General features: G+C 45.9%; 2 protein-coding genes across 2 annotated transcripts; one reads left to right on the top strand and one right to left on the bottom strand.

Moving 5' to 3' along the window:
• Positions 1-27,903: 27,903 nt before the first annotated feature.
• LOC120846705 (4-coumarate--CoA ligase 1-like) lies at positions 27,904-117,322 on the bottom strand. The gene is made up of 9 exons (XM_040218558.3): positions 117,200-117,322; positions 91,078-91,279; positions 90,887-90,990; positions 89,225-89,427; positions 67,572-67,740; positions 55,987-56,259; positions 49,039-49,183; positions 29,381-29,641; positions 27,904-28,040 (listed from the first exon to the last, which is right to left on the bottom strand). The coding sequence occupies exons 1-9, from the start codon at positions 117,320-117,322 to the stop codon at positions 27,904-27,906; spliced, it is 1,617 nt and encodes a 538-aa protein (XP_040074492.1).
• On the top strand, positions 39,306-43,624 carry LOC115317057. Its single transcript, XM_042287620.1, has 4 exons — positions 39,306-39,612; positions 39,918-40,116; positions 40,204-40,497; positions 42,545-43,624. The coding sequence occupies exons 1-4, from the start codon at positions 39,356-39,358 to the stop codon at positions 43,316-43,318; spliced, it is 1,524 nt and encodes a 507-aa protein (XP_042143554.1). The 5' UTR covers positions 39,306-39,355; the 3' UTR covers positions 43,319-43,624.
• Positions 117,323-144,179: the final 26,857 nt, after the last annotated feature.

Genomic DNA, 144,179 nt, shown 5'->3' on the forward strand with positions numbered 1-144,179 from the left:
ACGAAATGTTTTTGCTTACATTATATGAGCTCTTTCCATAGCAATAACAACTTGGATGACATCCCTTGGTTTCAAAGAGAAAAACTGGAAAAACCAGCGATCACTTGTTCGCACAAACTGAGTCGCACTCAGTACGTCTTTTTTTTCGTCGTTAGACGGTTTACAGAATATTGTGCACGATAGCTCCTCATCACTGATTAGTGCTGAACTATTATAAACCTACTGTGGGGATTGTGATCCCTCAACATTCTGTCGCGTCAGCGTTTTGGCGCGCCGTGGCGGCCGCGCTGGCGTAGCGAGAGGTGGCGCTGCTTACCACTGTGAGTGGCTTCCTCCTCTACCCCCCTTGGGGCGATTTCCGTAACGGACCCCCGCACAAAGGAGATCGACGTGTCGCTCCTTGATTGGCCACTTCGCCCCCGCCGTTATCTTAAAACCAGCGGACAGCAGTCTCGCTGGTCTTCTTCCTGGGATTCGGCGGCGGCGACAACGGGGACCCTTCCGGCGCACCGGTGAGCGTTTACCCCGTACTTTGTACTTTTGTGGACGACCGTTCGGCCGTGGGCGATCTCCACACCGACGGCGTTCACCAGCTTATAGTCGCTGTTTTGTTGTTATTTTGTTTCATTGTAAATAAACAGTTTATCACCGTTACCAACGTGACTGGTGTCTGTTTGCGCTCAACGAGCAGCATGCCACGCGAGTACGAACCCGCTTCGCGGTAGAGCGTCTCGCCGCGAACGTGGAACTCCCAAAGGCAGTGGCCCTAAGGAGAACCACAAATTGGCGCCCAACAAAAGGGCTGACGACCAGAATTCCGGTACGTCTGTGTGTGGCGACTGCTGCCGAGTGACGAGTCCTCGCGCAACCAGCGCTTACCGTGACGATGCAGACCGACTTCTCGGATTTGCTCACGCTGGCGACCGCGGCCGACGCATTCGCGCGGCCCCCACTTCAACGAGATGCGCCCTACGGCGCACCCCTGGAGCCGAGCGTGGTTCTGACGCCATTGCGAACGGGCGCCATCGCTCCCGGATCTTCCCTGAACACACGTGCTCCGCCACCGGCACAAAGCGAAGCCTACCGGTCTCCCCACGGAGAAACCGCTGCGGCGCCTCATCACACCTTGCTCGAAAACGCGGCACGTGTGATCGAGAGTCTGACAGGTGCGTTGCGAACGACAACACTCGCACCACAGGCCCAACGACCCCCGGTCCGAATTCCCGTCCCGACTTATCGGGGTTACGCAGACAAAGCGAGCGCTACGGACTTCCTTGACGATTTACGGAAGTACCAACGCGCGATGGGAATGTCCGATCGTGAAATACTTGAGCGCATTCTGCCAATCGCGCTCGTCGACGAAGCCGCCCGCTGGTTCCGACTTGTCGGTGACCAACCCGCCGGAACGCTCGATCAGTTCCGAGAGGCGTTCCGCCGCGAATTCCTTCCCGCCGACTACGAGAGAAGGATGCGGCGGGAACTCGAACAGCGAACTCAGCATCCGGACGAGTCCCTGCTGGAGTTCGTACGAGCCATGCAAGAGCTCTTCGAGCTCGCAGAACCCTCAGCTCCCAATGCAGAGCGAGTGGAACGCGTCATACGCCAAAGCCACCCGACTTTCGCTGCGTATCTTCGAGGCAGCCGTTTCCGCGATCTGAACGAGCTCGCCACCGAGGCCCGGCGCCTTCAGGGAGACATTCTCGCTGCCCGTGCGTACCGGCCTCCGCCTCCAGCGTCAGCGGCCCTCGAACCGCGCTGCGCGTGGAGCGGGGACACGCCATCTCGAACACCGAGGCGCTACGATTCCGCAAACTATGCGGAAGATCGGGACCGAGACACGTACGCAATCTCAGATCGTGCGCTCGACCCGTACTCCTACGGTAGACGAACAAGCCGGCCGACGCCGCAGTTCAGAACCACCGACTCGCGCCCCAACGAGGCAGCGAGGCAGGAGGAAACGAGGATCCCTCAATCTCAGCGAGCCAATGCACGCTACGACAGAGCCGGCGAAAACCAAAACGCACGGCGGAACCCCCAGCGAGGCGACGACAGAAGATGTTTTCGGTGCAATCGCCCCGGTCATCTCGCTCGCCAGTGCCCGGAGCGGCCGAACACGGAATCGCACCGTGCGGGAAACGAGCAAAGCCACCGGTAAACGGCCCTTGGACGGACGGACCGGTGGCTAACAAAGAATCAGAGGGTCCCATGGCCACTCTTTTGCCGACCGCCTACAGAATAGGCTTCCCGACCGGCACGCCGGCCCCGTTCATTTCTGTGACGATCGCCGGCAAGCCATTCAAGGCACTCCTCGACACCGGAGCAAGCGCTTCGATGTTCGGCGACGAAGTGTTGACTCACCTCCGACAGAATTCTGTCCGACTCCGAGAATGCAACACTGCCTTTCGCCTAGCCTGCGGAACCGCCCTTTCGGCTGGTACCGCGCGGCTGGTCGCGAGATGGGAGAATCGAGTAAGACGACAACGCTTCGTTCATCTCCCTGGCCTATCGGTGCCCATTATTTTGGGCAGAGACTTCCTTGCCAAAACAGGCATTGTAATCGACGTCAGCAGCGCAGGCTATCGGGAGGGCACGTTTGCACCCCTGAAACCCTTCTGCGAACCCCCGGCCGTACCGCCAACGCCACCATTGGCGCACGCGACGAGCCGTCGAGAGGAAGCGAAGGACTCCCTAAACCGGGTCATTGACCCCAAGACACCGAGTCCAGCGCCGATGGCAGCAAGCGCCGCCCCCATCGGGGAAATGACGCACCCACTGCTCACGCAATCATGCAGCGTGTCAGGGCGAGAAAAAGCCCGACTGTCGTCGTTGTTGCGCCGCTATGATGCAATGTTCACGGACCGACCGGGCTGCACAAACGAAGTGCGACATCGCATTGACACGGGCGACGAACTGCCAAGAAGGCAGAACGCGCGACCCGTAAGCTTGGCTAAACGAAAAGCCATCGACCGTGCCCTGGACGAAATGATCGACACCGGAGTTGTCCGGCGATCTAACAGCCCCTGGGCATTCCCCGTGGTGCTGGTCCCGAAGAAAGACGGCAGCTCACGTCTTTGCGTGGACTACCGCCGTCTCAACGACGTCACACGAAAGGACGCCTACCCGCTACCGAGCATCGACTCGATTCTGTCCAACTTGGGCAGTGCGCGGTACTTCACCACCCTGGACGCTAGCCGAGGCTACCTCCAGGTTCGGATGGAGCCAGGTGACGAGGCAAAAACAGCCTTCTGTTGTCACCGCGGGCTTTTCGAATTCACGCGAATGCCCTTCGGTCTGTGCGGAGCGCCTATGACGTTCCAGCGATTGATCGACCGAGTACTGGGAGAAGCCAAATGGAAACACGCAATGGCCTATCTCGACGACATTGTCGTGTACTCCAACACCTTCGAAGATCACCTACGTCATCTCGAGGATGTACTCGACCGGCTAAAAGCCGCGGGAATAACCCTGAACCCCGAAAAGGCCCAAATAGCCGAAACCCGCATCGCCTTGCTCGGGTTCGAACTGGATCGCGGGCGCCTTGCGCCACATCCCGACAAACTACAGGCAATCCTGGAGTTTCCTGCGCCAACCGACGTGAGCTCCCTCCGTCGCTACCTGGGAATGGTGAACTTCTATCGCCAATTCATCCCAAACTGCGCGACGCTTCAAGCACCACTGACACGCCTATTGCGAAAGTCCGTGAGTTGGAGCTGGGGTCCCGAGCAGGAAGCGGCCTTTCGCCGCACCTCCCGAGCGCTCGCGGACACAGCTGAACTCAAGCTACCCGACTTGAACAAGCCCTTTCTGATCCAAACAGATGCCAGCAATCTTGGCTTGGGCGCGGTCCTGCTCCAACAGCACGAAGGTGTACTCCGACCGGTGGCCTTCGCCAGCCGCTCGTTGACGCCAGCTGAAAGGAACTACAGCACATGCGAACAAGAGTGCTTGGCCATCGTCTTTGCACTCCGGCGCTTCGACATTTATGTCGACGGGACCACGTTCGTGATCGAAACAGATCACCAAAGCCTAATATGGCTCTCCCGACTTCGCGAACCCGCTGGTCGCTTGGCAAGATGGGCTTTGATGCTGCAAAAATACGACTACGTCGTGCGGTACCGGAAAGGCAGCACAAACGTGGTGGCGGACGCATTGTCACGAGCCCCCGTAGACTGCACACAGATTTCCGCAAAGACCCAGGCCGAGCCAACGACATCCACATTGTCAGGCGAAGCCGTGACTCAGTCCCAAAGGGAGGCAGCAGATCTGACCACCCCGGACGAGACGATCAACCACCTAGACGCAGTGAGCGCCGTGGGAATCGTGTTCAGCAAAGAAGAGCTTCTGAAAGCCCAGCAGAATGATCCATTTTGTCGAAAGGTGATCGACGGACTCGCGGAAGAGTCGGACGCCGTGGAGGCGGGCGGTGCAACCGCCGGGCGCAACACTACTGGTATTGTAGTAGGCGCCGAGTGCCGGGACGTATCTGGTATTGGTGCGGGCACGGAGGATTCATATCTGCTGAGCAATGATGGGCTCTTGCTGAGGTACATACCCTCCGAGAACGACTCCGACGAGGCGTTCAAGGTAGTGGTACCCCGCAGTCTGAGAAACGCAGTTTTGCGCTACTATCACGACTCGCACTTGGCCGGACACGCGAGCGGCTCCAAGACTTACTCAAAGTTATGTCGCATCGCCACCTGGCCGGGCATGAAACGGGACGTTTTCCGTTATGCCCGCACCTGCCACTCTTGCCAAAGCTTCAAACCAAGAGGCGGCAAACCCCCGGGCCTAATGCAACCGATTCCGAGCCAGCAATCATGGTCTCTGGCAGCCTGCGACGTGGTCGGCCCCCTACCGAGGAGCCCTAAAGGACACCAGTATCTGCTGGTTGTAACTGACCACTTCAGCAAATGGACGGAACTTTTTCCACTCCGTAAGCTGACAGCCCGAGCGATCACGGAGAAGCTCATGGAGGTTTTCACCCGTTTTGGGTTCCCCGAAGCTCTTTTGACTGATCGAGCGAGCTACTTCGTCGGGAAGGTATTCGTGGACGCGTGCAAGGCCCTTGGCATAAAGCACAGAACAACCACGCCGTACCACCCGCAGTCGAACATCACGGAGCGATGTAACAGAAACATCAAACCAATGCTGGCCGCCTTTGCGGAAAGGCACCGTGACTGGGACGCATATATCCCCGAGATCGGGTTCGCACTTCGGACCACTCTCAACCGTTCGACGGGCTTCACCCCCGCTTTCCTCACATTCGGGAGAGAGCTTCCGAACCCCATGGACCGTGTCCTAGGGGCGAGAGCCGGGGTGGACGACGCGCAGCCGACACAGACGGACCACGCGCGGCAGCTACAAACTCGGATGACGGAAGCCTTCTCAGAGGCGCGTCGCAATCTCGGGGTAGCGCGAGCGAAACAAAAAGCTCAGTACGACCGCTCGCATCGAGATCTCCGCTACAAAGTGGGCGATCTCGTCCTCAGACGCAACCATGTTCTGAGTGATGCCAGCAAAGGCTTCTCGGCTGCTTTGGCTCCGAAGTGGTGTGGCCCGTACCGAGTGCAGGAACTTCTCTCCCCACTCGTGTACAAGCTGACAAACTTGCAATCAAGAAAAGTCGGTGGGCCGGTACATGTGTGCGATCTGAAGCCCTACCATGAGAGGGAAAACGGGGCCAACGAGCAAACTCAGCCCCCGCAAAAACATGCACCCGCAGCGCGAGATAACGCCGACGATGAACAACAGGCGTCTCGCTACAATCTGCGTAGACGGAGGAACTATTATCCGAAGTTTTCGTAGAGGCAGCCCCATTAAGTGGCGAAATGTCACATTAAGGGAAGTGCAAAGCACAATACACCTGCTGCCTTCGCGAACGCGCCAGACACCATTGTTTACTGGCAAGCAGTGACCTACATACGTCACCTCAGCGTTCGCTCCCGGATGAACCCGTAAGGGAATCCCCCAAACACGGCTTCCGAGGGAAAGGGTACGCGTAACTGCCATTGGTCAGTTATTGCCACCTACGCTCACGTGGGCCACATGTCAACGCAAGAGCGCGGTGCGAGCGTCGTCACGAGCGGTCGGAGACCAAGTGGTCATTCTACCGCAGTACGTTCCGCACCTACGAAGAGGACCTCCAGCCTTTGCTTCGCGTCGTTCGGGAGCTGCTGTCTCCTGGCCACGGCAGTTCAGCGGTGTCCAGGGTCCAGAGCTGCGCGTGATTCGTCAGGCTGTCCCGCTACCCAGCCGGCCGCGGACCAAACCAGCAACCCGTCGTTTTCGTGGGCCGTCGGGATCGTCATCCGGTCAGGGACTGCCCGCTCATCATCTTCGGCACCCGCGCAGCGGTCGGAAAGTTCGCCGACCAGGGACCTGCTGTTCCCGTTCGTCCCGTGACAAGTCCCAAGGGCCCAGGGACCTGGCGCAGTTCGGCCAGCAGGTCTCGCAGGGCATGCACTACATCGGCAGCCGAGGGATAATCTACCAGGACCTGGCCGCCTGGAACGTACTCGTCGACGAACACGGCTGCTACAAGGTCGCCGACTTCGGCCTCTCCAGGAGCATTACGGACTCCGAGACGGACGTCTACCACCAAAAGTCCAAGGGCGCCCTTCAAGTACGACGTCTGAGCGTTCGGCGGAATGCTGCTGTGGGACATTCGTCAGTTTGGGCTCGACGCCCTACCCCGGCCTGGGTGTTCAGGAGGTGACCCGCCAAGTGCGCGCCAGTCACGGGTTGACGCAACCGATCGACTGCAGCTGGGAGCTGTACCGCTGGTGAGGGACCGCTGTACAAACTTTTGGACCATGGACCAATGAGCCGGGCCGTGGCGGCATTTTTCTTTTTTTTTTTTCTTATTTTAGTCTAGTAGTTGTGTGTTTGTGTTGGTCCACCCGTTTGCGGGTGACTATTGGCTAAGGAGGGGGGAGTGTGGGGATTGTGATCCCTCAACATTCTGTCGCGTCAGCGTTTTGGCGCGCCGTGGCGGCCGCGCTGGCGTAGCGAGAGGTGGCGCTGCTTACCACTGTGAGTGGCTTCCTCCTCTCCCCCCTTGGGGCGATTTCCGTAACGGACCCCCGCACAAAGGAGATCGACGTGTCGCTCCTTGATTGGCCACTTCGCCCCCGCCGTTATCTTAAAACCAGCGGACAGCAGTCTCGCTGGTCTTCTTCCTGGGATTCGGCGGCGGCGACAACGGGGACCCTTCCGGCGCACCGGTGAGCGTTTACCCCGTACTTTGTACTTTTGTGGACGACCGTTCGGCCGTGGGCGATCTCCACACCGACGGCGTTCACCAGCTTATAGTCGCTGTTTTGTTGTTATTTTGTTTCATTGTAAATAAACAGTTTATCACCGTTACCAACGTGACTGGTGTCTGTTTGCGCTCAACGAGCAGCATGCCACGCGAGTACGAACCCGCTTCGCGGTAGAGCGTCTCGCCGCGAACGTGGAACTCCCAAAGGCAGTGGCCCTAAGGAGAACCACACTACTTTATTGCACTTGACGTTTGAGCGCGACTCACCTAATTGTGATTGGCCAAGGGACTGCACACGACCGCGTGGGTCGTGCTTCAAAAATTTTAATTCTCGCTGTCTTGTAGTTTTGCCTTCGAAAACCAAACTTGCTCCACAGCCTTGCTCTATTTGTGCTGCCATGTGATCCATTAGAGCAGATATGGAACATGGTTAATAGCCATGGTTAATAGTGCATAAGAGCAACCGTCCATATTGTTTTCCCCTTTATTCAAATCAACTTGCCGGAACAGCTGGACGACCCAGAACTCCGTGCCCGATTTATGATGCAAAAACATCCACGCGCGACACACCTTCAAAACTTTGCCGCGGCACCGATTCTTGATCGGTATCCAAGCGCGCGAAGGCAGAGAGACGCAGCGCTTCGGCGTGCCAAGGAAGCTTTGATCACGCCGCGGTAAACTTGATTTCGACAAGTTGCGCCTTTTTCCTACGGCACTGCGCTTCCGTAAAACTTTTGACGTGTTCTCAACGGGAAGTCGCACGGCTTACACAGGGTTTTAAATAACTTTTTCGGCGAATACCGACGAACGAGTAAAACACGTAACTTCAGCACGCTGCCGCCAGCCTCCGGAACGCTCCAGAAAGGCAATTTTTCGACATGTAACATGACCGTCTGGTGGCCGCATTCGCGGAGCGGGGATGCGCGATGTGAAACGAACACACCACTGCCTAAGACAAGAACTTTATTTTATATATATATATATATATATATATAATGGGATTGAGTGAAAATTGACAAGTGCAGCCGTAGTAATATTGAGAACGAAGAGGGGAGAAGGTGATTATTGAATTTATTGCATTAAAGTTAGGGAAAGGGAAAGGGAAAGAGAGCTGGCGAAAAATTGGGCCAGGAGCGGGGATTGAACCCGCAACCTTCGCCTGACCGGGGCGACGCCTTAACTGATTAGACCATCCTGGCCGAAACCAGTGGCCAGGATGGTCTAATCGGTTAAGGCGTCGCCCCGGTCAGGCGAAGGTTGCGGGTTCAATCCCCGCTCCTGGCCCAATTTTTCGCCAGCTCTCTTTCCCTTTCCCTTTCCCTAACTTTAATGCAATAAATTCAATAATCACCTTCTCCCCTCTTCGTTCTCTCTCTCTCTCTCTCTCTATATATATATATATATATATATATATAGACTAAAGAAAAGATGACATGCTCTCTTAAATTTCAGCACGCGGGAGCGCCCATTATAATTATTCAACGAGCGCGGTTCAGTGTTTTTGACTTCTTCCGTTCTTCTTACGGCGCCGGAAAGCGAAAAGGTACGAACAGGAAGTGTTCGAAAGAAACCAGAGCAAACCAAACTCCCATGGCAATGAGCCCTTGTCCTGCACACGTCAATCGAGTCGAGTCTGATGCGAGGAAGCGTTGACCTCGTGCGACTGAGTGGGGAAAGCGGAAGCAACAAGGTGGAGCGCGTTTTCTGACACAACACGCGCTATCGCGTTAAGTTACGCATCTTTCATTCCTTCTGCACTTCGATTATCTCTCAAGGCGCATGCGAAAATGAGCTACTTACCTTTTAAGTGCGGTTGAATGGTGACAAGTGGTCGCGGCAACGAAGTCATGGAAGAGCTGCCGTCGGCGTGCTTAGGCAGGGGTGCCGACGGTGCGCCCAGTAAACATCACGTGACAGACGTCTTCGTCCGCGAGCTGAGTGCGCCGGCTTTCGGGTGGGCCTCCCTCCGCTGCGCCGATGGCGAAATGCCCCAAAGCAAAGAGATCTCGCCTCGACGGCGTCTCTCAACGCTTTCTTCTCTTCATTTTTTTTTTCTCTTTTTTTTTTTTTTAGTGTGTGTGATTTGCTTGCTGGGCTCCGTCACTCCTAAGCTGAAAGTGTAGAGGAAGCTAAGGGGTGCCCGGTGAACTAATCGCACGTCTGTCTTTAACCACGTGATCACGTTCCCTCCTGAACCAGGCGCAGAGAGCGAGGCAGGTGATAACTGGTCCGGTGGGCGCTTAGCTCGCTCGACACTGTCAGCTTAGGAGTGAAGGGAGTCCTCTTTCAAGGACGAGTCCTCTTCGCTTACAAAGAAGAGATTAGAAGAGATTGGTGATGGGTGTGGGGGCAGTGTGGGGAAAACGGGAGGGGAACTGTTCTCTCATCACCCTCTCTCGCCCTTTCCCAGGGAAAGAACGAGTTCTTGCACCAGGCCGAGCGACCTTGTAAGCATTCCGTTTTGAGGCCGTGGGTGCGTGCGCCTTCCGCCCCCCCCCCCCCCCCCCCCCCCCCCCATGCGGGGGAAGGGCGCTCAAATTCTGTCGTTTGTCTCTGTTGGTTTTTGCTTGCCGGGTATCCAAAAAACCAATGTGATAGAGATTTCTTAAACATGACAGCTCTAGAGCAAGAAGACAAAAAGAGTCTGGCAGACACGACGCTCCGAACGCAACTTGAAGCCTAATGTCAACATTAAAAAAGAATGATAAATCAAACGTCTCCCAACGAAAAAAAAAAGAGGCAATATGATTTTTAAGAAAATTGTCAGCCACTTTCCCGTTGCCTCGGAGCACCAGCGAGGCTAACTAGGTTATGCCTCAACATAAACAAAACAGCAAAACATGCGCAGAAAAAAAAAAAAGATATGAACGCAAATTTGTAGACTAAAATACCAACCACATGTGGGCGATCGTACAGGTGTAGCATCATTGTTCCATGACTTAACCTAATATGTTGAAGGTCTACAAATGACGGCATGATTACGTTACACACGCTCGCGTGCGCACTTGCTGTCTCTTAATTAAAAGCAGAATGCTTTGCCGTCACACTGAGAACCCGGCCATATGATCTGGGGATTCGCGTCATGGGCTTCTGATAAAGCTAGCTTTTTAAAGGCGGGGCAAAAGGGTGGAGTGCCAGTCGTGGGGCATTTGACACGGGCTTTTGACATCGGGTGCTTTCGTGCACCACCAGATCGTACAGAGGGCATGAACTTTCTGTAAAGCGGTCTCCCTTGTGGAACTTGGCAGTCCACTGTAATAAGCGTTCGTATGAGTTTTTCTTTTTTTTTTGCTAGATAAAATACCTGTTCCGGGCAAGTAGGTACCGAAAACAGAGGGGAGAATTTTCGAGGCATTCAAAATCAGTGTAAAGAAGGATGACGGTTGCATCAGTGCGTCGTCGCTCGTTTCAGCAGATAAGAAATTCAGATTCATTTGGGGTGAGGTATAATAATGTGTGTACATATGTTCGTGTTTTCCAAATAAAATTCAGTAGCCAGTAGCGCTCCGAGTGTGCACTCGTGCTTCTTTGTGCTCGCTTTTTTTTTCTTTGTGTTTTGCAGCTGACGTTATTTCCGGCTAAACTCTAAATCAAAAACAACGTTATCGTCTGCTATCAGTGCCTTGGTGGTGCCATGTTAGTGGCATTCGGCGTGTTATTGTGGCAGCAGTTGTGCCGTAAAGTCATAGAGCCGTCCTTGTATAACCACGTTTCAGAATATGTTCTTGTCCCGTCAATCGCAACGGGGTTCTTCACTGGACACGAAATGAAGTCCATAAACCCGTAGTTAGGGTACGAAGCTTTTCTCTCGGGGTCATAGAGTCAACTTAATAATCTGGAGCGAAAGGTCCCATGCATTTGGCCGCGACAGACCGGCGAGGCATTGACGCGGACATCGGCCGCCCCATTTGGCGGCCCCGATGAGCCCATATCGAGACATTTCTGAACGTAGCTTTCGGTCCCCAGAAACAAACATACAGTCCTCATATCAAGATCGGCAATGAAATTAAAGAAATTCTTCAGTAATCCTTTGCTCACGTGTTGTCATAAAATGATGTACTTTTATCCGAGTATCTGGAAAAAAGTGCTGAGGTTTCGCGAGGGTCATCGAAAAGCTTTTGTCCGGCAGAGCTCTTGTTCGGGATTCATGGATTCATCAGTGACGATGTTTACATCGCCCGCATGGATTATAGTCACGTGACCTTGTGACTATTGTATTGAGCGCTATTTCCACTGTGGTTACGTGGTGGCTCCAATCTGTTGTATGGTTACAGACGACCGACCGGCGGACCGTTACGGACGCGTAAAGTGCGCAGGGCTCGCCCATAAATGCTATCGCAAAGCAAGCTACGGTGTGAAACGACACAGCGCTCGTTTTGATGAAACCGTCGATGGGACAGCGCAGTGCCGACGAGACGATTTTGTCGATGAAGCATCATCCAACAAACCGATTGCCATAGCGAATGAGACACGTCGATAAAACCCATTTTGCGGATTGCTAGTTGGAGGGGTTAATAATCATTTGATATTCGTAATACCGAGGCAAGAGAGAGCGGGTGCACTACTGAAGGAATGCCCCCACTAAACAAGAGCTCACGCGTTGAAAGCATCCGCCACAGTAAATATATTCAAACCAACATGTCCGAAAAAAAAAAAAAAAGTACATTGGAGAGTGTTTACCATTTTACAGCGATAGCTCTTCGAATCTCTAAAACCCGCGAACGGTTCCACGTTGCCTTCACTACAAAAACAGATCTCAGCTTAATATTTGAATGATTAACTGCCGTAAAATACCAACCTTTGAAAGACTAATTGAAAATTATTCATTCAGTTATTAGCGCACCCTTCCCACGGATATTTATTTGTTCTATTTATTTATGAAATTGCCTACAGTGTGCAGAGGGCATTATTTAGGGATTAATTTCGTACATAAACTATCAAATTGTCACCGATAGAGAAACACAGCGTCCGACTACATAAAAGTCAAATTGTCAAATTGCAAAAAAAACCCAAAAAGAAACAGGAATAATAAAAAGGAACACGATGCATCAAGAGCACAGCACTCAAATGTCACGCCAATATGGCACTATACAGGTATCACTGGTGACCGGTATTCTCGGAGATCACTCCAATCACGAATCAATTTTTGGGGAAAAAAGAACAAATAGAAGATTATTCAAACAATTACAATCTGTTTCTAAAAGTGGTAGCTTACGTTAAAAGTACTTATGCTACTTTCGCGAGCACTCTGCTCGTGAAATAGATGCGGGTGGCTTCCAGCTTTTCTCCTGCACTTCAAAATACTACTACAACACCAAAATATATTTCCGCGCGAATGCTGCACGTGCCCGAGGCTTGTCCTTAAACAGCAAAGGCTACCGGCACGAAAGTGCAGCCTTCAGAGGTGTTTTCGCGGAATGACCGCTTGCGCTAGAAATTTCTGTTTCAAAGCGAGGATTTCGCGCTAGCCCGCGCGTGTCGCTGACTGGTTGGAGCTAGGAGCACGAGGAGCGCAAGCTCATTCTACAGAACGCGCTATGAACACCAGGAATACTTCGTCTCAACTCAGCATGGACCATTGTTGGTCACACGTGCTAAAAGCGCCAGCTAATTGTTTTGGATGACGCCTCGGCGGGCACACGAGCGCTCGCGGGTGCACAAGCACTGAAACAGCATCTGCGGTTCATTCGGAGGTGAAACTAAGTATAGCGCGTGATGCACGTTAACGACCTCAGGTTAGCGGTCGTGCTGCACTAGCTACTCGTGTCTCATGTACAGCGTGAACCAGTGTCGCAAATCTTGAAAGGCAGACCGACTTCACGCCGAATAATCTCTCACGAACAGTTTGACCTTTGAATCGAGTGTACACCAACTCATTGCGTGTAAACAAGCACGCGTTTGCACACAAGAGCTCCGCGCACGACGCGCTGCATGTACCCATTTTCCGAAGTGTGAAGCGTTCGGCCATGCTCCGTTCAACAGGCTGTACCACCGCCTAAGCGCGACGTCATAGATTTGGTGTAGGTGGGACTCTTGTTTAATTAACGATTCACTATGGCACATCGACTGTAATTTCGCCCTCATTTGCTTTGAAATAATGTTTTCATCCGAAATACTATCTATAGATTACGAATGACGAGTCACTGATCATTTATACGCCAGGTGAGCACGGGATGGCGGCCCCTCTCATTGGAAATGCACCGGTGATTTTGGCACGGGTGTTTATTTCAAATTTATAATATAAAAGCACTCCTGACCTGTCCTATCAAAAAGATGTTTGCTTTTTTTTTTTTTTTTGGCAGCAATGACAGCAGGGTTGCACAGAAGCACATATGCATGTAAGCACGCCCTTATTATAGGGAAAATTTAATCGAGAAAAGTAATTAAGGTAAATTAACGTAACGTTCTTTTGTATAAAAATAAAAAAAAAATTCTGCCATATAAGTGCACACGTCAGTACTTAAATGATTGTGTTGTTACCCATGAAGCGCGCGAGAAAGACCTTCTTGAGAAAAAAATGTGAAACAGATACTTTTATAAATATATTAATTAATTCATTTATGTATTTTCCGTGTTCACGAACATAACAAATAAATTATCGTTGTCCTATATATTTATGCATAATTGCGCATCGAATACCTACTATCAATGACACATTCATAGTGTCACTAAGGGCCGGTTGCACCAACGCCGCTTACCTTAACCCAAAGCGGCGCTTTTCTAAGCCGGCTTAGCGCCCTAAACCGAGCTTAGGTAAGCACGGGTTTAAATTCCGGTTGCACCAACGTTAAGCCGGCTTTACAGACGCTCCCCTAGCTAAACGCTGGATTTGCGTAGGGAATCTAGGGACAAACAGAGCAAACTAGGGAACGCTCAGAGCGACGAATACGATTGGCGGAGAGGAATCACGTGATGTAAACAAAAAGAAGAAAAAAGAAAAACTGCCGTAGTAGTCGTCGTCGGCGTCTGCTTTTCGCTGTATTTCTTCGGTGAGTAACAAATTAAAGGCCTCCAAATTCAATCATTTTTTTCGTTTAACTTTCAATAACAGAAGTCAAAGCTTCAAATAAACACGAATGCTCTTTACATCTTTGATTGTGTGTTTAATATCGGTTGATAACAGGATATTTTGACAGTGGTAGTAGTTTTCGTGCTCACATTTTGAGGCGAAGGAGCCATCGGGGGCCCCAAATCTCACCGAACGCGAGAAGGACACTCTACTCGCTACATCGCTGAAGACAAAACATAATGGATATAAGTAGGCAGGTAAGATGACTACTAAAACTAAGTCAAGCCTGAGACCGATGAAGTTCAAAACAGTGACGAACTCGCCACGGCAGCTGCGAAAATGCCCGGAAATCTTCGAATAGAAGTCGTCGAGAGGTCAGGTCAAGAGTCCTTGCATCGACGGTACTCGTTGCTATCAGCAAGGTGACAGAACTGCACTGTACCGTCGTTGAACATCCGCTGCAGCCTCAAACGGACTTCAGTTTCACACTGTCAAAATTCAGAAAAAAAAAAAAAAAAAAAACTCCCACTAGTACATCACATCGTGCCGATAAGAACGGTCGTCTCTTCGCATCACCTGCCCCAGCCTGCCCCGATACAGCAATGAACGAATCTAACATAGTAGTCGTTACGATTTGTCGTCACCACGAATGAAAGATATAAAGCAAAATATTCCTAAAAAATCGCGATCACCAAAAAAGTTACGGAGGACACAACAAGGCGCAACTTTCAGCTGAATTTTATTGAAAACGTGTTCCGGTATATAGTCTCAACCATCGTCACAATGACAACGAACGACAAAAGTAAAGGGAAAATACCATCACAGAGCACAACTCGGAAACAACAGTATCTCGTTCTCGGGAAACGAATGAAAGATATAAAGCAAAGTATATAAAAAAAATGCGATCACCAAAAAAGTTACAGTTATGGAACGATAGAGTTTTCTGAAGCCAAGATTCTATTCGCGAGATAAGGAAAATTCACTGAAGATCGTCTCAAAACTCAGAAAACGAAAGAAATTGAATTTTCGCTGTTTTATTACTTAAAAGCGCCGCAATCTAATGCAAACGGCAGAGGTGTCGACAATCAGCTGATCGCCGAGATCATGTACTGCCACTATTCAACGCGCTGATCAGATTGAAGGATACGCGCTGCAAGTGTAGATAAACAAGGTGGTAAATAACAATACGTTACAGCTATGCGAAAATAAGTAAGTACATACGAATAAGCTCGTTGACAGAAGAACCAACGGGAATACAGACGTGAGCCCCACAGCTCCGTAAATTTCTCGGTTAGGGCTAACACGCCCTGAAAGTGGAGAGCCAACTTGAAAACAGGGGTCGATAAACACTTCACACGACAATATTTTGCATCCTTGTCACAATCGAAAGTCATTTTGTCGAGACTTTCACGCTGATGTAGCCTAAAACACTTTGCACAACCAATTTCGTCCACCGCGTCGACCGTGACAAACCAGCCGCCATGTTTTTAATCCAGGATTAAGAAACAACCAGAAGCAAAGCGCCCAATGTTGAGAACTTAAGTTAAGCGTAGTTTAGTGCTAGGTTTAGCGATAAGCGAGTTTGGTGCAACCGAACGAAACCGAAACTAAGCTTAAGTTCCCGGCTAAGCTCCGCTTTGCGCTAAGCGACGTTGGTGCAACCGGCCCTAAATCTTAGCTCTGTGGAGATGCCAAAACGGTATTCGGTCATATATTCCGAAACCGTTCGTAAAATCAAAAACAGAATAAAAAAATAAAAAAAATATGGCAGCGCTACTCTTCCTAGGCCCCATCGTTCGCAAGGCATCCGTTCTAAAGTTCCGGGAAGCTTGCTCGTGGGCAAAACGATCTTGTTGCTTTCAAGGTTGGAGGTTTCGCGCGCAGAAAGTGATGTCAGGCGATAACAGGCCGGAAATTGATTGTAGAGGTCAAATTTGGGGTTTTTACGTGCCAAACCTACGACGGGCATCTGGCACGCCCCAGCGGAGGACTGAGGATTAATTTCGACCACCTGGGGATCTTTTGACGTGCAACCGAAAGCTCGGTTACACGGCGCCTTCTCCGCAATAAGCCTCCGTCATATTGCGGGCACCTCGGTCGGGATACGAACCCGGATTGTAGAGGTGAGCTCTTATTTCGTTCATCTCTAAGTTGACAATGCGGTGAAGCTAAGCGTTAGCCAACCTTCAGTGGCCTGACTCCTATCGCTTGATTTCGCTCGCCTCGCGTGTGTATGCGGAGAAGGGGTGATCACGTGGTGCGAGACTGACAGTCAAACGGTCTACCAAGCACGTAGTTTCCACCGCGCTGTCAGCTTACGGGGGATAAAGTCCCCGATCCATGACTAAAGGCTTTGTGTGGCAACTGAGGACAGCGTGTGCTTCCGAAGGCGGTAATCCAGGGAATCCGGACTCAACGGGCGCCTCGCTCGTTCCTGGCGCACCTTGCACCCAGCTTGCACTAATGCTCCATACAAACAAAAAAACAAAACAAAAAAAAAGAAGAAAGAAATATTAACGAACTTTAGTGTCCGCAGCATGCCCATTCCACACTATCTTTTTTGTGTTTATTTATTTGTTTTTTCGAAGTTTTTTTTAAAGTTTTTTCGTGAAAATATTTGCGTCGTAAAAGAGCTGGTTGGTCGGTGCTGGTTTGTTGTCGATTCGGTAACTAACAAACACAGGAGACCAAATTAAAGTTTACAATCTTTCCACATCATGACTTTCAGCTGGCTGGATTGGTACCAAGACCAAGATTATAAGTAAATTTGGCTGTCTCTAAAAGACAGATTTATTTATCTTCTAAATTCCTCTAAATTTATTTACTCTCTAATTTCCTCTGGGTCCTCTAAATTCCTCTAAATTTATTTACTCTCTAATTTCCTCTGGGTCCTCTAAATTTCCGCTTGCGACACTTCCCTTACTTCCGAAGCACTTCGATGGTGAAAAATTTTTTGTGAATCGGATTTCTTTAGCTCACGGATGCGGCAGGCTCTGCTTCTCGGGACGCGCTGACCCACGTCTTCTGTACAGCCCATTTAGGGCATTCGGACGGCACTCCAATGCGTGCTTAGAGTGCCATCGGACGTGGGCACTTGAACGCTCGGCAAGAGTACCATGGCACTCTAGACACAGGCTTTTTCAAAGGCCATGCTAGATGGAGGAAGCTACCACTACTTACAGAACAGACAGTTCGCTCATTCATTTTAACTGAGCTTCTGTCGTCCGTGTTTCGTACCTCGGGGGCATCGAACCTAAGAAGCTTAGCATACGTTTTAACATATCGTAGGGCGACATAGAGCAGTCTACGTTCTTCCCAAAATAATTGAGCTATCGCTTGCTGTGTAGAACCAACTGAACGTAAGGTGAACCCGTCAATGGCAGTTTAGATGTGGCTCTGTTGGACAGCGAAATAAGACTTCTGTAATACACACTAATGTATCTATAATTAAAGCCAGTGAGATCCGTACCACAAATATCGATATCCGGAATGCTACACGGTGCTTCCGCTGTACATTAGGAACTGTTTGATGAACAGCGGAAAAGAGCAGCGATCTTGAATGTTCCCTTATATCGAAAACCATCCTGTCAAGGGAGCTTCGGAGAGCGAGGTTAAAACAGTTAAAGGATGTAGCAAACTGTGCAGAGTTAAAGGTTTGACCCCCCAGAGCTTTTCTTGAACAGAGCAGAAGACTGATCGACTCCCGCGCTTCGGATAGTAAAATGTAAATATTGAAAAAAAAAGGTAGTAGTCAAGCCAAGTTTATTTAATGACTCAAAACAAAGACCGTATAACAAGTTTGGAAATCATCGCTAACAACTTTTCCAAACGCTCTGGCTCCGTCGTTTATTTTCTCCACGGCGGTGAAAATAAGGGAGCCCCTAGTGTCACGTACCATAAACCTGGCTTGCCGCCATGTATAGGTTTTTTGAACCTATACACGGTTTCGAAACGAACGCCGTGTTTGGGGCGACGCTTGATGAAATGGTCGTCACGTGGCGTATGCAATAGACCGCGCGAAGCCGACCTCTTCTGTCGCGGAGGGAGGTTTTCCTCTTCGCTTGCTTTTAATGCGAATATGGAAAAAATACTTTTTTTATACATATACCTGTTCCTACGATCAGTGAGGTCGGGCTCAGCAGTAACTTGAAACGACCCCCCAAAAATATAACAATGCCCCAAAAACATCCCTGGGCTACATAACAACCCTAGGCACGTATGTAACGAAACATAATCGCACACGCGCGTCAGCATCCGCTCATACACCCGTTTACACACTGATCTATATGTTTATTGTTTAATATATCTGTGTAGCAAAAGCATTAATTGCCTATTGCTTGGATAAAGGAGTGTCCCCCGCTCCAATGATCTTCCTGCCGCAGGTAATAATTAAGTTAATAAATACTGAAATATAAACCCGTCAAGGCAGGCTGTACCAACTCATTTATTAAAACATCCTTGCCCATCTACCACCCCCCCCCCCCCAAAAAAAAAAAAGAAGAAGAAAAAAAAAGAAAAAAAGAAAAGCGGATAGGAAAAAAAAAAGGTTTCCCCGAGAAAACGAAAAAAAATACCTGCGCCGAACAGCGTCGAACTTGCGCCGAACCCATAGCGGCGCCATCTATCGACAGCCCGTGATATCGCGAGGAGAAGCTAACTCTCGTTACAGTTACTCTCGAGGTCGAGGGAGGGTTAAGGGAGAGTATCATCGAAAGAAGCGGTCGGGAAAGAGTAACTTCCATGCAGATAGAGTTAAAGGAGAGTAAGTTAGGGCACTTACTCTCCCTTGACACCTTTTTTTTAGAGTGTATAATTAACACTGTCGCAAAGTAAATCCATCATATCGATCGGAAATACGATTTGACACATTCCATCTGAGCACATACTGTGCGCAGCGAATGCAATGCAGAGTCAGCGTGCAAAACGCCGCCACACTACGCTACCATAACATCTAAGCGATTTTCGCATAGCACCGAGCACGGAGAAGAGAAAACAGTTATTCATTCACATAAACCAAGCAAATTGTTTGTGGCCCGGACACTCCGTGCGTCCAATCTAGCTAATCTTATCAATAGACTCGACCATGCCATTTGTCTAAACAGATAAAAGACGTTGGCAAACATGATTTGACTGAATAAGAGAAGCTAACGCACGTGTTTTACCAACCGACGGTCGCGCGCCTTCAAAACCATTTCCAATTGTCACCACGCACCTTGAACACACTTTGGGGAGCAATGCATATTAACATCGCCGCCCGAGGTCTTCATTGAACGTGTAGTGCTGACCAAAATAAAATGCTAACCTGACTCAATCGCTCGCCGCAAAGGACGATTTCGAAGAGGCGGTACTGTAGGTCACTTGAGATTAAAAAAAAAAACAAAAAAAAACAAGCTATAGAAACGAGCGTCGTAAAAAAGGACCGACATTTTTATTCCTACCTCCGAACAGAAACGAGTGCCACCCACTGCATCACTCAGCGCAGAGGCCGGACTCGGCCACCGCGCGCATTATCACTGACGTCCGATGCTATGCACGTTGAGCTGACTGACCGCAGACATACAGTCAAGCGCGCGCGAGGGAGGGGTAAACTTCCTCCACCGGGAGAACACGACACATTTCGGGAATCATTTCACGCAGCGGATAACGCGGGCCTTTTCACACCTCGATACTGGCGCCATCTAGATGTTGCGCGTTTAACCACGTCACGAGCCGCGCGCCATCTGGTGGCTGAAACGGACGAATGAATAGAGGTACCGCGCCCTCTTAAGATTTTGAGCGCTCACGTCAAAATCATTTTTGTTTGAACAGATTCGTTGGAACCGGTGGGGCCTGGCTACAGGGTATGCTGTTCTTACAGTGACGCGGGTGGTCGCTCTTGTAATGAAGGTAATATATCCGATCTGGTGTCTTGCGATAAAGATTATTGTTAATTTCCCATCCTTTACTGCAAGGGTCACGCCTAAGAAGTTAATGTAGGTTTGAGAATAAGTTTGAGTGGAGGCGGATGTGTAAGTGGACAGAGTTGTAATTAACAGACACACGCACACACACTCACACATACAGATATATATACATATATATATATATATATATATATATATATATATATATATATATATATATATATATATATATATATATATATATATATATATATATATATATATATATATATATATATATATATATATATATATATATATATATATATATATATATATATATATATTGCCACGCGCCAAGTAGGCAGCGCGGCCGTAGCCTAACAGTTATCGCGCTTGCCTCCCACGCGAATGGCCAGGGTTCGATCCCTGGCCGCGGCTACGCATTTTTGTTTACACTGTAATGTGATGTTCTAGTGAAATCGAGAATCGTCTAGCTGATTCAAGGTTGGAATGTTCTACGCTTCGAACCTTCTACATCGAATGCTCCAGAAGCCAACGCGTGTACAAAAGCGGCTCCGCCTGGCAAGCAGGAGTCAGTTTCGCCCCAGCGTCCGACTCTGCTGCTACGCCGACTTCGACGCCCGCGACGCTTTGTTATTATCTTTTGTACCCTTTTATTTTTGGCACAAGTTCGCCACATTAAGCGTTTATTTCTTCCTTTTTATTTCCTCTTTTTTGGTCACCACCCGTGACATTTTGGTGGAGGTGCGGGGTACCGCATGTCCGTGCAGCGCAGCCCTCCGAGTTCCCGCGCTACAAGTCCGAACGTAAGCTCCCGAGGACCCAACGAAGACCAGATCGAGACTCGATCAAGTCGCCGAACCCAAGGGCTACACCCGGAATACGGACTTTTACCACCCAGGACCAGGCAGCCGACGATAGCCAACCAGTCGCAGACCCCCGCCGCTCCTGCCGTCGTCTACCTACCCGTCGCTCCTCGAACACCGGCTCCATTCCACGGCGAACAGTACGAAGACGTCGAAGATTGGATTGACCAGTATGAACGCGTTGCCCGCCACAATTGCTGGACAGACGAGCAGCGCCTCCACAATGCATATTTTTCGCTTGAGGGGACCGCCAAGCACTGGTACGAGAATCATGAGTCCTCCCTGACGTCGTGGGACATTTTCATGACCGATCTCAAGGCTACCTTCATCAACCACCACCGCCGAGAGAGAGTCGAGGACCTACTGCGAACCAGAACCCAGGGCCCCAACGAGAGTGTCACCGGCTTCGTAGAGGACGTCCTGCGCCTGAGCGCCCGCGCCGACCCTCGGGCTACAGAAGAAAAGAAGCTACGAATCCTCATGCGGGGCGTGAGAGAAAACATCTTTGGTGGCCTTATCCGCAGCCCTCCGACAACTGTCGAAGACTTTGTCGCCGAGGCGACGAACATCGAGCGTGCCCTGCAAGCTCGAGCCAGCCACTACCATCGACCACCCAGCCTCGCTGCCCTCGCTCCGTCTAGCTGCGAGCTTGCCTCCAGTATCCCGGGCATCCGCGAGGTCATTCGAGACGTTGTCCAGGAGGAGCTTCGGAAACTGCTGCCTGCTGCCAACCAGCCAGTTTGGCTGTCGATAGCCGAAGTGGTGCGCGAAGACGTTCAGCAGGCAATTCAACCGGCGGCTCCTGCCAGCGTAGCTGCACCCGAGGAGCCCACCCTGACCTACGCCGCAGTGGCCCGACGGCCACCGCCTCCTCCTCGCACCTATGTTGCGCCGCCCCGACGTCAGTCTCCTGCGCCGCAGCACGACCGACGCCGCGACGACCAGTTCCAGTACGCCAGCCAGGAACCCCGTACACCCCGGAAGACCGATGTGTGGCGAACGCCCGACCGACGCCCTCTGTGCTTCCACTGCGGGGAATCAGACCACACTTACCGCCGATGCCCATACCGACGACTTGGGCTGCGGGGGTTCCACCCGAACGACCCGCGACCCCGTTATGGCGAACGCCCTCGGGAAATCGACGAGTACCTGCGACGACCTCAGTCCCCCGAGCCTGCGTCCCGCCGGGAGTTCCGGTCGCCTTCGCCACGACGTCCAGCTTCGCCGATGCACCGACCCCAACGTGAAAGCCTGTCGCCCCTCGCTCCACGCCGGGGAAACTAGGCGCGGCAACCCCTGGAGGTGGAGTTGCCGAAGATGACCGACGCCAAGATCCTCCACGAACGTCGGAGGGCCCCCACTCGAACGCTACCACAGACCGAAACGACGCCCCGGCAGCGGTGTCCAATAACCTAAACGTCGTCATTGACGGGCACGACGCATCAGCACTCGGTGACACCGGAGCAGACTACTCGGTCTTGAGTGGGAGGCTCTCCAGCCGCCTTCGAAAAGTCACCACGCCGTGGGATGGACCACAAATACGAACCGCCGGAGGGCACCTCATCACAACAGTCGGGAGATGCACTGCTCGCGTCAAGATCCACGTTGAGACGTGCCCTGTGAAGTTTGTCGTTCTGCAAGACTGTTCAAGAGACGTTATCCTCGGAATGGACTTTCTCTGCGAGTATGGCGCCGTCATCGACCTCGGGGCAAACCAGCTGACGCTGCGAAACCCTGTTTTACCCCCGGTGGAGACCAACACGACGTCAACCACAATCAGAGTTATGGCCGACCAAGTGAACTTACCGCCGCGGTCGAGTGTTTTCGTCACCGTTATAACCGACGCAGCCATACACGGTGAAGCTCTTCTGGAAGGCAGCGTCCAACTGCTCCCTGAGAAAGGAATTGGCGTCGCACGAGGCGTAACGGATCTCCAAGAAGGACGTACAAATGTTCTTGTGACAAACTTCCGAGAGGAGCCGCAGCACCTAACGAAGGGTACCCCTGTGGGCCACATTGAGGAGCTTCAGGCGCCAGTCGTGGTCACCGCAATCTCCGAAGAAACCTCGTCGCAGAACAGCACGCCGCCCCCGCCGATCGACATTGACCCCGAGCTCCCAGCTCCTAAGCGACGGCAACTGGTTGATCTCCTCGCTGAATACCGGGACTGTTTTGCCACGTCGTCGAAAGTTCGCCAAACACCAATGGCGAAACATCGTGTTATTACCGACGATGACGCGCTCCCTATCCACCAGTCGCCGTATCGAGTCTCCTTAAAGGAAAGGAAGATGATTCAGGATCAAGTCCAAGAAATGCTCGACGACGGCATCATTCAACCCTCAAGAAGTCCATGGGCGTCCCCAGTCGTCCTTGTAAAGAAGAAGGACGGAACCCTACGGTTCTGCGTGGACTATCGTCGACTGAACGCTGGGACGAAGAAGGACGTCTATCCACTCCCCCGCATCGACGATACGTTAGACCGACCGCGCCACTCCCGATATTTTTCGTCGATGGATCTGAAGAGTGGCTACTGGCAGATTGAAGTCGACGAACGCGACCGGGAGAAAACTGCCTTCGTCACTCCCGACGGACTGTACGAATTCAAAGTGATGCCGTTCGGGCTTTGTACTGCGCCAGCCACCTTCCAGCGTGTCACGGACACCGTGCTGGCAGGTCTGAAATGACAGAGCTGCCTCGTCTACCTCGACGACGTCGTGGTATTTTCACAAGATTTCGACGAGCACCTAAAACAACTTCGAGCCGTGCTTCAAGCCATCAAGACCGCCGGCCTGTCGCTCAAGCCAACAAAGTGTCGATTCGCCTATGGTGAACTTGCGTTCCTTGGCCACGTCGTGAGCAACAAAGGTGTTCTCCCTGACCCTGAGAAGACCCGCGCCGTGGCTGCATTTACACCGCCGTCCGACAAGAAGGCCGTGAGAAGATTCCTCGGACTTTGTGCCTACTACAGACGATTTGTTCGGGACTTCGCCAAGCTGGCCGCACCGCTGACGCACCTCACGAAGGACGCCGTAAAGTTCGAATGGACAGACGAACACCAGCGGTCATTCGATGAGCTGAAACGAAGACTCCAGACGCCCCCGATTCTTGGCCATTTCGACCAGTTCGCTGATACAGAGATTCACACGGACGCCAGTAACACCGGACTTGGCGCGGTGCTTGTTCAAAGGCAGGACGGGGCAGAGCGAGTCATCGCATACGCGAGTCGGAGGCTGTCTACGGCGGAGAGGAACTACTCTACAACTGAAAAGGAGTGCCTTGCTGTCGTCTGGGCAATAACGAAGTTTCGCCCCTATCTGTATGGAAGTCCTTTTCGCGTGGTCACGGACCACCACTCGCTCTACTGGCTCGCGAATCTGAAAGACCCCTCCGGACGCCTCGCCGGGTGGAGCCTACGACTGCAGGGGTTCGACATGACCGTTGTGTACAAGTCCGGCCGGAAGCACCATGACGCCGACTGTCTGTCAAGAGCTCCTGTCGAGGCCGGTCCTGCCTGTATCGAAGACGACGACGATGAGTGTTTCCTCGGCGCTTTGGACGTCAGCGACATGGCAGCTCTCCAACGAGACGACCCTAAACTGCGAGCGCTCATCGAGCACTTAGAGGGACAAGCGAGTTTGGTTCCCCGTGCTTTCTTAAGAATCCTACATACATTCTCCATGCGGCGAGGGGTGCTGTACAAGGAGAACTTCGTCAACAACAACACAGCATGGCTGTTGGTTGTTCCTGCCAGCCTTCGAGACAAAATATTCCAAGGATGCCATGACGACCCAACGCTTGGACACCTTGGCTACAGCAGGACGCTCGCCAGGATTCGAGAAAAGTACTACTGGCCGAGGCTACCGAAGACCGTTCACCTATACATTCGATCATGCCACGAGTGTCAGCGACGCAAGAAACCGCCAACGAAGCCGTCAGGACCTCTGCATCCCATTTCTCCCCCGTCTATGCCGTTCCAGCAGATCGGAATGGATTTACTTGGCCCTTTCCCATCATCAAGTCGGGAAACCGCCGCATTATCGTCGCCACCGGTTATCTCACACGGTACGCCGAGACGAAAGCTTAAGCTTCCAGCAGGCACGGCTGTTGAAGTCGCCAAGCTTTTCATTGAGTCCATTATCCTCCGGCACGGCGCCCCTGAAGTCCCCATCACAGACCGTGGATCTTCGTTCATGGCCCAGCTGACGCAAGATATCTTTCGTCTCAGTGGCACCGGCCATCGTCGAACCACTGCATACCACCCGCAGACAAACGGGCTGACCGAGCGACTCAACAAGACAATCGCCGATATGATCTCTATGTACGTCGACCTAGAGCACAAGACGTGGGACAAGGTGTTGCCCTACGTCACGTTCGCCTACAATACGGCCGTTCAGGAGACCACTGGATTCACCCCTTTCCAGCTGGTACATGGTCGGAAGGTAACGACCATGCTGGACTCAATGCTGCCCCATGAGCCATCAGACAATGAGAGCGACGACGCCCAGGCGGTTGCTCAACGCGCCGAAGAAGCCCGCCAGCTCGCCCGACTCAACGTTCAAGACCAGCAACGCGTCGATGCGGACCGCTACAACCTTCGTCGCAGGGACGTTCACTTCCAGCCCGGAGACAGGGTGTGGGTGTGGACGCCCATCCGTCGCCGCGGCCTCAGTGAGAAACTGCTGAAACGGTCCTTTGGACCATACAAGGTACTTCGTCGCCTCGGCGAGCTGAACTGCGAGGTGATGCCCGACGGAACAAGAACATCATCACGCCGCCCACCACGACCTGAAGTCGTCCACGTCGTGCGCCTGAAGCCGTACTACGCTCGATAGGACTGTGGATCTTATGTGTTTCAAATGACTCTTTAGTTTGCCGTTCTTTTTATGTGCTTTGTTTTGTTTTGTGTTGCATCGGGGCGATGCACTTTTTAAGGGGGGAGTAATGCCGCGCGCCAAGTAGGCAGCGCGGCCGTAGCCTAACAGTTATCGCGCTTGCCTCCCACGCGAATGGCCAGGGTTCGATTCCTGGCCGCGGCTACGCATTTTTGTTTACACTGTAATGTGATGTTCTAGTGAAATCGAGAATCGTCCAGCTGATTTGAGGTTGGAATGTTCTACGCGTCGAACCTTCTACATCGAATGCTCCAGAAGCCAACGCGTGTACCAAATTGGCTCCGCCTGGCAAGCAGGAGTCAGTTTCGCCCCAGCGTCCGACTCTGCTGCTACGCCGACTTCGACGCCCGCGACGCTCTGTTATTATCTTTTGTACCCTTTTATTTTTGGTACAAGTTCGCCACATTAAATGTTTATTTCTTCCTTTTTTTTTCCTGTTTTTTGGTCACCACCCGTGACAATATATATATATATATATATATACATATATATATATGTATATATATATACATATATATATATATATATATATATATATATATATATATATATATATATATATATATATATATATCAGTGTGTCGAACCGAAAAAAATGCGGGTTCGGTTACGGTTCAGGTTCAGGTAAATTTATATTGTTCCGGTTCAGTTCCGGTTCGATTAATTCGACCCGCGAACCGGTTCGCGAACCGGTTCGAAAATTATAAATGACAAATTGCAACATCAAAATAAATTACAAATAAAACATCTGAAATCAGCACATACGAAACGGGATACATCGGAGTGTAGGGCTCAGGGATTTCTACCAGGAATGGTTTCTTTATGTGCACTCAAAGGTTACCTCACCGACGTTTACGCATTCGGACTTCGTCTAATTGGGTCCGACGCAGTAGCTGTAAAATCCGCGACCTCCTTACAAACCCACTTACAAGTAGAACTCGCTAACTATCCCGCCACCTCGGCGTGTAAGCAATTGAAGGAACAGTGGGGAGAAAATAGAGCTTTCTTTATTTGAACTAGCCTTCGGTAACTCAAATTAGACCCTTAAAGAAGTTTTCATTAAACAAGATACGGAATATGAAAAACACTTCACCGAACGCAACGCCAGAAGGACGTAATAGGATAAATATTAAAATAGCAGATTTCGGTGTCTCACAAATATGTTAGCTTCTAAGTGCCTATACGAAACCGGATGCATTATTATCAAACTCCACAGCCTTTTCTTTTCTCATTCCGATGGAAGCAAGCTTCAAGAACTCGCGCGTTCTAGAAACGTGTTATGAAATGAGCACACAGCAGCATTTAGGATTTACGAGATTGTAGGAAAACGAAATCCCGTGACGCGATTTTTTTTTTTTTTGCACAGCCTTCCAATTCTCTTTCTTCCGTGCAAGCCGCGACCAGCGCAATACTGGTTCCTATGTCAAGATTCATGGATGCAGCGTTTGTCAAGATTAATGGATGCAGCGTTTATATTCCCAAGACTGAGTGGAGAAGAAAAATATGTAAGCGAGGTGTGTGTCAGTTGACGGCACTTAAAAAACAAATGGCATTGATAGCACATTCATTGTCAACAGCGCGTGGCCGAACCGTTTTGACATGAGCCGGTAACCGTTATTTTTTTCCCGGTTCAGTTCCGGTTCAGGTTCATCGCGATAACGATATAACGGTTGGGGCTCGGGTTCAGTTCCGGAAAAAATACCGGTTCGGTTCCGGTTTTCGGTTCGGTTCGGTTCCGGTTCGACACCCTGATATATATATATATATATATATATATATATATATATATATATACATATACATAATATAAAGGTTTTAGATTAAAAAAGACTGCCTGCTTCGTCACAAATATCTGAACTTGTGCACTTTTTTTAAAATTCTTGTTTATTACAATCGCAATACGTAAAAACACCTTTATTGCAGGTTACATCTTGGTTTTCGTGTGGCTTGTGGAGCCTGCGAATCTCAACTATTTTTTCAACTTTTCTATTTCATGGGCAACCTTTGTTTTGAGGTCTTGTCTGAGGATCTTTCCGTTATCGGACTTGGGAAGAGACTTCATAAAGAAGACACCTCCGTGCAGCTGCTTGAACACTGCTACTTGACCTTTAAAACAGAAATCAAGGTAAGGCAAAGACGCATAATAGCCTAATCAATCTTCCGCAAGCTTGCCACTGCATTCATAGAACCGTATTTTGCGGACGGCAAGAAGCAGAAAGATGGAAACGTTTTGTGTTTACGTAGTTTTGAGGTAGTTTTGAGAGCTATAGGAAAAAGCATGCCACAAAACCAAGCACATCTGCTCCTGTCACACAATGTGCATTTTTGGGAGTAATTGAAACAACGTAATAACCCGAAGAATAGCTAAACTAAAATCGAGATTAAGTCGAGTGAAAATAAGGAGTGGGCTAACTTTCTTGTACAATCAAGAAAGTTGAAAAAAAAGTAACAATGCATTTTTTAGATTTAACTGTGACGCAGAGATGGCAGTACTTTAGAAAGCAAAGCAAAACAAAGATGACCTTATTTTGATTAGACACTGAGGGAAAGATGACAGTAATGTTCGCTTATCCCGCCATAGCTAAGTAGTCGCATTTTCGCCGAGGCCGTCATTGATCCGAACACCACAATTACTAAAAGTGGGCTTTCTTTCGGTGCTTCAAAAAAAAAAAAAAAAAAAAACAATAACAACATTAAATTAAGTTAAAAAAAAGGAAAAAAATGGATGGTTTGTCCTTTGGTGGTGGGGGTTTCTCTAGATATTACGGAAGTAACTGTAACATAGCAAAGTGTCCCGTTAGATAATAGCCAGCTCTAATATATGATTCAGAACGTTTTTGAATACTCGTATTTGTGCCACAAACTTCCTCGGAATCTTCAGATAAAACTCCAAAATCTTCAAGAAAAAAAAAAAAAAACTCTATTAACCAAAAGTGATACTTTAGTATGCAGTGTTTTTTTTTCCATAGTTATGATCTACAAGAGCACCGGACCCTGTCAAGCCTCCTCATGAAGGATTTTGGTCGGTGCCCTCGGCACAATGTGGCGGAAATAAATTCAATCCAAAAACAAAACGGTAAATTTTCTCCGGTTTCGAAAGCTTCACATAGCTTTTAAAATTTATGAATGTTCAAAACAAGGAAAATCGAAAGAATTTACGCGAAAAAAGGTGGCCCTGATACGAGACCCGAATTTTGTAGAAGCTTTTATTTTTAATTAAAATATTTTATTTTGGTTATGTAGTCGTTTTTGTACGATTTCTAGTGAACATAGCGAAAAGTATAATTTCTAGAGCTGATTATTCACGAATAATTGAAGCTCATAAGCCGGTATTTCTTAAACCGTATTTGTGTATTATACTTAAAATTTAAGCATTGAAATGAGCAAGTTAGAGCTGCTCATAACAGACCAAAAGACAAAATTAGTATCGGGAACATGACCTATACCAGCAATGAGTTCCTTCAGTTCCGTCGCCAGACTCTGGAGGTTCTTGTCGAAGCCGTCCTTGACAACGACACAGGCTGTAGGAGCCTCGCCGTACTTCGAGCTCGGGACACCCAAAACAGCGGCCTCTGCGACAGCCCCGTGGCTGATTAAAATTTCTTCCAGCTCAGCAGGGGTGACGACGTTATCCATGCATTTTATCACCTGTTTCAATCTCTCAATAACATGGAGCCCTCCATCAGTGTCATAGTATCCTAAATCTCCTGAAAGCAACATCAAATATTGTCAATACTTAACGTTCCTTAAAGTTTTCTTGCAAAAAAATTAGCACGGGTGTTTTTGTTTGTCCACGCGATTTTGTTCAGTTTTGTGCACTGGAAATATAATATTTGGTATTCACTATTCAACTCAAACTTAAAATTTCGGCCACTATTCGGCACAATTCGAATTGAATTCGATTCACGATGAAATTTTACTATTCGCGCAGCTCAAACCATTCCTTCAATACAAGTCTCCTTTGAAAATTAGGGATGCCACGAACGTTTTTCGAACCGAATGTTCGATGATTGATTCAAGCGGTTCGAAAGGTTCGAAACATTTTGATTTTCGAACTTTACAAATTAAGAAATTTGACGGAAGTCGAATTTTCTAACATATTAAACTAAGAAGTTCGACGCTTTTCCAAGTTTCGAACTTATTACGTTGCAAAACTCGATGCTTGTCGAACTTTCGACCTTGATAGACTAAAAAATTATGTTTTTTTAACTTTCAATTTTTTTGCACTAAAAAGTGCGAAGCTTTTCGAACTTTCAAAATTTCTACGCTAAGAAATTAAATAATTTTCTAACTTTTGAACTTATTAATCTAAGGATTTCGAAAATTGTCAAACTTTCGATTCCTGAAAAGTCAAAAGTTCGACGAACTTCAAACTTTTAGGGTAAAAGTTGGAAGTTCGTTGAACTTCTAAATACCGGCGGGCGGTTTCATTTGGATTCAAGCACTGATCGATGTACATTCGTTTTCTTTTTCTTTCGAAATTTTACATGCGGTGCCGTATTCCTTGCGAAAGACAATGCAGTTTATCTCAATCATCTGGCATGCTTGGTTTTAAAGAAAGAGATTCCCGAAGGAGCGAGGAAGGACGACGGGCTTTTGACAATTGTCTTTTGTGCCTTATTTGAAGCGCGCTATAGCCGAAACTATTTATGGTAGAGATGTTAAATTTTTTCAGAATGATCTATCTATAGCCTAGGTAAGTGTCGTTTTAAGGTATGGTTATTGGTGTTTCAGACGAGTTCGTCTTGAACACCAATAACCATATCTAAATTGTTTGTTTCGTCTAAATTGTTTGAGGTATCGCATTTAAATTAACACCACAGACAGTAAATATAATTACCATATGCAGAATACAAAATATTCTATTTAGTGTTTTTTTTTCACGTCATGGGGGAAGATTTCTAAAAAATTTCAAATTCAAGACGTCAAAAATTTTTTTTTTTGTTTTTTTTTTGTTTTACGTTTTTGGCACGTGTTTCTTTTAGCCTGTACACATTTTGGTAGGAGTAACTTGTTTCATAGTTCTGGGCCTCTGAATATGCAAGAATACAACACTTCCGGCGGGTTCTTGACAGTTCTTTTTTCTGTTCTCCTGCTTTTTATTTTCGCATTTATTTTTATGTTTATTTATTTATTACTTTTTACCAATCGCAAAGTTAATTTGGTCAGAAAGACATAGCTTTGAACTTCCGAACCACCGAGCATGTGACGAGTAGTGCCATCTGAAAACGAGTTTCTAACAATGACCATCTACGTGATCTTTTAAGCAGTGAACACCCGAAATATCTGGGGGAAGGGGCGGATAAACTGGAGCCCCCCCCCCCCCTCCCCCCCCCCCCTCCCCTACCCCGCCCTCCCCCCCCCCCCCCCGTTTTTCCTCTTCCGACGCTACTGGTATGGTAGAACGCCCCACGACCTCAAGTTGTGTCAGCTTCGGTGCTTCTTGCTCGGCGTTTCTTTCGTCCCGGAAAATAAACCTCCAAAGCAATTACAAACTAAAAAATTATCAAGGCGCAGGCGAGCTGGTGTATGTTGATCATGATGGAAAATCTCGAAACTGGGAATGAAATTCGTAAGAAATAGTATAAGAAGATAGAAAAAGGGGACAGGACAACGTCTCACACTCAGCTGAGTTGAGTTTGAGACGTTGCCCTGAGCTGAGTTTTCAGTTGAGTTGAGTTTGAGACGTTGACCTGAGCTGATCTTGAGTCGTTGTCCTGTCCCCTTTTTTCTGTCTTCTTACACTTTTTCTTTTAAATTTCCTTCCCAAAGCTGAGCCTGAGGCGTCGTCCTGTCCCCTTTTTTTTGCCTTCTTACACTTTTTCTTTCAAATTTCGTTCTCAGTCTCAGGATTTTGCATCATGTACAAACTAAACTTACTATATGCCAGCGTCACTCGGGCGGCGTTCGATCGCATTACTACCAGCGTGCAAGAGGGTAGGGAGACAGCTTGCCAGATCGCTTCAAGCATTGGCGTACCAACCTGTTCTTGAGTGTGGGGGAGGGGGGGGGGGCAGACCAGACCTTACCCCCCTCTCCCCCAAGGGCCGGTGCCGGTGCCCTTGGTATCCCTTGGGCGCCACTGGCCAGTGTTTTCCCTGGCCAGTGGCGGCTGTTCCAGAGGGAGGAGGACATACCATGCCCCCCGGCCCCCACCCCCACTCTGAGAACTGGGAGGGCAAGCGCCCCCCTTGTCCCCCCCCCCCCCCCCCCCCCCCCGGTTCGTACGCCCATGGCTTCAAGGGTTTTCTAAGCCTCAACCACCTACCTGACCCTGGCCGTTTCGAACTGGATGAGTATCATTAACAGTGCGTTGGTGTGATCACTACTTCGTGATGCACGTTAAGAGGTGGGACCAGACATTTCATCGAACGCCGTTTCGTCGAACGCCGTTTCATCGAAGCCGCTTCATCGAATGCCATTTCATCGAACGCCGCTTCATCGAACACCTTTTCAACGAAGCCGTTTCATCGAACGCCGTTTTATCGAAGGCCCTCTTATCGAACGCCAGGGTAGCATTCCCGCTTCCTGAAGCTGGTCGGAGGTGCCCATCCCGGGTTGTGGAAGTTTTTGACTTGCATCGCCGCAGAACATCAACTGACGGAAGACAAGCTGGAGGCGGTGGTGAGTTCCCAAGAGCCTCCTCGCCAGAAGAAGGCCTTAGCGGCAAGAAATGAGAAGGTCCGCTTTTTTTATGAGAGCCGACAGAGAATGGCTGAGGGGGACTTTTTGAGAGAAATTGTTCATCATTTGAAACGGTGAATGGCTGTCGCACGAATACATGAACCCCCAAAGGTTTTCAAATAAAATTTGAAGTTACGTGCTTACTTTTGACTTCATTCAGTCTTAGAACTAAAATAAAAACAATGTTTCGTTGTAGTTGCAAAAATAGCACCTCAGCTTTAGCTAATGCAAACTTCGGGCAGTAAAAAGGTATCAATAGAAAGACATGAGAGGCTAGGAGGCTCATATAGCTAGAGTTGTTGCGCTTGCGCCAAACCTAAGTCGCCTTGTGGCCTCCATGAGTTGGAGTGCGCTCTTACTGGGAGAGCGACTTTTTATTTATTTGTTACAATAGCCTCAAGCCCATCGGGTAATCCAGAGGCGGTGAACAGATAAGCACAATATGCGAGACGGACACAAAAATCGGTACAAATATCCTCATGGGTTACTTGCATGAAAATAAATTGTAACAGCTACAAGACTGGACATTCAAAACTAGACGATGAAGTGGGTGAATAACGCGAAAATGCACTCGATCCGTGCATAAAAGAGCAGCTTTCACACTTTTTATATAAAAGACAGTCGATGAAACGGCCGTGAGCGATTCGATGAAACGGCGTTTGATGAAACGTCTATTTATTCGAGCTGCGAGAATGGCTTTGTTTCTTATTCGTTCAAAAAGAAGATAGCAAGGAGTGTTGTGGGCCTCCGAGACCATCGCAAAAGGACCCTTTGTCCCATTCTTACCGGATTAGGAAGAAAATAACGCGGATAGAGAACGCCTCATTTAGCTGCCTGATACTTTGGATTCATTCCGGTCGGTTCTTCGCGTTCCGAGGTTTTTCGTACGATGCGATTTCCAAATAGCATGTAGACTGTTGATATCGTCATTACAAGAAGGAAATACACCATATCGGGATTACAAAACGAAATATGCCATGTGTCGTGTCATAACGTTGCGAAATAATCTACCACAAGTCAGAATGGTGTTGCGTCCTAAATAACGGCCCCTCGGAGCCTACTTTTCATTCCCGCGGAGCAGTGCCTAAAAAAATAAAGCTACTTACTCTTAAAAATGTCTTATCTCCTTGTGCGAAAAAAGAAACGAAATGAACCAGTTTCCGATACCATAAGCAGCCATTAGAGTCCCAAATTATTTTTTTAGAGCACTGGATTTCAACGGTCACCCCGATTCCTAAATCGGTGTGCGTTTTCTAAATAGCACGAAATCAGAAATATTTGTTGTACTGCCGATATACCAAAAAAATTAATCACCACAAGTTCAGATAGTGCTGTGTCTTATATACGTACTGATCAAAGCGTAGTTTTATTGTGACAGAGCTATGCTTTAAACAAGTTATTAAAACAATAACTTCCATAATTACGTGTTCCGATTAATCGCTTCTCAAAACTGAATTGACACTAAGGCCCTAGCATATTTTATCGACCACCGGATTTGTTGTTTTGTTCGCCGGGACGAGACGCCGCCACCGCAAATCACTCAAATGAGTAAACGCTGTTGCACAAAGTAAAAGTGCGGTGGTTGATTTGTGGGCCATGTGATTATATCTTTTACAAAATCACAGGTAGAGTTTTTTTTTCTTTTTGAAATGAAGTAACTGCATGTCAAGCGAAATTGAGATAAAGTCGAAAGTTTGCGTACCAGTGAGCCATGTACTGCGGCCACCTCCGCAGTGGTCTTCGTCACATACTATGACATATTCAAGTTTAAAAACATGAGATCGGTTCACCGACGGGTATAGTCCTTGCAGGGTTCGTACAGAATATTTGATACAAATTTCAAGGACGTTTCAAGCATTTCAAGGGCATCAGAAGACAAAATTCAAGGAATGTTCGAAGATATTTCTTCGTTGACAGGAGTTAAGAAATGAGCTCCTTTTTGACAATAATTTCTCGTTCTACAGCAGCTATTGCCGTTTTCTTTTCTTTTGCTGCTCGGCGAAAACTATTGGCCTTGGCCAAACGTGTGAAGTCATTCTTCGCCTCAGCATCTTCGGAGATGCATTCCGACGACTCGAGCAGGTACCTCAGAGTTTTCTGGAGTTTCAATTCCCCCCTCTCAGGCATTCCCTCCAGCTCTATTTTAACTGCTTTTCTCTTCAAACTTTTCAGCTCGCTGGCTGCTTTCTTCTTGTGCTCTTACAAGGTAGGCAGCATACTTCTGCCTTGCTAGGCGTACAGAGGACTTTAGCTCCTTCGACAGTGGAATATTGAGCAGGCCATTGCGGTTTTTTGTAGCGTTTCGACAGATCGCGCACTTCGCTCGGAAGGAGTCATTCGTATCTGGTCCCACCCACTGGCGCCAGTCTTTGCGTTCCAGCCAAGAAGGTTGGAACTTACACTTTGCACCGGAATTTGGGCTTTCAATCTGGATTGAAAATGTCTCACGCTCCCCAACTTGATCCTCAACACAGCCCAAAGCAAAAATGGCAATGACACGGGACGCTTTGGATTGGCTTTATCATTTAGAACAAACGACATGCCATGTTGCCAGACGACACGGCATTTACGCATTTGTTGGGGGATTTTCAAGGAATACAAGGATCGTTTTAACTTTCAAGGATATTTAAGGGCCCTTAAAATACTTTTAAGGAAATCAAGGATATTCAAGGATTTCAAGGAGCTGTACGAACCCTGAGTCCTTATTTCAGCAGAGAGTACCTTATTTCAGTTTCTAGATTTATCTATTTCAGAAAAAAAAAAATGAAAAAAAAAAGTTTTGAGTAGCGTTTTAGAGACGTTTCGGAAGCGATTTAGTATTGGCTGATAATATATTCCATCGTAATTTTTGCCTTATTCTTGCAAGACAAGAATTATCGTGCCTGCGGTGCCAAAAGGCCTCTCTTTTTATTCGCGCGATCCTAATCTCCTGGGGACAAAACCGCTGTTTTGCCTGTGACGCCACGGCGAGGATAGAGCAACCAATCATTACACTGATTGCAAGCTCGTTCTCGCGGCTAATAGAGGCACCATATTGGCGCGGACGGCTTCCAACTTCGTTCTCAGTCGGAGTTGAAATTTCAACAAACCTCTGCGATGTTACAAAGAAAGGTTGACAAGACGACGAACATTTTATGCCCCCTCTTTGCACTGGGGATAGACCCGTAGCTCTCAAGTTTTGAGCAGCGCTCCAGGCGAGCAAAATAGAATATTTGGCTCGGGTTCCGAACCTACGTCAATACGCTTCCCCACTAGAGTTTTTTTCTACTTCGTTCCATTCTAATGGCAATGGAGCGTGCCGGGATCAGTTGACCAGATCCGCACTGGAGCACACGATCCGAACGGGGTCGCGCCGCCCACGGATCCCCATAGGAACATGACCACTGCTCCGAGATCGATGGATGCCTTCCCGTCATTCAACTGCCCGGGAATCCCCTTTCCGCGGCCGCAGCGGTCGTTTCGAAGACGTTCTCGCAATTGCGGCGCTAACACATGTTCGACGCACGAGCGGCAGGAATGGCTCAGGTGCTTCTAGCAAAGATTGCCATAATGCCCGTCGCGTGGCGAATACCTTCTCTTCTCCTTCCTGGAAAACGAGCCGGCTGTCGAGCCAAGGGGTAAGCAAGCGGCCATTACAAATTTTCTGATGTCGAGACAATCTAGGAGCCCAGCCCGCGACGTGCTGCTTATTCTTCTGAGGCGAGATAGGCGAGATCAGGCGAGATCAGGCGAGATGATCCACGAGAAAGGAAGTCACGTGTGTGCGCGGAGGGCTGACCCGGCTGGCTTCCGGTCGAATCCGCCGAAATCGTGGGAGTGACTTTTCTCGGATCCAGATCGAGATCTGGAGCGGGAGCTAATCCAAAATGACCAGTGAAACACGTCGGTCTCGATCCCGATCGCCCATGAGAAATAAGGTCGCTCCAGAAAAGTCGATCCCGGCGTGCTCCAAAACGACCAGTGGAATTCGCCATAAGTGCCAGCGTAGCAGAGGCTACAGGATCGACCTGCGAGCTTTCAGCGTTCTTGTCAAGCACGCGCGCTCCTGCAGTGCGAGCATCTTTTAGAAGGACGTGCTGTTGCGAGTAGCTTCGGCTTCGCTATCATGTAAAGTAGAACATACGTGCTCGCGGAAGCTATGAAAAATCGCAAAGATGAAAGGAATGTTTAATGGGACGCTGCGACCGCGAGCTGCATAATTCTTTCTTAATTTTTATTTGTTCAGAGGTTTTGTTATCGCGCATCTTCAGATGCTTGCATTAGAACGTGGCACGTGCAAAATCGAACGTTATAGAGCCACCTGGATGGTTCAGCCATCATAACATAGTCGCGTCTTGCGGATGCGCTCGCGCCCCCTGCCCCAGAGCAACGGGTCTATGAGAGAACAGACCCATCTCACCAGCCAGTTTAACTACGCCACCGCTGCCGCAATGCATCGAGATAACTTTAGTATTTCAGCACGTGCCCGAACCTTGCTGGAACTCTGCGCGTGAAAAGAACGAGGCGGAACGAGCCGTCTCGTACACTGCCGCCTGCTTCTTGTGAACTAAAGTTATGTCGGCTTCACGCATGTGCCGAACACTTGGTGAGATCGGTCTATTGGCGACGTGAGCGATCGAAAGCGCCGCTGTGATCGGTCTTCCACTAAAGCCCTTTTATGTTTTAAAAGTAGCGCATTGTTCGTCGATGCACGAGGCGCGTGCAACGTGTAGCCCTTGGGAAGATCATGACGGCACAGCCCAGCACTGAGCTAGATTTCAGACGCCATGAATTTCCTAGAAGGGGCGCGTGGCACGTGCCTCGAGCATTTCTACAACAATGAATGGCGCCACTTTTTTTAGGATGGAGGGGCTTTATCTTCCACGCCATGGATGAAGAAAGAATAAACAATTAAAACAGGGACAACACAACCACATCTTTCAACTAGCAACAGACGAGTAAACTTTCAACAGCGAGCAGCCGACTATACCCAGTAGGAGTGGGGGAGAAAAGGGGAGAGAAGGAAAGATAAAACACGCGAAGTGCAAGTCAGGGTGGTAGGGTTATCTCAGATTTTAAAAATTCAACGTCAGTTTTCGTCAGCAGGAGGGAAGGGTTTCACACGTTATTTTTTGCTGTGGTCGACCTTCTCCGATCTGTAATGGAAAGGATGATTCGCGGGCCTGATCGCCAGTCACCAGCCACAAAAAAGAAAGCCCGATTCGCCGTCATTCCTTACGTACACAATTCAGCCCACCGGATAAAATCCATTGCCTCAAAGTTCGACACGAATGTTGTCTTCTCGTGCCGCATGCGTCTTAAACAACTCTGTCAACAAGTGAACAACAACAACCGGATTCCGATTGGCTGCACTGTCAAACACGAAAAGAAATTCATTCCATGCAAAGAGAAGAAAGTTTACTCCATCCCCTTGAGCTGTGGCCATCAATACATAGGACAGACCGGCAGATGCACCAATCACAGACTCCGCGAACATCACAACGAAGTTTCTAAGGCCTCTCCAGATTCTTATCATCCCATAGTCATACATGCCCGTTCGTGTTTGCGTTGTCATCCCCTCTTTGATGACACAAAAATCCTTGGGGGGCATGACAGCAGATTCGGCAGGGAAATCATAGAATCATTCGCCATGACCACAGCAAAAAATAACGTGTCAAACCCTTCCCTCCTGCTGACGAAAACTGAGGTTGAATTTTTAAAATCTGAGATAACCCTACCACCCTGACTTGCACTTCGCGTGTTTTATCTTTCCTTCTCTCCCCTTCTCTCCCCCACTCCTACTGGGTATAGTCGGCTGCTCGCTGTTGAAAGTTTACTCGTCTGTTGCTAGTTGAAAGATGTGGTTGTGTTGCCCCTGTTTTAATTGTTTATTCTTTCTTCATCCATGACTTAAACCAACACGCTCTTCTACCAAGCGTATCTTCCACGACAGGCCGAATGCTGACTATGACGTCAGCAAAGGATTTTTCATCGATGAAAATAAGAAGAATGGAAGAACTTCAATTTTGACGGTGTTGGCAGTGTTGGTTTAAGAGTGCTATGATTTAAAGCTTCCACCATGCTCTTTACAAACCTTCAAACTTGTTGTTCGCTAGGTATTGACGTCACGAAAGATAACCATGGGAGGTATTCACTGGACGCCATATTTGAGGGTGATGTTTACAGCGCATGTTCAGAACGAGCCCACATTAATAGCCTGCTAAGACCGGCAACCTTGATGGTGCTAAATGCACGCTCCAAAAAGACTGCGGAAGATCGCCGTCAGCACGCGCTCAGCAGCAGCGCAGACGGATATGGCCGCCAGTGATGACTCGCTATAGGAGGGCGCCACCAAAACATCTCGCCGCCAATAAGATGGGGTCCACTGGCTTGGGGCTAGAGGGTGTGGTTATATGGCATATACACTCCGTGCGCGGCGACCGGCGCGCCGCCGCGCGGCCGTCAGAGAGGACAGGCCGCGAGAACCGAGCTGCCCGAGCAGAAGGAAACAGCGCGGCACCACCGCTTTCAGAGGCTTGCACAACTGCCGCCGCGACGCCCAAACTGCGCCGCAAACGCGCTGTTTATTGCGATTATGAATTGCTGCGTCGTCGGTTGTACTAATAGGTACACGTCGTGCCCCGCGGGGACGACAATGTACAGTTTTTCAACTCGTCCGTGCTTCGTCGGGCAGCGGCAAGAGTGGATCAGAGCCGTGCGGCGGAAGAAGTAAGTTCCGCTCCGGATCTTGTCTTCCAATGGATCGTAATGGCGAACTTATCTTCTCCGTCTCGCGTTGTGTTTTGGTTTTTCTTCTGCCACTAACGTTTGCGTATTTCAGTGCCGACGGAACGGACTGGGAGCCGACCCGGCACTCACGGATATGCAGCGTTCATTTCGTCGGAGGTGCGTCCTCGAAGGATGTTTCGTCCCCGTCGTATGCGCCGACGATATTCCCCGAAGAGTACCGCAAGCGTTCGGTGCTCCCTGAGGATAAATCCGGACGCTACGAAAGGTGAGAACATTGTCAAATTGCCGTATTTGAACCTACTTGTTCCGGTCTGTCGGCTGCTTTTAATTAGCATCCTTACAGACGCGGCAATTTTGTTTTCTTTTCGACGGTTTCGGGGAAGCAGTTTTATGACGCTGGTTTCTCGTAGGTCGCGGAAAGACAATGTCAAACGCAACTGCTGCACAGTTGGGTGGGAATGCGAGAACAATTGCAGTGTTTGCTCTATTTAGAAGCCAGGAGCTTATTTGTTGGTATGCAGCCTCACTGTGATTAATGAGAGAAGTGAAGGTGTGATTTCTTTTTCTTAGATACAAGAAACGGAGGACAGCTACTGCAGCTCTGCCCCAGACCTCAACGTCGCTGCCAGACTTGCTGCAAGCTGCGCCACCAACAGTGGTGACCGAGGCTCCTGTGGATCTGCCAGCATCTCCAGCATTCGCACCAGAGTTTGGAGAACCTGAAGTCACTGGACAACATAGTGAAGCTCGTCATCAGGAAGGTGTGGAGGTAGGTTCTCCTCTGCTAACATGAGACTAAACATTTGAGTTTTGCTTTAATTGTAAATATTGTAACATGTCATTGCTTCAACTTCAGGTATCAACTCAAACATCATGGACATCAGAGCCCCAGGATCAGGGTGTGCTGATGATATCCTGCGTCTTCTGGACTGGTGTCTGCGAGGCATCCACCCAGGTTGCATACTTAGCGCACAAACGACCGACGACTGCTGATGCAAGTATCGCTGCGGTGTGCCTCCAGGATCACCAACCGAAAGGTTTTTATGGTTACCATTCTTTGGTGAACCACAGTGAAAAGGATGATGCTCTGAGGGACCTTACCGGTGTGACTGCCATGGTGTTCCTGGCATTGTTGAATTTGTTGTCAAAGGTAAATAGAAACTCACTCAAAGGGGTGACACAGCAATTTAGGGTTTGAAGTTTATGTGCATGTTAACACAAGCCTGAAGCAAGTATGTCCCACGTAATGCTACTAAGTCTAGAGTTTTCCTATCTGCCTAGTTTCAAGAGTAAATGCAGGGTACTTCATTCTTTCTTGCCTTCAAAAAGCTTGGTGGCAAGGTCATGCGGGTCACATTTGACAGACAAGAGGATCAACCTTTCAATGTGTTAGCTGAATGCAATACATGGATTAGGCCCGAGCACTGCATTGTCACTCTGTTCGGGCTCACGTAAAATTAATACCTGACTGGGCACACCGTACCCAGCTTAGAGTCTGCGTCCAATCACCATGGACGGAAATCTCCGAGCTCCGAAGGCTAGCACATGCATTTTATGACGTTAGGTGTAGAATGTAGCCGGTGTGCAACGAGCAGATCCAAGTGCATCCTATGCGCCGCTTACTTTATTGCCATCTTCCCCAGTGCACGAGGTCGCAGCATTTCTTCCAGCCTTTCTCTTAATGGCTTATCGAGACAGAAGCGCCCCAAAGAAATTTTCGCTGCTCCGGCGAGCGTTCCAATGAGCCAGCTCATTTTCATGCCGACTGTATGTCTTAAATTTACCACAAAGCTATCCTCATTACGAGAAAAAATGTTAGAACTTCTGAAGTAGCTGCACCACTTGGTTCTATTTGCTCGGAGCATGAATATCTTTAACCATGGTTACAAGTAAACGAAAGTAGGACATTTTAAGATTGTGACCGGTCGTGTAGGGATGCAGAAAATTGCCCCCCTCCCGCGTACCTGTACGGCCAGTCACGCGGTCTTGAAATCCCTCTACCAGGTACTTCGGATAACTTCTAAACACGGTTAAAGATATCTGCACTTCGAGCAAACGGGATCGGGTGATGCAGCTACCATACAAATTTTGAGATTTTGGCAGGTGCTCTCAATTCACCTGCACCGGTGCGGGAAGTGCTAGGCAGTGTACCTCCAGTGCGCGTTTTGGCATTCAGCTGAGAGTCTCTGTCCAATTACGGTGGACAGAAATTGCCTAGCTCCGAAGGCTAGCGCACACTGGTATTTCATTACGTTTAGGTGCAGAATGTATGCTTGCGGTGGTCTGTTGCAGACACGCGTCACCTAGTAACAGGACGATGCTTGTCGTATTACAAGCAAACCCTGTGACCAAATGGATGTGGCTGTGGGGCCTAAAACAATAGATAATTGGACGCATGCGCTTTGTTTACAATGCTAAGTCATGTCACGGCAAGCGGAATTGTCTAAATTAGTGACTCCACAGCGGCTGTGCTCAGCTTCTGCGCCATCAGTCTAGGAATGAAAACACGTTAATTCACAGCAAAGCTACGAAAGATCATGCGCAACACTTCAGAAATGCAAGTCACATCTCAACAAATACTGCCCGTGCCAAAGCCTCTCTAATTCTGTCCGCATTCGCGACATGGTAAATGCTCGAGCCTAAACATAATGAGTCGACGAGAAGGACGCTGTCCCACAAGTTCAGCAGATTTGCACCATTGCTGTAGTTAATGATCGTCGAGCCTGTCCGTGGGGATTAAAGTAGTCGCAGAACATTACCTCTCACTCATCACAACCACAGTCTGCGTGTACATCCGGTCTCGGTGTCTCATTACATTTGCCATTTGTACTTCTGCCATACGTCACTTTTCAGCATGGTTCTCAGACAGTCGAGATGAGACTGGCGAGCTGGTCGGATCGGTTGGGGGTTGGAAAAAAGAGCAGTAGGATTCAGTCGATCAGAGACAGAATTCGCAGACAACAGTTTTACTGTCGTAAAAGATGACAATTTGCTGGCAATTATTCTTATCACCACAGAGTGACGCAAGCTTCGTGTAGTAGTGAAGCCAAGAGCTAGTGGGCATTCAGCCATTAGAGTTTGCTAGATACTCTTGGCAGCTACAAGGGACTTCGGTTAAGATTTCACCGCACTTCGAGCAAAAATGTCTGGTCAAAGAAAACTTTATTCTGTTTACATAAAAAGTATTTTCGTTCCAGGTACGTGGGGAGCGATACTTGGATCTGGGTATGGAGAGCAAGCTCCTGCTTTTCCTGGTCAAGATGAAGCATGGACTGACCTTCTCTGCCTTGGGTGTATTGTTTGGTATCCACCGAACCAGTGCATCGCGCATCTTCTACACGATTCTAGATGTGCTCTATGTTAGTACGCAGGGATGGATCCAGTGGTTTTCTAGAGATGTTGTTCATGCATCAATGCCTGCATCGTTCCGGTCGAAGTATCCCAATTGTAGGGTTATCGTCGACTGCAGTGAAGTCCGGATTGAGAAACCGAGCAAAGTCTCTGACAGAGTGAACTGCTGGAGTAATTACAAAAGTGACTTCACGCTCAAATTTCTTGTTGGCATCACGCCATCTGGGTACATTACATTTATTTCAGATGTTTATGGCGGAAGGGCAAGTGACACTTACATCATAGCAAACTCTCGGCTGGTTAACCTGCTAGAACCAGGTGATATGGTTATGGCCGACAAAGGGTTTCCTCACGTGAAGTGCGACTTGGAGAGTAAAGATGTGACTCTCGTTATGCCACCATTTGCAAGAGCTAATGAACAGTTCACGGAGGCAGAGATGAAGGAGACATACAAGGTTGCATCTCATCGAATTCATGTTGAGAGATGTATCCAGCGGATTAAGAGTTTCGCAATCTTGAGCCAAAGGTTGACGCCAGAACTCAAATGCCACATAGACAAAATTCTACATGTATGTAGCATGCTCGCGAACCTGCAAGGTCCCGTCATTAAGACTCTGTGAGAGTTTCGAACAGAAATCTGTGCTTCCGATAAAGTACACAGTGCGCAAAAAGACAAAGACCGACGAAAAGAAAGCAGACAGGATGAGAGGACGAAAATTAGCATTTGTCGTGTTTGTTCCTTTTTCATCAGTCTTTGTCATTTTGTACAATCAGTCTTCGTCGTTTTGCACGCCGTGTATTTTATCGTAAGCGTGAACCAACTTGCCCACGTTGCCACTATGAATCAGAAATAAATGGTCACACACGTTTTATTTGTGATATTTCAACTGGACATTTGCACTTCGTATTCCATACAGAACAATTTTTCACATATCAGCACTACGCTAGGTGATTTAGAGGCTTTGCCGCTTCAGAACAGCTGGAAAATAGTGCCTAAAAAAAACCATTCCAGCTTTGGCACAACTTTCTTCAAGAACGGCATGTCCTTCATTACTTTGACACACTCGGACCCCTTGGGTGAGTAGACGTAGAGGTCGCACACATTCGCACCAACAACATACATGCTGACTTGAACTTGTGTGTAGTACACATGGCTTTCCTGCAGCTTCAGCTTTTTCCCCTCGTATTGCAGGTAGTCAACGTTAATGTTCTCGTTAACTACGGGCTTGGTCTCGCACCTAGACGGACACTTGATCTCTAGGAGGCGGACTTCCCCATTCTCTTCCACCAGTCCGTCGGGGCTGCAACACAACCACGGCTGTGGGACGCACACAACAAGTCCTACTTGTATCACCTTTTTCTTTTCCGAGGACTCGTATTCTTTCCTGGCTTCCGGTTCTTTCGCTACACCGTAAGAACATGAGGCACTCTTGAATGACCGTGGTGAGGCAAGGTCTTCGGCCAGGGTATCGAAGTCAGCTGTACGTATTTTCACTCTGTGAGCCTTGGAGCTTGCAGAGATTCTTGGTGCCCGCAAGCGGTGCCATTGTGGGCATGCACTTTGAAGTATTGTCTCTTGTGCAATCTCTTTGCACTCATCCTCGCTGACCATGACAGCGAGAAGAATGTCGTCACATAGCTCCTCACTCAAAATGTCATCTGCGCCAAATATTACCCGCGGTTGTCCGACACGAGGTAGAAGCTTGTTGAGACTTTTGAGGTTCTCCTTCACTTGCTCCTCTTGACGAAGCATAATGCCTAACGGGCAGTTGGAGTTTACAATAGACGCTGGCACCGGTTGTCCCTGCAGCCTGCCATCCGGTAGCTTCGATGCAAACATTTCCGAGAATAGCACACCCTTGTTGTACATTCCAAGCTGCTTTGCCGATGGCCTCTTCCACACATTTGTTGTGGACGTCTTTGTGGAAGTGTCCTCCCTGTTCACATATGCCACCACTGCTGTCGTGTGCTTGCACTGGCCGCATGTGCCACCTCTACAGGTGCAGTGCGCCTCTGTTATCCTCCTGGTGTTGTCCAGCTGATGACAAAAAGAAAACGTGGATGTAAGACTCCTTAATGTCCAGTCAAGTTCATGCAACATTGTCATTATGAATATCATCAGCACTACACGTTCTCCTGTGCGCCTGGTCTTTTTCTCGGAACTAAAAGATCATGCTCAAAAATATACAACAGCAGGGCAGAAAGTGCAGGAATTTGTTTTTGTTAGGTCGACCAAGGGTTGGAATGGGATGAGTGAGACAACCGTGCAGCAAATGCTGATACATTTATTTCGTTAATGTTCGCCTCCCTCGCGAAAATAGGAAGTGTGAGGAAATTGTCTTTGCAATTCTGATCGGACGTGCGGTCCGACTTTAGGCATCAGCGAAATGATCCCGCTTTGATAATAAAGGAGAGGTCACATTTCGCAGTGGACTCGAGTCTAGCAATCGATCGGAGTTGCCGAGGCCCTACAGGTGCTGCAGAAGTTTTCTGATCAAATAGCAACGGGTCTTGAGGCTTTTGTGATCGTAGCACCCACTCACGAGATTTGTTTACCCATATCTCTCGGCGCTCGATACGATCGAGTCAGCTACGACGAGGAAGAGCTGGCGTGCACAGAAATCGGCGAAGAAACTAGAAGGCAGTTAAATGAAGGCAAGATAAACAAAGAAAGAGATTGTTACACACCGCAACAAATTGAAGTGAAACATTTCGCGAAAAAGACTCCGTGCGAATTGCCGTGACCCGAAAGGATAAACATCATTCCCAAGATTTCATCTAGGCATTCGATAATCACGAATAGCTCTGAGATTCTGAAGGAGACAATACTAGTAAATACGAATAAATAATTCTGTGAGCATGAAAGAACGCGCACTTACTTTGATCGTTATGGAGTAAGCTTCTTGACAGACGCTCGCCTGTCGCACACACCTTGCCCTCAGGACCGACGACGCCGTCGATAATCTCTCGTTAACGTCGAAGACGTGGCCACTCTCGTAGAGGTCTTCACCCTTTTTCGTAGTGGCATCGCGAAACATGAAACTAAGACGTCTTTAAAACCGGCTCGAAGTACCAAGCCTCCGACTGCGGACGTCTGCGCCGCCATAGCGTCCTGGTGCAAAGGGCGGCTGCAAGCGGCCGGACGAGTCTCGCGAAGCAACACCAGCTCCGCCGCCAGTGGCGCTGCCGTGCAGCCCCACCGCGCCCCCTATAGTTCCCGCACGGAGTGTATAGAGGAGTCTGGGCCTTCTTTGTGTTTTTTCGGTTTCTACTTACGGAGAAAAAAAAAGGGGGTGGGGGGGGTACCAAGCTGTGCCTGATTTGTCGTCGAGAAAAGGAATTGTCGGGAAAATAACCCCGAAGGAAACAAAAGTGGCAAACGCGTAGGTTCCAGGACATTTCATCGAACGCCGTTTCATCGAAAAAGTGTTCATCCCGTACCGAAACGTTCACTTGCAACAATTGGCCAGTTTTTTTAAACAAAAAATCCTGATAGCCGGCCAAAAAACGCTGCTAACAAAAGAAACCGAAAAATTTGGGACTAGTGGAGGGGGACGTGGTGGAACCCGAATCCATCCGCATGGGTGCACCCCATGCAGGTGTGTCCTCCGTCGTGCCATTTAGGCGTCTGTCCGACGAGAGGACAATAAAAAAATTTTAAATTTTATTGCAGAAACCTATGACGCATTAAATCAAACAACGTTCGATAAAATGTCCGGTGTTGGAGCGAGTGATCTTCTAGTGCGCAACAGAAGCTTAGGTGCCTCACTTTGTGAGAATGTGATGGCTCAAAACCGGCATCGTCTTTCAGGCCCGTGCGATCTTCTGCGGTTCCGATATAAAAAAAAGTTCAGATCGATGCTGAAGTCACAAATCTCGTAAAATGTCAAGCGCCATCTATCATGTGGTAAACGAAGCAACTACAGTAGGGCCGAACGGAACGTTCGGCCCTACTGTAGTTGGCGCTTGGCTCTCAGCATTATCAAATTTGGCGATTTTCGCCACATCTCGATTTATGCTACAAAACGTGGATCTGAATATAATTTAACAAAACTTTTAGGAATCATTCGCCGGCTATTTATTGTTCATGATCGCGGTGCTGTGAGGTAGGCTCTTATCCAATAGCCGACGTAAATTCGGCTGACGTTCTGCGGTTCCGCAGATGCATCGCTGTGAAAAGGCAGAGAGCTTTCGAAGGAAAGAAGGCGCAAAGAGTCCGGTTTTCTTTTAAAATTTCTATAGCGAAGAATTTTTTTCGTCTCCCTATTTTTGCGTTTTTGTGTTTCTTTCCACAGCTTTTACGACCCGCGCTAGATGAAATTTGAATTCAGAATCGTTTTATGGTCCCTTTAATGACCCCCCCCCCCGGGCTGGCAGTCATAATTACTAATCTATGGACACACGTCACTTTGCACTGGCAAATATTCCAGCACATCCGGGACACTCGTCGTCTCCGTTAATTGTCTGACCAACGTCGCGCAGTCTAAATATCACACCCGAACTTTTCTGAACCTGTTTTCGTGAAAACCAGTGAGGCATGAAAATGTTATTTGAAACAAACTGTGGCGGAACATGGAAACCGGACTTCGAACTTTGCGCACTTGGATTCTAAAGAAATTTGAAAACTTAGAAGTTATTTTTTTCGAATGTAGCTCGAAAGAGTATCGAAACCTTCAACTTTTCGAAATTTATGTAGAAAGAAATTCGAAATCTTCGTTTTTTCGAACTTATTGTTTATAAAAATTCGAAACGTTCGATTTTTCCAATTTCAGATCCAAAAAAAATCGAAGCATTCGAATCTCTCGATTTCAAGTTAGGAAAGATCGAAATTTTCGAATTTCTCGAACCTTAAGTAAAAAAAGAAATATTCGAAATAATCAAACCCAAACTTTTAGAAACCATGAAAGCTTCGACCTTTTCGAATTCGAAACTCCACGATTTTTAAAAGTTTCGAATTTTTCGAATTAGAATTTCCGTACGGTCGAAAATATCGAGACCTTTCGTATTCGAAAATCACTTCGGTTCGGAAATACCGAAACCTTTCGAATTCGAACCTAGGGAGGTTCGCGGCATCCCTACTAAAAATGAAAGCCGTTTACTACTCCCTGTAACGCTGGTTCAGAGCACAGCTCCTGAGGAGGAGGGGAAGGGTACTGAGGGGAAGGTATATCCTTCCTCCCTCCTCCTCACCTCCTCATCCTGTCTGCTACTCCCTCCAAGCGGCGTCGCCATCGTTTCACGAGGGTCACGTGACCTCACGGGGGTCACGTGACCCCTATGAAGTCACATGGCGATAACGTCATCAGTGACGATGGTAATGGCGATGACGATGCGGATGCCGATGACGACATCAGTGACGTCACTGATAACGTCATCATGGACGACGGCGATGACGATGCGGATGCCGATGACGCCATCAGTGACGTCACTAATGACGTCATCAGTGATGTCACTGATGACGTTATCAGAGACGATGATGATGCGGATGTCAATGATGTCATCAGTGACATCACTTATGACGTCATCAGTGACGAGGACGATGCCGATGACGTCACTGATGACGTCACTGATGACGTCATCAGTGACGTCACGCGTTCCATAATACACCGCGCGGTTACGCCGCCGGTGACGTCGACGCCGACGCCGCTCAAGCCAGGAACGGGCGCCTAAGAGCTGCGTTATAAAACAATATCTGATTGATTGATTTAAAGCCACACTGAGCTTGAAGCGTTGCCTCACGAGAGGAGTAGTCGTTTTTCAACTAGCATTGGTGGTTTCAAAGCGTCGATTTGCGGCGGGTGTTTTGTATGGTCAGCTGCCTCGTAAGGGGTTCGAAAAGAAGCCAGTAATGATGATAACGTAAACAAGCATTTTTTTTTTTTGTAACGAACGCGCGCTCCATCGAGCGCATGGACTTTAAGAAATGCACACTTTCTCTCGGTCCTACGCATTACAACACAGGAACAAGAGAACACAACAATGACGTACGTCAACAACGGTGCATAGGTGTCTAAAAACGCGCCTCTGCACGCTTCCATGCGCACACCTAGCACACAGAGATGACGACCGAATAAGGATAGTAGTTAATCTTATAACATCATATAAAAACTCCTAATGTTAATAATGGCTGCTATAATTTTGTCCACTTTATTGGCTGGACACCAAACTACAGAGTTTTGAAACTCAACGAACACACTATGAACTGGAGAACATAAAAAGATCTAACACGCCAGACCGATAACTATTCAAGCACAATTGAGAAATTTGGGTCTCAGAACCTATTCTTGTAATTTGGAACACGAAAAAAAGAAAATTCACGAAAATGAGATGACCGTTGCACCTGTGCGGAACCATCCATCGCTGCTCAAGGCTTCAGCAGTAGCCTCGGGACGCCCATGGTAGCCCTTCATGATGCCTCGGGCGTGAACCGCAATCTCGCCATTCTGGTACGGGCCGAGAGAGTCTCCGCTGGTTATGTCTAGGACCTGGAATATCATATTAGGTCATGCATTCTCCTTCATTTAGAATTATATTTACTGGAAGAGACAGCTACGTCACCATTTCCGAAAATAGTCAAATACTTGTACAAACGAACAAAAAGCTCATTCAATTGATTGTCCGACTCTAAGCGCACACCTAGCTTGTTGAATAAAAATTATTTTCTTATCATTCAAAGGTGCAGACAATAGGGAGGTAATGCTAAAATAAATCGAGGTAACTCAATGTCAAGGCGCATTATTAGAAAAGAGGAAACAGGATAAAACATACGAAGGCTTCAGAAAGTAAGAACCCTTCGTGGACTGGTTCCGTAAAAATAGTATACTTCCGAGTCACGCGTGAGTTGTGTTTCCTGGTTTGTGCATTGGCGGGAAGTTGATCTCGCTCTGGTGGCTCTTTGTTTGTGTTTTCGGTTTGTACTTTGTAATTATTCCGTTTAAGTCGATAGAATGGTTCATCCAACTCCGAAGTGCGGTCTGTGATAACATTTTTGGAAAAGACAAATGCCTAATCATGCAGAGCCTGAAGATTGATCGACAAATTACCGATATATATATTAATCTCAAGGAGCAAAATGATGAAGCAAATACAGGTTCGAATGCTTAAAGCAATGTCAGTAAACGCACATGACGCATTGAAATGCAGCAGGTCATTTCTGGTCGCGGAATTCGTGGTAAACGAAGTGAATGAAGACATCCACGATGTGGAGGGATGCTTAACAACATCTGATTTTGCAAAACATGGCCTGAAATTTGGAAATCGTTCCTTCATAAAATATTTAAAAAAACACGTGAGTAAAACAAATTGTTTTCAAGATGTTGGTTGAGGTCTCACGTAGCAGACTTTTATGTGGAGGCTATCGAAACACTTGTGCCATGATATAACAAATACCATCACATCTAAAAAAAATGCCGGGACGCATCGGGATCGTGACGTCACGTTTTCCTCACGGCAAAGACCACATGGAGTCTGGCGTCGTTGTGAGCTTAGCCACTTGGTGGCGTCAGCGCATTATAACCTGTCCGTTCCTTTTGTCCCTCCCCGCTTTCCGCAGAAGTTGAATAGGCGCGGGAGAGAAGGGAAATCCGGATCGACCAAGCTCGTCAGAGCTCGCGCGCACTCAGCGATCCGCGGTATTTCTTCTGATTGGTGTTGCTTTTAGATGTTCGGTTTATTCCTTAAAATAAATATTATCTTCTCTTTTTGAACGAAGAATTGGTGTCTCCGTCGTGTGGCCAGAACGTGGCTGATATTTAGAAAATAAAATAGACGCTAGAATTTTGGTTGCAGTATCTCTTTAAACTGGAAAAAAAAAGATAAAAAAGAGGGATGCACACATTTCCCCTCTAGTCATCAGAGAACATATATGTATGTTCCTTTTACTCTTTCTGTCTAAATACCTGCACCCACACCGAGGCTTTGCCTGACTGTTTGAAACATGATAATATTTCGCCAGCTATAGTCGGCAGAATCTATTGCGTATCCCTGAAACGCTTAAGATTTGCATATGCATATTTTCTAAGGCATATTATTCTTTCACCGCGAGCTTTCGTATGCTTAATATAATATTTTACTCGACAGTTTGTTGTGTAAGGTACGTATACTTGATCTTGCCAGTTGTGCAAAACCTTTGACTCGGATCGAAAGCATTCCAGGCATACCTGACAGATGGCCTCAGTGTGCCAGTATGTTCTCTGGTCGTAGGCGCCTACAAGCGAGCAAACCAAAACCACCTGGAAGACAAGTCCTGCGCATGACGTCTTCGTTCGTGGATCCCCGACCCGCCCCAAGCGGAAACAGGCTGAGGCTCGACGAGAGTATAGCCGCGAACCAACAGACGCGTCCGTTGTGGCTTCGCCGTGTAACCGGCGTCTCACGAGTGCGACGCACGCGGCGACGCAACTAATGATGACGTTTGGGAAGGAGTGGCCCAGGCCTTGTCTTCTGTGTGGTATGGGCAGAACGAGCTTGATCACACTCAAGTGCAAATGTGTGAACCACACATTTGCACTTGAAATACACACAGAAAAGCGAAAAATATTGAAACATCTACATTTAAATATATAACCACTGATACCTAAATGCTTTCAAATCAGATACTTTTTAAATTATTTGGGATTCACTTTTTTATTTAGAAGACGTCAACTTAGCTTATAATGTGTTTCTTAGTGAATTTTCTACTGTTTACAAGCGCGATTTTACCTATAAAACTGTGAAACTAGACAAAGATCCGTAAGCCATGAATCACGCCCGAAATTTTGAAGAAAAATGACATACAAAGATATTATACCAAAAATTTCTCAAAAGAAGCAATTATTCTATGCTTTTATGTTTTAAATTAAATCTGATTCAGTTAACAAAGCTACTGCGTAATGCGAAACCACTTTAATATAAAAAATGTTTGAGACACCATCTAGGCGTTCAAATATTATTTAAAAACAACAACTGGAACTCAGTTTAAAATCGTACGTATTTCAAATCGACAGCCTGTCGAGAAATTCATTTGCGAAGGGCTGTCTTTGGCCTGGTCGCTCTCTATCAAACTCTTTCAGCCTTTACTTTGCGAACTTAGGCAGTGGCAGCAGTTAAAATGATACATCTTGCAATTAATTAATATATAGGAATAACCATTCGATTTTTCTTGAGCCCATCAAAAATTCCGATATATTTTAAATCTTTATAAAGAAACAAATAGCAGCAGCTCTGATGGTGATGATTTGCCACTTCGACCAATAAATACGTACTTGACATAATAACACGCTATGTCACATTTTCAATTTAACTTTAGCAACAGGTGCGTCCTCCCAAAAGATGCAGAAGGCAGAAGTAACAACTCTGGGTAAGAAAGGAGATGAAAGTATTCTAAGTACGCATCGACCCCTTTCTATCCTGCCACTATTCTCAAAAGGCCTGGAAAAAGCAATACAGACTCGCGTAACACACTTTTACGACCAGCATTAACTTGAAAACTCCGCACAGTTTGGTTTTAGGAACAACTGGTCGACTCAATTAGAACTGCTGGAACAAAAAATATTTTAAAACATCTCGAGGAAAACAGGCTTGTTCTGGGTGTTTTTATTGATTTCACAAAAGCCTTTGACTTTAATAATCACGATTTATTACTTTTTAAACTCTTTCGTTACGGTATTCGTGGCTTACCTCAGCAGCTTTTAAGGACTTTAAAAGCTGCTTTACTTGCAACATCGCAATCAATATATTTCTATTTGCCAATAGTATTCCAATATTAAGCCCATTCACTCAGTCGTCCCCCAGAGGGGTAGCATCTTTGGGCCGTTATTTTTGAACATCTATATAAATGACGTTGTAAACATAAGTTTACATATGCGGAGGATACTAGCCTATGTTTTGCTTCAAATAATTGCGATGATCGTGTTAACAATGCTAAAAAAACCTTGCCATGACCAAGCTTTCTGTTTGGGCAAAGGATAAAAACCTACACATTAATACTGATAAAAGAAAAGCCACAATTTTTCGTGCAAAAAATAAGTGTTTCTCTTTAACCAGAAACATCGTACTTGACTTCAGCCCAATTGAAATCGTTACTATTTTTAAAAATCTTCGTGTTATTTTTTCTGAACGATTTTCGTGGGACAGCCATAGTAACCACTTACTTACAAAACTGTCTAATAGTATAGGATTGACATACTGCAAACAAGACGCACTCCCATTTAATATCAAACCGTAATCTATAATTCCTGATTTCAATCTCACTTCAACTTCTGCAATGTCGTCAGGGGTAACACCACAGTTACAAACCAGAAAAAGTATTTTTGTTTTAGAAAAACGTAGTAAGAATAATATTTAACGTACCTTCCAATTCCCACACAGATAGTTTATTTTATGATGTTAAATTAATAAAAAGGTGGTAACCGTTATGAACATAGATTACGTGTGAATGTAAAAGTTAGAGAAATCTACATATTCTTCATTTCTAATAAACCTAGCGGGCCTGACTCTTAACGAGCACATCTGCTTAACTCGAAATCTGTAATATTGGAGAATTAAAGTATGTACGAAGAATTATGGTACGCAACTGCAGTATTGTATTGTTGCTTAAATTGTTATATTTTCAAAGATAAATTAATATTTGTAGAAATTCTATCTGCAAAAAGGACTTGCGTTCGTCTCATTCGCGCTAGTCACTGTTTTTATAATATAACTTCTTTAAAATGTTCTGTTTGGTATGGTAAATTTTTCCTGTTATTAGTTTTGCCTTTTTTGTGCGTGTTTCTTTTTTGTTGTTGTCTTGTGTTGCCGTAATGCTAGTGTATAGGACTAAGGGCTGGACAAGCCTCCAGTGAGGCTGTTTCCATTTTACTGTACCATAATATATGAAAAATAGACTTATTATTAAAGTGATGCTATGTTACATTTGAACACTCTCTAGTATTGAGACAATCTATATTTTTTTTGTTTGCTTGTAAGTTTTGTGCCTACTGAATATCTTTACCTAAACTTGCTTGAAAACAAAGGTAAATTGTTCTAAAATAACATTGGAACTAGTTTTAACGATATTTTTTGCTTGAAAACAAAGGTAAATTGTTCTAAAATAACATTGGAACTAGTTTTAACGAACGTCTGTACGCAGCTAATTGCATTACAATACACCATTCCCGGATTTTTACATGTGTAAGCACATACGAAGTTTGATTGGGTGTTTCTGCGAAAGCATAAAAATGACTTAAAAATATTAACAAAACCTTAGGGCGTGAACGAGCTGGTGGCGATCGAACATTATAAACTAAAACCCTGAGATTGGGGGAAAAGACGACGATGAAGGAGAGGATATGCTCTCCGAGATAAAAAAGAAAAATTTGGGGCGAACAAACTACCAGACTTTAAGATGTCAAGGATTGCAAAAACCCACAAACTCTCAAGATAATTCCCTAAAATTGTCTAATTATGCAAATTTTAGTGAATAGTGAACACTACCTAATGTAAATCAACATGTGGTTTTACTGAGAACTTTGCTAGGCATCAACAAAAACCATTAAATCAACTCATTTTTTCTTCTAAAGAGATCATGCAGAAACAGCACTTTACGGAGTCCTGAAAAAAAAAAAAAAGGCTCGAAGCACACCAAAGCACTTCTTATGGGTTGTGAATGCAAAAGCATGTACATCATTCTTCCGCTCCCTTATTTCGTCTGCAGCGTATTTGCGTCGACGGCAGAGCGGCGCGCTATGCCGGCGAGGAGAGGGTGCCTCTCCTCGCCGCTATCACCTTGAACGTTTCGTGTTAAGCGCGATCCAAACCAACGCTTCTTTTTGCGCCCGTAGGTCGTGCGGCTGCGGATGTGACGCATTTCGTGGCGTTTTTGCTGTTTCCGGGCGCGCTTTCTGAGTCAGAACCGTGCGCTTTGGTTTGGACGGGCGAAATTTCGGGCGAGCGCGCACGCGCGCACGCAGGCACGAGCGCACAAGCAAAGTGCAACTGCGACAGACTGGCCGGCCAGACGGCGAGAGAAAGAGAGAGAGAGAGATCGCGTTGTCATGTTGGAAGAGAATAAAAGGGGGGGAGGAGAGGGCAGCCAGACGGCAAAAAACGCGGAGCCGGAACTAGCTTGCCCTCCACCGGTTGGCCGGGACACAGGAGCGCCCTATGCGTCACCGCGCGTTTTTGTGCGCGTTGAGAAAGAAGTTGAAATCAACCAACTTTTTTGTGCGCGCCCGGAAGGAGCGAAGAAGCGGCGCGACGTCACGAAAATACGTCACATCCGCAGCCGCACGACCTACAGGCGCAAAAAGAAGCCTTGGTTTGGATCGCGCTTTAGCATCGCACTGAGGGACACGCAGCGCCACATGAGTGCCGTCGTTGAAGTTGACGCGCAGCGGCCAATGGGAGCCTCGTCGACGTGCGCCAGCCAATGGGACTGACGCGAAAAATCCATCAGCTTTACTCCGCTCCTTTAGGATCGGAGAATTTTGGTGCCGTTGGCTAGCTTTTCGCGTGGTTTCATGGCTGGGCGCTGGCCTCACTTGGAGAAAGGATTTAAGGTATCGCTTGCCCCGGTTTCAAAGCTGATAACGTCAGCTCGATCCACAAAACAGTTAATGCATATTCGCAATAAAAAAAAAACGCTCAGTTTGGACACGTTTTTATACATCGGTTTCTTATGGGAGCGCATATTTGCGCCCGTGGTCCTGCTCCCCGGTGGTCGCGGCTCGAAGCCACCACCTCGCATCCCTCGTAGGATGGAGGGAAGTGAGGCGCACGTGAGTCGCGCGTCTCGGCCATTGAGGAGCAGGACCGCGGGCGCAGAGATGTGCTCCGATGGGAAACAGAAACCTATATAGAAATGCGTCCTAATTGTGCGTTCTTACGGGATGCCGTAAAATGTTGCCCTTTCCCCTTGTCTTTCCAAAATTACTTGATCTAGCGCTTTTCGATGATGCTTAGCAAGTCTCTCAGTGCAACCGTTTGATAATTCTTTTTATAAATTAAAACATAAATTCGTATATTTTAGTTAATTATCCTCCTAATAATTATGTTTGAGCAATCCTTGACGTACGCCAGGGCTGGTAGTTTGTTCCTGCAGAGATCTACTTATCATTTTGAACTGCACATTTTTAGGGATTTTTAAAAGCTTTTAAAAAAACTTCCTATTAATTAGTCGTCATATATCCATAAAATAATTCGTTTCGGCTTAAAAATCTGTTCCTTGCCACTCTGATGCAATACATAATAAAAGAAAGACTACAACGTTAGGGCAGATTTGTAAACTGACCAAAATAGAAAACGCGTACAATGTCATGAATTTCAGGCCTACCTTGATTTTGATACCGGCCGCAGGAAATCCACCATTGTTGAAGGTAAGTTGTCCTACAAGTGAGATGCTCACCAAACCGGACGTTTCTGTCGAACCGTAGCAATTGTAAAGTGATTCCACGTTGAAGATTTCACGAATGTCCCGTAGTAGCGAAATAGGCGTCATTGAACCACCCATCAGGATTCGTTTTATAGGAGGTACACAATACTTGTTTTTTCTGATTTCGTTAACAATATCCTGCATCCATCCAGAGACGCCAAGTAGCAGAGTTACCTGCGAGATAAAAAAAATTGCCACATAATATTGTGCCTTTTGCATACAGCGTCCAAAATGAATGTCGATTTCCTGTCCCGAAATAAAATTACTGTTTTCCAGAAGTATTGTTTTTTATTTATTTTATTATTGTGAGCTAATATAGCACTACATTACTTTGCTGTAGCTTGACAGATGCATGAGAGTCTATTTCGTGGGTTCTAGGTCTAAGGGACGAATATCCTCACTGGGGGCGCCTACATTTTAGGTGTTCGGTGCTTCGTGAGTGGTGCCGCCACAGACCCCTAGCCTCCACTCCTAGTGCATTCAACTGTGTCGGAAAGGTCAAGGGAAGAAACCGCGAACGGTTGCGGTCGTGGTCTTGGTCAAGCACCGGACGATGGATATCATTACCCGGGACCTTGCGCGGGTATGGTGGGTGAGCAAGCCGATCGGACGATTCCCACCTGGGTTCCTCCAAAACCTTCTACCAAGTCACAAAAACCTGGATAGAAACGACCTCCAACAAGACAATAAATTAACCAAAAACAAGACTGTGGACAACAATGCACATCTTTTCATCGTGCAGCGCTCTCCTCGTGGCACTCCTCTGGGAAAGGTGTCACCCATCTACGTTCGCAAAACTCTTTCACGCATCCTAACGAAAACGGTGAAAAAGCTTCGTTTTGAAGGCCTTGTCGAAAGCGAAAACCTTATAGGTGCTAAAGCCTTTCGCGAAACAATTGCACTTGGATCGATCACAGTACAAGCAACACCACACCGGTCGGTAAACACCTCTCGTGGTGCCATCGGAAGCAAGGACATGTCCGATGCAACTGAAGCGGAGCCGCTCGACGAACTGAAGGGCCAAGGAGTCATGGAAGTTCGGACAATAACTATGAGAAAATGGCTCTATTACGAACACTGACATATAGGTATTGACATTAAACGAACCCAAACTGCCTGACACGCTAAAAATCGGATATCTTCACTGTAAAGTGAAGGTGTACATCCAAAACCCTTTCAAGTACCGCTCCCAGCGGCACGGTCCCTCCACCGCCTCCTGCAGAGGTAAACCGACCTGCCCAAAATGTTGTCAAGGGGCCCACATCAAGGAAGAACCCTGTCCAAAACCAGAGAAGTGCGTGAACTGTAACGGCCCCCATTTCGATCACTAAAAGACCTTTAAAAAGTGGCTGCAAGAAGACAAAAAAAAATCCCTTATCTTGAACGGAGTCCGTACCCAGCTGCCACAGCGCCGGTCACATCTTTGATGATGGATAAGACGTAGTCAAAGGCACCATCCATTGAAAAGAAGAGAGGCAGCACATTAAAAAAAAATGAGGAAACTCGGATGTGCACATGTTAGAAGACCCGCGAAATCTAACATTATAGGCAGTTCTTTCCAAAACGTCGCAAATGCTCCAGCTGCTAAGAGTGTTCACAAAAAAAATGTTACCAACATTGGAAAACATAGTGAAACAAACACACATAACCAGGGAAAAAACCTAAAGATAGATTCAACACAGAGAATGATTAACGCCACGCCGCGTTGTTCGACTCAGATAGCATCAAAATCGGCCACACCAGACATGGAAGCAGACGACAGTCAGTGGAAATCCCCAAGAAAATATCACAAAGGTAAATGTTTACCCCCAACTTGATAAGTGACCATCGCATAATAAATTACTGAAGGACAGCTTTTTTCCTGTGGAATGCAAGGTGTCTCCGGCCAATATTGAGGACCTAGAAGAACTGTGCGTGAAACAACACTCCAATTTTGTTTTAATAAGAAAGCTTGCTCAAGGACCTACCTGCTCTCCCTTACTGTTGAACTTCGAGTAGTAGCCGTTAGAGTCCAAATATCTTGTTTGATCTCATTACGTAGCATTTACATTGCTCCCAACTATTCATTAAAAAACCAAACTCTAGACTCCATGTCAAAGGAACTTCCTGCCCTCTACATCATCTTATTCGATTTAATGCTCAGCCCCAACGTTGGGAAAGCTCAAGAAATGATGCTCGTAGTGACATTATATTTTACACACTTTTGTATAATCCTATTTCACTTCTCAACAGTGGGAAAATGACACACCTATGTGAAACACACGAATTACTCTTAGCGATAAACCTCAGCATCTGCTCGGCTTCACTCCAAACAAATTTTCGTTGAAAGAGGGAAAGCTCTCCCGTTGGGAGCATTCACTTCCGCATTGTGATAGAAACTGTCACCCCAACTCTCTGCATACTTATATGTGCCCCATGTTGGTTAATAGAAAAGGCAAGCTGGCCGAAATCTTGCTTGTATACTAGGTGATGTACTTCCCAGTTTGAGTGGAAAAGATGCCACGGGTGAACGGACTAAGCTAATCTTCACATTTTGCGAAAGCCTTGAAGGCAGTGAAGAATGAGCAGAAGCTCGAAAATAAAAAAAAGATATAAGTCGTAGAGTTACTTTAAATCGCAACCTACAACAACAAAGCTAGTATCGTTGAAGAAAGCAAAACACGCCTAATAAGAATTACTAAAGAAACAAAAGGAATCTCTTGAAACGAATTGAGATCAAGTCCCTTAACGTAGTAACTAAAGCTGCTCTTGTACGGAACAAGATGCAAAAACTACGACGTAGAAACACGACTTTCGCTATCTACGCATTGAAAGGAAATGGTAGGGAGATATCAGACCTGAAAGAACAGGCAGAAGTATTAGGAGCAACATGGTTAAAAAACAATTTAAGCCATAGGAACTGCACTGCGCAATTTTTAAATTGTAGGAATCAGTAAAAATAAAAAAGATAACACTCCAAATATGTCCTAGAGATTGTTGTAACCGTATCTTTACCCACACAAATCTTGAGCACGTTTTGAAGGACAATAAGAAAACGCAGCCGGTTGGACCCGATGACATTCATTACCTCATGACTTACTACTGATCAACCAAATTCGAACATGCAGTCTTGAGTTTCTTCAGCTGGCTGTGGCTTAGTGGAGATTTTCCACGCTCTTGAACGAAAGGTATTGGACTCAAGATCGACCTAGAGGTGGCGCTACTGTCGCGCTATTATCATTATCAAAGCGGGGATAGAAGCATGGCCGCCCCATAGGCTCTCCAGGTTCGCGAGCGAGACGGCGTAGATTCTTGCGTTTAATTTGTCGCATAATATCAGTGGGAAAACAATTTTAGCGGAAAATGGTGCGGTGCTGTTTGGTGCTTCAGTGAAGGTCGAATCGTGTTTCTAGCGTACGGCCTAAATTTAAATAATCGCTTGGGTGGATCCGTCGTCTGCTCTAGGCAGACGTTGGGAAGCATGGACCACCACGATGGATGCCTGTCTCCGGGTGAACTGCACTATTTATGTTAAATACTTGTTTCTTTTAAAATAGATGTATCGGTTCACCAGCGTGGGAATTCAATAAAACAATTAATTCCAGGTCGGATAACATAACACTGGTACAGTGGGCTTTGAAATCGCAAGTCCAGTGCATTTTTTATTTGTTAGCTTTTGCAGTGATGTAAATATTTAGCATGAGGAAACGTCAGTGCTGTTATGGGAATTACCGTGCTATTGAGTTCCTCTACAGCCAATGTTTCCCTTTACGGTTCCACGGTGTGAGTACGTTTTTCGGAGCTTGAACATCTCTACTACGTTGCGATGAGGAGAGAGTGGCTATTCTAGTGACGATCCGCAAACTACACGTTGGCACGACAACTCAAACAAGTGAAACAAACTGATTTATGATATCTGCCGCGGGTGTAATAAACTAGTGTGACCGAGCAACGAAGCAGCGTTCGTGTTATTAAATGCCCTTCTCGGTAGGGTGGATTCGCCCGCTTCAATATTTCTGGTAAAGGCCGCATATATCAAGAGGCTAATAGTATAAATTTCTGACTAAATAATCTGCTTTTCTAACACAATAGACTCTGCATCTTTAACAAACGACCCACACCACGACACAGGCAGCATCGGTCGCAGCGACACTCTTTTATGGAAGAGGGCTAGCGACTCTCACGTGACTTTCCGCCACTCTCCGCCTTCTGCTAACGCATATCGAGACTGGGCAGTTCAACGATTAACCTGCAGATTAATCAAGTTATAATTTAATTACGCTTTTTTTTCTTCCATTTAACCGGAATCTTGTGCTGATGAAAGTCCGCAAAAAGTAAAGAAAAAGTTTTGCTTTCATATTTTTAACGTGTTACTTTCTTTTGTCACACAGGCTTGCGCGGAAACCGATTCAGCGTGCTTGTGATTGTCACAGCGGGCATTTATGCCGTTCATAAAATAAGTTTTAAATTACTTAATTTTAAAAGGCCTCTCGTGTTCATATTTTTGTAGTCGTCACAACGTGAAGTTTAAAATGGGAATGGAATATGCCATTCCCATTTTGCCATTCCCAAGTGTAGTTTTGACGCCTTAATGCAATATGACCGGCGGAAAATCAACCAACAGATTTATCGATTGATTCGTTTATTAAAAGGTAGCGATCAGTCGGGTTAATTTTTTAATTAAGCAACAGCTCCAATCAACATTCAGTGTTTTAAGAAAACTATCGCTTATGCGAGACAAGAAAAATACGTCGGACGAGCGGTTGAATACAAGCCAACACACTAAGATTATGAAAGCTTCGATCCAACTTAATAATAATCGCTTTGCTGAATTTCTACGCATCTGGAACGATACAACGCAACCTTTAGTAAAGAGAAACGACAATAAAAACATCAAACATTTATTAAGGAGGGTCAAGCTCAGCTGGAAACGGGATTGCGTCGTAGAGATCCATGCTTCTGAACGTGCGCCCGTAGCAGACGACGCAAGGCGGTATCTCCGCTTTCGCTTGTTTTCCATTTCGGCCGCACGGTGGCGACACGGTTCGATCTCGAGGTGAACAGCGGTACGCAGGCTTGGACAAGATACTCACTAAAAGTATTTAAATTAAGTTACTGAGTACCACGAGAAATAGTAAGTGAGTAGAGTACTAAAGACTCAAATTTGTGAAGTAACTGAGTAAAGTACAAAGTATTCCGCAAAAGTAACTCGTTACTTTCAAGATACTCCCGAGTTACAATTTTTTCTGCAATTCATTGTCAAGCACAACCGGTCAGAAAAAATTATTCCTCCCAGCTACTATGGAATCTCCTGGAAATCTCTTAGGCTCGCTTCAGACGGAGCAATTTCACCCAGCAATTTGACGTCGCAACACCAGCAACACCGGCCGCCCGCGTTCACACGCACCAACCGAATTGCTCCGACTTGCCATCATCATCATTAACTTTGATTCTTCTTTCACTATTTAGACGCCCAGATACGCGCTCAAAACGCGTTCTTATATCTTTGAACGGCGTTGAGAATACTAACTCATTTTTCTGAAACTGTTTATTTCCGAAAACGATCCATTCCAAAACAAAACTAAGTCTTTAGCTGTCATCATCACCACCTCAGGGGTGTCACGTGAAATTATCGCGTCTCTGACTGGCTGCAGCCGCTTCAACCGTCTTCGAATTGCTCCGAGTTGCTCGCTTGTTGGAGCCGGACCCGATCTCAGCAATTCGCGTCGATCTAGGGAAAGCTAGGGAACAACCCGCCAGCAACCTCAAAATTGCTGGAAAAGTTGCCCCGTCTGAAGCGGGCCTTAGCTAGACTTTGGCTGCCACTCAGGCTTCTATGAGGTCCCAAGTAACTACGAATGAAACAAAAATCAAAACGTCATTCAATCAACCTTTATTCACTTGCGAAAATGATAATCAAATCGACATTACCAAAAAGCTTCGTTCCCTTGGAGGAACAGCTGCGTTTCAAAATTTGTGTCCGATGGTCTGCCCCTGTTTTTTTTAAATACATGTCTGCCGATGCTGAATAGCCGTTCGGCGGTCATTCGTGCTACCGAAGACAATGCTGCGCACGCTGCGAGCGATGGGCCGCTGGATTGCAGCCGAGTAGTCCCGTCTTACGAGTGATGTGTGCGAAAAGAGCCTAGTAAAACGAACGAGCAGTGTGTGCGACTGCGTGCGGATGCAAAGGCATTTCTGAAGCTGGAAGGCTTTCTTTTATATGCTTTCACTCCATAACATAAAAAGATAAACTCAGGTTTACTGTCGACCCTTACCAGACACTTGTCGAATCCATCCTCTCTCCGACACAAGCGCCGTCCCTTTCGCTTGTAGCCTTGTACACATCTTACGCTTTCACCCGAATGCCCGTCTGCTTTGGAATCTCTGTTGTTCTTGGACTAGGCCACAAACAAATTGTAAAAAAAATCTGCTATGACGTTTTGCCCAGTTAGAAGACACGACACGCGTCCGCTCGGCTTGAGGCTGCGACACCTGCTTCTCCGTGTCACCTCTTTCAGCAGAAGCATGGAAGTGCACTGTATTACCTGGCACGAAATATATCTGCAATGGCATTGCGCCTAGCCAATTTAGCTGGAGTTCAATATTTCCCAAGCTTCCCGCCTCTAAAAGAATACAAAATAGAAAGCAACTTAAAGTAACTTTAAAATGAGTACCAGTTACTTAAAAGAAGTATTTAAGTTAGAGTGCAAAATACTAACGTTCGAAAGTGTTTGCAAGATACCAAGTTACTCACAAAAGTACTTAAGATACAGCAACTTGAGTAGAGTATTTAAGTTACTTACAAGTTTCGCTGTAGCTATATCTAATACGGGCGAGGACCCCACAAATCTGAAGAATAATCGTCCCATCGCCTTAACGTTTGAGTAGGGTTCTTGAGAGGATGATTAGCAACAGGATTATGTGGTTTCTAGAGAGTAACAGCATATTGTTACCGGCAAAGTGCGGTTTTCGCAAGATTCATTGCACCAGAGACCGCCTCATGCGCCTTGAAATCTGGATACAGAATGCCTTTGCACATGAACAGTAATTGGCTACCGTATTTCTTGACCTCGAAAAAGCATACGACATTACATGGCGTCATGATATCCTGACGACTTAATAAGATGTGAAGTTTGGCGAAACATGCCCGTGTTATCAAAGAATTTGTTTAGAGGGGAGTACTTTTCAAGTTTGAACGGGCGGAATCATTTCATAGCCCCTTGGTCAAGAGTCTGTGATGGGTCATGAGTCTTGAGTGAAACATATTTCTTAGGGAGAACTCAGTTTCTCAGCAACTTCCGAAGGCTCTTTTGCATTGTGTATATGTTGACGATCTCCAAATATCATACCAAAGAAGCAACCTAACTCTTGTTGGGTGACAGCTACAAATAGAAATTCTAAGCTAGAGAACTGGTGCAACAAGAACGGCTTCATGTTTTCCACCGAAAAAACGGCAGCTGAGCACTTCACTCGTCCACGAGAAGTGCACCTAACTCCTGAACTTCGAATTTACGGTAAAAATTGCCCGTCCGCAGTAGTCATACATTTCTAAGAATATTTGATAAAAAAGCTGACCTTCGAACCTCGTATATCAGATCTTCGCAACAGGTGCCAAAACTAACGAATATCCTAAAACGCTTGGGTGAGTCCTCGTGGGGCCCTACGACTAGTACACTTCGTCGAATCTGCTGGTTATTCATCCGCTCCAAGCTCGATTACGGAAGCATTGTGTAGAATTCTGTGCGAATATCGGTGACTAATAAACTTGATCCAGTGGTCCACGAACGCCTTCTCATTTGCACAGGTGCCTTTCGAAGAACCTCTTTTAAAAGCATATACGACATAGCTAATGAACTTTTTTTTCTTAAATGTCGAAAAAGGCTGTTACTTTTGTACGTGATCAGAATGGCCATTCTTTTACAGAGAACAATGGTCACAACGATGCATTTGATTCCAGGTCAGTACAATCATTCGGCAAAAAACCTTCACTCGTGCCTCCATCAATCATTAGGGCGCGCCATCTGCTAAAATACCGTGACACACGACAAAATAATGACGTTCCGGCTCCCAGTGAAATCCTAGCATGAGAGAGGTTGCGCGCTTGCTACTGAAACCGTGACCAAGAATTTTAAACTATCCATTTTTGTTCTAGTCGTTACTGCAGAAGCTCTGGCAATATACAAAGCAGCCAAATATATAAAGTATTGCTGATGGCGGTACTTAGTCATTTTATGTGCTTCAAACAACGTTCTGCAAGCATTAACAAACAAAAGCAGGTCCGTCCAACCTCTGGTTGGGAAGATCAAAATGCATCTTATGCATTACAAACACGTAAAAGACACGTCAAGTTTTGGTGGGTTCCACGCCGCGTCCAGATACCTGAAAATGAGAAAGCTGAGGAAGCTGCTCGAAATGTTCATGAGCTTTTCCTTAAAACATTGTCAGTTCCGCTTACAGACGTCAAATACCTATTCAATAAGCATTTACAAGGGAAGAGAACCAGGCGTTAGAGCCAACAGGCTAACGGTGAGCTCTATGCTCTTAAGCCCCAAATATTCCTTTGGCCTATGACACAACATCTGACACGACGACAAAATGTTGTCCTGAGGCGCCTGATGATCGGCCAAACTCGGCTTACACATGGGTACTTGGTGGAGGGAGAAAATCTACCACGACGTGCTACATGCCAACGGCCTCTTACGATGACCCGTCTGAACCTCTGCAAGAAGTATTCGAGCAGTGCCCAGTCTTTAAGAACTCTACACCTGCAACAAATTTCGTTTCATCCTGTCTAGTTTTCGCAGGCAACTCACTTTTTTCTCAGAAGGAACTCTTTACATCCATGGAAAGAAAAGGCCTGTTATCACTTACCTAAAACCAATCAAGTGTGCTACATCTGCTCGACACTTTTTTAGAAACTCGTACTTCTTAGCCTAGATTTCTAAACTGCCCTCTCCAGGATTTCATCATACATACAGATTCAATAGCCTTGAACTGGCGCTTTTTGGCCGTCGCAGGCCTGGCGCCAAAAATACAGACATCATCTATCAATTTACGAATATTACTTATATGTCGAATTCCGGAACGTAAAACAATATTACGTCACGATTAGATTGTTACCCAGGGCGCCTTTATGCCTTTAGGCACCAATGTCGTTGGCTTCAACAGATGTGATCCTACCAAGGTGCGACGATCACATCTGTGGAAACGGTGTCACCAATTGATGCTTGAAAAAACATTACCGACAACGTGGCAGCTGCTTGCTTTTTATCTGCTAAGGTTAGGGAAGGCTTACAGTTTCAGATGTAAACACGGATAAACGAATCTTAGTAACGAATGCAGAATTCGGATTGTTTCATCACCTTCTCTGGTCAATGTAACGACAACGTGTGCGAACGCGCTGTAAAAATCTATTGAAGTGTTATTTCTCTTTGTGTTGTAGTAATACGAATTGACGAGCAATGTAAAAATTCATATTTTTTTTTAAATTACAGGCAAATCAGGTTTGTTTTATTTAAATCAGACTTGGTTGATTTAAGGTGGTTTTTTATGTTTAAATTTGCATCAGCTAAAATATTTTTCTCCACAGATGCGCTCCTAAAATCGGTGTTTTGTATAAAAATTTCTTGCTTGAACATTCCCTTTACACACGAAATAAGTGTCCTTGGAAAGTAGGAAACGATAAAGAGGTGCTAAATAGAAAAATATATTTTGAGGATTTATTTGGGGGAACATTTTTATTAGGACTCACCCCAGTCAAATCAGTCAGATTTAAGGCACCGACCTTAAATAATATTTTAAATCACGATTTGAATCACTTTGATTTTTATTGTTAAGTTGTGTTGAGAAAACGTCTTTATCATCATGGTCACAATCACGAGTATTATTTGGAAAATGGCTTTTAGGACTATTTTACTTCAAGTAACACCTTTGTCCTAGATAAAAAATAAATATTATTATGAACATTGTTAATCTTAAGAAAAAACTATATACAAAGTAACCGCAAAAAAAGAAAGAATCAAAGTAAAAAAGAGAACGACAGCGTTGATTTTCGCGCCCGACCATTCACACTTTAGTAAGAAAACTTTGGCTTTGAGATATAAGTGAAGTTGTATATTGCTATCTGGTACTCAGATATTTTTCGGGGAACAGATCTGGCCCGGCTTTCTAGAAACAGTGTTTCAGCTGAGACTGGGGAGAAGAAATCATTCTTAAAGCCAGCGATCGAGATGAGCGGGACTCACACCGCTTCTCAAGACGATCGCGCGCTTTAGCCTTTACAGTGCTTTCTTTCACCCTGTGTGCGCTGAGATGTCTTTCTAGTAAGCTAGGCCTGGGAAGTTCATTGCGTAGCACGTGTTAGTTTTGTTTATTATACGAAACTGTGATGAACAAGAATTGTATTTGCATCGAATCTGTTATTCCTTGAGTTTGACGAGCTGACGTTTTAAAATCTGAGCGTGAGTTCCGTCATTCTTGAAAAGAAGCGGCCAGCTTCACCTCGGTTATTTTAACAATGCCCAGGATCTGAAATCTTCAGCGTGTCAGTTATTAAATTTGGGTCGTTGTTATCAGCGCTATATAAGCGATTAATAGCTAGCCTTAGTGGTAAAGCTACAGGTATTTCTAAAAAATACCACGGTGCACTATATAAAAAAGGTGCCTGACATCAAGTTCTCTTTGGACTTTGTGAGAAAATAACAACCTAGCTTGACTTACTGTGCAAATTAAATACTTTGTTAGAAGAATTAGTTCTAGTTCCATAAGTCAAGCTGTTTGGTTTGTTTGTTAAGCTCAGCTACTGACAAAAGGGTGTCCTACAACAAAATATCGCTGAAAAAAAAACGTTTACGATTTCAACACGAGATAAAATAACGCTCCTTTGATTATGACCAGTTGGTGGTCGTTAAACAAAGTAGGAACATATTGAACACATAAAAGCAAACTAGTTGTACAGGCTACGCAAAAAATGGTAAAGTGTTATTTGTTTGTGTTTTTTTTTCCTAGGTGGATGTGACAGTAGATTGCGCTTGTTTTGTCAAAGACCGTTTAGGTAGGTCTATAATAACAAAATGCATCTGGGAAATGCTGCCTGAAGGTAAAGACTACATAAACAATGTATAAAAAAAACTCACATAAACCGGGAGTTTGGTTGCACTATGAATACGTTCTTACAAATGCGCTCGCTTATTCCAACACCCACTCAATGCCAATGGCAAGACAGCCCGTCCCTAGAGAAGTTTTTAAAGAATACGCAAAAAAACAAAGATGATTCTGCCCTCACGGCCAGGCTTTCGAAATTTACTAGTGTAAAAATAAGCAGACATATGAATTGATCCAAGAATCTAAACCCCGCGCTCATTTTGTGGCAAAAGTGGTTTTGCGTTGAAATTTATATGGAAATGAGTCCCTGTCTGCCTCTCAATCGTAAATTTATGCGGAATGGCACGCATAACTTTTCTAAAAGACGATCGTTATTATTAATTTCACCTGACATTTCTTACCTCGTGAGTCTTGAGAGTCTCCAGGAAAGCTTTGTACGAAATCGAAGGATCAGTTATGACTGTTTTTGTTCCGAAAAGCATACAAAACATGGCCAGTACAAAACCCGACGCGTGAGCGAATGGAGTCCAGCAAATGAAAACATCCTCTTCAGTGAAAGATCTAACAGAGCTGAAATTAAAAGCAACAACAGGTAAATGTAAGTTCAAGAATCCTCGAAAGCAGCTGATTAAAAATCCAGAAACTTTGACTCTGCCAACCCGAATTTCACTTTTATGCTCATAATGCAAAATATTTTATATCGTTAGGGTTATCCGGTCGGCAGCAGAGGGCACAAGACAGAACAATACAGAAAAAGGGGATAGAGCACGGAGGAGAAAAATTATGGAGGCCAGGCCAGTACGTAACACCTTGCTCGAAATAGTTGTGCGCACCAATACCCCGTGGTGGTATTCGCCTTTTAATATAAAGCTTCTTTTAGAATAAATATTATCATAAAACGCGCATAAATAAGATAAAAAAAAAACATACGAGCAAACAATGTAGAGAAAAACGGCACCCAGTTTCTTTTGACCTGCTTAGAGCTTTAGATGTGCCGTGCTTAGCAAGAGTGCTCAAAGCCTCCCACCGGTGGCAGGGGATATCGGTAGTGGTAATCCCGGGCCGGGGTGGAAGGGGGGGGGGGGTGTTGGTGGGGTTTTTTAAAGTAATAACGTGCAAATGTCTTTAAACGCTTACACAGCGTGTCAGCATTTGGGAGCTAATCGTAACACGTAAGCCAAACGCTGCGTCAGGAACGCACCCAAATAATTCATGTAGTACCCATGGGTTTGGTTCTCAACTTTACCGCTAGGAGCGCGACGATTGGATCCACTCTCCAAAGGGGTCTCAGATCCCTCGTCCCATTCCGGGTGGATGGGGGGGGGGGGCTTAGTTCCCCCGAGGCCCCCCTGACTCTAAGGACTGAACAACACTTCGCTGCCTATGGGCGCAATGTGTTTGATTTCAAGACATAATACTTAAAAATATGGCTTCCCCCATGGCTTCCCAGAGTTATATTTTAAGCAGGGCGACATTTACAAGTAATATCACTGTATTTCAAGAACATCTAGGTAATTATAGTTCGTTTCAAACTTAGAATACAGCGGGGTACGAGATATACACTGGCGTCAACGCGTGCCTTCATCTTTGGTTTCCGTTTTCGCGAAAACGCGTGCAGATATCCGGGAAGATGATTGCCCATGCTCCCGCCAGCAGCTCTGAGAGCGTTGTGCGCTATGTATGGAACAGACTATAATCTCTATATACCATTACGCGATAGCATAAAATAAGTTAGTGCTCGATCATGTCGAACGAATTATTTGAAACATCATTAAGATACATTGCACGGAGTTTGGTACAAATATTATTTTTTATTTGTGTTCTCATAGTTCATTCAATAAAACCATCTTTATTTTTTTTTAATTTTAAACAAGACTTCTTTACGCCAAGTATATAATATACAGGGTGGGCGAGATATTTTGAAATATCATTAAGATGCATTGCACGGAGTTCGGTACAATTACTATTTTTTATTCGTGTTCTCAAAGTTCATTCAATAAAACCATCTTTAGTGGCAATGACCGACTCGATGCTGCTTCGATAATTGCTGCTTGCCCTGATCAAGCGGTTTTCGTTGATGGCCATGGCGTCTACGATGACAGTCTTGATTACTCTTGTGTTATAGGGTTGCTTGATGGTCTCTCTCTCGACGACTCCCAAGACATTGTAGTCCAGAGATTTTATATCTGGCGAGTTAGGAGGCCATACGGGCGTGGTCATGGAGGTTGTCAGCCAGTTAATGTTTGGTCGCGTGGGCCTGTGGCGTCAAGCAGAGTCACTTCAAAAATGTATGGCCTCTCCTCGGTCATATCTTCTATCCAGTGTTTTACCACAGTGTCCAGTGCCTCGATGTAGGCCTTTGAGTTCAACCTCAATCCTTGTTTAAAAACGTGCGGTGGCACGATCTGACTCTCGTTGCTCACAAGGTCAGGAACATCACAGATGGCGGAAACTTTGGCCGCATAACCGAAGGGACGGCTTTTGGCGAAAATGTCCACCCAGATGAAATGTCCATCGAAATGAAGGGCCCATCGGGTCTAAATGCCGAACGGGTCATGTGAGACGCATGTCGAAATGTTCATCTAGATGAAATGCCTAATCGGGTCGTAATGTTCATCAAGACAAAATGTCCGTGGAGACAAAATCTCCATCGAGACGAAATGTCCAATAGGGTCAAAATGTCCATCGGGTCCTCTTTTTTTTTTTTTTTAAACCGATCAAATATATTTTGAAACAGAGTTTAACGCGGAACCCAGCACAGAAAAGTGACTGAGATCTCCAAAACCACAAAGTGTGCTGGAACATAAAGTGATTTTTGAAACTTTAGTTTTACACACTCACACCCTTTTCTCGGAGTTTCACCAGTTAACTCAGTGACAAAGTGTGCTATGACGAATTCCCCCATGTGGCCGATATCCCTGCTACGAGCTCCTGTTCTCGAATTGTCTTTTAACGAATTCCTCTCCTCCTCCGTTTCGCCAAGTGTGTAGGAGCTTCAGTTTAAGGTTTATTGTAATCTGTTACGTCCGGGGACCTTATGGTGTGGTGAATTGTAAAGTTGCTTGAGGTAAAAATCTGCCATTTCTTCTGGAACTCTGATTTAAACGTTTCCGGTACAAACGTCGTAATGTAGAGCTTGGACACTTTCAGCCGAAGGTAGCGCATTAATGCTCCAAATTTCAAAATTAAGAAAGGGCTCAGAAAATTGTTGCCCATCATTTGGAGCCATGAAATATTCTCGACTTTATTATTTTTAATGCCTGTCTTCACTTATTCTTGAAATTATCTTTTCTAAATGACGAAACTTTTGCAGTAATTGTGTAGCATTTTTCGTTCAATCAAACCATAGGTACTGCCAATACTCAAGTCGTTGGGAGCAGATACAATCCTTTTTTTCTGAGCGCTGAGATAATTAAAATTTGCAGAACGTAAGTCCGGCAGTTCGATGCGAGATATTCAGAAGAAAGCACAATATCTTAATGTTGAACAAATGGTCAACAAAAACCGTGTATAGTATGAATCTTAGTTTTTTTTTTCGGTGAGTTCAATATTTGGCGAATTTCTCCAAAGAATTTCCCAGATTTAGAGTAGTATACTCCCAGGTAGCACACCAGAGGAATACCCAACTGGGGCAAAGGTCTGGCAAACGTAAGGGCCTAACTTTGGCGCAGTTAGGTTTTTGCACCATGGCACTAATCAGTGACAAAGTACGGTGCCTAACTATAGCCTCAGTTGGGCGATGCTAGTGCATGCCAAAGTTTGGCTCTTTTCTGGTACGCCAGAGGAGTGCCAAAGTTGGTGCCATACTTGAGCCATAACTGCCATAGTAAATCCTAATCTGGGGATTCGGGGCATTCCAAGGTTTGGCGTTTCTCTGGTCCGCCAGAGGAGCGCCAAAGTTGGTGCCATACTTGAGCCATAACTGCCATAGTAAATCCTAATCTGGGAATTCGGGCCATGCCAAGGTCTGGCGTTTCTCTGGTCCACCAGAGTAGCGCCAAAGTTGGTGCCATACTTCAGCCATAACTGCCAAAGCAACGTATAATTTCGGTATTTCGGACGTGCCAAAGCTTTTCTTTTCTCTGGACCGCCACAGGACTGCCAAAGTAGTGCCATACCTGAGCCATAACTGCCAGAGCAAAGCCCAATTTGTGTATTTCGGACTTGCCAAAGTTTGGCGTTGCTCTGGTCCGCCAGAGGAGCGCCAAAGTTGGTGCCATACTTGAGCCATAACTGCCATAGTAAATCCGAATCTGGGGATTCGGGGCATGCCAAGGTTTGGTGTTTCTCTGGTCCGCCAGAGTAGCACCAAAGTTGGTGCCATACTTCAGCCATAACTGCCAAAGCAACGCCTAAAATCGGTATTTGGGACGTGCCAAAGTGTGGCTTTTCTCTGGTCCGCCACAGGAATGCCAAATTAGTGCCATACCTGAGCCATAACTGCCAAAGCAATGCCCAATTTGTGTATTTCGGACTTGCCAAAGTTTGGCGTTGCTCTGGTCCGCAAGAGGAGCGCGAAAGTTGGTGTCATACTTGAGCCATAACTGCCATAGTAGATCCTAATCTGGGAATTCGGGCCATGCCAAGGTTTGGCGTTTCTCTGGTCCGCCAGAGTAGCGCCAAAGTTGGTGCCATATTTCAGCCATAACTGCAAAGCAACGCCTAATTTCGCTGTTTGGGACGTGCCAAAGTTTGGCTTTTCTCTGGTCCACCAGAGGAGCGCCAAAGTTGGTGCCATACTTGAGCCATAACTGCATAGTAAATCCTAATCTGGGGATTCAGGGCATGCCAAGGTTTGGCGTTTTTCTGGTACGCCAGAGGAGCGCCAAAGTTGGTTTCATAATTCAGCCACAACTGCCAGAGCAACGCCTAATTTGGGTATTTCGGACACGCCAAAGTTTGGCGTTTCTCAGGTACGCCACAGGAGTGCCGAAGTAGTGCCAGAATTGAGCCATAGCTACCAAAGCAACGCATAATTTCGGTATTTCGGCCACGCCGAGTTTAGCTTTTCTCTGGTCCGCCACAGTTGTGCCAAAGTAAGTGCCAGACTTAAGCCATAACTGCCAATGCAACGCCTAATTTGGGCATTTCGGACATGCCAAGTTTGGTTTTTCTTCGGTGCGCCACAGTTCTGCCAAAGTACGTGCCAGACTTGAGCCATAACTGCCGCAGTAAATTTTAATTCGGTGATTCGGGGCATGCCAAAGTTTGGCTCTTCTCTGGCTACCCACTGAAGTGCCAAAGAAGTGCCAAAAGTGGCAAGGAAAGCTGAGAGGCCTGCCCAAGTGTTGAATGTTTCTGGTGTGTCACAGAAGTGCTTTTTCACGCGTCACAGAAGATAATTAAATTAAATAAGCGTTGGCAACACGATGGTAAGGTGTCATCACCTCCGTTCCCAAGCAGCACGGCAATACTTTGCAGTGTCGTGCCAGTGCCGGTCGAAAGTCGGTTCGAATATCGCTCAGATGTACAGTTTTGCACCACCGTTTGATATCCGGCAGGTATTGCCGTACAGCTGTTTTGCCCCGGCCTAGCGTTCGCGCAATATTGTGCGAATACTCTACGATGCGTCTGCTCCGTATTGGCCGAACGTCGTGCAAGTATCCCGAAGGAAAAATCTATCAGTGTAACCCTGTTTGGCAGTCAAGGTTTTCTAGTGGACCGCTGACTGTGCCTGACTGTACGTCAAACATGTCTGATTGGCCAACAAGTTACTCTGACTGACAGTCAAACTCCAGTCAGACTCCACTTGTCGGCTTTCTGATAGTTTCCTGGTGGCAATCGGCCGCCGCGAAATGCCATCATGATGTCTTGGTGGCGATTCTGATTGTACATCGATTGGCTCTGCCTGTACGTCAAAAAGCTTTGACGTGCAGACAGACGTACGGTCAAAGGACGTAAGGTTCGTTCGGATACCACTATTTCGTCAACTCTATGAATACGAAAAATAATCTATGCACAAGAAAACGATTTCGGGACGTGAGCCCATAAAACCGCTGATGTTAGAGATATGACACGCAGCCGACCGACAACCTTGATCAGAAGCCCGCCGAAACGCCGAAAACGCCACTTCGCTTCGCCCATAGAGGCTTCGCCAAGCTTTCATGAACGATCGCTCTCGACTCGTTTTGTTTGCCCGCTTGCTCCAACCTGTCGATCCTGCCCGGGCTCTACAATGTCTTATGTTTTAGTAGAATTTCTACTCGATAAGACCCAGCCTGTTGTGAGTTCCGACGATGTAAGGGACTTTAGCGGTGTAGTTGAAGACGATAAGGCGTACCAGGTCTACTGGGCCGGAGACGCGCGAACAAAAGGATCGTTCTAGGTCGCGAAAGTACTCTACATGGCAGGTGAGTTGAACTGAAGTACGGCGAGTGATGTACGAGTGCTTTGCATAACATGCTGAAGTCTTAACTGCATTTGCAACCGAAGCATCTCGTATAAAAAGAATGGTGAAATCGAGTTTTCTAAGCAATGGCTTAGCATGCGGGTTGAGGTGTCAGATTTGTGCGCAAGTGGTCGTGGGTTCGATCAGCGGTGGTCGTGATTTTTTTTTCCTTTTTTTTTTCTCGAACGTTTTGTTTTATCGAAGCAATTGGCGATATTTATGAGTGCGTATAGCTTTACTCTTATATAAATGCTGCCCTTGTTGATGAAAATCCCTTGGCAGTGGCAGTCAGACGTCATCTGATGGACCATCAGATGACGTCTGATGGTCCATCACGTTCCACCAAGGCTGCTGACTGGCAGTCAGTGTCCCAAATTACGTACCTTGATGGAATTTTCAATAGGGATGTGTACGTTGCATATCATTTGTTGCATATCCAATCTCATATACGGACAAACAAACTTTTTTGATCGGTCCCAGAAGTTGATTAGACCACTATTATTACAGACAGTGTATTCGCGACATATTTACAAAGGTCACACTGCTCTGTAAAACAACAAGCAAATTATAAAATAGAATTGACACTGTCCTCATGCCAAGCAAACCTCATCACACGAAAAACCGCGGAGATCGAGAGAGGAAAGCAGGACTACTATCAGAAGCATGCTTGCAGTGTACTTACTAATAAAATAGCGATGTCATGTAATCCTTTATAGCTCCATAATCCAACTCAGGCACTCCACAAACACACTCGCGAAAGAAGGTTGCGCACATTCAACGGACGTCTCGTCGTCGGCGAAGAGCAGTTTTTGTCGAAGCGTGTCCAACAAACACATCACAAGAATTTCACGAACTCCGGTGAAAAAAATGTCTGTTACCGAAAAATTGGCATGGACGTATTCGGACCGTTTACGACGAAAAAGCACGGCCGCGTCTGCAACGCACGAAAGTACCAGAAAACTGAAGAGCGCAGTTCAAAATCCTGATCTACGTGGCCCGCCTATTTCTATAACTGGGCAAACGGCGAAAACAGCCCCAGAGATTCTATCAGCGTGACAAAGAAAGTCACGTGACAAATTTTCGTCCAAACTTTTTTGTCCTACGCGTCCTACGTAGAGAGGTCACGCCGGGTCACGCGTTTTGCTCCACCCTTTTGATTTGCTCAAAGCGGCTGTCGCGCTCGCGCTGACAGCCACAGGAAGACACAAAAGCACGTGGGAAGGATTTGCAAAACGCGAAGTCGAAGGGGCATCAACAACGCATAGAAGGAAAGACCACTTCTGCCGGTGACCTTGTCGCCTTGCCTGTACTTCGTTTCAGCTTAGGTCCGAGCGCGGCCGATATTAAGAGCCGAAGGGCCAATCAAACAGCCAAAGAGGGACAACGCCATCTCTGCAGTTGATAGGACCAGCCGGTATTCGCCGTCTCTCTGTGCGTGCGTGCTCCTCCGCCGGCTACCCTTAGCGAAAAGTCGTTCAAAATCAGTACACTCGAAATGTACTGAAGTATACTAAAAGTATACTTTCAGTGCGGTCTTTGTACTGATTGTATACTTTAAGTGTATTTAAAGTATACTTCCAGTAAAAATGGCGGTAGACTGAAAGTATACTCCTCCGTACAAAACTAGTACATGTAGTAGAATCGTAGTGCCCGCGGTAAAAAGTAGTTCAAAATCAGTATACCGAAAGTGCACTTGAGTATACTAAAGGTCTACTTTCAGTTCTTGAAGTCGGTGTACTCAAATTATAATAACCGGTATATATATATATATATATATATATATATATATATATATATATATATATATAACTATTCACTCTCCACTTTGCCCGCCCCTGCCGCGCGTAGTTCTTGAATCGAGGGAAAAAGTGCGAAATTTGATAAATATCTTAAAGCCCCTTGCTGTTTCGTGAATAGTTTTGATTGTGTTAGGCTCCAATAACGACTGCCTCTAAATCTGCAATAATAAAAAAAGTAAATTTACGGATTTGAATTACTTAAAAAAAATGTTGCCACGGTTATTCACCCATGTAATGTCCGCCGAGTCGCACGACACACATGAAGAGTGCATCAACATGACATGAGCCTCCAATTTTCCTGAAACCAGTTGATTAAAAAATATCACCGGGTATAGCTGACATAATGTGACAAAGGGATGCTTCATTTCTCATTTCACTGCAGACCACGTGGTCCAAAAGTTCCCCGGGGAAACGACCGGCACTGTCAGAGCATACTTACATCGCAAATGCAACATGGACTTTCACCTAAAAAAAAGCACAAATAGAAAAATTAGCTACATTGAACGCCACGGAAAGTAGCCTTATCTAACTTGTCCATAATTATTTTAGCTAGTCATTTCTACTATATTTATCAATTGAACAGTCTACTTTTATTGTAAAGATAGCTTTTATTTTCCCTGAGCTGTATTTGTTACCTTTATTGAAGAATAAAAGTTTACTGTAAAAAAACTGTTAGCACTCTTCGGAAGCTGGGCGATCGAGGGCAATCGCACCAAGTGTTTAATGCTGCTGATGAAAAAGCATTCACATGACTTTGTTTTCAAAGTGCACCGCTACTTGCGTGCTGCCTCATAGGCTAGTAGACAAATTGCGTTTGCGGGATAATCCGGTGTTTTTGTATTGCAGGTCTCAGCGTACTATACGCTGTTTCAGATATCTGCATCCACAGCAATCAAAAGGACAGCAATCAAAAGGACAGGAGGCAAGCGAAACCACGGCTAATAATGGGGACACAAGATGCTCCACCTTGCAAGGTCGCATGCAGCGCAAATCAACCTCCGAACCGCGTAAGCGAAGTGATGTTATGAATGGAAGCTCGCTCTGAAATTGGCTGGAGAAATCGGCGCCTTTATGTAACAACCTCAAGGCTTTTACCGAAAGTGTTTCGTGATGTAAATGTATCTTGCAAAACTCTAAGACATCTCAATTCACGTGAAAATTGATTCACAATTGCAACAACGAACAACACCGTCGATCGAGATTTCCACACTGTAAAAAATCGACGTAAATTTAACGTGTCTTTCCCTCGTCAAAAAAGACGGGCACGCTCATTGTTTCAAAACACGAGGTTGCCCTCATTATTTATGTGCCGCGAGAGCCGATCCTTCTAGAAAAGCCGAAATACCAGCGGTGCAAGCATGGGAGAAATTGGAGAAATTGCTTGAGATAGTTTCGGTTTTACACTGAAAATGAAAACCGAAAGTTTAGATAAAACCTAAGATAGACTAAACATTTTGTTAATTTTTTACGAATATAATAAAGTGACATTATTATTATTAATACATTGATTTGCTTAGTTTTGTCTTCAAAAAAAGAAAAAAAAAGGAACAAAAAGAAGAGACTTTCGAAAACTGCGCAAGACCATCGCTATTGCAATCAGCTTCCATTCGGCCGCCGTTGGAATTCCGGAGGGTTCGAGCATCGCTTCCTTTTTACGTTTTAGCCGTTTTTGCGGATATTTTAGATATCCTACGTACGAATACCGTGTTTAATAATAGCAAGCGATTACTGAGAGCTGTGAGACACAGCGTCGCAAGTGGCGGACAGTCATGGCCGACTGGTGCAAGCGAAGGTGAGGAAGTTTCTTTTGTTTCTGCGAAGTGCGCCGCTGTTTCAAACTTTGTCTTGTACCGTGTGCTTGCTAAGCTATGCTTGACTCTCACTATGCTCTACCCGGTTTTATTTCGTTATTTGAGAAGAGTGTATCTTCAAAATGTATGGCTCTGTCCGCAGAGTGAGAAAGATTCGCGTGCGGCGGAACCGAGGGCCAGCCGAGGGCCTGTCCTGGGCGCCGTCCCTACGACGGTCGCCCGACGACGCTTTTGCGGAGCGTTCAAGTACAGTCTGACGGCAGTTCAAGCAATCAGAGGTCATGCTAGTTCTGACGTGTGGTTCCAACAGTCTCTCGTCAACGATTTGGTTCATAAAGCGGGAGTGTGAAAAACGTTACAAGAGCGAGCAGCATGATTTCTTGCCCGTGCTGATGCCTGTACCGTAGAGACGGACGATCTCTTTGCGTATGCCGAAGCGGCACGCTTTCCAAGTTTGCGATTTTGTTGTGAAATAAGTGAGTTTGGATGTCACGTTCTTTAGTGGCGGCGAAAGCCGCTACAAAAGGCAGAGCAGTTAGAAAAAGCAAGAGCATGAAAAAATGTTAAAAGGACCTGAATATTCGATGGCGTTGAAAGACTACCAACGTACCAACTCGCCCAGTTATTCTTTGTCAAAGAATAATAGCCAATGCTAATAAATTAAATAAATGCCAACTTTGAATTAGTTAGAAATTTATGATTGATGCAGTACAGCCCTACCCTGCTCTAGTGCTTTGATGATATCAGATAATGTGTAAATATATAGGATAGTTCATAGCAACCATTTATGTCCGACCCATTATATTGAATCTTTTCTCTAAAAGCTCGAACTTATATAAAAAAGTACTTATCATAAATTAAGCCGCACCACTGAATCTGTAATAGCGTATGACTTGTATGTGTGTTCACAGCAAAAGGAAAGGAGGCATTAAGAAAATGCCAATCATTTTGTTTGCTCTGTGTTAGAGCTTCTTTCAGGTATCAGGTTTTCAGAAACGATATTGTCCGATTTTCCTCGCCCTTTTGTCAGGATGAAGTTGCTACAATCTTGCCTTCCTCACATAGTGGTCCTTTGAGCGAATTATGTGATGTTATATCATAGAGTGGCATAGGGTAATTTTCTCTTCTCTTTTTACGCAGGATGTAATGGCATAGCATCATCACAAACGAGAGTGGACAGTGAGGCAGGCTCGGAAACTTGAATAAAGTGATAAGTAGGATTTCAATTTCTGTCTTATCAATTACGCGAAGAACACTGATCATAATGTTTGTATGCTACACATACATACTTTCAGTTGGAAAATACAGTGCACCTCTTCTTTATGGCTTTTCTCACACAGTTTCAGAAGACGCCGGTACGTCATTCTCACGAGGAATAGAGCTGCCAAAGATTTCCTTGTTAATTTCCTGACTCATGTCTAAGAGTGCATCTCCCGATGGTGGCGCCTTTGCATTATCATCATCAATTGAGTTGTCAACTGCGTTTCTTAACATTTCACGAGAATGGAGCTGTATGAGATGAAATTTCACAGGTTGGAAGACAGCCGTTCAAAGAAACACCTTTGAAAAGTCAGCTTTTTAAATGCCAATCTGGTCAATTTGAGACCGTTCTTTCCATTCAGAACACCCGACATACACGGCGTCCCAGATAACTTGCACCATACTTAAAAAAACACCGGAGGGCTCTGCAGGAGTGAAATCAACTGTCGTTAGCAAGTGTCTTGAGAAAGTGCACAGATTTTTTTAATGCGCCTGGTTATGTAAATAACTAAGATTAATGAGCTAACCTTTCAAATATTCCTTTAAGGGCCAAGATATCAATTGTAAAGTTTGCAGGGCGCATTGAGAAACACCCAAATTAAAGTGTTTGAAACATAATACGTTTTCGTGCTTTTTTCCGGCCTTCAAAGAACGCATATTCGCGGCGCGCTCGCACGCCGTGATTGGGGAAGCGAGTTGTCACGGGGTATTTTTTTTTGTATTTCGCGGGCGTTTTTTTGAAGGTGAGGGAAAAGGAGCATGCAAAGTGCACCTTGTTGAAAATGTTTTAATTGGGTGTTTCTTAATGCGCTCTACAACTTTCCATTTCACACCTCGGCTTTTAAACGAAGATTTCAAAAGTTAACTTGTTACTCTTAATTAAATAAATAGGCGCACTAAAACAATTTTGTGCACTTTCGCAAGAGACCTTCTAACAGTGTACAGCTGGTTTCACTCCCGCAGAACGCTCCGTTTTGTTTTGTTTTTAAAGTTTGGTGCAAGTTATCTGGGACACTCCGCATGTATGTACTGGCAGTGTACATTTGGTACACTAAAAGCATACATGAAGTGTACTAAACGTGCACTTACAGTATGCTAAAAGTACACTCGAGGTGCACTTATGGTATACTACTTATGTACTTGGGGTGTACTAAAGGTATACTATTTTGTTTCATAAAAGTGTGAAACTAGTACGATTTCAGTATATACCCTAAGTTCACTATTAGTATACTTTCAGTATACTGATTTTGAACGACTTTTCGCTAGGGGTGGTCCTATCAATTGCAGAGAGCACGCCATGACGTTGCGCCCTTTACGCTGCTTGATTGGCCCTTCGGCTCATTACTTCGTCCGCGCTCAGACATAAGGTGAAACGAAGTATAGTCTGTCAGCGCCCGACTTCCATTGTGGGCCTCAAAACGATAATCTCCTTTCTTGAGAGCGAAATGGAAGGGGTGCCTATGTTTTGCGGGCTTGTCGCCATCCGATAGGCCTCAATTATTTCTCTTCGACTCGCTTGCTGTGGCCTCCCATGACTGTTGTGCCGGCAAAATTAAGAGCGCAGCCGGGACATTTTCTCCCGTAAATGACGATCGGGTGCTTAGAATCCGAAGCAGCTCTTTCGGCGTCCATTTGATGTTCTCGGAGTCGGTCGTCGCTTCCCCTCCTTCCGCCAAGATTCCCCTTCCGGTACTCCCACGGAGCGGGCGGGCTTTGAGCTTGAAGCCGAAAAGAAACGTTGTTAAAGTTGAGATTGCCCTGTCAGTATCGTCCCTTCTGTGTCGCCACTTTCTAAATGTTTAAAAAGTACCAACACGCTAAAATAGTACAAGTTCCGGGATTTCATTTTCATTCCCCAAGTGTGATGCGGGAGCCGAGCCACGGAGCACCGGTGGTTTCGCTCTTTGTTATCGCTAGGATTTGACACTGCTCAATCACAATGCAAGACGCGCACAGAGCCACGCTCGCTTTTGCACTGCGCCGCCTAATGATGATATCTCTTGTGGAGACGTGTGCAAATCAGTCTCGCGCAGTGCTAGCTCAATAGCAACACTTTCTGTAAAGGCGGATTCACACCGGGGATGTAAGCAGTCGCGCGATCCGACTAAATCGCATCGCAAACAAAAAAAAAAAAAAAAGTACTGAAATGGTCAATCTGGCGTGCGCGATGAGCGAGTCCAATGCCTTCGTTGGCGAGTCGCTTCTCAAAAACTCTCGCTCCGAACGCCGTTGATTGGCTCAGCCTCTCCACGACTAGATGGCATCGTAAAAAGTCTGGTCAGCAAGCGACTGCTCAAATCCAGTCGCTTTTTGCCCGCGATGGTCGCTTTTGCGATGAAGGTTATCGCGGGACTAGATCGCATCGCCGGTGTGAATGCGCTTTAATATCGAACCAGTCTCATGGTGCGTCCCGATATTGGCGTGTGTACCTACGTGCGAGTACAACATCCGGCACATTTTGCGTTTGCAAAGCCTGGTCCAGCCGCGTCAAAACATTCAGCCAACCTTTGGACTGGAGAAATCAAGAGACACCCAAAATAAGATAAAGTTGCCAGCCGAATTAAACTTGATTTTGATTTAATTAAGAGGAAGACCACCCGCGTACATCAAATACCTCATCAGCCGAACTCCAAGGCAGTTTATTTTTTTTTTTTTATTCATGATACCTTGAAGGTCCATTGCTGGACATTAAACAAGGGGGGATTTGGTCAGGTTACAGTATAGTCAACACTTAAAAGAGAAAAAAAGAACGGTACCAACAGGATAGCAACATCACAACTGAAACAACACTTTAACAAAATTATGCATTATACAAATTGTAGGGTCCAAGCGCATATAACACTTCATTATGTGGGCAAGAACATCACTGTAATCGAAAACTAAATAGTAGTTAAAAAATCTAAGACAGCTATACGGAATGCTGTAGGGTCGGAAAGTGCGGTTATGTGATCGAGAAGAGAATTCCAGTGCATGATTTCGCGTGGTAATGAGGAGTAATTAAAGGCAGATGTATGACCAAAAATGCGTTTATAACTTCGGCTGTTAGTTAAACGACGAGATGTTCGGTTAGCAGGCTCAAGCAGGGGGGCGATAACGTTAGGGTTAGAATAGCGTGATTTATGAATGATGCATAAAAGGGCAGCGGTGCGACGTATTTCAAGTGGTTGTAAGAGGATAGAGTTTTTAAGAAGGGAGACAATTGCTTGGCGAGAGTAGGTTGATGTTATAAAACGAGCTGCACGATTTTGAATGCTTTCGATCTGATTGATAAGGTGTTTCTGGTGGGGGTTCCATACACCGGAAGCAAATTCAAGTATAGGGCGAACGTAGGTCTCGTATGCTAACTTGCGTAGATGGGGGGGGGGGGGGGGGGGTGCAGAGAAAAGGTTGCGTCGCAAGTATCCCAGTGTTTTGGATGCAGAACTTGTAATGCGTCGATGTGGTTAGTCCAGGATAGGTTGTCAGAGAGATGAACACCAAGGTATTTGTAAGAGGTTGAGACTGAGAGGGGTAAGTGATAGCGATTGTTTGCGACTGAAAGACACTACCTTACATTTTGAACCATTAAGAAACATAAGCCAATTGTCGCACCAAGCACTGATGGAGTTTAGGTCTTCTTGGAGCATTATGTGATCATCGGGATTAGGGATTTGCCTGTAATTAACACAGTCATCCGCAAAAAGGCGTAGTTTGGACGAGATGGAATGGGGTAAGTCGTTCACGTATATTAAAATAAGTAGAGGCCCGAGCACGGTTCCCTGTGGAACCTCAGAAATTACATCAGACATGTTAGATTGGTAATTACCGCACACTGTATATTGGCGTTGTAGCCTTAAGAAGTTACGTATCCAGGAGAGTGTAAGGGAGTCAATGTGAAGTGAAGAGAGTTTAGCGAGTAGTCGACAAGGAGGAACACGATCATATGCTTTGGAAAAGCCTAAGAAAATGGCATCAGTTTGAGTGTACTGGTTCATGTTTATGTGAATGTCGTGAGTGAATTCTATTAGTTGAGATTCGCACGAAAACCCTATAGGGCGGTAGTTTGCAACTAGGCTACAGTCTCCATTTTTGTGGATCGGGATAATCTTGCCAATCTTCCAATCGGTGGGAATTTGGCCTGTGGCTAGGGATTGTTGGAAGAGTAGACAAAGGATTTTACTAGAGATTTCTTTGGTGTTCTTTAAAATTTTTGAATTTATATTGTCGTGGCCAGTGGAAATAGATATTTTTAAGTCGTCGATAAGCATTCCAATGCCGTGTGCAGAGATAGCAATGGGCGCCATAAAAGGGTATTCGACTTCACCAACTGGAGGAATGTTGTCGGTGTCTTCAATGGTGAAGACTGATTCGAAGTGGTCGTTAAGAACTGTCATGTTATCAGTCTCCAGAAGACGTGTGCCTTCGTCAGTCGTTAATCGTATGGCACAGGGGTTTTCGCTAGGTGATATGAGTCGCCAGAATTTTCTGGGATTATTTTTTAGTATTGAAGGCAGGTCATCGTTAAAAAAGCGTTTTTTTATCTGTCGCAAGCGTGTGACATATTCTTTGTTAACACTGAAGTAGCGTGACCAAGCGATGTCTTTTGCCAGTCGCTTAGCTGATGAGTAGAGTCTTCTTTTTATTCCGTAGGCTCTCGAGTTGACGATTATACCAGGGCTGATTCTTATCAGACCTAATTTTGACAAGTGGGATAAAGGTATTAATTAAATCGTTAATTTTTGTTTTGTATAAGGTCCAGTTATCGTCAATAGATCTAGCAGAAAAGGCTTCAGAAAAGGATTCATAGAAGGACCGGAGACCGGTGTTTATTCCGCTGTAGTTACCCTTGTTGTACGCCCGAATTTGCTTTGTAACAGTACTACGGGTATGGGAAAGCAGGGAAAGAGAGATTTGTAGCAAACAATGATCACTGAGGCCAGTTGAGCAGGAAAGGGAAGTGATTGTTTGAGGTGCGGATGTAAAGACAAGATCGAGAATGCTTAAGCCGCGCGTTGGTTGGTCTAGTTCTGGCACTTGTTTGGCAACTTTGGCCCGTAGCAGCCAGATGACAGCCGAACTATGGGGAAGCGAGGCCTAACTTTGGCACTTGTTTGGCGACTTTGGCCCGTAGTTGCCAGATGACAGCCGAACAATCGGGAAGCGAAGCCTAACTTTGGCACTTCTTTGGCGACTTTGGCCCGTAGGTGCCAGATGACAGCCGAACTATCGGGAAGCGAAGCCTAACTTGGGCATTCGTTTGGCGACTTGGGCCCAGAGATGCCAGATGTCAACCGAACTACGAGGTAGTAAGCCTAACGCTGGCACATCTGTGGCGGTTTTGACCCGAATGTGCCAGATGACAGCCGAACTGTCAAAAAGTTAAGCCTAACTTTGGCATTAGTTTGGCGATTTTGGCCAGAAATCCCAAAGTTCTGCCGAAGTACCGGGCAGTAAGCCTAAATGTGGCATTGTTAGGCGATTTAGACCCAATGATGCCAGATGACAGCCGAACTACCAGTCAATGATGCCTAAGTTTGGAATTTGTTTGGCGAATTAGGGCCAAAATACCCAGAGTATTGCCAAGGGAGGTCAGGTTCGGCTCTACTTTGGCTTCTTCGGGTTTTTAATGCCTTAAACTCCCAGACACAAGCCACGTTTTGGCCCGTAACTCGGTGCTACCTGGGCTGTGTATTCAGCAGCGTGGGGTTAATGACTCTCGGGGCCAGTAGTTCGCGATTGTTTCCAAATGTCTAAATTTGTGAAACAGAAGTCACTACCCTATTGGAAAGACCAGTTTAAACTGGTAACCAGTTCAAACTGGTACCAGGTTCAAACTTGCATATTGCTCCAGTTTGACCAGTTTCATACGGGTTGAACTGGTCACACTGGTTGACTGGTCATGGTGGTTGAACTGGTCATACTGGTTGAACTGGTCATGGTGGTTGAACTGGTCATGGTGGTTGAACTGGTCATGGTGGTTTAACTGGTAACCAGTGGCTTATTGCCGCTGGTTAAATTGGTTGAACTGGACAAACAAACTGTGCATACTGGTCTTACTGTGAAAATGTGTATACTGGTAATACTATACGACTGCGTATACTGGTTCACTCCAAGCAGTTAAACCAGTAATATTGACAACACAGGTCGTAAACGGATAAAATTAACTTTTTTTCCACAAAAGATACACATACTTCAGACCACAAAAATAAATTTAAAAACATATTTACAATTTAAAAAAAAAAATTTCATATTATTCATTAGTCCCAGCCGGTCGGCGAGATTTTCCACATCTTCTGGAGTATCGGGGTTCCGGTGGTGGATAAAATAGTACCTTAAGGCATCTGAAATAAGAATAAACATAAGATATTAGAGCCATTTTGCACCCGTCTGTTCTAAAACGGTATGTAACTAATTCCACGAATAAAAAATATGCACCATCATAAACAGTATGAGAGGGAATATGGAAGCGTGCGCCAACCGTACATGTGGTGCCAGTCTAGCGGCAATTAAGTATAAACCGCATGTAAGCGATTTGGCGAGCGACGAGAGAAGCGACGACGATCCGCTTCGCTGTCGCTCGGTCACTCGCGCGTCGAGACAAACCGCATGAAAGCGACGGCAGCAAGCGACCAAGACGATGAGCGACGATTTCTAGAAATCCAAAAACCGAGCGACGCGACGACTGACCGTGGGAAATCTCCGTCGCTCGTCGCTGATTCTCGTCACTGTCACCGTCGTTCGCTTAATCGTTTAGATGCGGTTCAGCCTTTACGCAATCAACGCCCAGGAGCGAAAAGATCCTGCTGCTACCCCCTTCCTGCCTCCTCAGGCTGTCGTCCGCTACGCAACTCGCAACCACAATGGTAGAATATCTCTGAAGCTGCATACACACTGGCGGTTGTATTACTAGCATAGCTGTTCCAAATCGGGTTGCTGAAACGTTCAGTTTCACATGCACCTGATTATGAAAATGAATCCAAATGGTCGAGCCTGCTTACCTGGCTCGAAGCGCGGGGGCAGAGGCAGCCATTGGCAGCGCCGCAATGAGGACGGAGCGAATTCCAAACCCGCCGTTCTGGGACGCAGACATTTCGCCCGCGAGCGAGTGGAACTCAGGTGGAGGACGTCGTCAGCCACAGGAACCATCGGCAGAGGCAGCACTCAAGGCTCCTGCAAACTATCTTATACAAACACAGCTTGAAGACAACTTGTAATCTCCCCAAGCAGAACAGCGGCCCCAAACAACAAAGATCCAACCGGCCCAACGTGGGCCCAACCGTCGCGCCAGATCCGTTTTTTTTTTTTTTTTTTTTGGTCGCCGGAGCTGTCGTTGACGCCGACTGACGCTTCGAGCGGGCGCGAGGGCCACGCTGATTGGCCCGCACGCTTCCTGTCCTGGCACGTGAGCACCTCTCCCCTTTCAAAGCATCCACGCTGCGCGTGGAGACAATGCCTGATCTCCAGTCCCAGGGCACCGGCGCATTCCAGGGGCCTGACTCATACTGCCACATTTTCCCGCGCTTCTCCAACATCACATGGGGGGCTCCCTGCCTCGGCCTCGGGCACTTGCGCTGGAGCCTGGAAGCGGCTTCTCGGTGCAGGCCAGGGTGGATAAAGGCCGTGGTGAACAGCGGGAAAATTGTAAAGTCCAAGTGGGAACGATTGGCTGGCAGAGGGTAATGAATTTCTATGAGGCGATTGCATCACTGAATTCTTGACCTGTCACGAACTATTGTTGCAAGCGAGCTGTACATGCGTCAAAATAAAGCTTTTATTTGGTCTGCTAGTCTGTTATGCGACATCTGCATAGAGAAAATGTTCTGTAAAGGCCAGACATTTTCTCTGCTGTGGCAAGGTTCATTCTAGAAACACATATTTGCCTATAGGATTAATACATCTTGTTCTGCCAATATTTTATTTATTGTGAGTTATGTGGAGTGTAAAAGCCCAATTCGCTCATGTAAAAAAAAAATGGTAATTAATGCGGTTCTCCCGCTTGGAAGTTAAAATTAGAAACATTGAAACCAACTTGTTCCAAATGAAAAAGGCCAATGATGCTGGATTCAAAAGAAAATGGATATTGTGCGGAGAGAGCGATGGAAATTGGGCCGCATCACGTGCGATGAGCGAGAGATGCATGGTGCACGATCCCGTCTTGCATGGTTATCAAGGCCTTCAAGAAGTGCGGAATTCCTAACGCTATGGACGGCACCGAAGATGAAATGCTTTGGGCCGTTGACAGCGATAAGGAGTCGCCCGACAACGATGACGAGTGATGCATGCTGCCCCACGAGCGCTGCACCGGACCGTCGCCATGATGACGACCTTGCCGGCGAGAGATAGCGCCGTTCATTTTATCGCAAGATTGAAGCATTCGGAATAAACCTTTATTGTTCCAAGTGAGCAAAGTTTCATTTCTGTATTTAACCTACAAAATCTGGTTCGAGTAACAATCGAAGTCATGGCGTTTTTTCTTTTTTCGGACCTCGAGAAAGGGGTGCACGTTACAATCGAGGGCGCGTTATACTCGAGTAAACTTGTCCCATGACCCACATAAAGCATGGTGCAGCAGTTATTAATGTTTTTATCTCAAGTTTTGTAGAATTTAAACAAGTTTAACCTATTTTTGGGAAGAAAATATTTAAAAAAAAAACTCTTTAAGAATATCTACGTATGTTGGCTCTTACTTTTTTGTATGGATGAAATGTTCTCTAGCTAAATAAATAAAGCTGACCTTTCGTGTGGGCATTAATATGCCATGAATTCAGTTGCAAATGAATTAATTGTTTGTAGTACCATGTCGCCCTGTGACAATCGTGAGATGGTAGAACATTATATGACAAATAAATAGCTTCGACACTGTTAACAGAACGTTTTGTTGCGACTTTATTTTGCACAGTGAAGGTTACGAATGACTCTGCTCTATCCAATTCGCACACCCCTACAAATAAAGTGAAAAAGAGGGGTCAATCTGGTAACCAGTTAGGGCAATCTGGTGACCAGTTTGGTCAATCTGGTTACCAGTTGGACCAGTTTGGTCAGTCTGGTGACCAGTTTGGTCAGTCTGGTGACCAGTTTGGTCAATCTGGTTACCAGTTGGACCAGTTCGGCCAGTCTGGGGACCAGTTTGGCCAATCTGGTGACCAGTTTGGCCAATCTGGTGACCAGATTGGTCAATCTGGTTACCAGTTCAGCCAGTGTGGTGACCAGTTAGGTCAATATGGTGACCAGTCAGGCCAATCTGGTGACCAGTTAGAAAGCAATCTGGTGACCAGTTATATCAATATGGTTACCAGTTAGACCAGTCTGACTACCAGTTCCACCAGTTTGATTTCCAGTTAGACCAGTTTGACCAGTCCAAATACCAGTTTGACCATTTTAGATACCAGTATGACCAGTTAGATTTTCAAACTGGTTTTTCCAATAGGGTAGGGAGCTCTGTATTGTCATTGATATTTCCTAGAAATCGCTTTCACCATTTAGTTTTTTAATCAATTTCCTATAGACATCCGGTATCCTGCTCAAAACACTGGGCACGTCCTTGCGGAGGTTGAGCGGATCGTAACGTTTGTTTTATTTTTCGAATAGAAACAGTTTTCGCTCCTATACATCCGGTACAGGAAAATATGGTTTGTCTCAAAATTAAAAATCACTCGGTTTTGCGTTAGCAGTCAGATTAAGACTGTTCGTGAAACAAGTCGTGTGTATATATACTACATATGTATACGAGTTGGTATCAGCACCACTGTTGAAATATGAGTCAACCAGGTAAACTATTTAAAGGGTCGACATATTCATCTGGGCGAAATGTCTATCCAAGTCAAAATGTCCATCGAGACGAAATGTGTATCGAGTCAAGCAATCCATCGAACAAAGTTGTCCATAGTGTCAAATTGTCCATCCAGGTCAAAACGTCAATCGAAACGAAATGTTCATCTAGTTAAAATAATGACATTTTGACCTGGAATACGTAGGAACCTCATTGGGGCTCGCAGAAAGCCACCTGTCATTCCTCCTGTTCACCTTTTTGTCTTAATGAAAGTTATTGTATATATAAAAAAAAACACGCCCGATGTCTTAGGATGCTTGAGCTGGTTTAACAAGCATTTGGACCGGACGAGACGGTTTTTCTGGGTTTTTTGGTACATAAACTCCCCTCTTTTTATCAGGCAGGACCATATTTAGGACATTCATGCACCAAAAGCCCGATACTGTAGACGGCCACATAGAGCTGCTTGGTAATGTCTTTCATTGACTTGCTGATCTTGTCGTTCAAAATCTTATCTACCTGCCTGTTCTATGAACTCAGCCGTCCTCACGACGCCTGACCTCTTGGAATTTTTTTTATCAATTGGTTAAAGGTAAAACGTCCCGGTCAGATTTTAAAAGCTGTTTCCTGATTTCGAAAACGAAGAATATTGACACATTCAAGAAGGTGCCTATGTCTAAATCGCTGTGGTTGGCGGCGAATGCAACCAGGTTCGCATGTCTTTTCATTCTTTCTCTCAGACCGCAAACTGCTGTTCTTAGATTATTACACTAGATTGATGAAAATAGATGCAGTCGAAAGAGGTGAAGCTTCCAGAAAGATATCTAGTAAGAGTATGAAAAGTTGTGCATCTTTAATTTCTGTTCTCAAATACGTCGCGCACCCTGTTGACTTTCGTGTTTCGCAAAACTTGAAAAACTATATATTTTTAATTTCCTCGATTCCGTACATGAACAGAGAAACAAACATAAGATGCTGCCTGTGTGATAGAACGTAACTTCTGTCTTCTGGAAAGGGGTGATTTTCCAACACTTTGATTAGCGCGTACCTGAATGTGTGAAACCCGGCACAGTACGCCTTGTGCGATATTTCCACGCCCTTCGGGAGACCCACTGATCCTGACGTATACAGTATTGCGACAAGCTCTTCCTCGTTGTTAGCAGGTGCATGGGCCGTGAAGGAGGCGTCTGAAAGTTCTTGAAACTGGAGAACATTGACGAAACCGGGCGCGTTTCCCACAGAAAACAATGCCTGCGAATCAAATTATTTTTTTTTCTCCTATTAGTTGTGTTGGTTGCAAGGTGAAAGAAAGTAATAGATGCATGTGGGTGACTACAATAGAGAATAAACCGTTAAAGTAGCAAGAGTATCTCGCTTTCTGAATAAAAATGAACTAAACTTGCTAAAGTTAAAAGAAAGTCAGATGAGCATACTAATTTTTTTTTTCTTAAATTTATGCCCGTAACTGGTAGTTTGTTCAATCTACGCCACCTAGAATAATTAAAGTCCGGACACTGGCATTTTGATGTCATCACAGTGAGGTATTGACTCAGACTGGTCATGAGTGCTGCGTCATGTTCAACAGGGTTTTGTGTCCACTTAATGCGTCGAGGAACGCCTTGGGCCAGGACCCAAATGTTGAGTTGATACCATCCGCGTATGATGAGATTAGGGAGAGGGAGAAGAGGCTGTTTGCAGGCTTTGATTATATTAGGGGGTGCTGGTCCGATGCAGCAGTTGCCGTTAGAAACCTTAAACCCTGAGGGACAGTGACATTCCCAATTCTTTTCAATATTTTTGTCAGGCGATTTAATATGAAGTCAGGCAATTACTGAATCAAAATTTTCCTGCAGAGTCCCGTATATTCTAAATAAAGTACGAAAGCTTCAACCGCTCGAGACGAAGACCGAAAGATGAGCACGGAAGCTCATGGCCGGAAGTCACGTGGCTACCCCCGACCACATTTTTTTTTTCGCTTCTTCGGCGTGTGATTTAGACGACGAAGAATTCGCCTGTACCGCTAGTCGTGCAATTGTTTTGCGCTTCTGTCCCTTCCGCTCGATGTTCTATGCTCAAAGATCAACTGGCCGGTACCACGAATGACAGTTACGATGTAGCGGCCTCACGTCCGTCGCTACGGTGCTCTGTCGTGTGCCGCCATCGTGTCGTGTAGCCTGTGATGTGTCGTCATGGTGAGAGTAACATGTACTTTTACGTTCTATGATGTGGGCAACATTTCTTTTCCCATTAACGTGTTTGTAGCTTTTTGTAGGGCAAAATTATGGGGTTCATATTCTTTTTTTTAATACTGAATGTTTGCGTTAGACGACCTACGATTATGAATACATTCAGTACATATAGTGTGAATGCCACGTGACATTGAAAAGGGAGCCCGCGCGACCACAACCAACCAGTTTTCGACCGGCTGGTTTTGGCGCAAATATAAACAACGGATTTTAAGCTGCAAACTATGTTCTGTATATTGTGGTTCTTAAAGGTCATGATAAAATAAAAACCTCGGCGAGTACAAATACCCTGCCAGTGTCCCTTTAGCTGGTGGGAATATAGTGGCGAAGGTTCTTTTTTTTTTCTGGTGTGACTGAAGAAACACTTGATATAAAAAAAAATAATTCTAGGAAAAAGACATATAACAAGAATGCGTTTAAGCCTGGCCAAAGCTCAACCTGATAATTAAATGATAACATCTCACCTTAATGTTTGATGGCATTGCCACCTTGGCAGCACTTGGTGCGCTTTCTTGATCAGCTAGTAGGAAAGTGCACTGCGAGTCTTCAATCGTGTCCATTAATTCCCCTATAAGGGTGATGTCACAATAGGTCCTCTTTTTTTAATGCCGCAATTCGAATTCTCTATTGAGATGAAGGAGTTGAAGGCACTCACTTGCCACGTAGGTCGGCTTTGCCATGACAAGCGTACCGCCCGCGAACACAACCCCAAAGGCTGCTGCTACATTTTCAGCCGCGTTGCCAATATACGCACACACATTGGAGCCCGGTTTCACACCGTGTTGTTGAAAACCAACAGCATATTTACGTATCTTTTCCAAGAGCTGAGAGCCGGTCAAGGTTTGATGGGTGTCAACCTAGAAGAAAAAAAACACAAAGTGTTCTGAGAAAAAGTAGGGCTTTCGACCGGTCTCATGGTGCTAAACAAATCTATTTTCCGGACTTCGCCTCGGTTTTGTGCGATACGCTCCGGTCCGTGCATGCCGCTATAGCGTCACAGTTTCTCGCGCAATTAGCGCCTCCCGTCATCGGTTTAAGGATTATTGGTATCTTCCCATGCGGGACTGGCCATGTGGCGCACTTTTGCGACTTAAATCAATGACTCTAGTAAGCAGAGCATCTTTTCTTTTTTTAACTGCGTCAGCTTTCGAAAAAAAAGTGTCAAAAAACACTTTTCATTTTAGGATTTGCTTGCCCGACTCGGCGACCACTAAAATCCAAACTATTTCGCAATTAGGTGGCCAATTAACTGAGTTATTTAAATTAATTATAATTAATGACTTTATAGGGTCACTAATAGGGACATTGGCAGCTATTGGCCAAGCAATGGCCACAGGGTGGCCACTGTCTGGCCACTAGCCAAAGGACCATTGCCAGCCATTGGCCAATGATTGGATAAATCTTTGCCGCTTGGAGATCTATAGTAGTTCGGAAACTGATGGTCAACATCCACACTGTGTGCTCCAAACGCGGGCTGCAATAAACATGTCAGAATTCGGACGGCACCAGCCAAAATATTTTAGTTCCGCAGGCTTCCTCAAACCGAAAGTGAGTGAGTGGAAGCGTTTTATTGAGGCCATGAAGAGTAGAGTGGGGGAGGGGGAGAGGGGGGCTCCGGTGGCCACGCGGCCTGAATGCAGGCGCACGATGGTGGGCTCAGGTGTAGTCGTCGAGCCTGGCATCGATGATGATTTAAAGTAGGCGGTTCAGGAAATCCAGTTGTTTGTCTGGAGGGCCAAGGGATGTGTCCAGTCGTGCAGGGTGTTTTTGTCTGGACGAACGTGATTCCTTCTGATGTCTTGATAGTGGGGCATCTCCAGGGAAGGAGTGGGTCATCCACTTTTTCGTGAAGTATGCATCTAGTGTATTCGCCAGTCTTGTTGCCCTTGCCCCATTTCGCTAAGTGGGCTGGGGTGCAGAGGACGTCGACTTTGATATTAGTAGAACACGCTTACGCCGACCAAGGCCCAAGGAAGGAAGAGGGTGTTGAGGTTGAAGCAGTTCCCACAACTTGAATTTGCAGTCTTCCTAAATGCGGAGGCGTTCCTCCTCCGGGTCGTAGTCTTGGGGGTCCTGGGACGTATCTTGCTGATTGCAGAAAGCCGTGTACCCGTGTTCTTTTATTGGAGCGAAAAATGAACCATCTGGGCCGGAGGGTAGGGAGGAGTGTCTGTGACAGGTTGTAATGTTGTATTACGCGCGTTTCTGCACGTATGACGCGCCCCCTTTTTCTCTTGATCGCTCCTCTTCTGCCTATCCTTTCCCTCCCTGATCGCATGCTATAAGTTACGCATGCCTGCCGGCCGCGCGTTCTTCTCGCTCGCTCCGTCATGGAATAAAGTCATTCCACCTCGCCGTTCGCCGAGCTGCTCTCGTCAATCCTGTTCGTCCACTCGCACGAACACTACATAATGGCGACGAGGACACCGAACCTGCCTTGGGATCATGACTTCTGAAGATGAAACAAGAGATGGCCAGCTAACCAACCGAGACAGCGCCGAAAGCACCGAAAGCGCCGTCGACGCCGAGGCCATGACCCCCAGTTTCGGGCAAGTGGAACATTTTGATGAGTCTACTACACTCTTAGAAAATAAGGAGTCCAAAGGGAGTCACTGCTTCCATGACTCTCTTTGACACTTCACGACTCTCTTAGAGAGTCAATTTTTCGTGTGACTCTGTTTTGACTCTTCCCCTTCTCAGCGGGAGTCACAGGCCAGCAGCATTTGTACTACCGAAAAAAAAAATTATGAATGCTGCTTCGCGACGTCCATCCGGCAACCCAAGCCCCGCCGTTTCCCTATGCACCTCTAGAAAGGGAGTCCGACACCATTTAGTTCAAAGCTTTGTCGACATTTTATTTTCAATAATTGTGCAAAAAAAAAAAAATTAAAAAGGAAAGGAAAAAAAAAATAATGCACAAAGTTTCGTCGACATTCATTTTTTCTCAAGAATAATTGTAAAAAAAAAAAAAATGTATGTTTATTTTTCCATCGAACCTGGGTTCGCTTTGCAAGAAGCGGGCACCTTTCCACATAGCTACACCTGCGAGTACTCGTTTTGAGAATTCGTTTTATACGAGATTCAACAAGTTTCGCGTCGTGCACATTATTCGAAACCGAATCCTGCGTCTGCATTTTACATATTTCTAGAACTGTCGTGGGGTGCGTCTCTGGGAGCGAGTGAAGGTGCAGCAGCTTATTCAAGACTATACTCCGTTTCATACGTAGCATGCAACGCAGTCAAAGCTAGCGCACCGGTTTGCATCGCCGACCGTGTCCACGTTCACCCCATAAAATAGTGCGTCCCCTGCGAAAACACTTATAAAAAAAGTCGAAAAAGGTGCCTCCTTGGATCTAGAAACTGATAGTGGTGTTATGATTTCGACGGAGCACACATTTTTTTCAATAAAAAGGAAACGATAATGTAAACTACTTTAAATTGTTTTCGTTTTCGTCCGTGCGGCAGCAGCTGCGGGTTTTCGGGTTGTGTGGCACTGGCTGGTTTTGAGAAGATGGCGTCTTACGCAACAAGCTCAAGTACCTCTCCTGCTCGGATATGTTCAAAGATTCGTTGTGCGCAGACCTTGAAAGAGTGCAAGCAGGTGATCGCCAACGTGTGCGCGAGTAGAAGAACGCGTTTCCCGGAGAAGTCGGTCGTGAAGTCCTGGAGACGGTCAGTAACAACACCGGAGTGTGGGCCCGTACTGTCGCGAAGTACAAGGCGCAGTGTCTATCTGGCAAGCTGGCGTCCCCGGAGCGAAGACCTCGCCATGTAGAAGTTTCGAGCACGGGGACTGTCAAGCATGCCGAATTCACAAACAACGCCATTCGCCTCAAGGTGCATCGCAAGTACCCCGAGAGGGGGATTCCTACCCTTGACAGCTATTTCAAAATAAGCTGTTCAGGCCACTATTGTCGATTAACGTCCTATTATAAATTTTGGGGCAAGGCTGCTATCAGTGAGATTCCTCATTCTACGCTGCACGAAAAAAAAATAATATAACTCGGTACTGCAGGCAAATAACACTTGCAAAGCGGCAGAGCAGATGGTAGAAATGTGGCCTCTCGGCGACTTACAAATAAATAGCAAGAAGAAAGGAGGAATCGAAATATGTAGTTCGGCAATGCGCACAATCTTGCACAAAAAATGGCTAAAAAAAAAAAAAAAAAAAAAAAAAAAACTGCGCGTTTAGAGGGTTTGAACCACTGCCGCCGAGACGTCGGTATCGCCAGAGCAGCCCTACCACTCGTCCACGAAACGCGCCCAGGAACACTTTTTTTTTTCTGTATTTTCATGCGCACCACTTCAGTACCTTTGACAGCTATGCACGCTATTATGAAAATGAGTATAAGTGCCCATTTTGAGAACCACACCACCACACTGCGAGTTGAAGCAACGCCGAAGGCTCGCGTCTCGCAGCGCCGCCTGTTGAATAACCATTCGAAGAGTTTGCACACTGTGAAGGTAAGAGCGCTCACACCGAAGAGCTCTCTTTACAACGCCTACACACACACAGAGCTCACAATTGAAGGGGGGCCACTGAGGTTTTAAGAGCCACTGATCGTAGCAATCGCATTCCAAAGACGCCGCGTTGTCGTAGATTGTTTTTCACCAGCTAGGTCCTATAGGGATGAGGCCAAGGCCAAGGCTGGGGGATTCATCGCCGGAAACGTAAAGGAACCAAGCAAACGGCGTGAGGCTCGCAGAAGCGGTTCGTGGGAGCCGACGACGTCCAAGCCACGATCCGAGTAGCCCTAGTAGCAGCCTTGCTTCCGAGAAGACTGTATATTCTTTCCGGCGGGCACACAATACTCCGACAGCATGCTTGCGGCTGATGTGGATTGCAAGAGGTGGCTAACAGGACGACCAATGCACAGAAAATAGGTTGAGCACAACACAGCACGCAACGATTGTCGCCGCCATGTTGAAATAAAACCAAGCTGAGACAGGCCAAGGTTCAGTTTAGTACACAACCAGCATACTTCATTACAAAGAATTAGATAAATGTTTAAACAAATATTTTTTACGTCTAATGGTTTTAATGTATGTCGATTAAAACAGAAACATTCACGTTGCGTCAAATGAGTTTCGTCGTAACCAGCGAACGTCGCCGCGTCGGCCGCGACGCCATCGCCAGCGTAACCAAAATCAAAAACAAAGCAAGCTGCAAACTTTCGGGCGGTTTCAGGCCTTTAGTGCCTTCGAAGAACGTTCTCCGAAAAACAAAAAGTGTCTCAGATGTCGCCGTGCCCATGGACCGAGCTGTGGGTTTTGTGTCTACTTGGTGAGTACTCGTCTATTCGCTTGACTTTTTCAGTGCTTCCTTTTCGGAGCGTTTGTGAAGTGTCCTTGTGTGTGTGTGCAGGAAGCGTGAAGGCGAACGCGGCGAACGTGTGGGGCTCCTTGTCGCACACGTGCTTTGCGCATGGGATGACCTTCGAGCTTTTCCCGAGGAAGTCCCGCAACCGACCTGTCAGCACGGCCTGTCAATGAGCGAGCAGTCCGATTGCGGGAACGCACACAGAGGCGAAGGTCCCACCGAAGCCGGAGGGGGGGGACGGGACTTCGTAAGTGTATCGGGAGCTTTATCTCGTGGATCGGTGGACAAGGCGAGTTCTACAAATCGGGTGGCGCCTTGGTACGGCTGTGGTACCACCTAACTAGGCGGTGTGTTTCGCGGAACCCGACTGCTATGGTACCCATTATGTGCTGGCGCTCGTATTTGCACCCCGTTTGCTTTTACTGCGGGTGTTCGAAATCAGGTTCGTTTCTCTGCATTGTTGATGTTGCTTTCGAAGAGGTATTTTTTAACTAGGGCACAAACTTTTTATACAAAATGCTGTATATGTTGCAGTTATTTGGTAGCCCTCTGGCTGTAGTGTATTGTGAAGGTTGTGGGAAAAAACGCGCATTGAGTAATTACAAAAAGATATACCGGGTGTTTTTGCGAAGACTTTCAAAAATCCTAAAAATTAGGGCGATTGAACAAAGAAGAAGCTCTCTTCGGGAACAAACTACGAGCCACGGCGGACGGCAGGAATTGCCAAAAACCTACTAATTTGCCAGATAATTAAAACTTGTTAATTAACTTTTTAATTAGTGGAAATAGACATATGATTCCAATTAGAAAGTTGCTGAACGTTATTGAAAACCACTAAATCAGTCATTTTCAGAAAGACTTCAAGCGCTTGAGAAGAGTAGTAGCGCACTAAAATTACCACTTGTGGAGCAGGTACAAGGCTGGGGCTAGATAAGAGGCAGAAAAATCGCGCGGGCGCCTTACCGCAAACGCTAGCCTTGTACCTGCTCCACGAGTGGCAACTTCAGTGCGCTACTACTCGTCTCACGCGCTCAAAGTCTTTCTGAAAATGACTGATTTAGTGGTTTTCGATAACGCTCAGCAACTTTCTAATTGAAACCATATGTCTATTTCCCCTAATTAAAAAGTTAATTAACAAGTTTTAATTAATTATCTGGCTAATTAGTAGGTTTTTGGCAACTCCTGACGTCCGCCGTGGCTGGTAGTTTGTTCCCGAAGAGAGTTTCTTCTTTTTTCAATCGCCCTAATTTTTAGGATTTTTGAAAGTCTTCGCAAAAACACCCGGTATATATATAATGTAGTGTCGAGTACCGTCCGACGGCACTCTTGCAGAACGTTCACGTGCCTTGCAGTGGCACTCCACTCACGTCTTCAAGTGCCGTCCGAAAGTCTTATGTAAAGCGAATTGTCAAAACAAGTTTTTCGAAGTTGTAGCGTAGCTTATTGGAAATTGTAGCATAGCTCGCCTCATAGGCAGCGTACCCGGATTCGATCCACAGTGTGGGCTTACTTTTTAAAATCTTTTTCTCGAACATTTTGTTTTGTCGAGGCATTTGGCGATATTTACGTCATTTCTTTTTTACCATTAACACTGGGAAAAAAAAAGGATGTTGTCGACGAAACTTTGCTTAAAGGGGGCCCTGCAACAACTTTTTGACTGGTTCTTAATTAACACCGAATTTGAGCGCACTGAACGTAGTAACTTAATCTTTTCCCAAATTTCGCTTTATTTTAAAAGTTATAGGCAATTTAGAATTACAAAAACAAACAAAAAATAACCTCTTTCATGACGTTGTAGGTCCTGGCTTGAGTGGCCGTGAACTAGAGGAGTAGTGAGCTCATCGAGCGCTCACGGCTGCTGCACTCCGTGTCGACGGCTCGAGAGGGCGCTACTAAAGCATATTCTGGATAGGCTGTATGAGTGGCTTGCATTGCATTTGCTGCGCGATTAAGGACTAATTTGGCATAACACTTCATTGGCCACAAACTACAGCAAACACGGTGTAAAGATCAGTTCAGAACGGGAGCCACTTCGCGCTGCCATACCGCCAAACGGCCAAATCGCCAGCCAAGCCCGTGCTGAAAGCCTTCGGAATGCTCGGAACCGGTCGATTCCTCGATCCGGTATACGACCGCAGCGCCGTCGCGTACATCCGGGACCTTTCTACGCTCGCTGTTCGTCGGAGCCTCATCCCACAAGCCTTTTCTAGTATGCGCCGTTTTTTCCGCCGCTTGGTGGCGGGTTTGTCGACGAGTCTTTTCTTGTTTCCATACTTTATAAACTGCATTTGTTTCTTTTCTGATCTAAATTACCAAACAAAAACTACTTTCATACATAACTGAAACGGTTCGCTACACTTATATTTTGTATTTCGACTAAAAAAAAGCTTTAGCGGCTCTGACCAGTGGTAAGCCCAGGACCAAAGACGCTACATATTGCGCGCTTTCGGCGATGCCGGTCGCCCTCATAAATGGAGGAGGTTTCCGCATCTTCCGGTTAAAATATGACTCACTGATATTTAGTTACTCTCTCCGTGCCCGCTGACTTGCCCGAACCCCAAGAGACGTGGAAACCGCAAAGAAGGTAGGCGCTTAAATATGATTGCAGGGCCCCTTTAACAAAATGGTATGGGCGTCCCTTTCCGGAGGTCAACGGGGGACAGCGGGGCTCGGTATGGGACAGAGGGGCTGGACGCTGCGAGGCGTCATGTGCAATGGGGCCAAGTAGGTTAATAGTTTTGTAATTAGCAGCCGCATACTGTTGCCGCGAGGCGGCATGAATGTATGTGGGAAGTTGGTTAACGAGCTCCCCAGGGATACATGTGCTGTTCGACTTTCTTTCGGACGGCACTTGTAGGCACGGGTGGAGTGCCGTCGGACGGCACTGTAGACAGCCAAAAAAACAACAGAAAATGAGGTGTTTCAAACAACTTTCTTGAAGAGATCGTGAACTGATGTTTCAACTACTTCCTCGTCAGCTTTCCTCCTCAGTACATAAGCAGAGTGAGAAACCATGTGGTCGTATTTCACTGAAACCCAAAGTTCTGCCAGCAGTCTGAGAGCCGGCATGGACAAAGCCCTACATAAATTTCACACTTCACATTTTTGCAAGTGCTGACAACCATGAAGGGAGCGACGGGACAAGCGATGGCGACCCTTTTTGCTATCGCTCAGCCGCACGACGAGGCACACTGCATGAAAGCAACTGGAGCAAGCGACCAATGTGATGAGCGACGTTTTCTTGTAATTCAAGACCGAGCAGCGTTACAAGCGACAGTGAGAAATCTCCGTCGCTGTTGCCGATGCTCGTCTCGTTGCTCACTAAATCGCTTACATTACGGTCCAGCCTTAATTGTCTGAAAGCGAGAGACACCTGCCACGAGTGAGTACCGTGCTGCCACTCACTTCCAAGTGCCTCTCATTTCAGGGCTACACTGCCATTTGCTTCCAAGTCCTGCACGGGCCTCCTGCTCAGGCGCTTTGATGCCACTTAAGAAACTAGCACAAACTCGTCAAAGGGGTTTAGGTGGGGTTAGTCATCCGGTGTGTTTGCCGCACTATTCTTTACGGTGCCTCGACAGTCCACAGTCACTTCACAGTAACAAGTTGGGACGCCATGATCGCAGCGGCACTTGTACCTGCTTGTCTTATTCACTAGAGGTTTGAAGACCAACTGCAGACTTTTGGCAGCATGACACTTTCGGTTTTGTAACATCATTGTTGCTTCCTTGGGACAACTCTTAATACATGGGAGGAACAAGATGGCAATTGCACCAGTGGAGAATACGTCCAGGCACTATACCTGTACTAAAACTTGCTTGATCACCTATTTATTTATGATTATCTTTACACTTGCAGCGTTACCTCCGAGGCGGGGATTCCCGACCAGAAGAAAAATTTGACAGGGCCATAGGCAAGGCCAAGTTCGACTCGCGCTGCTGATCCTGTTTTCCCGGTGCCTCTACAAGGGCGAGGACCTGGTCGATAGGAGTGTGACAGGCCAACCTTCCAGGCGTGACAAAGTATGGCGCCGTGGGAGGGAAGCCCATTACACCTGTCAAAGTGGATGCAACTGCAGGTGCGAGCCTTGCTGCATGTCCGCCTTCCCGGTTCTAAACTATGTAGAAATTGGAAGGTTCAGCATCGTGCATTATATAGGTTTTATAGACCATACGCGAAATAGCTCTTGGGTATCATCATCATGCCGCTCGGAGCGACATGTGGTGGGTTTTGATATCTTGAATGTGCAAATGCCACTATACCTCGTCTCGCCTCAGCATGAACTAACTGCAAAAGCTGTGCAAGCGCAAGCGGGTAGCCTTGGCCGGAGGATGGAACCGCAGTATGTGTGCGTCCACAGGTTTCCAATGTCAACGGCAGAAGCTTCCGAGGGTGTCCCAAGCATGCACCAGCAACTTCGGGAGGATACATGGGCACTGCTATCTTGGATTTCCAAGATTAAAGAAAATGAACACAGTTGGCAAAAACTTGAGTCTTAAGGTTCACACTCTTGCAACTGAGTACGACCGAGAGAGACGAGATCTGTTAAAACTTCTTAAAAGTTCTTAGGACGAGGGTACATACTGGGGGCATTCTGGCACCATCTATGCGTTGACCCTGGAACTGCATTTTACAAGAGCGAAGGTTTCGCGGAATTTCCAAGGTCAAACATGTGTAATACCTGTAGGAAAGGCTTGTTTATAACGTTGACAAAAGTTTTTCGAGCCAAGAAAGAAAGGATAATGCGCAAGAGAAATAGTAAATATGCCGGACCGCCGAGTTTACACTGCTACCCAATAGATGGTGCCAGTGTGTCCTCTCGTTGTAAGAAGTTTTAAGGAACCCAATTTTAAGAGGTCGCAAGAGTGTGAACGGGCCTTTAGAGAACCATGCAGTGAACGGAAAACTTAACAGTTCATGCATTCTTGGCATTTCATCAGGTTGTCGGCAGGCCTCTTCACGATGTATAATATGTGCATTACTTTGGTATTTGTTGATTTTTCTGGAAACGGGTGCCAGCAGGTACGGGCATAGACAATCCTAATTATATTCGTGCATCTGTACAACTTTTTTTGTTATTTTATTTTAAAGCTTGCTATTTAGTTTTGAAAGAACTTCGTGGTTCCCATGGCGAAGTTGCAAACATTATATTGGTATGCTCAAAACCACTCCAAGGTCAGAACTAATCATCTAAAAAAAATAATGTGACCAGAAACAATGTCATTTATTATGTTGTCAAGCTAGGCCTCGCAAATATTAGCCAAATCAGGTCCACTAGTACCCACCCATGTAGGAGGGTGTCTTTAGTGCCCATGCTTGTTGTTTAATTAGACCTTGAACATGGTTCCTTACTATGTAGGGCTTGCATTACGAATGAGTTTTCTAGTTAACGGTGGTGTTCCTGTTAACAAACCATTGTATTAGGTAGGTAGAAAATAAGAGTGAAGTGAACTTTACTCTTTAATGGCAAGTAGGTTCATATGGAATCATTTTTGCTTCAGTGGAGGCTCAAGTATGCACGACACTGAAGGGACTTTCCTTTCAGTCAACGGAGACAAGGGTACCACAAGAGCCAGCGAGGGAAAGAGAACGGGACCTCTTGGTGTCAACGCCTTGCCGCCTGCGTGGCTGTGCCCCGAACCGTGCAGTTTTTGCCGAGGTAAACAATTGGGCCATTTGAAAGTTTTGTGTTTTTGCGGATAAAAAAAACATGACTCACTTGCATGCCTTGCTGTAAACAATCCATCGCAGCACTGAAATTCTTGAGTTGCAGATAATGTCACAGGTAGGATAGATAACCTCTACATTCTCGGAGTTCTGTAGACAAAGGGGCTGCCCAAAGATTACACAGCAGGATGGTGCCCCGCTACAGAGCACCAGTATATGTCGTACCATAGCCTCCTTTATACTGACAAAACCTGGCAGATTGTCACGAGAAGCGGTCGCCGAAATGGAAAAGGTGAAGTGGCATACAACGGAGGAGAGTCTCGCCGTAGCGGACGCGAAACACGAAAAAAGTATGTTTTGGGTCCTCGCCACTGCAAAAGCTGTGTGCTGACGTCCAGGTTCCGCGAGGAATGGCTCTTTAATGCTCTGTGCTACCAAATCCTCACGCTCCAAAATCTGACCTGGCACTCTATGACTCCGTCGTCGAACTGGCAGGCTTTGTGAGTTTAGAGGTGCTATAATCATACTCTAATCCACTTTACTCCTTTTTTTTTTTTTTCAGGGGGAGGGCATCTTTTTGTTTGCATTCTTAAAAAAGAGGGTTAGACTGTTGTGGTTAAATTGGTGTGGACAACCACTAACAAGCTCTGTTTGCTGTCGTCAGGGCCTACGCTATTCTTATCAATTCCAATCTTCGCAAAAGAAAAGATAGGGGAAGGGACAAAACCGGAGGAAAGTTGCGCCGTTTACGTGGTCGATGTAACTACTCATGCTAAAGATAAATCACATGTAACTATGGTTGTTTGAGATAAATCTGTTTGAAAGGGTGTCTTCGCTATGCCAATCTGTAAACATATTTTTCTTTAAAGCTGGAGACCAAGTGACACAAGTATCATCGCTGTCTTCTCAACTGGTTATTTCAATATTTTATTAGGAGTACTTGGCCATGACTTAAAACAAACCAAAGACCAGATTCGGGCTCATGTTGGCCTTAAGCTGAATTTTGCCAGAGAAATAAATGCTGAAACTAGACAACATAATTCAAAGCAAACTTTCTGCAGCGACAAAGAGTTGGAAATAGTTACTGAAAGAATAGGGGAAGCAGTTTCGGGGCAACGGTATACAGATTGGACCTACGAGAGCCTAACCAGGCTTTTTGCTCTGGAACTAGACAAAGTTCAGAGTAAACGAAAGGGGAAGCAAGGACATAGACCAAAAAGCTGGTGGGACAAAGAAGTGAAGCAAGCGATACAAAAACGTCAAGAAGCCTATAGAGAACACAGGTATTCTAAGCGCAGTGGGGATTCAGAAACGGAAGTAAAGTGAAAATGGGACACTTTTATAACTTGTCGCCGAGAGGCATCCAGTTTGATCAATGCGAAAATTCAGAGAAAGGGTGAGGAATGGATGAGTAATGTAAGCAAGAAAGATAGAAACGCAGCTAAGAAGTTTTGGGAGCACTTGAACTCACTCGGTGAAACGACGCAAGCTAGACAGAGGTTCATACTCTCGCGTCAGGGAGATCAATTAGAGGGAGATGATGCGTTACGATATATAGGAGCAGTGATAGAGGAGAAATATCGGGAACGGGTACTTGTGGAAGATAGGAGAACCGAAGGAAGTAGCAGTCCAGCTTGTGATATCGCGGATTTTGGACAAACAGAATGGGAAAAGGCAGAACGAAGAGTCCCTAGTGGCACGTCGACAGGCACAGATGGGATCCCAATCAAGCTGGTGAAGAATTTGGTTCCTAAATCTAAGGCAAAACTAAGGGATGTAGTGAGCGCTATGATAACAGAAGGAAATATTCCAGATGAATGGAGGTTTAGTAGGATGAGTATGATATATAAGGGAAAGGGAGATATTTCTGATATTAGGAATTATCGCCCCATAACCGTGACACCAGTTATTTACAGGTTGGTAATGCAGATTACAAAGCACAGACTGGAGGAATGGGTAGATTGCGAGGGCATACTGGGCGAGTTACAGAACGGGTTTCGGAAACAAAGAAGGTTGGAGGACAATATATTTTCTCTAACACAGTGTATAGAAATAGTTCAAAAACAAAACAGACAGCTCTGGCTGGCATTTCTGGATATCAAGGGTGCCTATGACAATGTGAACCAAAGGAACCTGTGGGACATACAGGAGAGCTTAAACCTAGATTAAGGACTAACAGCCCTATTAAGGAACATTTACAAAGATAATAAGGTGATTATAACATGGGAAGGAAAGGAGACGGGGGAAATAGAGGTAAGACGAGGCCTTAGGCAGGGGTGCCCATTATTGCCTTTGCTGTTTATGTTGTATCCGAGAGGATTGGAGGATAGACTAGAGAAGAGTGGGCTTGGATTCAACCTTTTGTACAGTAAACTAGGCCAAAAAATTTAGCAATCCTTACCGGGATTGATGTATGCGGATGATATTGTATTAATGGCTAACAACAGGACAGAGTTGCAGGAATTAATGAGCATCTGTGGTAAGGAAGAAGAGGAATTAGGTTTAGAATTCAGTAGTGAAAAATCAGCAGTCATGATTTTTAACTGTGATGAAGTTGAGAGGCTGAAAATACAGAATATTACAGTTAAGAGAGCTAGTAAATACAAGTATCTAGGAGTATGGACATGTGATGGTGCAGAATATCTCAGTGAGCATGAAAAGTATATAATAGGTAAGGGCAACAGAAATGCAGCTGTAATGAAAAATAGAGAACTTTGGAATTACAACAGGTATGAGGTGGTGAGAGAGATCTGGAAAAGGGGTCATGGTGCCTGGCTTGACTTTTGGAAACGCAGTGCTATGCATGAAATCCGAAGTGGATGCAAGACTAGAAATAAAACAGCGCGGAGTAGGTAGACTGGCTTTGGGGGCACATTACAAAACGCCAAACCAGGGAGTACAAGGAGACATGGTTGGGCGTCTTTTGAGAGCAGGGAAGTGGTGAGCAAGATAGGATTTGAGGATCGGTCGAGGCAAATTGATAGGGACCAATGGGCACGAAAGGTTTTTAGCTATTTATGCATGAGTAGTATAGACACAAGGTGGAGACAGCGCACTAGGAAATTAAGAGGAAAGTTTTTAGGCTATAGTGGAGATACGGAAGAGCAGGTCTCAGTTAAGAAGAAAGTTAAGGCCACAGAAAGAGATCGGTGGCTAGACGGAATGCAGACAAAGACTGCTCTGGAAAGCTATAGATTAAACAAAACAGTTATTGCCAAAGAAAGCATTTATGACGACTCTACGGGAAGCTCGTTGTTTGAGGCGAGGACGGGTGTTCTGCGAACCAGAACATACAGAGCGAGGTACCAGGAAATGGATACAGTGTGCACTGGTTGTGGAGAGGAGGACGAGACGGCTGAGCACTTGATAATATACTGTAAAGGGCTTCACCCTATGCCTACTGAAGACAACATGAATTTAATAAAGTCATTGGGTTTTAGAGACAGCGAAGGGAAAGTGGATTTCAAGACTGTAGAGATTACCAAGCCAAGATTAAGTGAATGGTGGCAGAAAGCGAGAGAAAACTAGGTATTTTCTTATTAACTGATGGCAAGGGGTTTCATAGCCCCACTTCCTTTGCGGTGCGGAGTGAATATAGATTTCACATATACATATTCTAAGCTTAAATGGTGAAACAAAATGGCTAAGTGGCATAAGCTACCGTCCGATCCAAAGGGCTCAGCCGGATTCATCCATCTATCCATCCGTTGTAAGAGGTTTTAAGGAACCCAGTTTTAAGAGGTCGCAAGAGTGTGAACGGGCCTTTAGAGAACCATGCAGTGAACGGAAAACTTAACAGTTCATGCGTTCTTGGCATTTCATCAGGTTCTCGGCAGGCCTCTTCACGATGTATATTATGTGCATTACTTTGGTATTTGTTGATTTTTCTGGAAACAGGTGCCAGCAGGTAGGGCATAGACAATGGTAATTATATTCGTGCATCTGTACAACTTTTTTTGTTATTTTATTTTAAAGCTTGCTATTTAGTTTTGAAAGAACTTTGTGGTTCCCATGGCAAAGTTGCAAACATGATATTGGTGCACTCAAAACCAGTCCAAGGTCAGAACTAATGCCAAGGCATCTAAAAAAAATAATGTGACCAGAAACAATGTCATTTATTATGTTGTCAAGGTAGGCCTCGCAAATGTTAGCCAAATCGGGTCCACTAATGCCCACCCATGTAAGAGGGTGTCTTTAGTGCCCATGCCTGTTGTTTAATTAGACCTTGAACATGATTCCTTACTACGTAGGACTTGCATTTTGAATGAGTGTTCTAGTTAACGGCGGTGTTCCTGTTAACAAACCATTGTATTAGGTTGGTAGAAAATAAGAGTGAAGAAGTGAGCTTTGGTCTTTAATGGCAAGTAGGTTCATATGGAATCATTTTTGCTTCAGTGGTGGCTCAAGTATGCACGACACTGAAGGAACTTTCCTTTCAGTCGACGGAGACAAGGGTACTACAAGAGCCAGCGAGGGAAAGAGAACGGGACCTCTTGGTGTCAACGCCTTGCCGCCTGCGTGGGTGTGCCCCGAACCGTGCAGTTTTTGCCGAGGTAAACAATTCGGCCTTTTGAAAGTTTTGCGGATAAAAAAAAACATGACTCACTTGCATGCCTTGCTGTAAACAATCCAATGCAGCACTGAAATTTGTGAGTTGCAGATAATGTCACAGGTAGGATAGATAATCTCTACATTCTCAGAGTTCTGTGGACAAAGGGGCTGCCCAAAGATTACACAGCAGGATGGCGCCCCGCTACAGAGCACCAGTTTATGTCGTATCATAGCCTCCTTTATACTGACGAAACCTGGCAGATTGCCACGAGGAGCGGTCGCCGAAATGGAAAAATGTGGGGTGGCATACAACGGAGAAGAGTCTCGCTGCAGCGGACGCGAAACACGAAAAAAGTATGTTTTGGGACCTCGCCACTGCAAAAGCTGTGTGCTGACGTCCAGGTTCCCCGAGGAATGGCTCTTTAATGCTCTGTGCTACCAAATCCTCACGTTCCAAATCTGTGACCAGGCACTCTATGACTCCGTCGTCGAACTGGCAGGCTTTATGAGTATAGAGGTGCTATGGTCATACTCTAATCCACTTCACTCCTTTTTTTTTTTTTTTTTTTCAGTGGGAGAGCATTCGTTTGTTTGCATTCTTAAAAAAGAGGGTTAGACTGTTATGATTAAATTGGTGCGGACAACCACTAACAAGCTCAGTTTGCTGTCGTCAGGGCCTACGCTATTCTTATCAATGCCGATCTTCGCAAAAGAAAACAAGATGGGGGAAGGGACAAGAGCAGAGGAAAGCCGTGCCGTTTGCGTGGTAGATGTAACTACTCATGCTGAAGATAAATCACATGTAACTATGGTTGTTTAAGATAAATGTGTTTGAAAGGGTGTCTTCGCTATGCCAATCTATAAACATATTTTTTTTTAAAGCTGGAGACCAAGTGAGATAAGTATCATCTGCTGTCTTCTCAACTGGTTATTTCAATATTTTATTAGGAGTACTTGGCCATGACTTCAAAACAAACCAAAGACCAGATTCGGGCTCATGTTGGAAGGCGGGTCTTTCCTGCCAAACTTCAGAAACATTTATCTAAGCAAAGATGATAAACAAATTACTATTAGTTTTAGTGTCCCGCCATTTCTGCATGCAAAAGATGCCTATATAGGTACAACACATGAAAATTTATAAGAGACTTTGTAGTGCAGAGATGCATTATGTACTCTTTTTTTTATTGTTGATGAGTGATGATGGAAATTGTAATGATTACTACCTTGTAGTAGGCCTTGTACATGAAGCATTCCCTCACATGCACACAGATGTTAAAGCAAGCTTTAAGCCCTCTCTAAATTCCATCGTGGCTTGCTTTCGTTACAACTCAAAAGGGAGCACAATAAGACGGGGACGAGAAAGGAAGAAACAAGCGCTCACTACCAACTAGTTTATTTAGAAAAAAAGTCTTCCCTTCCTTTCTTGTCCCTGCCTTAATGTACTCTTTTCTTTCATTGCAGCCGCGAAGCACCTTGCCCAGCAAAGAATTTTATAATGCTTCCTTTGACTGTACTAGACACTCTCAGTAGATAAGCCCCAGTCTTGCCTAGCAACTAGATTATGCAGGGTGCTGCAGAACAGGTTCAGCTAGACTTGGTATCCTCCCCTCTTTCCTCAGTAGGGACTGTGCCCCTTGTGCTTCAAGTGCTCTCAGTGCACTTACTGATTTATTATTTACGTTCCCTTTGAGCCTTAAATTGATATTCTTTTAAAAGAAAAAGCAGACAATAGCAGCAGCAGCCTCCCCCGCCCCTCCACTCTCTATCTCTCTCCATGGGAATATTTTAAGTTCCTCCTGATGGCTAAAATAATTTTGAATGCAATAGTCTGCATTTTTATGGTGTCCATCTGTAACCTGATACATCATCAGGGTGTCTACCAACCTGAAAGTCTCAGGGAAATCGTCAAAAAGTTGGCTTCATCAGGGAAAATGACCACTGAGAGTGGAACGGCGATACGAAACAAAGCTTGATGGTTGCACATGGGCACGACTATGCTGAATAATGTTTCCGAATTATGATCCTTTGACCCAGGAGTGGTCAGGAAGTTTTTATCAAAATAGTCAAGGGAAATTTTAGAAAAGTCGAGGAATTTGAAATCAGAAATTTGGTAGACCCCCTGATGCACTAGTTCCACCGTACAAAATGCTTCACAATCAAGTGAGAATTGGGGAAAGCAAAATATAGAAAGGCAGCAATGGGCGTCTGCCTCACTTGCCTTCACCCTGTTGCATGGACTTTCCATCTATGACACTGCGGGCACTTAACATGTCCTCGACAATTTTACTTTGCTCACCTACAACTTCGTCCGACTTCCAGAACTTATTTCTTATCATTGGCTTTTTTTTTCCCAGGACCCACCTGGTAAAGACTTTCGGGAACCCGGCGTTACTTTTCACTGGAAAGCACCCATGGACATCTGGCAGCATGTGCGTTGTCTGCGAGGCCCTATCAATCGACATCCTGGACTTTTCAGCAGGAATCTCTCGGGTATTAGCCATGTACTGAGCATAGAAAGGTCAGTATGTGGGGGGAATCGACGAAGCACACTTTTTGTGTTTGAGCACCCTCATGGGTAAAAAAAATACAAAGATTTCGGTAAGAGCTGTGAAAGTTGTGACAGCACTTAAAGCACATTCCTAGAACAGGGAAAAAGAATTACCAATATTGGTTACTCTTTTAATGTTTTCCATATGTATTTGGTGAATATTCCAGCTATAATACAAAGGTTTGTGTGTTCCATTGTGTATCTAAACTTCTGTTAGATTTTTTTTTTGTGCATCTGTTGATATGAGGATTCAAACCATAGAAGAAGAAACTGCAAAAAGAAAAACAAAGCTTTGAAAAAACAGCAAGTAGGCAAACAAAGCTTTTAGGAAACTTGTTGTAATTTTTTTTAATTCTAATTTAATCCTCAACATCAAGCAGGCAAAGCAAGCCTTCACAAAACTTGTCATTGTAATTTATTTTCGTTCTTGTCTAATAGTTATACCACTTTTGTGTATTAGTATTATTTCTTATGATGTTATTTGTTTAGTGTTTGTGATAAAACCCCTGTGATAAGCCGAAGCAGGCTTTTGAGCCAATATGTATCACATTAATTTCTAATAAAGTAATTGTTTTAAATACTTGTGGCTTGTTTTGCAGTGCCTGCATGGTAGGACTCATGAAGTTTCATTTCCACAAATGGCAGTGATATGAGCTGAGAGAAAACAGCTATCTTTATTGTTAAATTTGAAGATTCCTGCAATTTATTGCCACCCACCTGCCCACTCAAAGCAGGCATAAAGCAACAGAACATGCTCGTTCACACCAGCTCTTGCCAATAGTATAGACATGTGACAAAAAAGATATACAACCTATTGTAAATGATAAGTATAACCAAACTAATAGAAAGTTAAGCTGCCGATTAAAAAAAAAACTTTTACTTTTTTTTTTGTTGTGTGCAAATTCCAATGTAACAAAACAATGCTGTCCTGAAAGCTTCTGTTGTGTTTCATGATAAATTTTAGAGCAGCATTCAGTTCAGCATCGTTAAGGCCACCATCGTTCATTTTTCCATGTTTCATTACAGGAAATTGTAAGATATCAGTTCTGCATTTCGACGTTTACACTTGCAGACAATTGATGTTACCGCTTCTTTTAGGTGGAATCGAAATTCCCATTTCAACTTTTATATTTTCACACAGTTGATGTTACTACCCTTGTTTTAGAGTAATTCAAGTTGAACCTCGCAGGCGACAAGAAGTCTCCTAGCGATCACAACGCCTCCCTTTGTTCAACAAACTGATACTTGACTAGGGCTGCTATACTCCAGACAAAGTGAGAGCCAGCACTGACTATCTTTCGGAGAGTCGCCCATACACTCCCATGACTCTTTTGCGATAGGAGTCGGGGGACTCTTCATAAAAGGAGGGTCCTCACAACTCTTGTTAGAGAGTCACGGGGATTACCAGGATGGAGTCGTGTGACTCTTTTTCTTCGTTGGATAAGAGTCGTTAAAGAGTCGCAGTTGACTACGTCACCTGGAGTCGCCCATACACTACCATGACTCCAGTGTGATGAGAGTCGCGGGACTCTTTTTTAAATAAGAGTCAAGTGACTCTACAAACGAGTCGTGGAGGAGTCAAATCTGTAGCGCGCAGAGACCCCCCACGGGGAGTCGTGGCGACCCTTTTTAAAAAAAGAGTCGAGGGACTCTACAAACTGGAGTCGATTCTGCGGCGCGCCAATACCCCCCAAAGAGAGTCATAGCGACTCTTTTTTTTTTAAGAGTGTAGTGACTGGCTCTCCTACGAAGAGCGCGTGTTGTCTTTTCTACGAGCCAACAAAGTTCCGGCAGAACTGCAAGCAGACGCCTTCGTGAGTTTGATCGGACCGAAAACTTACGCCCTTCTCAAGTCTTTAGGGAATTGTAGTAGACCGTTTTTCTCCTCCGCTACGGTATCCCCGAAGAAAACACCGCAGCTGCGCATGCGCGCCGCCAGCCTTATCTGCATAGTTTGAGGTCTTGTGGCGGATTACGGAGCGCTATCCGGGTGCTTAGCGGGCTGCGGAAACGGTCTACTACAATTCCCCTTTGACTGCTCCGGAAACACCGTCGTCAAAGTCCTTTGAAGAATTGCGGCAACTACTGCGCAACCATTTATCACCCAAGTCGTCCGTAATTGGCGAGAGAGCGAAATTTTACTGACGGTCGCATACGGAAGATTAATCCACTTCAGAGTTCGTGGCCGAGATATGACAACTCGCGCAAACGTGCGAATTTGGAAACTTTCTTGATGAGTCACTCCGAGACTGCTTTGTCAGCGGCCTCCGACGATTAGATATCCAGCGGCACTTGTTCAGTGAAGATAAGCACCTCACATTCCAAAAAGCCGTTGAACGTGCTTTGTCACTCGAGGCAGCTGTCAAGAACGCATCAGCGACTCACTCAAGGTCAGAGAGCGCCGCCGAACTGAACAAGCTGCGCAGCTCGGGGCCCAAACCAAGGGTGATAACGGCACATTGCTCTCGCTGCGGTTCACCCAAAAACGAAGCCACGACGTGTCCACACGCACAAGCAACGTGTTACAAGTGTCACCGTCAGGGACACATAGAGAGAGCGTGCAAATCAAAGACAAGGTCGCCCAAGAAACGTTTTCCAGTCCGGTCCTTGGAAACCCAAGATGAGTTCCCTCTCAACGGCGTCAAAGCATCTGCTCGGTCTACGCCCATCATGGTTGAAGTTCAAGTTCAAGGCACTCCGTTGTCGATGGAACTGGACACGGGGGCAGCTGTATTGGTTATTTCAAACAGCCTCCACAAGCGACTTTTTCCAAGTCTGCGCCTCGAGAAAACACCTCTTCGGCTGCGCACATACACGGGACAAGTCATCAAGCCCAACGGCGTGCTACGTGTCAACGTCGAAAGCAGCGGCATGAAAAAAAAACTGTTACCACTCTATGTTGTACCGCAGACCGGACAACCGCTTTTGGGACGAGAGTGGCTTCAACACGTCCAGCTTGACTGGGATCGCATTCAAGACGTCAACGCCGTCACGCGCGCTTCGCCAATTCCGAACAAGCCTCCAGCTGAACTTGAGCGGCTTCTGCAAAGATTCAAGCATATTTTCAGCGACGAGCTCGGCAAAATAAGTGGTGAGAAAGCCCGTCTTTATTTCAAGAACGATCAAAAACCCAGATTTTTGAAGGCTAGAACGGTATCATTTGCATTACGTGCAGCCGTAGAAGACGAACTTAATACGCTTGAAACATTAGGCATAATTTCTCCCGTTGCCAGCAGTCAGTTTGCGACACCTGTAGTGCCAGTCATTAAACGTGATGGTTCTATTAGACTTTGCGGCGACTATAAAGTCACGCTAAACCCTATCCTAGACTCCGAGAGCTATCCGCTTCCTAAATTCGAAGAATTATTTGCTGTCCTGGCCGGAGGAAAAAAGTTCTCGAAGCTAGACCTCAACCGAGCATACCAGCAGGTAGAAATGGCTGAGTCATCTAAGAGTTACCTAACTTTGAACACTCACAAGGGACTCTACGTCGTAAATCGCCTTCCGTTTAACATCGCGTCCGCGCCGGCGATATTCCAGCGAATAATGGACAATACCTTGAAGGGTCTCGAAGGAGTCACTTGTTACATCGATGACATTATGGTAGCAGGAAAAACTGACGAAGAACATCTCTGGAATTTGGAGGCTGTGTGTAACGCTTATTTGAGAAAGGCGCCAAAGTAAAACTGTCGAAGTGTGAATTTTTTAAGGATAAGCTGCAGTACATGGGGCATATCGTAGGCCGAGGCGGCGCTCAGCCAGCCGCTCATAAGGTCGAAGCTATAATGAAAGCGCCGAGGCCAGCTGACACGCACCAGTTGAAGTCGTTGGTGGGACTAGTGAATTCTACGGAAAATTTATTCTTAACCTTGCCAGCGTGGTTGCACCATAGAGTTATTATAATGTACGCTAGAGGTTCAAGTGGCGCTAGTGTGCTGACGCAAATTGAAGCAGACAGCAACCAGTCCAAAATTGACTTCCGGTAATGCATTTCTATGGGAAAAAGTAAGTGCATTTTCTCTCTGCGCTCGATCATAAGAGCAAATATCCCGAATAACTCGTACGTTCTAGGTAGCTTGGAACATTTCTCAGTCAGGCCGACGAAATAATTGGTCAGTTACGGCGTTTTTCTTTCAAATTCATCGCATTAAAAACGGTGCTAAAACAGCTTCCTACGTGTATTTATGTGCACTGTCGGACACTCTTAGTGCGAACACGACGTCGGCGCTTTTCAGCGTGGAACGAATAACATCTGGAAATTAAGAAAGACGGCAAGAACTACGCAGTAACACCGGATCAGTAACTACACGTGCATATACGATCAAAAATAATTGAAGGCCACGTAATCTATTCCTATTTTAAATAAGTAAGTACCGTTTTATTCTTTCTGCTCTGAGCGAAGCTGCTTGTTCTACGTTCAAAATATCACTCGCACGCTCGAAATCTTTGAGAACAAGTGCCCGATAAAAGCTGCCCGGCAGAGAAAACAATACGAAGAGACAACTTTTATAGCCCACGGAGTTTATTCTCTACGTTTTGAATGTTTTTATCCGCTCATGCACGACGGGGGTCATTTTTATATAGTGACAGGACTGGCATATTATCAATATATAAGCGTCACCGGATTGCTGGCGAGCCTTGAACACACTCTACATTCCTTTCGATTGTAATTTTGCTTCGAATCGTCGCTTGTTTTTACACACCTGCTGCGGAACACACGTTTGGGACTGAAATGTAGCGAAGTTAAACATCGCTCACTGATGAAGAAAAATGCGCTAACTAAAGCAATTACACTTTTACAATGTTAATTAAGACACATACTATTCGGTACGACCGAAATAACCAAAGTGTTCCGTGTTATTTTCCGGCGAAGAGACAAAATGCACGCGCGTTTTCCCATAGGAATACACAGGAAGACTGGAAAAGTAGACTGGTTGCTGTCTGCTTCAATTTGCGTCACGGAAGTCGCATAGACACTAGCGCCAGTTGAACCTCTAGCGTACATTATAATAACTCTATGGGTTGCACCTCTCAACCGACTTTTGCGCGGCGACGTGCGCTGGTCATGGAACGACAAATGTGAATTTGCGTTCCAGGAAGTGAAGAGGCTGCTGTCCTCTCCGCCGGTGCAGACTCATTACGATCCTGGAGCACCGTTGCAGCTGTCCGGCGACGCCTCAGCGTAAGGCGTCGGCGCGGTCCTGTCTCACGTCGCTCCAGATGGGCAGTGTCGTCCAATTGCTTACGCGTCGCGGACTTTGACTAAAGCGGAAGAAGTCTACAGCCAAATAGAAAAGGAAGCGTTAGGACTGGTATTTGGTGTAAAACGATTTCATTACTACATATATGGGCGCAGTTTTGTTCTTGTAACGGACCATAAGCCCTTGCAGACCATCCTGGGACTGAAGACCGGCATCCCTACCCTAGCAGCAGCCAGACTACAGCGTTGGGCAGTTCTCCTTTCCGCGTACACGTTTACGCTAAAATACAAGTCATCAAAGGAAAATGCCGATTCAGATTGCTTATCACGCCTGCCTCTTCAAGGTCAAAACGGCGATAGCGAAGAGCCGTCAGAAGAATGTTTCTTCTTACTACGCTTCAGTACGCTACAGGTTAACCACCGTGACTTGGCTCGCGAGACAAACAGGGACCCGGGGTTGAAGCAGATCGTGCAGTACGTGGCGAACGGTTGGCCGAATCGCGCGGCGAGTGACGATCTAAAGCCTTTTTTCTACAGGCGCTGCGAGTTCTCATTGGAACATGGGTGCCTAATGCTTAATACCCGTATCGTCATTCCGCGAAGTTTGCAGTCCTTCATGCTCGAGGAGTTGCACCAAGGACACCCCGGAGTTGTCAGGACAAAGGAGCTGGCACCAAGCTGCGTGTGGTGGCCGACCATTGATCAGGACATCGAGCGACAGGTAGGCGCATGCCAGCCTTGCCAGCTGCAGCGTAATTTGCCTTGCCCTGCTCCGCTACACCCGTGGGCGTGGCCCACTTGTCCCTGGGAGCTAGTCCACGTGGATTTTGCGGGATCGTATAGAGGTGTCATGCTGTTTGTTGTTCTGGATGTTCATTCGAAATGGCCGGAAGTCTTCACAATGAAGCAGACAACTACCGAACGAACCATAAACTCTTTGCACGAACTATTTTGTCGTTTTGGATTCCCAGAAACGCTCGTGTCAGATAATGGACCACAATTAACGTCTGCTGAATTTGCAAGCCACATGCGCAGGATCGGTACACGTCATATTCGCACGGCACCGTACCATCCAAGTAGTAATGGCCAAGCGGAACGTTTTGTCCAGTCTTTAAAGGTCGCACTGCGCAAGGATCCTGCCCTCCCAGTGGACGAGGCACTGGCGGGCTTTCTTTTGGCTTACCGGAACACTCCGCACACCACAACCGGGGAAGCGCCAGCCGCCCTATTGCTTGGCAGACGTCTCCGCACACGGCTAGATGTTGTCAAGCCTTCAACCAGGGAAACTGTTTCTGTAAGGCAGTTTACCCAGACGCTAAAACGGCGTTCAAAGGGTCGGCTCGGTAAACGGTTCTCGGTAGGCGACAGTGTGCGGGTCCGAAATTTTCGACGTGATGACAGGTGGTTTAGAGCCAAGATTTTAGCCCAAACCGGGCCGGTATTCTACAAGTTGTACGTAACCACGCCGCGAGGTGTGTTTCAGTGGGTGCGACGCAAGGACCACATTGTTTGGGTGCCACCGGAAGAGACGTCTCCACGCCACTTGGACCTTTCAGGGAATCCGAGGTACCAGAGGCCTGCCAGACTCCAGCACCACAAGAAGTGGCTCCTGCTCGACCACAACCAGCGGAACCAGCTCAGCAAGAGGATCGGCGATACCCTTCTCGCCAACGAAGACCACTGGCCCGCTACGCGCCCTAGCCTATTGTTGAGTGTAGAACAAACTTATTTAGGCCCGAGGAGTGTTATGTTGTATTACGCGCGTTTCAGCACGTATGACGCGCCCCCTTTTTCTTTTGATCGCTCCTCCTCTGCCTACCCTTTCCCTCTCTGATAACATGCTATAAGTTACGCATGCCTGCCGGCCGCGCGTTCTTCTCACTCGCTCCGTCATGGAATAAAGTCATTCCACCTCGCCACTCGCCGAGCTCCTCTCGTCAATCCTGTTTGTCCCCTCGCACGAACACTGCACAGGTCGTGACCTTCTTTGTTTTCCTTGGTGCGGGCGTGGCCGGGGATCGAAAGGATTTTCGTTCTATGCCCTGCTGAAGAAAGCTCGCAATGAGACTTTTGATGCGATTTGCCTTGCGGCTCGGGTTGCGGACTTTCTTGCACACTTTTAGTGCATCCTGCGAGTTTTGAAAGACGCCCGGTTCGCAAAGGCGAATGTCGGTGTGTTCGTGAACAGGGGTCTCGTGTGCCATGCTGACGTCTTCAAGTTACCCTCCCTTAATTGTGGTTCTGGATTGGCGTTCACGAGACCTGGAGATGGATAGCTCGGGGACGACGACCGCCGCAGAGCACGGAGGCCCCGCAGGACCGTCGTCCGCTGCAGCGTCCGTGTAGGCGACCAGTCTGGTGTGCAGCGGGTCCTTCCAGGTTCCGATCATCTTCTCGTGGGCTGTGGTGACCCTAGCGAAGGTTTGGGAATTTCTCTTGCGAAAAAGGGGTCTGATGTTTGGGATGTCTGCCAGGTCTTCCCAGTGTGGGAGGTCCGGCTGCAGCGGCGGCAGCTCCAACTTGGCGTCGGGGAGCGGCATGAGGATGTCCCGACCTTGTTGAGAATGCTGCAGACGTTCATGGTGGCACGGTTGCCTAGCCGAGAATTATGTCTCGCAGGGAGTTCATTTGGGCTTGCTGCCGAAGCTCGCCGCTCGGGGTGAACTTCGTGAGACCGGTGAACAGACTTATGGCCTTAAGGTTGAGGGCTTCAAGCTTGCGCCAATCTGTTTTGATTAGCTGGTAGTGACCAGCTCCGTAGCAGATGTGGGACACGACCAGACTAACGGGTGTTTTCTCAAACACCCGTTAGTCACTAATGCGTTTCTTAATTTCTGTACCTATCGTCACACTAAGTTATTTATTTTTTGCCCATTAAATCTTTACTTTTGTAATGCGTGTCAGCGTACTTTTGACTATGTTTAGGGGTTAAAAGCGCTAAAAAACGACGGACGAGTAGGAAAGACACACACCACAGTGCGCTACTTGCAACTCAGTTGCAAGTAGCGCCCTGCGGTGTGTGTCTCTCCTACTCGTCCGTCGTTTTTAGCACTTTTAACCCCTAAACATGTTCAACCAACTAGCCCAAATCCAAACCCTTCTGCAATACTTTTAATTAATTTAAGAGTACCACTAAGGTAACGGTGCACGATGTCACCGGTATGTATGTGACTAGTCTATGGACGAGGAGATACATTCGTAGTGCGGGGAGGCATCATGTATTTTTCGACCACGCATGTTTCCTCATCAATGTCACGTAGGAAGACGCTGGAAACTATTATTCTTAACGTTGTGGTATTTATATCGGTGCAACGCACTAGGTACATATTTAAAATCCGCTCATTGCACAATAATCGGAAGTGTAATAAAAACCAGATGAAATCAAAAAGTCTTGCATCACCAAGACAACAGGAGAGAATTCGATCCTTGTATCATCACAATTATACGCTTCTTAATCACATTGTAATAAATATATATAAAGCTGTACTCACAAGAACTGCCTTGGTCGAAAATTTCTTCAATCTCTCCTCTATAAATTGGGAAGCGTAGCTGTCTCCAACGTCGAAATCCGGGAGGGATGAGTGTATGACTCGGTTTATAATCCTTGCGGTCATTTTTTTTTGGTGGTTATTTCTAAAGGTGTAAAAATGACATATGATAACACACTCCTTCAAAAAATGAAGAACATGATTAAGAGTAGAATATTATTGATTGTGTTTTGTTTAGACGCGAAAGCGATGATTTTACAGGAGCTCTTCTTAAATTTTCACTTTGTCGGAAAGACATAATCACCAAGGTCATAATTGTTAATTCACGAAATTGCCATTCCTGGTTATTACAGGTATATAAATTTATGCACACCAAAATTTCAATACAATACGAAAGAGAGTTAAGGAGTGGTGTTGTCTTCGGATAATGGCGATTTTTACCGATATAAACGAAAGAGCTCAGACGAACGTACTCCACCCTGGCTCTAAGCACCTTCTTCACCAGTGTGGAACACACCGCTACACCAGTCGTGCCCGTCGTAACTGGGGCACATCTGTCTGACGCGCACAGATGCGCAGCGTTTATATCGTCGAGCTACGCGTATGGTGATAGTCACATCATCAGGAACAGTTGTGGATGTACATATTATAGAACCCGCGAGTGCTTTAACGATAAACCTAATGCGCACAATATATGACGTGGAATATTTTTATGCGTGCCACGTACTCATTTTCACTTCTGTACGAAGAATCGTTTTAATTGTCTAGTCTCAGGTGAGAGCTGTAGCGGAAGACTGAAAGAGCACTCTCAGGGTGACTTTGAACAGAACCTTGACAAAAAACACCATGTGTATGGCGAGCCAAACAATATCATCTCACGATTTACACCTAACTTGTTGCTTCCAATACCACGACTACCTTATATTTGACTGTTTGTTTACCAACAAAGGAGCGAGTCACTTGCATCTAAATATTGCTTCCCAGCCAATCCTGTGGCGGTGTCATCCGGTAAAACTTCCGTAGAACAAAGCATCACGCCTTAACATAATAAGTTAGGCCCTGCGATTCTTAGGTTGTCTGTGCACTAGGATCTGCTTACGTGTGCGTTTTTTGGCCAGCACAGAACGCAGACAGCAACAGCCTTGGAAATCCAAATTCGGGGACACTCTCAGCGAAGGGCCAGGTCGGAATAACGTGTACGTGCTTTTATACTTCCGCGTCTCTCCGTGGAGTGGAGTGACGGCACTGGTTGCGCTTTGCTGGAAAAAAGAGACGCTAGAATATTTTATTTTTATCCGACTGCGTAAGCAACACATTGCATTGCTAATTGCCTCATAGCCATCGACCTTGGGCTGTGGAAGATAACAAAATAATTGGCAGGGTAGAATAAACATCCCAAGAGACGTCCGTACCCACAAAAGATTCTACTGGCCTCCACTAGATGGATTCGACGAGAGCTAATTTTGGTTCTCATCAAACGTACCCTGTCAGGGAATATTCTTATACGTTCTGAACAAGGACTTTTTCCGTAAACTGGTAGAGAAGTTCTGGTGCTGGTTAATGGTAGGTAGGTTACCATAACTACGAGAAAACTTTAATTATTTAATGAGGATTATGATTTATTGTACGAATATCACTATGTGCTCCACCTATGGCTTTTCAAGTGACCGGAATTAATGTTCATTCGCTAAATGTGTGAATGTTACTTAACTACGAACGCTACAAAAGTCAACATATTGATAAATGTTTCGTGCACCTTGAGGGCCTTAGAGGAAGACTCATAACTCTGTAAAACAATTTTCCTGCATTATAAATTACACTTATTTTTGAATATTCTCAGAATCAGATCGTTTTTCACTCAGTTAATCAATTCCAGTATGCTCACCTGACAGGAAAATTCAGAGCTGTAATCAAAACTTTCATGCAGATTAATGTACCGTAATATCCCGAGTCAACGTCGATACCCGAGTCATCGCCCATCCCACTTTTTAAGCAAATATTGATTTAAAAATAGCACCGAGTGATTGCTTACGATTAAGGATACGCTAATGGGGACTCCGCGATCCGCGAAGGATTGAAATACACGCCTCTTTGTTCTTGCATCTCTGTTTCTTCGTTTACGTCACTTCCCAATTCCCGCTACCCCGAAGTTGTAATACATATTTCCGAAAGGAAAACGATGTAAATAACAGATTTACAATATATTTTGCTCACAAAACAGCTCGTTTAGACAAAACAAAAAGTAGGAAAGATAACATAAGCAGTAACACATTCAGGGATCGCGAGGTCGGCGAACGTCTCATATCCAGGAATGTAACCGCGGAGTGTAAGGTAACGTCCGTCTCCACCCAAGTGACGTCACTGCGAACCAGCTGCTCTCCTCAGATCAATCTCCAATGTTTAAGACAAACCCAACGGGTAAATTAAGATATGCTGGAACGCCGCACACAGACGTTTGTAGAGCGTCCCTTTTTCAGCTTCGCGTTCATTGTGCCGTCCACGCCACGCCGCAACGCCGTCTCAACCCGCGTTGAGAGCACGCCGCGCACGGACGCACGGAATAACCGAAATCCCACTTTGCAAGTATCCAGTTTCTACGCGAAATGTTGGATAGTTTTAGGAAGTTTCACCACGCTTACCCACTACTTCACGAACCACCATGCACTTGTGGCGTTTGTCAGTGGTATCCCCGACGCAAATCACAACAGCTATGAGAATTAATCACGTCGCATCTCCGTCCCCTGTTACGTGACGGCACCGTTCGACCCGCTTTGCGCGACCGTGCTTCACCTATCGCTTTCGCTTCTTCACACATTGTAGGCGAAAAGGTGACTTTTTTGCATAAAACAATGCAACTAATTCGACTTTTGTGTTTAGTGCACTTCTTGTGCAGCCGCGCTAGATACCGGGAGGAAAAGAGTCCTTTTGTGCTTTTTCTAAACTTTTTGTGCTTACCACTGTGACATGGACCACTCCACTTTTTAATGAATTTGAGGCGGCAGGAGGGTGGGCGATGATTCAGGATGTTACGTTATCACATCCCTTCCTTTTTCTGGTTGTTTTTTTTTTATTAATTATTTAATTGTAGACTAAATGTTATTCTTTCGAACTAGAACGTTACACGTCGTTCGCACAAATGGAATACACCCTTGCCGTCAACCGAATTCGCTCACCGATGAAAAACCCGGCGATTTGTTGCCCTCTTCCATTACTGCTCGCCTCCTGTCTTGACCGGATGCGAGGAGATCTGACGCTGCAGTCTGACAACGCTTCGGTATTCTAAAAACCATGAAGCGTCTGCGTTTCCCTTGAAGCGCTTGGGAGAGTCGATTTCTCTAATCTGAGGAACGAACTCGGCAAGTGACGAGCCTGAGAGTGTGTTCGGACCTAAAAATACAGTCTTCGCTCTCGCACTGACCACGACGTTTCGCTGTGCTCGGTGTCTGAGCGCGGACTGATTCTAAGGTCTCGACATATTATCATCCTCCTCCATAGGTTGCAGCGTTGGATATACCATGTCGGTGTTGTGGGAGGACTAAATGTTCCAGACTGGTTAGAGTGGAGGACGCACTACTTACCCTTCGCACGTGTGGTTCCTCGGCTTTTCTGGCTCGTATATCTGCTTCAATGTCCTCGACATACGGCTGCAGAACGCCGGCGCAAGGAAATACAGGTACCGTGATCTGGAAAGTTCTCTGCGTCGCCGGAGCGAAAGCAACCAGGTGTGGAAAAACATCCTCTAGCCGGAAAGCGAAAAAAAAAAAGAAAGTTTCGCAGGCTTTGTTTTTTTGGGTTGACGCATAAAAGTAATGGACATGTACCTTTTTTTGTGAAATGGGTTTATTACAAGGAAATTGCTGTGTCTGTTCATGGCCGACCACGACTTTTCAAGTCATGAAATGCTTTGAACGTGTGCACCAATCCTAATACATTGTCTGTCAGTTCGTCCATGCCTTTCCCGCTAAATTTGGTGTATGTTATGCAGTGTTGTAAACGCTAACAAACAATAAAAAATAAAAAAATCAAGGAAATACTTTATTCGTTACTTTCAAAAAAAAAAAAGAAACGCGTTACCATTACCGTTAAAAAGTAAAGCACATTACTTTGTCATTGTTTTTTTTTAAATTATGAATTGACACGTTTTATTTTTTTACATAATAGGTAGGCATAAGCGCCATATTTATAGGAACATTACGTTCATCAAGAAATTGAACAGAATTACATTATCTTTTTTATGGTTTCATGTAAATACCCCCCCCCCCCCAAAAAAAAAAGAAAAAAAAGAAAAGCAAAATATATATTTACAGGGTGTTTTTTTCTTACTCTTTCAGATTTGTTTTAAAAAGATGAAAGACGTTTACAATCCCCTGTAACGCCGAATTAGAGCAGAGCTCTTGAGGAGGAGGAGGGTAAGATACGGAGAGGACACAATGCCCTCATCCTCTCCTGCTCGCCTCCCATTTAGGGGAACATTTTCCGCTAAATTTGGCGGAGAGTTTGTACCGCTAGATTTAGCGGGAAATTTTTCCGCTAAATTTCGCGGGGACTTTTTTCGCTAAATTTGACGGGGAAAGCTTTTCCGCTAAATTTGGAGGGGGGGGGGGGGGGGGGTTCTCGGCTAAACTTTGCGAAGAAATTTTTCCGCTAAACTTAGCGGGGAATCACTTCCTCTGAATTTAGCGTGGAAAATTTTCCGCGAAATATAGCGCATCTTGTGGGAAAAATTTTCCGATAGGTTTAGCGGGGAAATTTACCCGTATCCCAAGCAGCACGTTGTGAATGGGCCATCGCTGGCAAGTGTACTATGGCCAACCAGATTTTCGATGGCCCAAGCTTGGCCAAAGTGCTCGGCAATAGCAGTGTTTTCGTCCTCGTCTGGTGACTTGCCATTCACTTTATGCCAGTCGCTGGCCATTCACTTTAGGCCAGTGACTGGCCATTCACTTTAGACCAGTGACTGGCTATTCACTTTAGGCCAGTGAGTGGCCATTCACCTTTGCCCAGTGGCTGGCCATTCACTTTAGGCCAGAGAATGGCCATTCAGCTTTGGCCAGTCACTTTCGGCCATCCACTGGCCATTCACGTTTGGCCAGCCACTAGCCATTGACTTCCGGCCAGTCACTGGCCAAAAGTGGCTGTAGTTATACACTTAATACATAATTTATCACAGACTGCCAGAAAATGTGGGTGTTCCTCAGAAGACTGTCAAGAGTTTCGGGAGGTCAAGTTTGAGAACTCAACCCCAGAAACTTTTACATAGTAATGACACGCGAAGCTGCTGCAAGTCTCCTCAATATTTATTGGACCTTTTTGAGTACTAAATCTTACGACGCTGGTTGCGACCACCATTCCAGTCGTCGTGGGTTCAGGGATGGTATGTTGTCCCACCATTAAGATCCCCCGGTAATGCAGCAGTAAAACAAAATAAATATAAAAAGAAGTAACTTTAGGTGAAGGGACAGTGCAACAATGGAGAGTTTTAGTAGATCGTTCCGATACTTCCGATAGCCCCGATAACGATACTATGCATGCGCAAGGGAGGCGGTGGCGGAGTATCGGGTATCGTTATCGGAGTCATGGGAGCGATCTACTAAAACTCTCTACTCTTCAGTTACAATATTTTTCAGTTTACACAAGCCTACTGGCACTAATGGGAAAGAGAAGCCTTGAGTACACAGTAAAAGTTTTTACACATTTAAGGGCGTAAATCAGTTTGTCCCTGGGCTAACACCCTTATGGCGTTCAGGCAAGCACCCTTAATAAAGGGTGCTTGCTAACACCCTTGGTAAAGGGTGCTTGGCATGAAATGGGCACCTGCCGGGGGGGCCCAGTGGATGCTGGGCCACCCCAGCCAATCTGTCGCCGGGAGAGTATCATGCGACGTTTTGGTTATGTGGAGTACAAGGTCACATGACGCTCTCCCGACGCTGGATTGGCTGGTAGCGTCCGCCGCGCTCGGACGAAGGGTGAAATGAAGTATAGACCCCAGTGAACATTTCATTGGAATGTGTCCAATACACATAACAGAACATGTAAATTGTACAAAAATCATATATGGTATTGCATATTCTTATATTATTATTACATGATTTACAGCTTATCATGTTTACTGAACACATTTACACTTTTTTCACTTAGAGGGATTGCCACATCACCACATACGAGGCATGTGATAAAGAAATAATGAGTCACACTAAACACAACTCACTTCATGAAGTAATACAAAAGAGCTCCTTGCAGGCCACATCATAACCCCGTGGGCAATTGGGAAGTGCTACGGCACCCCCCTTTCTCGAACTCTAAGTGAGCCAGCAGTGGCCCCAAGCATCGCACTGCACGGCTGAACCATTGTGAACATCATGGTCTGCCACAAACGAAGCATGTAAAACTTTCCTGTTTGGAGATCAAGTGACATGTTTTGTTTGTCTCAGGGGATTGCAGGCAACCCACGCTTCACTTATCACTTGTCTCCTACGCGCATCTGGCTCAACTCCCAAATCGCGCATTGTACCAAACGGTCCAAGAAGACGGGAAGGAAGGACTCCCCTCATTCTCGGACCCTCGTTCGTGCAACCGGAAACAGCCATTCTCCCCCTAGAAGATTAGCCCGTCGCTTAAAACTCGAACAAAAGTTGCTTTCCCCATCCCGTTGAGCCCTAAGCTGACAGTGTTGTGGAAGCTACGTGCTCCTTGGGCCAGCCCACGTGGGCCAGCCACACGCTCGTCACGCCACGGGTACTTCGAACGGCTCGGTTGTAACGCGCTGACGCTATTGACATTACCACAACGCTGCCAGCGCCACCAAGGGCAAAGCTGATAACCACGCCTGCCATGCTACTCCACGAACGCGGGGAATCTTTTCTTTCTGCTTTTGTTTGCGCCGGATATCCCCTGACGCATCGCGCTCTCCGTTCGCTTCTCTTCGAGCGCTTGCTGGAGTGCACCGTTTGGAACGCAAAATATAGCCAGCCGTTCAAAATACAAACGTGCGATTATCATTTACGGTTATTATCACTCATACTTGATTCACTTCCAAACGAAACTTGAATATTTCGATTTTTGTTTCCGTACCCCTTTAAAGAACACAACTGTGATGATGATTTAATGAATGATGATGATGAAACAATTTTGACTAAAGAGAGTGACCACAAGGGTATACTGAAAGAATCACTAACAATGATGAAACCTAGAAATATATTAGTGCCTTCCCTGTGTTTTGCCATTGAGTGGAAGAAGTTTCTTGGCCTATATTTTTGTTAGAAACAGGTGTGATGCGTCGGTCTGGTTTTTTTTTTTATCTTGATGTTGTGCAATTTTTTATTTCCTAGGTTGAAAGCTCAAGGCACTCCCTGTTGTTTGTTCAACCACATTTACCCAAATGTTAATAGGTTACTTTTTATGTTTACTGTCCTTGGGTATATCAGGGGTTGTGAACAGTAAAACGTAAGGCCCAGGAAGGAATTCCCTTTGTAAAGTGGTGGCAAGCAGAAGAGGAATTGTAAAAACTGACTTCATGTCTTCTCCTGCGTTTTCTGTTTTGGGTCGCCTATTCATTTTTTGCCCATTAATACTCAGCTGTGTTTGATACTTCTCTGCGTTTGTGTCATCCTTCAGAGAACCCGTCTTTAATAAATTATTTGTTTAGCCTGTTTAGCTAGCTTGCACCCTCCTTTTTGTTTTTGACCATTAATAAATGACTGTACGATTCAACTGCAAGCACAGTGTTAATGCATAGTAATAAATAGCAGCATACTTTTATTGACTAGTGGTGATGATTGGACTAGTTAGTAGCCAATTATTGAAAAGAAAAATATGAAGAATATGGGAACAGAGGATCTGAACACAACACAGCGCTGTGTTGATCTCCTCCTTCTTGTCCGTGCCATCCACATTCCATGTTTTTAATAACACATTTATTAATAATTTTCTGCTTGGTATCATCTGTATAGGGGTTCACTGGAACGACCCATCTGCTATTGCATTCACTTTAGGGCAGCTCCCCCTTCCTCATGGTGCCATCGCTCAGGAAGTGCAAGGCGGGTGTCACTCTCACTCTTGTGGTTCAGTTCCTCAGGTTCCCATAGGTTTCAAGCTGCTAGCCAAACTGAGTCAGGCCTTCCAGCCCTGCAGGAAATGTCAATTCCACTCTTTTAGACGTAGACACCCACATTTTGCGTGTACGTGAAAGAAGCTCTAACAAAGAGGAAACAAAATGATTGGCCTTTTTTTAATGCATCCTTTTCTTTCGCTGAGAACATACATAAACGTTACACGCTATTGTACATTCAGTGTTGCGGCTTAATTTAGGAAGAGCACTTTTTTTCATATAACTTTTATATAAAGAAAAAACTCAATATAATGGGTCGGACATAAATGGTTGCTATGAACTGCCCTATACATTTACACATTACCAGATATCATCAAAAGAGTAGAGTAGCGTAGGGCTGCACTGCACCAATTACGTCTTTGTAACCAATTAATAGTTGGCATTTATTTGTTTATTACTATTGGCTATTATTCTTTGACAGAAAGAATAACCGGGCGAGTTGGTACGGTGGTAGTCTTTGAACTCCATCAAATATTCAGGTTTGACATTAGTTAAAGGGGCCCTCCGGATCGTTATGCGATGATCTATTTATGGCGGTAACTAAATCTACAGGCCCTAAGGATCGTAAAAATCATAAAATTACGGTCATGCGCGGCGGATTTCTCTACTAAAATTGCTATCAAAGTCCACGGCACGCTTCCCTTTCTGAGATGAGCCCGGAAAACGGGAGGGGCATCTCTTTACGCGTCAGCCAATAGCAGGCGAAGGATTCCGGCGTCACTGCGCGTCACCAACGCGGCCGACCGCCGACCCGCGGAGGAACCTCTTGAACACGCGCGGACCGTCGTCAAGGGGCCCGGACTTTGTGCTCGGCAGTCATCGTTCGTCGCACCGCACCGTCGCGCTGCTACTGCAATACGCAGTCGCATTCCACAGATGACAAGGAAAAGTTTGACTCGTTGACGTGGAAGGATCGCAAAGCTGGCTTCGGAGTCGGGATCCACGGAAAGGAGGAACATGTGTCCCGCAAACGCACGCCTGCAGACGCCCCGGGAAGCAGACGAGCCGACGCGCCGACGCATCGCCCACTAGCAACAAGCTTGCGGGGAGAAAACATAGTTCGCTGGTATTGGAGCGATAATTGCGGACTATGTTTCCCGCACCACAATCAGTTTATGTTTTTCTCAAACTCTAATTTACAACAAGCTTAAAAAGTGTTGCAATAATAACGTTCGCATTCACCGCGAGATGCAGCATTTCCATTGGTCAAGTTTTAGCGATGGGCAGGGAATGGGGGATCGTCTTCCAAGAGAAAATAGTCCCGATATATTTCTTCTGCCACCTGCTTAATAAACGGTTTTGTAATCTAAAACTTTGTATACATATTAACTTGCACCTACTATGCAATATAACAACATAAACAGACGATCACAGAAAGCTCCGGAGAGCCCCTTTAATTTCTTCCGCCTTTTTTCATGTTTTTGTTTTTTCTAGCTGCTCTGATTTTTGTAAGGGCTTTCGCCACTACTAAAAAACGTGACATCTAAACTCCTTTTATTTTTTGCATCACACAATCGTAAACTTAAAAAGTGTGCCGGTTCGGTAAACGCGAAGAGACCTAATTTCCGAGGGTGAAACCTCTAAAAACAACGGACAAGTAAAAGAAACAAACACAGGGCGTTGTTTGTCCGTTGTTTTTACCGCTTTTACCCTCGGAATAATGACGAAGCGACCGCGCGTCTCTACGCACAGGCATTAGCTTATGCAAACAATCATGCTGCATGCTCGCTCTTCTAACGTTTTTCTCGCTCCCGCTTTATGAAAAAAATCGGTGGCGAGCGGCTGTTAGGACAAGATGTCAGAACTAGCATGACCTGTGATTAACACTTTGGGACGGCGACTGAATGCTTGAACTGCCGTCAGACGGCACTTGAACGCTCCGCACAAGCGTCGTCGGACGAGCGCCGCACAACGGCGCAAAGAACATGCTCAAGGTTCCGCCGCGCGGGAATCTTTCTCACACTGCGCAGCGAGCCACAGGTTTTGAAGAAGACACGCCCTTTTCAAATAACGAAATAACACAGGGCAGAAGCATAGTTAGAATCAAGCATAGCTTAGCAAGCACACGGTACACGACAAAGTTTGAAACAGCAGCCCACTTCGCAGAAACAAAAGAAAGTTGCTAACCGGCGTTTGCACGAGTCGTGCATGGGCGGTTCTGAACTTACGGGCGTGGCCACGACGCAGCGTCTCCCAGCTCTCAGTCATCGATTGTTATTCTTGAACACGGTATTCGTAAGGAAGATATTTAAAATATCCACTAAAACGGCTAAAACGTAAAAAAAGGAGATTTCCGAAGCTTCTGGAATTTCAACGACCATTCAAACGAGCCCAACGGAAGCTGATTGCGATAGCGACGGTCTTGCGCAGTCTTCAAGAGTCTCTTTTCCTTTTTATTTATTGCTATTTTTTTAGAACTATACTAAGCAAAATAAATTATATTAGTAACAATAAGAATTTCACAAAAATAATAATGTAAAACATTACAAAAAGTGAGTAAATCTTAGGTTTTATTTAAACTTTAGGTTTTTTCTTTTTTTGTGAAAACCGAAACCGAAACTAACTCAAGCAACGTCTTCGTCGTAATTGTTTGCGTGTGCGTGTGTGCAGGCGCGTGCGTGTGTTTGTGCGCACGCGTGTGGATGCGTCCACGTGCATGCGCGTGTGCGTTTCCGGTTTTGCGTGCGTGTGCGTCTGCGCGCGGGCGTGGGTTTGCGCGTGTGCATGCGTGTGTACGTGCGTGCGCGCGTGTACGTGTGCGACTGCGAGCGCGCGTGTATGTATGCAACTGCGAGCGCGCAAGCGTCTGTTTGTTCGTTCTATTGCACTGCGCCCGCAAGAACAATTGGATGTCCCTGGACACTGTTAAAACACTAACTTATTGATTATTATTATTATTATTGTTGTTGTTGTTGTTGTTGTTGTTATTATTGAAACATAGCCCTGAGACTTTAGACACAGGGCCCTAAACTTTTCTATAGCTGGCTGTAGCTGTATCTATACACGAACTCAACTCTCCTACGTCACGCCGCGGTGGTGGCGCGCCGGACGCACTTCCGGTCTGGGGCGGTGGGCAGAAGTCGCCGTGCCAGACATGCATTCCTGTGTTCCTTTGGAAGAAACGAGACAAAAAACCTGCCTTCTCGTCAAAATGCTGCGATGGGGACTGTACCAAGAGAGTCTGGAAACGTTTGAAGATCAGTTTTCATGTATTTCTGCCCCCTCCGTTCGTCCGAGAACGTGGATAGTAGCCGCGAAAAGGGCAAACCACACGCTGTCGAACTACGATTGCGTGTGAGGGCAACACTTTATGGTCGCCAGATGTATTTGCTTTGTTCCAACATGAACGAGAGAAAACCGCCAAGTTGTCCGGACCACCCACGGGTTCAGTGCGTCTTCAAATTCACACGGCCGTCTGATCGTTCGAACTGTCGTCTGCTCTTTCAAACTTGTCTGCTTTTTGTCGTCTGCTCGTTCAAACAAAAGCGGCCCGTAGACCAAACATTGACTCGGTGATTGCAATAAGAAGTAATTGCAGGCCTCAAAAAACTTTAGTAGACTCGGTGTAAACCGTAGATACAAGATGTTGATCATTGGTACCGGTGGCCATCACCGACTTGTTACGCTTGGTCTGTTCTCGCTTCCGATTTTCAGTATCGACGTCGATCATCGCCGCTACCTTCTACACTTTTGTAGCACGAGCGACGTCGCAACCGAAAATAGCTAGAAGAATCTCATCATGGTTTTGGCGTCCATCTGCGGCTTTCATGCGAATGAATCGCCGCACGTCAAATTATTTACGGAAAGTTTAGCGGCGTAACAAGCATTTGATAATTTCGCTCAGGCGATTGAAGTGGTAAGACATTGCGATGAGGACGTAGAATCGACAATCCCAACGCGAAAAAGGGTATGCAGACTCACACAGACGCCGTGACATTCGAATGGTTTGTTGACCCGGGACGCGGTGCTCCTTGCCCGTACTCCATTGCGCATGCGTTCGAACTGTCGTCTGCTCTTTCAAACTTGGCTGCTTTTTGTCGTCAGCTCGTTCAAACGACAGCGGCCCGTAAACCAAACGTTGACCCGGTAATTGCGATAAGAACAAAGTGCAGGCCTCAAAGCACTTTTGAAGGTTGGTTGGGGTAAGTAAGCTAAGTGTAAACAGATACAAGATGTTGATCATTGTTATCAGTGGCCATCACCGACATGTAATGCCCGATTCTACTTGCGGTTTTCAGTATCGACATCCACCATCTCAGCTACGGTCCACGCTTTTGCAGTCCGAGCGATGTCGCGACTGAAAATAGCGAGCAGAATCTCATCGTGGGAGTCAGGCTTTAGCGCCGATTCTGCGGCGCCCACGTGAAATGAATCGCCGCTCGTCACATTATTCACGCAAAGTTTTGCCTCGTTAGTTTTGCTGAAGCCGCTCAAGTAGTCAGAGATTGTTAGGAGGACGTAGAATCAACAATTCCAACGCGAAAAAGAGCACGGGGACTCCCACCGACGCCGACAACAACGCAATTCAATGGTTTGTTTATGGGCGACGACGGGCTTCTTGCCCACCATCCACCGCGCATGCGCGGCGCCGATGGCGTCCGCTAGGGGCGCTCCGGTTTGTTTGTAAACATGAGTTGGTGTATAAATTTTTAAGGCCGACCATGCGAAGCTACAGGGGGTGATAGCCTCCCATTGAATTTCCCATAGACGACCATAGGCCATTTTTTATGGGATGTCTCGGCCTGGTTTATTATGGGATTTGCCTCTTTATGTGTGTGAGTTTTTGTGCATGTCACCATATTCTCAAATGAATATTTTACTCGGGTTGACATTGTCATGAGACAGGTTCTAGCAGCATGTCATGAATATTTGTCAAACATTTTCACAATATTTTGATTTCATGTTGCCAGATATAAACTCGAGACTAACTGATTTTCTTACTGTACACTTCCATCAATCAATATTTGTAAAAAATGCTAGTATAGAGCATTTTACCCTACTTTCCGATTTCTGAGCATGGAGTGATTTGTAAGAAAATTAAATATGAACTCATATATAAAATTTTGTTTTCAAACATAAAAATTGTATGCAAAAGAGGCACTTAATTATCAGCTATTTGCATGAATTACAACTGACATTATAAGAAACTAGACTGCTAACAACTGTTGCTTTTCAAGCAGAAATCTTACCTGTACATTATGTACAGAGCCATATATAAGCTTTCCAAAACCATTTCACATTATTTATTTAGCACCCTCTTCTACACCCTTCTCACATTCTTCACTAAATGTAGGGTGTAACACGAAACAGCACCTTTTTCGGTAAAATTATGAGGTTGTATTCCTAGTTTTAGGTTGTTAAAAAGGTGTAGCCGAGGGTGTAAGTTGCTACAACACCCATTTTAGACCCTTAAAGGTGTAAAAACTTTTACTGTGTAGTACGGCCGAGCATCACTGGCGTCAATCACCACGATAGCGTCAATAGCGTCACGGCGTTGCCCACCACCCGCCAACAATCACGTTGTTAACAACATAACCAGCGTTCTGCACATCTAGGTCGAGATGTTCATTTTCTTTTTCTTTTACGTGTGGCTCGATTTTGAACATTTCCGTTGCGGTTTTAACCGAAGCTTTTAGCTTTCCTTAGCTCAGGAAATCAGTATCCTAGCACCTATATGAAACATTACTGAGACTAGCTTAAGTTTAATCAATATATGAGAGACGTCTTGTTTAGGCTCTTCCAAAACACAAAGTCTGAAATATCCAATCTTATCCGATTCAAGCACAAGCTGATCGGGGTGCATGGCTAGCGTGGCGGTTTACTAAGCTGAGTGCATTGATACACCTATAGGTTTTTAAGGTAGAGAAGGGGGCTTATGGTCGGTATACAGGTACACTGGCTGGGTAACGGTGGGTGCGTCTTCCAGGAAAGGGGAGCATCTGCGCCCGATGCACCCGACTACAACTTTTTTTTCTTCGAGTGCAGTTGGGAAGTAAATATGTGGAGCGGTAACCGAAAAATCGCGGATGTGGCATTCGCACTAAGAGTGCCGCGCGGCGACAGAGCGGTATAGTTAACGCAAAGATGACGTCGGCGCTGCTTTCGTATTTTATTTTCATAGAACAACGACGGGCACATTATTTTCCCACTTCTAGTATATTGTTCCAAATGAACATATCACACGACAGTGCTAGTTAAGACAATAGCCTTTCAAGTCTAACGAAAAAAAAAACTGAATAAAACGGTGATCGTTTGCTTGCGCTAACAGTGTTCGCGCGATGCACGCACTAATATTCTGCCAACCACTCGCTCGTGATGCTTCTCTCGCTGCCCGTCGTTATAACAAAGTTTCGTCAATGCGATGAAAGTTTAGATTATGGGTGTCCCTGCGGCGAAACTGAAAATCAGCACTTTTGGCAGAACACTTGTCGGCCATGTTTATGTCCACGGCGGCCAAGCTGAGAATCAGCACTTCTGGCCAAACACTCGCCGGCCGTGTTTATGTTTCCGGCGGCCAAGGTGGAAATCAGCACAGGTGGCCAAACACTTGCCGGCCGTGATTATGTCTCCGGCGGCCAAGCTGAAAATCAGCACTTGTGGCCAAACACTTGCCGGGCGTGTCTATGTCCCCGGCGGCCAAGCTCAAAATCACCACTGCTGGCCAAACAGTTGCCGACCGTGTTTATGTCCCCGGCGGCCAAGCTGAAAATCACCACTGCTGGCCGAACACTTGCCGGCCGTGCTTATGTCTCCGGCGTCCAAGCTGAAAATGAGCACTTCTGGCCAGGCGTTTGCCGGCAGTGTTTATGTCTCCGGCGGACAAGCATAAAACAGCTAGTTTGTGGCCGGACCCTTGCCGGCCTTGTTTATGCCTCCGGTGGCCAAGCACTTAAAGTGGCCAAGCTGTCCAGACACTGGCCAACCGTCGGCCGATCGAAATTCACTTTCTGGTGCTGCTTGGGATATTACCGCGCGGATGCGCCGACGGCGACGGCGACGCCGACGCCGCTCAAGCTGGAAACGGCCGCCCAAGAGCTGTGCTCTAAGAAGCCGTGAAAGCTACACTTATGCGGCTTGTGCAGGTGAGTTAATCGGCCATGGGAATATAGTATAGGTAGATAGTCGCAACTGTCAGTCGGCTAATTAATTAAAGTTTGTTAATTAACTTGTGCAAATAGACATATAGCTCCAATTAGAAACTTGCTGAGCATCATCCAAAACCACTAAATTAACTCTTTTTTGAAGGATATAACGCCGGGGCAACAATTTACGTAAAAGAACAACTGTAAAAACCCTCCATTTGGACGCGTTTCTAGCTTTCGGTTTTTTATCGGAACGCATCCTTGCGCAAGCGGTCCCGCCCCCCGCTGGCCGCGGCGAGACTTTACTTCCTCGCCTCCCTCCAAGAATGGAGGTAAGTAGGACGAGCGTGTGTTGCGCGTCTCAGCCACTGGGGAGCAGGAACCGCGGGCGCGTAGATGCGCCCGCGGCTCCTGTCAATGTGCACAAATTAAGATGTTCATTAACAAATTTTACTTAATCAGCCAACTGATAGTTGCGACTATCTCCCGATACTATGTCCTTCTGGCCGTATAACTCACCTGCACAAACCGCATAAGTTTAGCTAGAAACACGAAAAATGTAAGTGTACTTGTTTTAAGTCTTGCGAAGAATAAGTAACGCGCAACGTAAGTGCGTTACTCGTTACTCAAACTAAGTAACATAAGTACGTTATGCGTTACTGCTTTTAAAATGTAACGGGTAAGTTACAATGTTACCGTTAACGCCGTTAGTTGTAACGTGTTACCGCTAAAACTGGTTTTACGACACAAATTAACATCACGTGACATGACGTCACGCGATTTATACACCAATTTATCTTAGATTCGAGAAGCGACAAAAACATCAACAAGAATCAGACGCAACCATGTGCTACTGTAAACCGAATGGTTATTCGTATATGTATAGTGTGCAAGTTCGCCTTCTCCTTACGCACCTCTCGCGTTTGTTTACGCGTCAAATGCGCCCACGTGCTTCTGTTTACCCCCTACCTCGCCCAATGAGGAGACTAGTTTGGCTGCCTCGTCATCCCGCGTTCCCCGCGTGTTCGCTGTGTTGCTTTCTGATTAGCATGCCCCCCCCCCCCCCTTCCCATCGTTCCGATGCTCAAAAGATGTCGCATTTTGGCACACCTGCTTGAGCTATCCAGTAATCGCCTTCTGCAACCTGTCATCTGAGCTGTGGAAGACGTTCTGAGCGTGTGTGGTTCCTCTCTTCCACAAAAAGACGAGACGCCATGCATGCGTCCACAGCGCAGTGACTCGGCAGTTTTGGTCCGTGGGTTGAGCGCTCGAAAGGTCTGTACACTCCCAAGCGCACCATTCGGTGACAATAAAAGCTCTCGAGAAATGAGTTCAAATTCCTTACTTGAGAAAAGTATTGACGATGTGATGATACATGCTTTATTGCCCTTCACCCAGATATTAAAGCCTCGAACATTTCTCTTTCTGCTTTTGTTTTACACCTTCCCAAAAAAAGTCCGTTTCAGCGTGTGCGCTTTGTTATTCACCCTTTGGCATCATCTGGATAATTTTGACGGTGCTGTGAACCCGTCAGGAATTAAAAAAAAAAAAAAAAAGTCTTAAAAGATTGTCGGGCAATCTATGAAGGAACTGTACAACCGCCGCTTTCCTTTTCTTTTTTTTTTTAAGCTTTCTGATTTACGTGTGCTTTTTATTGCAACTTTGACGCGAGGCTTTCAGCGATTTTCACAATGATAAAAATATTAACAATAATAATGATATTCATAATGATGATGATGATGATGATGACGTGTTTATTTCCTTTTTAACCAAGAAAAAAATTAGAAGGCCCTGTACAAGCTCCTTACAAGCAGCTTGAGGAGGCTCCGCCTCCTCACACACTTTGGCAAAAAGCAATGAAAAAATATTTTTACAGAATGTGCCGCTCATATGTTACCAGAAAACTTTAGAATTCTGTACAAACCGGAAAATTTCAGATATAAAGTTACGTAACTTATACTTCGGTATCCTGGTAATCTCAAGGTTTCTATTTTCGATTTCATTAATAAGTGGTGGTTGAGCATACCTTAAGGATGAGAAGCCGTAATTGGTGCGTGGAGTTCTCTCACAGCTCTCACCACAGCCAGTTCAATAAGGCGGAATCGTTATTTTTCAAACTTGACATCACAGAGAGGAAAAGTTACTATTTTGTTTCATAGCCGTTTTGTATAAACGCACCAAGCAGTAGTTGTACAGATCATTGATTGATACTATTTTGCATTTTCTTTCCAGCCGAAGTTCCGGTCGAAGCAGTCAAAAAAGGAACATTTGCCTTCTGGATGACCCACCTTTTGCCGGCGGCTGACTTGGTTGCGGAAGCTTGATCAAGCAACGTTTTGACAGGATGTTTCTAGTCGGCCAGCATCAAAAAGGTGGCCACCCCTCTCTTCACAAGTTTTGAATGCGCGGAATTAAAGAGGACCGAACCTTTTCTAGATATTCGCGCATATTGCCAGCAAGAATGATTTTATTTAAACTTCAAATTTATATCCAGAAGCTGTAGGCTCCTTTTTTTCATTTCCTTAGGCTTGAATGTCAACCTATTGCCATTGCTCCATAGCACTTCTAGGGCCTATTTTATGGATTCTTAATTTGCACCCATGGGCGGAATCACAAACATCAGAAAATCGACCGCATGCATCAAGATTTTGAAGCCCCTCGTCACTAGTACCTTGCTTATACCTCTGTCACACTTTTAAGAGAAAATGTCACTCAAGGTTGGGGCGACTCGAAACCCAATACATATCCCAGGTCACCCGTTTCTGTACATGTTAAATGTTATTAAACGAAACAACCGTTGATTCAAGGAGCATGGCATGCAGTTCGCAGAAGGATGGTGGCCGCACTTCGTTCACTTAAACGCAGCTTCTCCCGATTTCTCAACGTACTTTTTAGGAGCGGGAAGCAGTTGTTCGTGTGGAATGGGGTAGAAAATACCTACACCAATAGAAAAAGCAGAACCATACCCGTTTCTCATTTACCTCATATGTTTTATGACTTCTTGAGAGTTCAGGACTATGAAGAAAACCTTAAGCACAAGCCCCAACAAATATATATGCTCAGAAAACCACCCACTTCCTTCTGCCATGAGTGTCTCCCTGTCACTGTGGTTTTGAGCGGACATTTCACCTTGTGAGTTTTAGCTGTAAAAAACACATCTAAATTCAGCTTTTTCACGCAATTTATTCTTTAGACCAAGTTGGACAGCTCCAGTCTTTTACAAATTTCCACAGCCGATTTCTTGATTTTTTTAAAGAGAGACGTCCACTTGCCTGAAGTTCTTCCTGGCGGCTTCCGTTGACTTCCCAGTGCACAGTCCTTGAGGGAATACCGCGAAACTCCCTTTCTTGTCACGGGTTTCATGGCACTTCCTCAAGGACTCTGTGGAATGAACCATACTCTACTTCGTACACTATGCTAGGTAGGCGGAGAAAGAACTAGACACGACTGTAGGTCGGGGAGCCCTATAAAAGAACACGCCCTTATCAGGTCGTTTTGTACCAACTACCCTGGCTTAGCCGACGAGACTTCGACAACGACGAGAAGCCGAACTACCAGTTCCAACGTCAATTGACTGTTGAAGAAGACCTGCTTCTCTACGCAGCAAGGATAGTGGTGCCGGTCAAGTGCCGGTCAGAAATTCTGCCACTTCTTCACGAGGGTCACTTTGGCATTTCAAAGACTCAAGCCAGAGAAACAGGCTCAGTACGCTGGACGGGACTGCAAAAAAATGTGGAAGAGACAGTAAAAAGATTTCATCCCCGCATTCAGAAGTCAACAAAGAGGAAATGCCTCTGCTTCCAGCGGAATTTCCTGGCAGACTGTGGTAGACGGTGACAATGGATCTCGTTTACCATGAAGGCCCTGGTGGTTCATTGTGGCAAATTATTTTTTAGGCATCCAGATATCGCACGACTGCCAACACTGACCACGCTAGCAGTTGTCACCTACTGCAAGTAAATTTTTTCTAGTCACGGCATACCAGAGAACGTTTTTATGGCAACGGCCGTCAGTTACCTCGCGTAGCGACGTCCGCGTTTGCTACATTTGCTACGGAGTCTGGATGTACATATGTCACATCCAGCCCTTGTTATTCCCAGACCAGTGGGTTAGCGGAAGTTGCTGTAAAAGTTATCAAAACGTCGATATCAAAAACGGGAGACCCTGCAAATACACTTCTCTCGAACTGTACGACACCTTTAAAAAACCGACACAGCCCTGCGGAACTCCTCATGGGAAGACGCTTCCGTTCAAACATACCTACAGCAATCAACACGCTGCTTCCAGTTACCCCTGTGTCTCATTAAGACTGCTTGTGTCGAGCTGTTGCTATGGCGACGCTTACCGCGAGCCAATCGGGAGGCGCTGTGCTGCACGACGCAATGCAGTTCAACGCAGTCGAGGCAACTGTGTGGACGAACCTTGAGTCTACCGTTAGCAGCGCTAATTCACCGTATTACAGCTTAAGGAAACCACTCTTTCCTTTCTCGTGAAGACATACTATCCGCACTCTCGTCTTGTTTTTAGTGCGCAGCTCTTAAGTGCCCGTTTCCAGCTTGAGCGGCGTCAGCGTCGGCGTAACCGCGCGGTGCCTTATTGGAAACGTCACATAATGCCACGCGGGGGTCTCATTCGTGACCCGCGCGTTGCATTATGGGACGTCTCCCATAACGACGTCGTGAGTGACGTCACGAGGTTCGTTACGAGGAAGGAAGAGGGAGGAGGAGGAAGAGGGAGGAGGATGGAAGAGAAGGAGGGGATATGGAGGAGGTACACTTCTAGGAAAAAGGGTATCGATAGTCCTCCCTAAGGGGTGGAACGGTCTTGTGACCTATGTTGCTTTAGAAAGGGAGAAACTTTCGTCCCTGAAGCAAGGGAGCAAATAGTTCCTCCATCGCCTGCATCTCATTATGGCGGACCTGAATCGAGCAAATCGAGCCTAGTGAGGCTTAACGAGGACGTTACGTCTCTTGTACGGGACGAGAGGAGCAGCAAATAAAAGAGTAACACGAGTTTTCCGCGAACTGTGATTATTTCCGATGCCAGATTCCCCCCGCAGGTACAGAAACTTCCGTTTCGAAAACAGCTACTCAGTCCCTTTCGTCGTCAGCACTGCGATGTTAAACGGAGACAACCGATACCCAGTTACTTCGCGCCCTTTACGCCTTACCTTTGCTGTTCCTCGAGTCACAATTTCTCCGTCAACCGCACATCACGGAGGAATGGCAAACCAATCCGCGAAACCAAAAGCAGCCCTCAAAGGAACAAACTCGAAGCCGCTGTTTATCGCGTAGCGTGAGAGAAGGTTAAATAGCTTGCCACCAGATGGCAGGGTCAAGCAGAGTAATTGCAAGAAACTAGGCTAGGCGGCGCTAGGTACCGCGATATTCATGTTCTACAAAAAATATTTTTATTTCTTCAGGCCACCTTTGCGCACCGGGATCCTCTACTATACACGCATGTAGACACATTACGCACACTCCAAGAACATACATTGCGCGCATAAACACACATGGCACAAACACACATCAATACAGCGGCACGCTAATCCGTACACTACAGGTGAGCTCTGCGTTTCCGTCTTTGATACTGATTGTTTTGAACGTACGGAATTTCTCGGTGACTCCCAAAGCAATAAAAAAAATTTCCAGCATGTTCGTTTTTCTCCAGCAATGTCATACCTCTGAGGGTATTTTGAATGGCTTAGGGGAAGAATCTTTTATTAAAAACTGAACGCTCGATCATGCCGTAATTATTTCAAAGCCCATAAACCAAGCCGCTTCACTGCGGTTCGAAGCCATGAGTTTGTTTTCCCGCACGGCACGTCGTAGCCTGCATTTCTATTGTAGCGTTTGTTTTTCTATTTGTGCTGTTCGCGCACGGCTGGAATTGCCGTCTTGAAATAGTCTCTCTAGAGCGGATATTCACTTGGCTAGAATTGATGCTTCACGGGCAGAGAAATCGCTTTTCGATCAACCTGAATGCAGTCAAAGCCGCGACTTGCGGCAGGTATTAAGTGTACGGAGCTACGCGTCGCGAGCTCGAAAACTTCTAGCGCTCATCCCAGCGCGCCACTTAACCAGGAACCGTAGTATATTTAAACAGCAAAATAAAGGGTAGCTTTTTTTATTCTCAATTTTACCTACTATTTTTTTTAATGCTAAATTTCGCACTGCAAATAATACTACACATACTTTTCGTCATAATTTCGTACTGTTCAGTCCTTTCCTCAGAGCGCAATCGCTTTCAGCGAGGAGACAACCGACAGTCACATTGGCCACTGTACGATACGAGCTTACTATTCAGACCAGCGTTCAAACATGACTATCCGCGCGTCGATCGATTGCACCTAATCCCTTAAGTGGTCTTAAACTTTTTAATGTAAAGCGGAATGTCAACCTGCGACACCCCGCCCTCTCCGATCACGGCCTGACCTGCGGCATCAATGCTCGACAGTTTACGTCATCTCATCTTATTGTTACACCACTGATACGCGAACACGCGGTCACATCGGCGATAATTTCAGTCTTCTGTTCTCAACCCAAAACACTGCTATCACGATGTTGCTGCTATGTTTCTGAAACGCAGAAGTACAGAACCGCGTTGAACGCCGGTTGGCACTCGACATCGAAAAACAGAACTGAACTCAGTACGGAAAGCACCCAGGCAGCCGGCAGCAAAAACCTGCCTGTCTTGGGCGCAGTTAATGCGATTTCCATAACGTCGAAAACGTTGACGCAGTTCCGCGTGGTTCCGCTACTGTAGTTCCGTGTGGGTCCCTCAATCCGCCCTTTGCAATGCGGAGACGGCCATCTTATCCAGTGTACGTGACGCTGCTGGCACTGCTCCGGAACTTCGCTGTTTGTAGCGGTTTCGTTTGCTCGTTTGATAAAATTAGTGATAAAAGCGTCAATGCAACCAAAATGTTCTGCACGTTTGGACTAGAAGACGGAATTACAGGCGGCCTTCGCTGCAGCTGAAGCTAAATCAACTCAACAACAATTATTAAACAACGTGCGCGACTTGCTCGAAAAACGAAACCGAAAGAAGACGAGTCGGGAAAGCGAAAGCTTCCTCTCGTCTGCCTGGAGAAGGAGAAAAACGTTTCATTCCTCCCTGTTTCTCGTGTCCGCTTGGGGGCGCGTCAGTAGAAGGGAGGAAGACGCGCCGTTGCTAACCTTTTTCCTCCAATTTTTCTTAGAGTGTAGGAGGAAGAGAGGAGGGACGAGGAGATGAGGAGGGAAGATGAGAAGAGCTGGAGGAGGAGGAGGGGAGATGCCAGCTACCCGTTGTGCTGGCGAGTGAGATCGCCATTCCTAAAAAAAAAAGAGAGGCACATATGAAAACGTAATGTACTCGTTATATAAGTGGCCTTCTTCATGTGTACGGGTCTGTGCTGCACCCATCGATCTCTGTAGCACGTCAGACGAAGTTGGTAAATTGTGTACCACCAAGGTCAAGAACGGCATGCTTGTGGTAGCTCTGTATCTCTCGCCTACGGCACTCGCAGAATATATTGTGCAAGACGAAAAACTTCATACCAGTCATGCAGGAAAACATCCCATTGGCCCCGAGGGACATGCACTCGCTGTTGTGCTGTTTCATCTCGGGAAAGCACTCTCAAGACTAATGCTGGGGAAATCAAAAACGCCAAGCCCTCTTCGAAAGAGCCCACAGCAAATAGGATGACATCGGGAGTATCACGTGCTTCGTCGTAGTGTTGACTGTAACGCTGTCTCGTTCTCCCGCTTTGCTCCTGCTGTCCTGTTTCCTGGCACCGGCAGTACTTAGACAGAGTGGAGCTGCCAGATGTGAGAACTATATTTCCTTTCTCCGGACAAGCGTTGAGTGAGAACACCATAAGTTATATATATATATATATATATATATATATATATATATATATATATATATATATATATATATATATATATATATATATATCAGTGTGTCGAACCGAAAAAAATACGGGTTCGGTTACGGTTCAGGTTCAGGTAAATTTATTTTGTTCCGGTTCAGTTCCGGTTCGATTAATTCGATCCGCGAACCGGTTCGCGAACCGGTTCGGAAATTATAAATGACAAATAGCAATATCAAAATAAATTACAAATAAAACATCTGAAATCAGCACATACGAAACGGGATACATCGCAGTGTAAGACTCAGGGATTTCTACCAGGAATGGTTTCTTTATGTGCACTCAAAGGTTACCTCACCGACGTTTCCGCATTCGGACTTCATCTAATTGGGTCTGACGCAGTAGCTGTAAAATCCGCGACCTCCTTACAAACCCACTTACAAGTAGAACTCGCTAACTATCCCGCCACCTCGGCGTGTAAGCAATTGAAGGAACAGTGGGGAAAAAATACAGCTTTCTTTATTTGAACTAGCCTGCGGTAACTCAAATTAGACCCTTAAAGAAGTTTTCATTAAACAAGATACGGAATATGAAAAATTCTTCAACGAACGCTACGCCAGAATGACGTAATAGCATAAATATTAAAATAGAAGAGTTCGCAGTCTCACAAATATGTTAGCTTCTAAGTGCCTATACGAAACCGGATGCATTATTATCAAACTCCACAGCCTTTTCTTTTCTCATTCCGATGAAAGCAAGCTTCAAGAACTCGCGCGTCCTAGAAACGTGTTATGAAATGAGCACACAGCAGCATTTAGGATTTACGAAATTGTAAAAAAATGAAATCCCGTGACGCGATTTTTTTTTTTTTTTGCACAGCTTTTTAATTTTTTTTCTTCCGTGCAAGCCGCGACCAGCGCAATACTGGTTCCTATGTCAAGATTTATGAATGCAGCGTTTGTCAAGATTCATGGATGCAGCGTTTATATTCCTAAGACTGAGTGGAGAAGAAAAATATGTAAGCGAGATGTGTGTCAGTGGACGGCATTTAATAAACAAATGGCATTGATAGCACATTCATTGTCAACAGCGCGTAACCGAACCGTTTTGACATGAGCCGGTAACCGTTATTTTTTTTCCGGTTCAGTTCCGGTTCGGGTTCATCGCGATAACAATATAACGGTTCGGGTTCGGGTTCAGTTCCGGAAAAAATACCGGTTCGGTTCCGGTTTTCGGTTGGGTTCGGTTCTGGTTCGACACCCTGATATATACATATATATATATATATATATATATATATATACCGGGTGTTTCTGCGAAGACTTTCAAAAATCCTAAAAATTAAAGCGTCAAAAAAAGAAAAAAACTTTCTTCGGGAACAAACTACCAGCCACGGCGGACGTCAGGAATTGCCAAAAACATAGTAATTAGCCAACTAATTACATAAAATTTGTTAATTAACTTTTTAATTAGTGGAAATAGACATATGATTTTAATTAGAAAGTTGCTGAGCGTTATCGAAAACGACTAAATCAGTCATTTTCAAAAAGACTTTCGGCGCGTGAGAAGCGTAGTATTGTACTGAAGTTACCACTCGTGGAGCAGGTACAAGGCTGGGGCTAGATAAAAGACGGAAAAATCGCGCGGGCGCCTTATCGCAACCGCTAGCTTTGTGCCTGCTCAAAGAGCGGTAACTTTAGTGCACTACTACGCTTCTCACGCGCTCAAAGTCTTTCTGAAAACGACTGATTTAGTGGTTTTCAATAACGCTCAGCAACTTTCTAATTGGAACCATATGTCTATTTCCCCTAATTAAAAAAGTTAATTAAGAAATTTTAATTAATTAGCTGGCTAATTAGTATGTTTTTGGCAATCCCTGACGTCCGCCGTGGCTGGTAGTTTGTTTCCGAAGACAGTTTCTTCTTTTTTAAACGCCCTATTTTTTAGGATTTCTGAAAGTCTTCGCAAAAACACCCGGTATATATATATATAGACAACACGGGCACTTCACACCATCGTGCGTGGTCTCCGAGGAGGATATAAACGAACATATGCAGATGAATGAATCGTACTTAATCCTGGCCCCGCCGTTTGTTTGGCTTTTTGCGGGTACCTGAAAACTTTGCTTCTTTGATTCATTGGATTAAGTTATATACATATATATATCGATCAGTCATCATTATATTGAAAATATGATGACTGAACCGTATTAGATTGAATAAATCAATGTCTTACGAAGGCCCCGAAAGTCAAAATATACCGCGGAGCCAGGAGAACTATCTACCCGTCCGTCCATCCTTCCGTATCTACATCTCTCTCTCTCTCTCTAGATATATATATATATCTTTATACCTCTCTATCTATATATGTTTTTCAGATTGTTTAGCACGGTATACCGCAAAATTAAAATACCTCAAGAGAGGAGGAGGAGAAAAGGAGGAGAGGAGGAGAGGAGGAGGAGCACGGGAGGAGGAGGTGCAGGATAGGGTACGGATGAGGAGGAGAGGCCTACCCTCCCCTCTGTACCCTCCCTCCTCCTCCTCAAAAGCTGCGCTGTAATTTGGCATCACAGGGAATTGCGAACGTCTTTTATTTTTTATCTGAATGATAATGAATGATAACAATAATCTTGTAAAGTTTATTACCGTGTGCCGTTAACACGTTTACTGTTTCAATATTTATTCGTAGCTGGTATGTTATGAAATAAAAAAAATTTTGACTATCACATATCGTTTATACGATGGTTCGTCCACGGACTAAGTTTTTATTTTTTTTTTTTTGCGTTGTACCGCGAGGTCTTTCATAACCTTCCGCGCACTAAAATGTGTTTCCGAGTACAATTGCATATTGATTGACTCTCATGTCAGGGCGCGCGTTCTCGTCTAATAAAACTCGTTCTTACGGCGACAAATCCCCGCATGATTCACTCACTTTCATACTGCTCCGCGGCGTCTGTCGGCCAACTCCCGTGACGTCACCGGAGGAACATTACGGCCTTGTCTTCTAAGCGGGGTTGCGCATGCGCACGCGCGCTTTCGACAGAGAGGGTACAAGCAGTGCACCGTCGCGCAAATGTCAATGAAGGACACAAAATTAGCGCAAAGTTGACGGACACAGAAAGGGGTAGACAGCAGAGAGTGCTACTTACAATACTAATGAAGTTTTGTTACAATGTTAATAAAGTTCGCGTGGCTCCGCGTTTTTCTATGAGTGATGGTAGCCTCCGGCAACACTGCGAGGTTCAAATAGGTGACCATCGCGTTGTACAATGACCTTGCCGTTGACTATATCGTCCTGTATTCTCCCAAACCCTGGCAGTTCGACGACGGAGCCATAGAGTTGCCGGTCGCAGATTTCCAGCGCGAGGATCTCGTAGCACAAAACATTAAAGAGCATTCGTGACTGCACGGAGCTGAGCTGGTTGGTATGTCATGATTCTGAAGGTTTCCAGCTGAATGTAGAGGGAAAAAAACCAAGGAGTGGATAAAAAGAGGCATGTGAACGCTAGCCACCAAATATCATACCGAAGAAGAAGTTACACCTGGGAACTAAATAGTATAATTCATGAGGGTAGATAAAAAATAAGAATTCCAGTAAATGGTTTAAGTCTTGAGGGTAAAGAAAAGAAAAAGGAGAATTTCAGTAAATGGTTGATAGTCCAGCAGTGTGTGTCTCTTTTTCTCCACTCCTTGGTTTTTTCCCTCTACGTTCAGCTAAAAACCTTCAAAAGCATCAAAGAGCCACTTCTCGGGGAACCTGGACGTCAGCGCACAGCTTTTGGAGCGGCGAGGACCCGAAACACACTTGTTCGCTCGGGAGAACTGTGTTTCGGAGTCTCGCCGCAGCGGGGCGCCAGTCACGTGGCCCTCCTCTCATCTGCTGTCTGCCGCTTCTCCTTTTCCATTTCGGTGGCCGCTTTTCGTGGCGATACGCCAG

This window comes from Ixodes scapularis, unplaced genomic scaffold (genome assembly GCF_016920785.2).
Source record: "Ixodes scapularis isolate PalLabHiFi unplaced genomic scaffold, ASM1692078v2 ptg000044l_1__unscaffolded, whole genome shotgun sequence".
NCBI classification, from domain to species: Eukaryota; Metazoa; Arthropoda; class Arachnida; order Ixodida; family Ixodidae; genus Ixodes; species Ixodes scapularis.

Bases quoted from the DNA above. Each gene is read 5' to 3' on its own strand.
- LOC115317057 (XM_042287620.1), top strand. From the start codon at position 39,356: ATGGATCGTAATGGCGAACTTATCTTCTCCGTCTCGCGTTGTGTTTTG. The intron at 39,613-39,917 runs GTGAGAACATTG...TCTTTTTCTTAG, and splicing joins AAATCCGGACGCTACGAAAG to ATACAAGAAACGGAGGACAG. The intron at 40,117-40,203 runs GTAGGTTCTCCT...CTTCAACTTCAG, and splicing joins GTCATCAGGAAGGTGTGGAG to GTATCAACTCAAACATCATG.
- LOC120846705 (XM_040218558.3), bottom strand. From the start codon at position 117,322: ATGACCGCAAGGATTATAAACCGAGTCATACACTCATCCCTCCCGGAT. The intron at 67,741-89,224 runs GTACGCGCTAAT...TTTTAATTTCAG, and splicing joins GCCGGGTTTCACACATTCAG to CTCTGTTAGATCTTTCACTG. The intron at 56,260-67,571 runs GTAAGAAATGTC...TTTATCTCGCAG, and splicing joins AGACTCTCAAGACTCACGAG to GTAACTCTGCTACTTGGCGT.